This window comes from Brienomyrus brachyistius, chromosome 10, assembly GCF_023856365.1.
Source record: "Brienomyrus brachyistius isolate T26 chromosome 10, BBRACH_0.4, whole genome shotgun sequence".
NCBI classification, from domain to species: domain Eukaryota; kingdom Metazoa; phylum Chordata; class Actinopteri; order Osteoglossiformes; family Mormyridae; genus Brienomyrus; species Brienomyrus brachyistius.
Window position 1 is genome coordinate 21176555 of NC_064542.1, and position 104200 is coordinate 21280754.

General features: G+C 47.8%; 4 protein-coding genes and 1 long non-coding RNA gene across 8 annotated transcripts; 3 read left to right on the plus strand and 2 right to left on the minus strand.

The window, feature by feature from the left end:
- Positions 1 to 8745: 8745 nt before the first annotated feature.
- On the minus strand, positions 8746 to 20425 carry LOC125750372 (soluble guanylate cyclase 88E-like). Its single transcript, XM_049028108.1, has 19 exons — positions 20285 to 20425; positions 18472 to 18639; positions 18082 to 18222; positions 17411 to 17550; positions 17094 to 17228; positions 16849 to 16972; positions 16121 to 16240; positions 15845 to 15929; positions 15658 to 15744; positions 15135 to 15252; positions 14464 to 14593; positions 13512 to 13658; positions 12941 to 13087; positions 12604 to 12760; positions 12380 to 12489; positions 12146 to 12235; positions 10312 to 10458; positions 10051 to 10188; positions 8746 to 9865 (listed from the first exon to the last, which is right to left on the minus strand). The coding sequence occupies exons 2-19, from the start codon at positions 18589 to 18591 to the stop codon at positions 9707 to 9709; spliced, it is 2295 nt and encodes a 764-aa protein (XP_048884065.1). The 5' UTR covers positions 18592 to 18639; positions 20285 to 20425; the 3' UTR covers positions 8746 to 9706.
- Positions 20426 to 20499: 74 nt separating this feature from the next.
- Positions 20500 to 25551, plus strand: LOC125750367 (myozenin-2-like). Of its 4 annotated transcripts, none has more exons than XM_049028101.1 (7): positions 20592 to 20730; positions 21380 to 21466; positions 21563 to 21665; positions 22456 to 22610; positions 23380 to 23536; positions 23661 to 23844; positions 24605 to 25551. In XM_049028101.1, exons 3-7 carry the CDS (start codon positions 21584 to 21586, stop codon positions 24786 to 24788), a joined length of 762 nt encoding a protein of 253 aa, XP_048884058.1. In that variant the 5' UTR covers positions 20592 to 20730; positions 21380 to 21466; positions 21563 to 21583; the 3' UTR covers positions 24789 to 25551. The 4 variants fall into 4 exon arrangements, with proteins under 4 accessions (XP_048884057.1, XP_048884056.1, XP_048884058.1 ...); XM_049028103.1 differs by having other exon boundaries at positions 21380 to 21456; XM_049028100.1 differs by lacking the exon at positions 21380 to 21466 and having other exon boundaries at positions 20500 to 20640.
- On the minus strand, positions 24655 to 34719 carry LOC125750361 (pre-mRNA-splicing factor RBM22). The gene is made up of 11 exons (XM_049028085.1): positions 34610 to 34719; positions 33544 to 33597; positions 33316 to 33345; positions 33030 to 33162; positions 32749 to 32849; positions 29222 to 29394; positions 27809 to 28009; positions 27483 to 27647; positions 27246 to 27334; positions 26712 to 26843; positions 24655 to 26614 (listed from the first exon to the last, which is right to left on the minus strand). Exons 1-11 carry the CDS (start codon positions 34661 to 34663, stop codon positions 26466 to 26468), a joined length of 1281 nt encoding a protein of 426 aa, XP_048884042.1. The 5' UTR covers positions 34664 to 34719; the 3' UTR covers positions 24655 to 26465.
- Positions 34720 to 42608: 7889 nt separating this feature from the next.
- LOC125750375 (uncharacterized) lies at positions 42609 to 78822 on the plus strand. Its single transcript, XR_007400327.1, has 3 exons — positions 42609 to 42935; positions 58373 to 58477; positions 78653 to 78822. It is a non-coding gene; the product is annotated as an uncharacterized LOC125750375 (long non-coding RNA).
- A 44-nt stretch (positions 78823 to 78866) lies between these two features.
- LOC125750357 (bifunctional heparan sulfate N-deacetylase/N-sulfotransferase 1-like) lies at positions 78867 to 94740 on the plus strand. The gene is made up of 14 exons (XM_049028081.1): positions 78867 to 79642; positions 82060 to 82542; positions 83289 to 83376; positions 83470 to 83624; positions 84133 to 84318; positions 84551 to 84679; positions 84932 to 85114; positions 85461 to 85557; positions 86309 to 86432; positions 87122 to 87296; positions 88122 to 88292; positions 88496 to 88605; positions 89203 to 89305; positions 90467 to 94740. Exons 1-14 carry the CDS (start codon positions 79115 to 79117, stop codon positions 90584 to 90586), a joined length of 2652 nt encoding a protein of 883 aa, XP_048884038.1. The 5' UTR covers positions 78867 to 79114; the 3' UTR covers positions 90587 to 94740.
- Positions 94741 to 104200: the final 9460 nt, after the last annotated feature.

Here is a 104200-nt window from a genome sequence, read left to right on the forward strand (position 1 = left end):
ACCCCAAAGAAATATCCATCCGATATGCAGAGTAAACTATTCTTGGGATCGTAACAGATGTTACGATGAGGGGGGGGGGGGGGCACATGCCACCTGACTCGTATGAGTGGCAGGTGGCTTGGGGACAATGCAGGTAAAGCGGCTAATACAGGAAAAGGGACAGGGAGTCTGTCAATGCAGTTTAACCAGGCTTTCATAATCCCACAAGCCCCGCCCCCCTCCCTAAAGGCTCCACCCCTCTCTGTGGATGCCTATGCTTTTGTGGGTTGCTGGTTCCCCACACAGCATTCTCACCTGCGGGGCTCGTTAGCGAATGTGGGTGTTTATCATCACCGATAGAAAAACAGGGAGACGGGGAAGTTTAAAAGCTCGTAGACTTATACTCTCTCAGTCAACCCCCTCAGATGATGATGGCAGGTGTTTTAAGCATCAGGTTCTGCTCCCGCTTAAAAAATGCAGCCCTGTAGGGCAGCACATCAGAGTGAAGTTCGCAATGCAGTTCTACTGTAATCAGTCATCCAGTCATTTTATCATGATTTGCTGGCTGTAGTAATTCATTGTTTCTTTACAGGATGATTTTTCTATTCCCTCCCAAAATTTATTTTATGCCAGAAACATTTTCAGGCTTTTTCCACTTTGGGTGTCAGCAGCTTTATATCATTATCCTCTCCCCCGCCACAGTAATTGCTTGCAATGGTCCAAATGAAAACCCTCTCAGCAGTGATATTTTTATTATAATCAGGTCCAACTGGACATTCAATGCCTGTGTTCCTCCATGTTGGCCATCGCATTGAAACGTGTGTCCAGTCATGCCCGAGATGACAGTGAGGGCTTCCCTCATTGAGGAGCCCTTCGCTGGGAAACTTACCAAATCTGTAGCAGTTCAAACCAAGACATATGCACTGTATAGTGTCTACAGACAATTAAAGGTAATGTTTTGAGGGGCATTACATGTATTAGGTGGAAAAATTCAAAAGCATGCAGTTAGGTGAATTCTTGCCTTTAAATTGCCCATAAGTTGTAATGGACTGGCATCCTGTCCAGGGTATCCCCTGCCTCATTCCCTATGCTGCCTCGGATTGGCTCCAGGCTCTCAGTGACCCTATACTGTGATGTATATGATTACCTCATTTATCATCCGTCTCCCAGAGGTAGCCAATGGAGTTGTCAGTAGGTTAAATGCCTTTCGTGATTGACAGCCTTGTCTGCTTTAGTTTGAGTTTGCTGTAAACAGCATGTGGACAACAACTTGAAGAGCATGTGAGGTATGATCTGAAGATAAGCTGCAACAGAAATGTGGAGATCCCATCTCTCGTGAAGGACGGTGTGGCTCATTTAGAGGATGAGCAACTTCTAGGTGAAGGATTTCCAGACACAGTTTCTGCTTGTGCATTTAGGGTTCTCCTCTGTTTGCTGTCTTAATGATTTTCCTTTTAAATCTCCAATCAACATTTGGTACAGAATGTACACTTTGACCTTTGGGTAGGATCTGAGTTTGCACGTAGAATATAGTGTAAAAAATAATCAGGGATATGTAAAGGTTAGGGCCAGTTCATATGGACTGGAGCTAAAGAAGTCAACTAAACCCAAGTATAAATGGCTAAAAATGGAAGCCGAAGTGAATTTCTCCCTTTGAGACAAATAACCTTGATTGCATTCAATTTACTTAGCTGCCTCTGATACCCCATGTAACTTGAGTGAGAATTTTCAGTTACTTTGGATATTTTCTCAAACGTTCTCTATGTTTCAGTAACACTGTGTGTGCCTTGCATTCTTCACTACTCCTTCACTACTTTGTGAAAAATTGGCGTAACAGGGAATTACTGTTTTAAAAATTTGGTGACAGTGAAAAGATGACACAGCACTGCCCCCTCATAATTCCACATTTGGGGGGTTAATTCCCACCCCATCTCTGCACCTGCGGTGTTTGCATATTCTCCCTGTGTTGTGTGAGTTTTTTCCCGACTTTTATCTCTGCTTGCTACTTTTATTGTCTCCCATTGGTGTCTGGCCTTTCCCTGCTTTACCACGTCACTGTACAGTCTTTATCATTAGTCTTTTGTAGTTGTGTCTTTAGAGCTGCAGTATTTTAATTTAGGTACTTTTTTGCATTGCAGTAAAATGAGCATGAGTGTAAAGCATGCAAATTGTTTTGCAGATACAGGTTCTGGCTTGTTGCAGCAGTCACAGCAGAGGCCTAAACTCAAGCCAGGAAGATGTTTTTGGGTTGCTGAATTGGGTTGTGGGGGGGGGGCACTCAAAAGCTTAGAAGTATGTTAGCATGGGCGATATCTACTTCTAAGCCACACACACTCAGCCCGTTAAGCCACGCAGCAGCCCAGATCACAGGGGAAACAGCAGGGTGATACCAAACAGGATGAGCAGTGGGAACTGCTGGCCAAACTGGGAAAGAGCACGGAGAACATGGACAGATGGGTATGACTACAACATCTACTGCATGGGTCCCCAAACGCCTTAAAAGAGGCTTGAGAACGTTTTGCCGACCAGAGAAGGGAGGTGGACCCCCCAGTATATTTTTCGAGTGATCGGATATTGTAATATTTTTCACATTAAGATGGGAGCCCCTGCTCGACTGAATCTGGAAGATATCATTTGTTTATTATAATACCCTTTTAAACCATTAATACCTTTCGTTCTAAAGAGGTTCTTTAATGATAACATCAGTGTTACCACAGATACAACATCTCAGGTATGAGAGCCGTAATTTCTGTGAAGACGTTCTAGTTTCAAAGCATTTTTTCTGTAATAGGTTCAAGGGTTTCGCTTAACAGAATTTAATGTGCAGAGCTGGGACTCAGAGGGGGTCTCTGTTCTCAGCACAGCCCCCCCCCCCCCCCCCCCCCCCCCAAATAAAGAGGAGTGCTCCAGGCTGATTGACGAGGAGAATATGAAGAACGTGCCCATACTCATCTTTGCAAGCAGGAACTGGAGGCCACATCACCCATCAGCGCCATCGCAGAGGGCCTCAGCCTGCAGAACATACCGGGGTGGCCAACCAGCTCCAGGCGTATTCAGCCCTGACATCAGAGGTGGGCAGGGTTAGATTTCGAACTGAAATCAGGGAGTGTGTGGGATGCTGTAATTAGTGTGTCTTGGCCAACTGTGCTGTCAATCAGGTGTTACTGACAGAAACAACAACAGACTTTGTCATTTCGGTTCGCTTAAACTCCTGCCGAGTATTTACATTCTCATTTTACTGTACACAAAAAAAAATACAACTAGATTTCCCAGAATGATATACCGTTTTGCTCTATTACTTTATTAAATACTTCAAACCCAGCCTGCACATGTATAATCTGAATGCTGGTGTACTTCGATCCCTGTGTAACATATAAATATTACAATAATAATAAAAAAAACAAAGAAAAAAGGAAGTGCCTTTATTAAACCGCAGCATGTGAGCCATCCAGCCTCATGTAAATTATCGCCATTAATCTTACTCTACGGTTACTTTCCATTTTATCTCCAGAGGATGAAATGAACAGTATCTGCACCAACACTGTGCACGAGGGAAAATGATCTAAATGCCTATTTCACTTTTTTCATGCATGGGATGTTTTATGTGCCTGTGTGATAATGTGCAATAAATAAATTCTATTCCGGGATAAAAGTGACGATGTGCAGTGATTGCATGCAAGGACTGTGGTTTTAATTAATCATCCTGACGAGGAGACGGGAAGGCGCCCAAAGAAAAAAATATCGCCTGTGCATGCCCACACAAAGGACTGCGGGAAGTTTTGGTTCTTGACCAAAAAAAGACAGAAATAACATTATGTAAACTAACTCGACTATGTAAAGTAACCAATGAGAGGATGGGAAGAAAGATGTCAGAAGATAATGCAGAGATCACCGCCCCCCCCCCCCACCCCCGAAAGCCTCCTCAGTTGTCAGATTTAATTTGTTTTCTTTTTCTGTACATTTTGCATACCTCTAATTACACTTCGAAATTTATTAATTTTTTTTTGTGCATTTCTCAAATGACAACTAACATAAAACAACTAATGCAATCCCAACAACACAATGTCACTTGGGCAGAGCAGAACATCTTTTCTCGTTTAGTACATGTATGCAAATGATCTTCTACACTTGTTATTTTCAGTTGCTTTAGCCTTGGTGGTCAATTGGCGGATTAGTTTGCTGTAGTTTGCTATTGTCGTAATTTTGCACCACTATATATGTTTAAAACCACTATATACATATATAAACTACATATGTAAGTGATTGTCGTGTATGGGGAGATGGCAGTCAGGAGACCTCCAGGCTTTGAGGCCCAAATTGCCTTATTTTCATAACAACCCACCACAGCTTCTACCAATTTCTCCTTCAGGATCGTTCTTATGCAGTCTCTCCACTCTCCCATGTTTATCCACTCAGTACCTGAAAGCGCAGACCACTGGGTAAGGAGGTAAGAACCCCCTTTTATTAAGCCCTTAAAAGGACTCACACAGGCTCCAAACAACCCCCAAACCACACATAACAGGGAACCGCGAAGAGGTCTCACGGCACACAGTAGGTCACATGCATATTACAAAGAGACACACTGGGATCAGGAAAGCACTGAGTAAATTACAAAGAGACACACTAGGATCAGGCTAGGACCACGTAAATTACAAAGAGACACACTGGAATCAAGCCAGGACCAAGTAAATTACACAGAGACACACTGGGATCAGGCTAGGACCAAGTAAATTACACAGAGACACACTGGGATCAGGAAAGGACCGAGTAAATTACACAGAGACACACTGGGATCAGGCTAGGACCAAGTAAATTACACAGAGACACACTGGGATCAGGAAAGGACCGAGTAAATTACACAGAGACACACTGGGATCAGGAAAGGACCGAGTACAAACACAGGTAAGGGGACACATGACAATCAGGTCCCCAGCACAGCTATTTACATGACAAAGACCAGAGGCTAATTACACATCTGCCAGCAAGCTCCGCACTGTTAGTGGGCTTCACTATACAGATCCATCTCGCCGGCACCGCAATATGCTTCCAAGAACATCTACCAAGTGATTAATGCACTAATATCCATCCATCCTTTTCATTTCGTATCTCCCAACCCTCTGAAGCTGGCCCTGCGTTTCTGGGAATAAAATAATAATTTTTGATGTGTGATGGAGAGAATAAGCTGGTTTGCCCAGGGGCCGCAGACTCATTCTTTCCAGGTCTCTATTGACCTGCCGTCCAGTGTCACGTGAGTGAGCCATGTTGTCATGGAAACACTGCCTCCCAAACCCTTCAGTTGAGGTCGGTCGCTTATTTTTTTTTCCCTCTCATCCTCTGACTTCAGCCACTCCTCGAGCACATCGGAACAGATCACACAAGTGACCGATTCTCACAGCGCACAAGCGACGGATGGAAATGGGTGAGGACTGTCGTTTATGTGGCTGTTTGTCTGTATTAGTGTGCATGTTATTATTATTATTATTATTATTATTATTATTATTATTATTATTTCCCTATGTTTTTCTTCTTGATCATGGTGTTTCTGCACCCTCTGAATATTGAATATCTTTGAATATAAATATGTCATTTATGTAATTTTATTAAAATTCGGAAGGGGATACACCAAATCAAAATGATTTTTCTTTATTTGTGCTTTAAATGTCACCTGCAGCAGAAATGCCACATCAGACCTCCAGCACTGGATTACACCCTTCGCCCGCTTCTATGTTTGTGCAGGTTGCATGTTCTCTTCACGTTTTGCAGCTTTCCTCTGGGATCTCCACTTTCTTTTCCTGCTTTTATGAGCGTTTTAATGATACAGTTATTGTGAAGACTCGACATTATTCCCGTGGGCTACGTTTCAGGTTTGATTGGAATGTTTGTGCATTTTCTGACAGTAGATTGTTTACGGTTTTACTTTCAAACAAATTGCTAACTAAATAGTCAGCTACACATCAATAGCAGCCTCCGAATGTGCCAACATCCATGAAATGAGCAGGGTTTAATGGGAGTGTAATCCTATCCAAGGCATTAGACCTGTATGGGAGGTAGCAAAAACATGGACTGGCTGTGGGTCCCCGAGGACCGGATTGGAAAACATTTCCCTAGTCAGGATGCCAGGTAGCCTAACTGCACTTCTTTGGACGGCAAGAGGAAACCCACATGACCCTGGGAGAATGTACAAACCACACAGGCACACAAACCCCCAACCCTGGAGGTGTGAGGCCATGGTTCCACCCACTGAACCACTTTCCACCCAACTTATGCAACTGAATGTTGTCTATGTCATTGTTTTTTGTCTTTAACCTTCATTTAGACAAATACATCAACTGAAAACAGAGACTGGGGAGGAGGAGGGTTCAAGATGCAAGGAAATTCACAGCCGACAGCCGACACCCATGTACTGCAGCTCTCAGGTAATCCAACCAGAATTCTAAGGTTCCTTCACCCATTCTTGGGTCTTTAGTCCAGGGGGGGCCAACTCCAGTCCTGGGCGGCCAGAGCCCTGCACATTTTTGGGTTTCACCTCATTTAACACACCCGATTCAACTCCTTGTGCTAATTACCATACAGATCTTGGCTGAATCATTTAGGGTGGAACAGGGAAAGAAGTAAGCTACACAGGGCTCCGGCCCCCCAGGACTGGAGTTGGGCACCCCTGCATTAGTCACTACAGGAGAAAACAGTATGTCCAGTGTATGCTTGAGATCTTCCTTCATGAATGACCATGGTTCACATACGCAGCACAACTACTCTTTTTCATTTTTAGAATGAGGTTTCTAGATTGTCAGTTTGCGTTCTTATCACCTTGAGCTCTTATTTGCCTCCTTAATGGGGTTTTATATGAGCCGGGCCTCCAGCAGTTCGTCTTCAAACTAAATACTGACCAAAGGTGGAAAGTTCAGGCCCAAAAAGTACTAATCCAGTCCATGTTTTTTCTTTTTTTTTCCAACTGACCGGTTGGTTGAAACAAAACCTTGGTCTGGATTTGTACTTTCTGGACCTGAACTTTCTACCTCTGATCTTGACCGATCTCATTTTCTTTGATCTTCAGCCAGATGTCAGCCGTAGCAACAGGAGGCCAAATTGAGGTTTATGTGTAATGTTATTTACTATGTATGGACCTGATGTGTGGAAGACTTGCATATGAAATATTAGGAATTTTGTGACCTTTCATTTTGCTTTTATTCCTTAGGGCTTAGGGCTGAGCAGGGAATGACGGAAAATGCGTTCCTAAGTTACAAGGGCCCATCGTCGGCCAGCCCCGGCCCCACAAACTCCCCAGAGTTTTACACGCACGTGCGAGTGCACACCATCCTCATCATCGTCGTCTTCTGTGTGGTGTGTTTCCTCCTGCTGACGGCTTTCCTCTACACCTTCTGCTTCCGGTGTACCCTGGAGCCGCAGCCCAAGGACAGTCGCTCCGACCGGCCTGCCCCCAGGTGCAGCATAGATCGGGAAGATGCCACCTTCCGCTGTAGCTCCTCCGGTCCCTCAGTGGGTAACTCCATTTGAAACATGGGTGGATGGGGGTGGGGGAGGGGATTTGTAAGAAACCAATGTAGCAGTAGAAAAATATCTACCGGTAAGCTAAAGAGTTTTGTGTAGAAAGAAGCCGAGCGTCTGTGAACCCTTCAGTGCTTTCAGTGACGATCTTTTGTGCCAAATGGTAAATGCTTCAGAATATGACCAGAAAAGCTATTTTAAGAGCATTTAAAGGCAGTACCATAACTACACCAGAATGAATTAGTCACAATTTCATGTAGCTATTCAACTGTAGCGTTCCTGTCCCTTAAAAAGTCATTTTAGCGCTGGCCCAATCCATTATTTTAATTATATTATTTCAATTTATTTAAATATTATTCGTAACTTTTTAAAAGCCATGATATCTGGCAACAGAAAGCTATGAAATCCTACCCTTTTCTGTAAACACATGGGGGTCATGGGGGGTCGGACGTATAGGCAGGGAACAACCAGGATGGGGCGCCAACCCATCACAGGCACACTCACACCATTAACTCATACATACACACCTATGGTTCATGTACAATTTTTGTTTAATTTCTATGTAAATCTTATATATCTGGCAATTTTAATGATACCGTAGAGTCAGAGCATCCATATCTGCCCATCTTCCACGGCTGCTTACCCAGTTACGGTTAGCAGGGAGTTTACCTCAGAAAAGACTGGGCATGAAGCAGAGGCAGTCTGGACGGGATGTGAAGGAGAAACCGTTGAAGCTGTTGCCTTGGAGAACCGTGTGTTCTGACGGGGTGATGGTTCCACTTGTGTTCTCTCAGCCATCAGTGTCACACATGCTGTATGTGAAGCTGAGTCGTGTTTTATAAGTTTACTCTCTGATTTTATTTCCCCCCATGACATGATTATTTGTGATGACTGTCAAACCCTGAGATGTGAGTAACACTGCCTGTATGGATCCATATACTGTATTTCAGTGAGATAAATGTTTACAAACAAAAAAAACCCATCTCTTGTGTGAGGTCCTTTGGAATTACTTGCAAGGCTGACTAGGGACTGGTTACCTTTAAACAGCAGTTTTCAGACTGTTCTAGCTGGGATGTTTGTGATCACTAAATGACAGAACATTATTTTGCTGCTTTGTACGCTGACATTGCCTGTGGTTTATTGAATGTGTGTGTGTGTGTGTGTGTGTGTTCAGGGTAAGTAAATAAACAAAACAAATACAAGTGATTCGATCAGCTTAAGAAAGGCAATAACCTGAGACTTTCCACATTTGTACAGCTATCACACAGTTTAATTTCTTAATTTCTTCTCAGTTAACAAGCCCACGTGCTGTTTCTCCTGTGACAAGAGAAGTGGAGACTACTGTATTAAAGTCTCAAAAAACAAACATACTCTACAGACCCTCGACATCAAAAACATCAAGTTTGCCCATTACTGATGTGGAGTTTCCTCAGAGCTCTGTCATCCTACTAATGCTAATGCTAACTCCTCCCTCGGTGCACAGTCCTTTACACAAACAACCCAGTCATGTTGAAGGAATGCCAGGCAGGTACCATGCAGAAAAACCTATTAGGGCCTCAATGTCGTTAATCTTTCATATTCTCATATTACTAAATCCATATGATGCAGTCGTATTACAACAGAGCACATTTGTAGGTCAGGAGAACATCTCAGTTCCTGATCTCTAGGCATGGATATTGATATGCTACAGTATATAAATGTGACGCGTTACCAAACTACCGGAGGATAAAACAAACATTTGACAAAATCAATATGTATTATGCGTCCTTGAACACATTGGAAAGATCAGCACTCAGGTTTGGTATGAGATGTGGAATGAAATGGCATTGATTGGTTCTTTTAAGCTGTGCAAAAATGTCTTTCACCCCCATATCAAATACCAGATTATTGTGGACCTCAAGCCTCTCCCAAGCAGCACAGGGTACAAGGCTGGGGAAAACTATGACAGGACGCCAGTCCATCAAAGGGCATGAAAGATCAGACTCTATAGACTGCCAAAAATTTAACTGCATCTACATGGATGAAGGATGAAGCCTGTAAAACACAGGAAGGACATGCAACCTCCACACAAAGGGCAGGTGGGACTGGAATTCACAAGCTGGGAGGTGTGCATCGGCAGCGCTACACAGAGAGCCACTGAAACACCCTTTAATTAAACGTTTAAAGATAGAACACTGAATTAATCTTCAGAGGAGGGAACTGGGGGAAACAAAACGCCGTCTTAGGACACAGAACACATTGCGCTCTTATCCGAGTTGCGGGAATAGCAGGAGCCATTTGGAGACTCCATGATGGAGTCTCTGCTGTCAAATTCGGGTGAGTCTAACCCAGTGTGAGGATCTCGCAGACCATTGTCCTGAAGTGCCTCCTTGTAGTGGGACTGGAAGTGGGGAGGAACAGGAATACAGGGATTCACTTCCATATATGAGCCAGATATCTTTGTCTTTTTTGTTTGTTTTTTTCAGAAAGGAAAGTAATAGTTTTTTTGAGTTTTAACAACTTTCTCTTGAGTACTGTTGCTCTGCTGAGTATATGTTTCTTGAAACTGACCGCTCAGGCTTTCACCTTGCTCATGGAAGCTTCCTCCACCCTGCATTCCTCCATAGACTCCTCCAAGGAGTTTCCAGAAGTTTCCGTCTTTATGCGGTGGGACCGAACGGATTTGGCATCGTCTTCATCCTCTCCCGCCACTGACGGGAAGACCTGAGCGCACAGATCACCGCAGTTAGGATCAAAAGTATATCTAGGAAAAATCACGAATGTTGGTTGATTATGAATGTCTCCGGAGGAATGTTTGGTAATGATTGTAGACAAATTATTTCATACCAACACATCCTCATCAATAGGTGGTTCTGAAGCAGAGATGGTAGCTTTGCTGATGGTCTGTGCTTCAAACTGAGGGCAGGCAGCCTGGGCATTACCATCTTTGTCTCGCTTGCCCTTCAACCAGTATGTCTCAATCTCTACATTCCCCTGAGTGACACATAAAAAGAATATCAAATGCTTTTAAATACGTTTTCTCTACCCATAATTTCACCAAACTATAAATGTCATGCATTCAAATTCAGCAAACCCATAAAATCGGTTACCACTTGCAGAGACCAGCAGCTAATTATTGAGAGCAGGAATTATCCGCGCTTTGAAAGTCTTTTGATATAAGAGACATCTGTACCCCTGCTGATAGCTGAAAGCTAATTTCGACATATCAACAAGGAACCCATTAGCTTTCCTGTCTGTGTATTTTTGGCGTACATCCAAAGCACTACAGCTGTTTCTCATCAGCTGATCCCGAGGATCAGTAATTCTGCTCCCAAGTAATCATACCCGACAGAGCTTGTCAATCTGTCTAAGAGAGTCACCTCATTAGCCATGTGGATAAATGTCATCCTCATGGCTCCTGCGTAGGATCTCGCCCTTCCTGGCCTAGACCCTATAGCTGGTCAGACTGTCAGTCAACCGTTCCTTTGAAAGCCTCCACTGATACAGTCATGGCCAAAAATACTGGCACCCCTGCATTTATGTCAGAAAACGCACCACTGTGGCAATAACAAATGCTTTGGTAACGTCAGTTATCTCTCTTGTTGGCACAGGAAGAACACAAAAGAGCAGAGGAAGAAATGGTATTTCAAGCGGGGCGGCATGGTGGTGCAGTGGTTAGCACTGTTGCCTCACACCTCTGGGACTTGGGTTCGAGTCCCTGCCTGGGTCACATGTGTGCGGAATTTGCATGTTCTCCCCATGTAGTCGTGGGGTTTCCTCCTGGTACTCCGGTTTCCCCCCACAGTCCAAAAACATGCTGAGGCTAATTGGACTTGCTAAATTGCCCGTAGGAGTGCATGTGTGAGTGAATGGTGTGTGAGTGTGCCCTGCGATGGGCTGGCCTCCCATCCTGGGTTATTCCCTACCTCGTGCCCCTTGCTTCCGGGATAGGCTCCGGACCCCCCACAACCCAGGAGGATAAGCGGTTTGGAAAATGTATGGATGGGTATTTCAAGCATGTGATGCTCCTTTCAACTCACCTGTAGCAGTTAACAGCTGCTGGCAATATGGACTTGTAATTGCAACAGGTTTTCTGGGAGAAGTGGTGCGTTTTCTGACATAAATGCAGGGGTGCCGATATTTTTGGCCATGACATGGCAATGGTTGCTTCATAATTGGTGGCGAATCAAGTGCATGTCACTTACCAACAAACAAAAGCAACGGCATGGATCAAAACTTAGAAAAGGGAGATATTTTTAAAGGGATCTTTAGTCTGTGAGTGCCAGCCACCTATAACCAAGTGTCAGTAATATTAGTAATATAGATTAACATGATTTCTCAAGGTGTGCATGTGTGAGTGAATGGTGTGCGAGTGTGCCCTGCGATGGGCTGGCCCCCCATCCTGGGTTGTTCCCTGCCTCGTGCCCATTGATTCCGGGATAGGCTCCGGACCCCCCGCGACCCAATAGGATAAGCGGTTTGGAAAATGGATGGATGGATGGATGATTTCTCAAAGAATAACCAATTCTCTCAACAGAGGGACCAGATAGCAAATGCTATATATTCTCAATATACTCTAAAGGTGCTTGCTGTTAGAGCAGTTCTTCTATGGCAGTAACGTACTTGTGTACAGCTGAAGGAGTGGAGACAATTAAACACGGACAACAATGGCAACGTTCACCTTGATTGTGATAGTGCCCCTCCTCTCAAAGATGAAATGACTTCCCTTGAGGTGTTCATAGGTAGCACTGCTCAACTGTATATGCATCTCCTGCAGACCCACGAGAAGAGACTGAAAAATCAGTTCTATTTGTTCCCTTGAAGGGCTGATTTGCAGTGAGCAGCTAACGTTTATCCCATCTCAAAAAAATCGCTCAAAAAACTCATACTATTCCTTCAAGCACAAACATCTCACCTTCCCGTTGCTCTCCATTGCAGATGCAGTGTGAACCGTGTCTCCATGGAGACCGTACCGTGGCATCTTATGTCCCACCACCCCAGCCACCACCATCCCGGAGTGGATGCCTGAAATGCAAACAGTTCCAAGTAATCAATATGAAGATCTCCTGAGATCTTTGTTAAATGGGGACATTGAAGAACATACCCATTTCCAACCTTCCTGGGCCCGTGGAGACTCACCCACTCGAATCTGGATGTTGTTTCCATTGGATGGATCCTTCAAGTGATCTATGGACCGCACCATGTCCAGGGCCATGTCACAGATGTTGTGTGCATGGTACTTGGTCTTCTCTGGTGCTCCAGCCACCACCATATAGGCATCACCGATGGTCTCTACCTGAAAAGAGAAATTTCTGTGTGTACGGCCCACTCCAGATCCTCAGCCTGCAGTCTACAGCTGCCCCTGACAAAAGTTTTCAGGTGGTATGACCACAGGCATTTATAATAGAAAGCGCTGATACATCAACACATGCTGGCGTAGGCCACCTGCCCAACCCACACCAACCCACTGTCAGACCTTGAAAACACGATGCTTCTCGCTGAGCGTATCGAAGAGCGTGTACATGGTGTTCAGCATTGAGACCACCTGCATCGGCGTTATGTGGCTGCAGATACGAGTGAAGCCCACCACATCACTGAATAGGATTGTCACATCTGGAAACACCTGCTCAGGGACACAGAGAAAGAAGATTTCTCAGACCCGAAACAACCACAGCAGAACAGTCCCCAATGTGTCTCTCTTGTTCATACAGATGATTTATTAGTTTTGTGGAAGCCAACAATTATCAGGCTGAGATATGGTGTTCAGAGACACCGGACCCGAAAACAGGATTTAATATTACAATAGTGCTTTGTTTACATGTCATCGACCTGTTTTTTTTTTTTTAAAAGGTAAACGGAAACTCATATCCATTTATCCTTCATACCGTTCACTAATAAAAATACTTTTCTTTGTTATTATTTTATTTTTAATTAAACACCATCAGACCAGCTATGGAATTGTATTCTGTCTTATGTATTAACTAGCTTGGATATGATGATCTCCACACAATGGTCCTTTAGGGGCTGGTTTGGTGTGGTGCTCTAACCTCACAGGTGTTCACGGCCGGCTCCCCCTTGCGTAACCTCTTTGCCACTGGCTTGGGGATCATCCTGTAGAGGAGGTCATCTGTCTTTTTCATCTCATAGTCCAACATCTTCATGCTCTCCTCCAGCTTGCTGGATTTCTTCTGCTCCTGAATAATACAGAGGGGGGACTTGAAGGTGAAATGCCTGGCTGTCAATGTGACAGTAAAGATAGATAGATAGATAGATAGATAGATAGATAGATAGATAGATAGATAGATAGATCTAGGCTCGTACGACCCTCCTGTGTGCCACGCCCCCCTAATTACCCACGTGTGCTTCCCCGATCGTACCCAGCTGTGTCTCGTTATTTTGCTCAGTCTTGTCTATTTCAGTCCCTGTCTTGCCTCAGTTGGTTGTCGGTCATTGATGTTGTCAATGTCAGTACCTGCCCGTTACTTCCGTTTGTCCTGCCCGAAATTAAATCCCCGTTTACCCCAAGATTCTCTTGCCTTGTCTGCTTTCTGCCCGTCTGCCTTCCCGTGCGCATAACCCGTGCTTCCTGATCGTGACAGATAGATAGACAGATAGATAGATAGATAGATAGATAGATAGATAGATAGATAGATAGATAGATAGATAGATAGATAGATAGATAGATAGATAACAATAAAAAAAAATTATAATAATACTGTAATATTAAATGTAACTTCAAGTTTAGGAACCGCTGAAGCCAAACAATGTTTTTATGAGCATCACAAAGTAATGTGCATGTTCATTAATACAGACCATTGCTTAACTGGAATTTTTATTACAATAGGCTTTATGACAGACCATTCATAAGGACGGCTTGTCCGTAAGCCAGACATCATTAACCCGGGGACCTGCCTGTACTCTGTCTGTCAGTTACGTGGTATATGAGACATGCCAGCTGCACAAATGATGGAGCTTTGTTCAAGAGGATGAGATCGGTACCTGGATCAGAGCTCTCTTCAGCTCCTCAGACTGCTGAGTTCCAGCAAGAACCAGGTCCCTGCTGGAGTCATGCATGCTCAGGTCGTTGATGTACAGGCCTGTCTTGAACATGGCACTCAGACTCTCCATCCTGTAAGCACACAGGAGGCACCAAGGGGCTCACTCACCAGAGGAGACTGGAGATAAGAATGTGAGACACAAAGCAACCGTAACAAACTGTGTGCGCATGCCAGGGTCACTGGTATATTCATGCAAATCAGAGCCCTAGCATACGCTAGTGCCCAAAATTGTGGAAACACCTAATATTTTGGATTTCATGCTTTAAAAATGACTGCACAAATATCGACAGTCATGTTTATGACAATCGAATAATGTTACAAACATCATATGTACATAAGTATCTGTCGCAACAGCTTAATAAAATTCTGCACCACAATGTTGGCCACTAGTGCATGAGGATGGTATGCAGATTCAGTCCAGTAAGCTAGCAAAACAAGCAATGTCATTGGGGCTGAATAGGACAAAATCAGCGGAATTTGGCTGGCATCTGGAGAGTAAGATAAAGCCAGCTTAGGAGAATAAGGGCAGCAGTGCGTACAGGTGCAGGCAGCAGGGCACAGTGTAAGCATGGATGTGTGGAAGTGGCAGGCAGACGTGCCGGCAACCCTTACACTGGTGTCCCCAGGAAGATGATGGACTCCCACTCTGGCATGAATCTCATCTGTCCCTTCAGCTTCAGGCACCGGCTCCCATCCCCCCAGCTTTCCATAGTATTGGCGCTGTTGCCATCTGGGGAAAGAGCATCACCTCAGCCCCAGGACCCAAGTGGGGCCACCCACCAATCCTCTATCCCTACACCCGAGGACTGTGAAGTGTCAACGGTTATTGTGGGACTCGAATTCACAAACCGAAGGTTCTCCTTCTTGCAGAGAAAGCTCTATGACAGCATGACTCTGATTTGATGGCTGTTGTCAACACTGCTGGTCCGGGATGATGAAACGCTTCATACTTTGCGCATTCGTCTATGTCTAATTAAGGATCCTCCTATAGCCAAGACGTTCCAGATCCAAATAAAATGATTTGTGTATTTATTAAGTGTGCCTGAACAGCACGACGTATCTTATTTTGCAGTTTTAATGTTCGCCATGTAGTTGCAAAGTGGGCGGAGCATGTAAGGTTTGTGAAGTGAATGACCTTTGTAATCATCTCCGATAATAGACTGAAAGGCCATGAGTTCCACGTCCACATCTGCCGAACGATTGGCGTTCTCGTAGTCGGAGTCTGGGGGGGAGGAAACTAAATTAGCTGGATTGAGGCCCTTTGATTACAGGGAAGGATGTCATGTGACCATCGGCAAGGGAGGTTTCGAGGCGGGCATTACTCTGGGCTCGGTTGTGGAGGTTCCGCTCTCTCTTGACCGGCTCTTTGGACATGATCTCAAACAGGTTGTTGGGGTGGGAAATGATCTAGGTGGGCAAAGTAGAAAAACGATCAATTTCTGTAGTTAAATATAGATACTGGTAACAGCATCATATACAAAGTTTCTTATTAGACATTAAAGTTGCATTGTCTGCACTCGTGTCAATTTCGCTGATCTCCTTCAGGAGGGATCTTATCGGTTCTCCAGTTCTATGCTACACCAAAGGCAGTGGCTCACCATGTTCCAGGTAAACTCCACCAGGGGCCGAGCAAGCAAGAAGGCGTCATTGATTTTTTTCCCATCCAGGTCAGGAAAGACGGTGGCAAGACCAGAGCCAACGTTGTGCACCACCATGTCCTGAGGGAGTTGTAGTGGTAACACTTAAAACATTATGATTCTCTATGAAGCTGTCATTTATAATGCACTATAGATACCTTCATGTTGCATTATTATAGTCAGTATAACCAATTATGATGCATTATAAGACTCCATTATATGAGGCTCCAATGCCACAGTCACCAGCGACCTTATCCCAGTGTCAACCAGTCCCCAGTCTGAGTGGTGCTCAGCAAACAACCTAGCTTTGAACACCACCAAGACAAAGGAGATCATCCTGGACTTCAGGAAAGCTTTGCAGATCCACTTCCCCTCTACAACAAGGGAGACTGCGTGGAGAGGGTCCACACCTTTACCTTCCTGGGCACCACAATCTCTTCTGACCTCTCCTGGACTGAAAACACTACAGTTGTCATCAAGAAAGCACAGCATATGTCTGTATATGTCTGGACTTCAGAAGTGACCACTGCAATTTCCTTGTACAAGTAGCATCCGTGCTCTAGTACAATGGCAATAAAAGGCTTTCTTTTAAATTTATATTCTATTTTCTATAAAAGTATTTACAATTAAACATTTTAATGGAGGATTTTCAGGCACAGAGATGCATACAGACATGTACAAGGACATACCTGTCGGAAGACAATATTGAAAGGGAAGACCTCGAAGAAGAAGTCGCTGGTAATGGGGAGGATTTCCTGCTCCTCCTCATCCTCCTTCTGGATGTAGCGGTAGGCCGAGTTGTCGAAGTTCAGCCTGTAGGGCCACAAAGAGGGGCAGCCGTGTGGAAGAGGGAGGACCCCAGCCTTAGCCAGGAGCCAGAAGCCTGGGACCAAGCAGAGAGGCTGCTGGGCCACATGCTGAAATGGAGACTGACCGCATGGTAACGTGTGAGTAATCCCCCACCAGCTGCTCGGACAGGACCTCCACGTGGATGTCAGTGTCGTAGAACTGCTTGCCCATCTGCCGCAGCTGGCCCATGGCATAGTGCAGGTAGCCCTTCCGCTTGCTCCTGCAGGGGTTCAAAGGTCCAACAGATAGACGTACTAGGACCCAGCCCCACCGAGAGATACGCAGTGTCTTTACTCCCCATATTTTAGCTCCTCCCCTCCTGTTCCTCGCATCCCTCTTTACCTTGTTTCACTTTCCACATCCCACCCCCCTGCCTGGCTCTCTCTCTATCCTGTGACGGACCTGTAATGGAGGGTGACCCCCGTGGCTGACTCCTCTTGGCAGAAGAAGGTGGGGGGCTGCACTTTGGGGTAGCTGAAGCGCAGGTACTCGTGCAGGTTGTCCAGTCCATTTACGAAGTCGCGGACGTGTCGCCCCAGGACCTGACATGCATGGGCACACTGATGGGTGACCATCCCAAAACGCAAGATCTGACACAGACGGGTGATCATGCTGACACACATGACCACACACTGAGGGGTGACCATCCCAGTACACTTTAGTGTCAGTTATTCTAACACTGACAACTTATCATTTCCCCAACTTGACCTTGCACCCAACAGTCGTAATGTTGAAATTTTAACTAACTAGACTAAACTGAAAACTACACATATCATTACTTTGACATCGGACGCACAGACCTATGTACTGGAGCTTAGCTGCTCTAAACTCCGCCCCCACCTTCAGTATCCTGTCGTAGCCATACTTCCCTACAAAGCCCAGGAAATAGACGCCCCACGAGTTCATGAGCTCATGACAACTTATCATTTCCCCAACTTGACCTTGCACCCAACAGTCGTAATGTTGAAATTTTAACTAACTAGACTAAACTGAAAACTACACATATCATTACTTTGACATCGGACGCACAGACCAATGTACTGGAGCTTAGCTGCTCTAAACTCCGCCCCCACCTTCAGTATCCTGTCGTAGCCATACTTCCCTACAAAGCCCAGGAAATAGACGCCCCACGAGTTCATGAGCTCATTGTACGGAGTCCCCGTCACTCCGCTGGCCGCTTTGGCGATACGAGGAATGACGCTTTCACTGTACACCTGGTGGACAGACAGGGCCTCGTTCACAGATATACAACAAGGGGTTACAGACAGGTTCCAGTTTCAAAAGCATGTTGATTTCAAAGCATGGTGACATTGTCCAGCTTAAAGCCCCCACCCTCAAAATTTCACATCCTATAATCACCCCACGATTAAAACTCCAGACCCTGCAAACCCCACGGAGCCCCGCCAGATCACAGCACCCCCGTAATCGTGATACCGCCCCCGCCCCCCGCCCCCCGGCCGCACCTGGTGTGTGACGAAGGAGTGCAGCCTGACGTCGGCACGCTCTCGCACCAGCTTCCACACATCGTCCCCGTACGACTCCTTGATGAAGTCGTGGAGGCTCTCACACAGTAAACCGTACATGGTGTTACCATCGGGGTGGGGGGGGCCGTAAAGCTCACCCTCTGCTTCCTGAAGATGCCGGCAACAGCAAGGAGAGGAAGAAAAGGATAATATAGTAGGTCCTTCTGCCTTCTGTTGTGGTGTCCGGGGTGACTTTTATTATGAAGTTGCTAGCAAATTAAAAGCCTTAAAAAATTTGTGAGACATGACACATGCACAGTAAATACCCTCTCCTGTCTTCTTCTCTAAGGAGCTGTTGGTTTCTCTGAGCTCACAGACCCTTCTGGCAGAGTCATAGGCAGTTGGTCTTAATTAAATAGTCGCAAGAGCCTTGTCCTGGTGTCACCTGTCATTGCCTGGTGGCTCTCTATACCTCCTCCACTCCTACATGACAGGACCAGACCCAGAACTGCTTTCAGAAACACCTGTCAGATGCTGAGTGTCTCACAAACACACTGACACAGACGCAGTCACTATCATCCTGATTCAGAACTGCAAATGTATCATACTGATGATAATCAATATTTGAAGATTCATGCATGTTTACCCACATAGTCTCACAAACATAGCCTCTGTGAACCTCTTTCACATCAGTGAAGTTTATTAGACAGATGATTGTCAATATTTGCAGAGTCACGCATATTTACTCGCATGACTCTGGTCTCTCTTATTCTCACATAAATCTTTTGCCTTTTACCAAATTGTTACACGCAGAGGGATAATGATGAGTTCGTTGTATTTTCGGAAGTTCTATCAAGGCTGAGGGGTGGTGTGTGGCTGAGTTTGTCTTTGCTCAGAAGGCCATTGGCTCAAATCCCATTGCTCAGAAGGGCATTGGCTCAAATCCCATTGCGCAGAAGGTCATTGGTTCAATTCCTCCCCTAAAAAAAGTTCTAGGGTGCTGGGTAAACAGCTGGCCTTGTGTTCAAACCATAAATTTGCTCTCATCACTCTACATGAGTGTACGCTTACAAAATGAGTAGTCAGACTCACCAATCAGATAATCATCAATATTCCCAGAATGCCATAAACATTCAAGCATTGGTCATGACTGTTGGTAAGAGAGGTTACTAAGCAGGCATGTTCTGTGGTTGAGAAAGACTTAAAATTTATCAGGGTAGGTTATGACATACTGTCAGCATGACATAATAATTTCTTCTCTTTTGCATTGTTGAGCTAAAATATGCTTGCGATTGGCATTAACCTGTGTGCCATTGATTCAATGATAGTGGTGCATATTAAAGAATATTTCTCAGGTGACAATTTTTTTTTTTTCAAATTTTCAAATTATTGCCCTTTCAGTATCTTAAAAACAGAAGCTTACGTCAAAAATGACAACACATAAACTTCCAATTCATTTATCAGATGCCTAATTGCTGTCTAAGTAAAGATCTTACAGTACTTTTCAGTGAGAACGTGACAGCGATTTCATCATGTCTGCCACGTCTTTTTGGAAGAAAATCAATAAGCCATTTTGTCAATCTAAACTGCAGAATAGAGATTTCCTGTTCAGCCTGGAGTTGCAATGTGTTCAAACATACATCAGCGTTTTGCTGAACGGTTATACGGAAGCTGATGCAGGTTGACTGGACAACTAGAGAAATGACTCGAACGTTTTACAAATCCAGTAGCCATGACAAATGTAGAATATAACATAATTATAAACAGGAATGTGAATCCTTGGTCTTTAACTGCTGTTGACTTTTGAACTTGCCTTGACCGCTCGACAAATTTGGGCAGGAAGGGAAGTGCACAGGTGTTGTCCATGATGTCAACTCTCATGTATGCACTGGGAATTTCTGGTGGCCCTCAAACCAGAGCGACGGGGGGGTCCAGTGTCACGGCCTGGACGGTGTCAGCTGTTCTTCGCACGGTTGCACGAGTGCCACCCCTCCCGGATCATATTTTTATTAGCCGGGATGCTGAGGCAGAGGGCGTGAATCCAAATCCTTCTCGCCCTCTACGCCAAACAGTCCATCTTCTGACTAAAATAAACCCGTGATGTAAGAGTCCAGGAGACACAGGGAGCAGAGCACAGCTGTTACCCTACAGACGGACACTCTCTGAGTGGTAAGCAAAAGCATCACTGACCCATTTAAGAAACCCCCACAGGCTTCCAGAAGCAGACGGCTGTACCAGTACGTCTACAGCTACCAGCAGGTAAGAATCGCTCTCTGAGCAGTGCTTGGCTTTCTAACTTCCTGCCTTGAAGTGACTTGGGAACGACAAACTTCTGGCCCATGTCAGATACACGATATCTCCCGCTGCCTGCTTTATTAAAGACGTGCTGTCAGGCCCATAACGACGACTTTTAAGTCTTCATCATCATTCCTGGCATGTCATTCGTCAGTTTGCTTCATGGGTTGGGAATCATGCCATGGGATCTGAGCCAGCTGCCATCTCTCGTAGCTTTACATTAAATTCATTCGTTTTAATGCCTTCGTCGCTTTGTGGATGAGGGACGTCTGTCAGACGTGGATAATTGTGCAATGCATATTGAGGCTAAAGAGAGGGGAGTGAGACAGCAGGTCGTCTATCACCACAGGTTAGCACTAGGCGATGACTGATGAGTTATGTGAGAAGGGGAACATGATTTCACTACGTTATGGCATATTGGATACTTATGCTACTAGAGTGGAGCTGATAGAGTACAGATTAAAATCTATATGTATGTAGCAAAACAATTTGGCATGAATTCAGTTTTTGAATGTTTCTTAACACTGTAATTAACATAACTGTGATGCTGACATTGTTTTTATGAGTTTCTCAGGTGTTTTATTTCAGCTGTTAAACCTTCATATCACTCCAGTCAGGGTCACTGAACTTTCGTGCTCTGTTACCCCTGTCCGGGGTCAGCGGTTAGAAGATGCTGAATGGATTTTCAGGGTACATAAATGTAAATGTTTTATTTTTGGACTGTATTTAGCAAAGACCTCTGTGAATGTTTGATGTGGCATGAAGCGATCAATGACTTGATGCTTCTTCCTCATAGTGTTCCACCAGAAAGTAGAAGATGCAGATGCAGAAGCCGTATGGTGACATGACCAGGCAGAAGAAGCAACAGGCCATGATTTTGTCAAAGGAAGCTCGGGGAGGTAAAGAATAATAATAATAAAACACAAAAAAGAACCTTATTTTTCCTTATTGGTCCTAATAATATAGCTAAACTTGAAAATCAGGTTTTTAGGATCAATAGCATATCACGGTACCATTTATCAATGAATGAGATTGCGATGCCTTCAAAAGAAGCTTCTTGATGTTTGTGGACTGGAATGATCTTGTATTCCAGCATGACTGCCCACTCAGGAAAGGAAACTCTAGACAGGCTGATCATTCCAGGCATAGTCCAGGAGTTTTCATTCAACGTACGATTTTCCGATGATCGCAGCTCTCACTTCGACTCCAGCGCATGTTTGGAGAGCAAATGTGACGTCCGTGGTGCAGTTTATATCGACACACCAAGGCAGCTCCTGACAGTTTTTGGCACAGACTCAGAAATATGGTAACTGTTGCCAAGAAGACCTACCTCAAAAACATGCCTGAGAACAGCCTATTTATAATGCGTTACCCACACAACCGTACCCATAACAGACATAAGCCTTAGTGTATCCTTGAGTCTATTCTGAGACTGCCAGGTTAGAACAGTCAATTTCAAAATGGCTGACGTCATGCTTAAAAAAAACATTGGCACCATACAAGTTAATTCAGAAAAAAAAACCTGTTTTTAGGGCATTTCTTCGCATGTAACAAAGAAAATCCTACTAAATGTGGCTCTAATACAAAGAAAATACGTCCACTTTGAATTTATCACCACTGCCAATGGTGTGTCAATCGAGGCTTGCAGTATTTGTCAGGAGTACCTTTTTGCATGTCTGTTTGCCCCAGAACGCTTGGACTTGGGGAAGAAGATCAGCATACCAAGAGACTTGCAGATGGAGGAGCTGAACCTACAGTCCAACAGGGGTTCACGTATGTTTCTGGAGAGGCAGAGAAGAGTGGAGAGGTTCACACTGGAGACTGCAGCAGACGCTTCTGGAAGCGTAAGACACCAGCTATGGGCTGTCTGCTGGGAAAACTTCCCGAGATCGCCGAGAACCGCTGTAAAAGCTTGCTTCTGGCAGTTTGGGAGCCGTGGCCCCAGAAGGCTCAGCTATAACAGTTTTAGGCCCCATCGCATTTTCTGCTGTGTTGCTGGTACCTGGTGTGGAGAACTATTGTAAGCGGAAGGCTGCAACATAATGAAAGGCACAGCAGAACGGAAATGGGTGATGCAACTGCACTGCTGAACTGGCATAGGAAAAACAGTCTGTTTATTCTACGGCGGTAGTGAGTCAACCTTTGCAAAAAAGCCACATTCATTTTAAAATCACCATGAATCAATTATTTATTTGTTGGCATGACGGCTTAGTGGGCAGTATTGTTGCTTCCAGGGTTGAGGGTCTGTGTCCTGCCCATGCTCTTTGTGTGAAGATGGCATGTTCCAGTAATATGCAGTGATATGCAGGTAGCTTTCCTAACATATGATTGTGTGTGTGTGTGTGTGTGTGTGTGCATCCCAGCCTTGTGCCTACTGTTGCCTGGGATAGGTTTCCCTTGCAACTCAGATCAGGGCAAGTGGTTAGAAGATGGATGGATTTTTAGGTTAGCCAACCCCGCTCCACTGGTCTATATAATGGTGGTGACTAAATAATCTCGTTAGTGGCCACTATGAAAGAGATAGATGAATGTTGGAAGCTGGCTGAGTTGGAAACATGTAGTAACGGGCTGGATTCCCTTTTAAAGTTGTGAATAAATCCTCATGTGTTGCAGCACCAAGAGCTGAACCAGACACAGGAATCACGAGGCATCCTTGGGGGGAAAGAGAACATTCGCACTGAGCTAATAATCCAGCCAGGGCGGCACAACCTGGCATCGGCGCTGAATAAGGCATCAGCCAAGAAAGGGAACCCGGGCACTCTGGCCCCAGGTAACTCCGCTCCAGCCCCACGGCTCACTTCCTCCAGCTACTCCAGGGTGCTGAAGGATGGTGGTGTTCGTGCGGCATTATCCAAGTTCCTCTTTTCAGAAGTTGTCCCTGCTCCCCTGCCCAGGTTATTCTGGGCCTCTGAAGGAGATCCCTCGTGAGAAGTTCAACGTGACAGTGATCCCAAAGTCCTACTGCTCCCCGTGGAGAGAAGCTCTCGGAAACAACGAGGAACTCCTCAATACTCTTAACTCCCAGGTTCCCGAGCCACCTCAGAAACTCCAGCCAGCCAATTACAGATGCTTCAACAGGTGAGTTTAGGAAGCCCAACTTTAGATTCATCAAACCTTCTCCAAAACTGAGCAAAACAATGGTCCCTTCATAGACAACGACCACCCACAAGTTGAAGCAAATGGGCAGTTGTGCACAGTTTGAAGTCGAAAACATATGACAAACTACTTTTTATCAACTTAAAAGTGGCTCTGAGCTTAACTTGGCATTTGTTCATATTTCCATTCCGTCGTCCAAGTGGAAACCAGATCATGGTTTGCGCTGCAAACTTCTTGGACTTCAGTCATCTAGTGTCTATTTAAAACGTGGCGTGGAAAGACAACACCCTGAGCCACCGCGTAACTTTCAGTACCCCCGGGACAGACTGGGCACACCAGGGATCGCATTTCCGAACTGCAGAGAACATTGCGTCACATTGCTGAGATAGTCAAAAGAACAATGTATTGCTTCTTTACGTGGTTTTTGGGGAGTCGGACGTATTTTTTAACGCTTGATCCAGGTCCATCACGGCAGTCGTTCTTGGCTATGATGGCAAAATGTTAAGAAACATCTAAAGGGGCAGATAGGAATCCTTAGGCTTTTGAGCTCAATCCTCAAAATCCCTTAATAATACAGTGACAGACTAGCAAACCCTTGACTATTTATGTGGTCACTGCACTGCTCTCTATCATCCATATCATCTATCATCCATCTACCATCCATAATACTTAATTTCTGTAGCTGCTGCAACTGCACATAATAAACGGTATGACTACAATCCAGACACTTCCTATTCCCCAGAGCCCCAGTGCCGTTTGGAGGACCCACGAGAATGAAGGTAATCTCACCGATCCAGGTGTTTGAGTGCCAGGAAACCCCACCAGAACCCAGCAAGACCTGGGACCGCCTGGCCCATCGCCCCAACTTTAACCGGGCGCCACGTGGCTGGGGAAAGCTGTACACCCCAGAGTCTAATGAACTGTGAGCCGGGGCGGAGAACGCCTGAAAACACCAAGCTGCACTATGAGGGACTGAATGACCAGACTATCACCTAATGGTTCTTACGACATTCAACAGTGACACCGTCCATGTTCCAGCATGTGGGAAAACCTGAAAAAAAATTACCTCTAAAGGTTCCACGTAGAAAGACCTATGAAGACACCCTTTGGGTTGAGTCTGAGACACCAGCTGGGTCTTCCTGGCTCACACTGTACAACATACCAGGTCTGATCTCTGTTGCTTAGGACACAAACGAACATCTTTGAAATCCATGCCTTTCACAGCAAGACAGGCATCCCCAATAATACAGACATAACCCTACCCCTGAAAAAGCCTTTACACAATGAAAACAACGGAATACCCCCAGATCTTCAGCAAGCCACCTGCTTCTCACCAGAACAGCAACATCAATACACAAGCACACAATCTATCACAAACAGGGCTAGATCAGTTACTGCACAGGTCAAATTAGATAACTAAATCTTCTTATGCTGCCGTTTTTTATTTAGTTATGTTTTTGTAAATGGATGAATGATATTAATACAATCCTGCTCCAGAAAATAAATACACATAAGAACAAGCACAATCAAATTAAAAATGTTTGCTGTTTATAGCATCTAGCTGTAGAAGGTGCAAAAAAAAAAGTTATGTTTTGCTACACCAGTGTCTAATCGTCCAAAGGAGTTTGTCTGTAATAATGAAGAAAAAAAAAAAACGACCTGTGAGAAATAAATTACTATGACAGCTTTTTTTATTGAAAAATGTTTTATACGTTAAAGAGAATGACAAACGACTAGCAGACGGGGGTTTGTTCCGGACCTGAAAAACGTCGGAGGAGGAATGACTCCTGACCACTTCAGGATTCACATGGTGTAAGGAAGACATTTAGAAAACACTGCTGAATATCTTAGATACATATCCAAGACTTAAAACAAAAATCCAACTATCAAATGACAAATGCAGGGGATAAGTGACAATACGGTTTCCACGGTAAATATATGACATATGTTCCTTAAAAGGGTCCAGCAAATATGCTTTAAGCAAGACGAGCAAACCAGGAAATATGCCTCCATGTTCAGCACTCAGAAAAAGTCCTATTTCCCGGCAAGCGAGTCACATTGAAGGTCAGGAGCAAGACGTGCGTGTCTCCGTAAGTCACAATTCCTGTACTGTGCTGTACTCGTCTTCTGGCATCTGGGTCCGGTCGTTCTCACCAGGCTTTTCACAATACAGAAGTCAGCATCCTTCTGCTCCACCTCCCTAAAAACCACACCGACAAACCGACTCCGACCCCCAAACACAAAGCAGTACTGCAGGCTGAGACCCACAGACGAGGGGACTGTTAAAAACTCCAGAGGGACACAGCCATGGTTTACACACAGCACAGATCCAAGGGTCTCAAAGATTTAACCCATCTCAGAATTCAGACCGACACAGACGACCTCAATAAAAATGAACGGTTTCTGCAAAACAATACAATTCAAGTAACTGCCTGATGACTTAAAAACTTGAAGCCTGGGGAATGTTTTAATTTATATTATTTAGCTTCAGTTAGAGTTAAAACTGGAAAACGTATTAAGTAACTGTGGAACCAGCCATTTTAAAAGCCATTTCCCACTTTAAGAGACTAGAGAGGTGTGGGACTCCCAAGGCAGCCGTAAAACTAGGATCCACCGTGGCGGCTGGCGTGGGCACCCATGCGCTGAGGATCTTGGGAAGGGTAATGGATCTGACCAGGAGGTCTCAAGGACATGGGTGGAGGTGGAGGAGGACCCATGGAACCCATGGAATGAAACATGGGAGGCCCAAAACCTGAAACAAGAAGAACAAATAAATAAATAAATGCATCTACACTACTTAATTAGGAGTTCCTTTAGTGGCTTGGAGGACCACAGCAAGCCCGGAGTACCTGGAGGTGGTGGGTTTGTGATGCCAGGTGGCGGAGGTAGGCTCATGTTCATGACGGAGGGGGATGTGCTGGGGCCCAGGTTGAAGTAGTTGGCAGAAGTATCTTCTTCTGATGATGGGGGTGGAGGCAGAGCTATAGGCAAGAAGAAGCAGCCAAGGATGAGACACTAAATCAGGGGGGTAATTCCACAAAGCAGGATTTCTTGCTTCGCTAGATAACTTGTCAGATTTAAGGTAGTCCAAGCTAGATGAACTTCATCTTTCTTCACTTATATTTAGCTACCTTAAATCCAACAAATAATCCGGCTAAGCAAGAAATCCTGCTTTATGGAACACTGCCCAGAAGTGAGCCGATTCCACAAGAGAGAGCTTCCCAGAATCACTACCCGCAGCCTTGAGGTTCTGTCTATGTATGAATCATCCGTGTTAACTAATCCTATGCATCTATCCAATTTAAAGTGTCCCCCCCTCCAAGCTCTCTGGACTAAGCAGATGAACATTCTCATGCAGTCCTGGGATGAAATCTCTCTTTCACCTCCAGGAAGGCCTGGCACCAGTTCCAGTTTCATCCCCGACTCGCTCAGCCCATCCCTGTCCTTCTCCTTGCCACGTGCAGCCTGGGACCTGAAACAGAAAGACAAGTTCAGGCTGTAAAGCTTAGAGCGCCCCCTCCAGGAATGGGTAATAGGGGTTAACAGGACAAAAATCATGACTCGTGAGCTGAAGGGTCGCCACAGGTCGACCACAAGACGAAGCTGGGCGCTGCCCTCACCTGCCCCACTTGACGGTGAGCCTTCGGCCGTTGATGATGAGCTTGTTGAAGGATTTCTCAGCGGCGAGCTCGGCCGACTGCCGGGTAGCGAACTGGATGAAGGCACACTGCTGCCTCTGGACTATGGTGGTGGTGCGGATCTCCCCAAACTGGTAGAAGTGGTTCCTGAGAAATGGAAGAAACCAATCCAAACCAAACAGGGTGTTCATAACAAAGATATTATCTGGATCCGCTCTACCATCCAATAAAAACAGGCTCTTGCTATTGCTTAGACTGCAAGGCCCTGCCTGCTCATGGGTCCAGGTCCCACTAGGGACGACCCTCACCTGAGGTCCATCTCGGTGATTGTGTCTCCCAGTCCACCCACATACAGAGTGGTGATGGTCTTGTCTTCAGGCGGGTCCAGCCGGGGCATGGCAGAGGCCCGTTTCAGCAGCTTGTCGGCCACAGGGTCATTGATGCCGTAGTAACGGTCCTTAATGTTCTGGTCGGCCAGGGGATCGTCTGGGTCCGTGGGTTTCTCATGCCTGCAGCGAGGTGGACAAAGTACATGCAAATGAACGGAAATACGAGTTATAAAAAAAGTCACATAAAAACGACTACATGTAAAGAAAAAAAAAAAACTTTTATAAAATGTACCAATTTAAAATATTGTAAACATTTATGGAAAAATACTTAATAATGTAAAATTTAAACATTTCTTGTGTAATGGCACCCCCTAGAGTATATAAATAGTACTACACTGTCACTATCTCATGGTCACTGGGCTATGCTTAGACAGTCTTGCCGAAAACCCTGGGGAAAAAAAGAAAAAAAGAAAAGAAAAAAAACATGCACACATCCCTACATCGCTTATCCAGTACTGTGTCGCTGAAGCCCATCCTAGGGAACACAGGGCACAGGAGACGGGACACTATAGACAGAACTAGGCCTGCGTGATGGGCGACATCAATATCGCTAGTACAATATTTTGATGGTAATTTCAGAAACGCTATTCCAGTATTTAGAAGTCTTGGTGATAAAATGAGCGTGGAAGGTGGGAGGGGGGTGTCCCAAAATACCGTGGTATACCGTTTCTCCATAATGCCACCCAAGCCTGGCTCAGGCTATCAATACATTTTGCAAAGAAATTTTGCAATTGTAATTATTAACTAATTAACATTGATTGCAATATGTAAAACAAATAGATTAATTCAAATGAATGAATGACTGGCTGAATACAGAGAGTCTATTGTCACTTTCTTCTGCATGATTCCCTGCAAGCGCTCAGACAATCAATCATGATACATTTCTGAGAAATTTAACAATAATGAGTAAGGGGTTGAATAGAGAGCAAAAACTATGTTTCCACTGTATGGAAATATTTTGGTTTCCACAGAGAAGACATCGAGCAGCAAGTGATTTGTCCGCAGAGTTTTGAGTCTGCCGTCACACCTCACAGCAACACCAACTTATCCGACAGTCTCTATTGGTACATATAGTGTATTATGGGTACATTTTCAAATCTGTTCTGCTTTATAAATATCACAATGTTTATTGCAAAATACCCACATCACCACAGTTTATATAAGCAGATATTACTGATGCAACTCCAATGATGTGGTTTCTCCAAGGTTGGGCTGGCAGGGCTTGAGACTCGAAGGGACCACCTTACCGAGCAAGTCATTGCACTCATCCACACCCACCCACTGGGAGCAGACACGAGGTTAGGAGGGGAGGGGAGGGGAGGGGGCGCTCACCTGTAAGGACACTCCTCGCCCCTCTTGCACTCGCCCTTCACCCAGAAGGAGCAGATGTGTGGCCGGTTCCTCTTGTAGTACGGCGTGGTGCGGGCCAGCTTCAGCAGCATGTCGCTGGAACCAGGAACCTTGCCCAGCTGGCCCACAGGTCTCGTCCCATCCGAGGTCTGGATCTGCAGGGGTCACGGGTCCCGTCAGATCAGCAGATTCCCGACCATCGTTTTCAGTCACTGTGACAGTAGCTTTCACACATAAATCGCGGAAAGAGGGTTAGAATGCTTTCATTCTGCTCTGCACGTTTACATTTTGAAACAGATCAGGTCAAAAGGGAGACAAGATAATCGGCAAGATAATTTGCTTTAAGTTTCAAGGAGGAGCCACGCAACGCAGGCCTTAAAACAGAAGAGTAATTTCATAACAAGTCCAGCCAATTCTTAGAGAAATTAGATCGAGTTTTTTTTTCTCACTCAAGAAGAGTACTGGCTTTTATTTAACAACACAGCTAAGTCTGACCATGTAGAAATGTTTCCCAGCAAACAACCTGCAAAACGCCAAGCCACGTGACTGATCTGGGGCTGGGGAGGTGACATTCAGTCATCAGAAACTACTAGCATCATCTATACATTTTAGTGGAGAATGTTTCGTATAATTTACGCCAAGAGCGCAGATCTGGACTGTAAATATTCCGGCTGGGAATAAAAGGAATACAAAGTGTTTTGTGTGATTCATAGGTCTCCAGGGAATGAACCTACAGTGGGGGGGTTTACACAAAATGAGTGGTTATAAAAAGTAGTACAAGAAAATACCAGTGCGAGCGAAAAACAATGGGGGGGGGGGGTGCCACATGATGTTTACCTTAACAAACACACCTTTATTAATTTCTGGAAAGTTTGCTTTTTCTCAGATGATTTGTTCCACAAGCCAAAAATATTCATTAAAAAATTTATACAAAATATAAAGTAAAAATACATAAAACAAAAGTAACCTGCACTTTACTTTTGAAAAGAATCGTGAATGGTGTGAGGGAAACGAGAAGAGGGGGGTTATTTTGTAGGACGACTTTCACCATTACTAACGGAATCACTGCTATCTGTCGGCTCACTGGAATCTTTTCCTTTTTGTGCGACTAACGAGGAACCTGTCCAGTGACGGCCGCTTTTGCCTCCTTTTCGAATTCGTGGAAATGTGGACATTGCAGTGTCGTTAAACAGGTTCATCACTCGCACTGCTACACCCTTATTCGGGTCGTACTTTCCTACTAAATTTTGACTACACAAGTGAGGGACGCTGACTGAGACTGAGCATGGGAAACGATTACCCACAATCCCACAGCGAGAGAGAGAGAGAGAGAGAACCACCATCGGCCGAGTTGTGATCACGTGACGCTAGGCAGACAAATCCTATACATAATACTTGTATCGCAAGACATCGCTCGTTTATCAAGATAAAATTTATTTAAAATTTTTGCTCGTCTTGCAAAACACTTGCAAACCAAGTTACTTGCAATCCGAGGTTTGACTGTATTCACAGGCTACAAGCTTGTTTCACTGAGCAGCACCGTTCACCTCTTCTACTTAGTTTACAGCAAGTCAATTTCTGTCGTTCATTTATGCATAAACTCCCATCCTCCACCCGCTAACATGCAACATGCCTTTGTGTTAAGGGTATAAATCACTGGTGCCAAGGTGACTCGCTTACGATTATATTGGGATTATTTACTGCATAAGAAAACTTTAATTTCCATTTGATTTCATGAATTGGTTATTCCGAGAACCTAAATTCAAAACTAACTTCACGGAAAAACAAAAAAAATCTGAAATATGACCACGGAAACTTACATACTATGAATACAATACGATGCAGAGCCTCGAAACATTAATTTTTATTGTTCTTATTATTAAACAGAGAAAATAAGCCAGTGTAAGCTGCCAAAAGGCAATTATTGATCTGTACAGAGAGAAAAAAAAAATAAAACAAAGTAAGACCTACTGATGTCAGCAAGGCTAACTAGCGGTGCACCCATGTGGCTAACCTCTTAGCCACTTTTGTCGAAGGGGGATTGGGGGCATTTGCCGACAATGAAACCTGCCCAGCTTGCCGGCACAGATTAGCTGAATAACGTCACATCATTGTCTATTCTGTGAAAAACGAAAGATCGATCTTCGGGCCAGATTTCATAATGAATTATTAATCTTGCGAGCTTGTCCCCTGCCACGGAAAATGGCTGACCATCCTGTGCGATCATTTCCATTATTTCAGCTGCTGAGTCTTTAGCACTGATGCTGCTAACTTTTAATACAAAGTTTTAATAAAGTCGGCAATACTGGACTGACATCGGCCCAATAGCCTGATTTTTATTAAGCAAACGCTGATTGTTAAACCATCCATCACGCATCTCTAAGGCTAACATTACATTTTACATAGCTAGCTGGTTACCCCAGAGCCTTCACCATTGCTATCGTAACTAGCAAACATGACTTTTTTTGCACTACAATAGAGGTTTTTCCCGAAAACATCATGTTTTCCCGGAAACAATCATGGCTATGATTATGCTAGCCATTAGTGAGCACTCTGCGCTAGAAAACGACAAGTCTCCCAAAAGCGTTATAGCCCAAACATCATTAAGTAGCGCTTCCTTTACAGACATTAATGAGCCTTACCTTACTACCTATGATCAGGAAATTCACCTGCTCGCCATGCTACCTTGCACGTCTGTCGCAGCACGGAGGATGTTGCCCCCCAAAATCAATTGCAACTGATCCTGATCAAAGAAGTAGAATCACCATAGATAGCCTGTCAGGAGAGATTCATCATGATGCGTTTTTACACCTCTACTTTGTGTAGTGACATAGATACATATTTTTAATGATCATAGAACACACTCCTTTGATGGTGGTGATGGGAGGGGCAACTGCCAAGAACACAGCAAAAAACAAACAAATCTATATTTGTGCCCATAACACTGGTTTGACAACACAACCAAAATAATTTGCCCTTCACAGCTGTCTCTCTGGCACTCCCCCTAAAGAAATCTGTCAGCATTTCACCCGTTCCGAACAAGGCATACATGTGCCAAAGGATCCTGATTTTAGGTGATATCACCAAAATAAATGTCTACAACAAGCTCCATTTCACTCCACTGAAACCACAACTAACCATACAATCTAAAGTGACTTAGCAAGCAAATGCATGTATCCAGTGAAAACAGGTGTCATCCATAGGCCTACTAAATGTCACCTATTTCAAATCGGTTTGGACAGGGAACAAAAATTCTTAAATCACAGACAGTGTTGACTTAAGGAACAAGCCAGAGACCCCTCTGACCGGCAAAATGATAGACTTGGGGGGGGTCAAAAAGTCAGGAAAAAGTAGGACACATCCACAGCTGAATAAAATGCCACGTGAGCACCCCGAGCTCAGTATTAACATTTCGAGGGATGTGGCAACAAGGTCACATGACCACAAGGCATGCAGCTCGCCTGAGGCTTTGTGCTACGCCTGCACATTCCCGTTCAGTGACACCCTACCTCTCTCTCCATGTTCTGGGTGTAGTACTCCTTGTTCACATCTGATTTTGGCATGTCATCCTTGACCGCCAATCCCGTGTCGCGCACCTGGATCGGCAGGCCTGACAAAATACATTCATTGACAAAATACCTCATTTGTGAAATTTACAAGGCATAACAACTAAATCAGAAATACTTCACATTAATATGACCACACAACATGGAATAAATCAGCATTTCATAAGCTGACTGGGAAATGCACTGGTAAGGTAAACTAGGCCTCCCGTTGAGCGGAAACTCACCGTACTCCAGGTCCAGCAGGCACGTCTGACACACGTTCTTCATCTTGCTGCACGTCTGGCACACCTCAGTCTTCTTGAAGCGCATTCGCACCCCCGGGCACCAGCGGAACACTGTGAAGGGCCGTGCACAGATCTGTGGGGGGTGTGAATCACACAACATGCCCATCACAAAAACACAACGCCTCGAGCACCTAACTGTCGCTCAAACTAACCTCATAAGTAACAAACTAACAACAGCTGCAAGCATATGAGAACATAATGACTGAAATGGGGTCCAGTTCTTTACCTTGCACTCCTTCCCATACTTTTCTTTGGTCTACGGAGGGATTGAAAAACACACACACACCATTCACATTAGCATGACAGGTGACTTTTTACATAGTTAGAAGAGAGACTAGATTGAGGAGAGATTTACAACATGATGTCTTAGGGGGATAATTTTATAAGTGATCAATGGTCAAGACACATTAAAGGATGCCAAGCAAATGTGGCCATTGCTAGTTAGCTTTCTTACCATACGGATGTAGGGGTTTTCCCCCAGACAAGTCTGGCAGAGGATGGGAAAATCCTGCATAAAAAGTTCACAAAGAAACAATCACACCACTTGCCAGTTAACTATAATGGGTCGGATGACATATGGATGACTTACTAGCAACTTTTGCATAATTCAGGACTGTGGGATTACGCATTTCTCAATTATGGTATGAAAGGTATGCCTGTTAAATCTCATCTGAAGCAGGCAGAACCCAGGTGCAACCAAGTAGCTCAAGGAAGTGGGGGTACAGAATTACCCAGAAAAAATAACGTCCACGGTTAGCAACAGACTAGTGTCAAGCTACAACTTGGTTGAACACGACCGGTCCGGGGACTACCACAACATAACCTGAATTACTGTTTTTAAAAACATGACACTGTTTTGCAGTTATTTATAAATAGGACACCAAGAAGTACTAGGAAGTCAATTACTTTGAACAAACGATTACACTAGAGTGACTAAAACTCGATGTCCTGCGAACTGAAGGCGCACTGCCCATGATTTTACAGTCTATGAAGTGTCAGCATGCCTGCAATGGGGCAGCTGTACAGATATCATCACAGTTTTTGGGCAGCTTTATACCCCACATCCACAGTAAAGTGCACTCCTAATTATTTAAAATGCCATTTCTATGAGGACCGAGGAATACATAAACTCGACAGCCCTTTAGTACATGCTAAAGTAAACCATTATCTGTTTAGACGTGGTAAGTATACTGCATTAACGGCTATTTATTTATCACTGACATAAATAAAACTCTGTAATATCAAAAATTACGAGACCACATGGAGCACTTCATAGACAAAATCAGCTAAAAGACTCAACAAATGCCCACAGAAACACACATGCTCTTTCCTCCATGTCTGACTAAACATCATTGGAGGTTAGCAGGCCGGCTAACTCTGTAAGAAAAACAGGCCTAGAACTCAACTTCTAGACTGTACATTTCAAAATAGACTCATTTAATGAGATCGCAATACTTAAACACGTGTAACCGTGTAATGAACAAGTGAAAAGAAAATTGTCTTGTGTTTTTCAAACGTACCGCATCTTCCCAGTTTTGCCGGTTGTACGTATTGGATCCTAAAGACGTCGCCATCTTTGGCCAAGCTATCCCAAAATGCAACGCGCCAGCCTATCAGTATCCCAGAGTGCAGTGCACGAATCAGAAGTAAGGTATAGTACCCGTTACGTTATATTTTGTAAACTGTCATCCGGTAATTACAGCATTTACCGTTATAACTTGATGTGGTCTTGTTTGTACACAATTGCAATATTTCTTGCATTTCTCGCAGATTTTGTTTGCAATAGGCATCCGTGTTTTTTTAATTTTAATGACGTCTGTTGGCCTCATTAATATCTATTCATGACACAAAAGAGCTTCACCTTTACATTTGATTCGTCGATTTTATTAATATTTGCTATTGTTATTGACAAACATTAGTATTTTTTTATTGTTTTTAATTTTTTATTTATTATTTTATTTGTCTGTTGCTTTTATTGGTTGTTCATTTCTAATTTTGTATTTCTTCACACATATTTTTGAGGACATCACCTTCTGCCACTCACCAATCCATCCATCTTCCGATTGCTTATCCAGTACAGAGTTATGGGGAACCTGGACCTGAGTAGAGCCTGGATCCTATCACAGGTGGCATGAGGCACAAGGCTGGTGGTACACCCTGGATACCAGTTCATGTGAAACCAAACACAGGCTCAGAGTCACTTCTCCAGGGTTGCCAACTCTCACGCATGTGGCATGACACTCATGCTTCTACACTCTCACGCTCACACAAGAAATCTTACGGCAACTCTATATTATTCCATTATAAACCTAAAATTAGCTACATCGAAATTGTTGGGGCAGTTTGCAAACCATACAGGCTATTTACAAGGTAATAAAACTGTTACATAAATCTAAATGTTTGTGCATAATTTGGCAACCCTAATTACCTTTCATTCTTCGGAAGTTCAGCCTAGCCACATTTATGCCTAGTTGACTTCCCGACAACGTGTAAGTTTGTGATGTGCCCCCACTTGTACATCTCTGGACAAAAGCATCTGCTATATAAAAAAAATTGTAAAGGCTTCATACATGTTTCCAAGCAGAATAATTCCAAACTTAAGCCTAAAAGACAATGAACAGCTGTGCCTTTATCAGCGTCTTTGTTGATTAAAACAAAAGAATGGGGAGCTCACATTTTCATGTGACTGAGGAATTACAGCTTTCAGCTAAGACCCCAGAGCCCAGTGTTTATGATTTTTCACACAAGTGCTAGGATAACCTGAATTTCCCTGTGAAGTCTGTGAGGTGTGGGATTAGCAGCTACAGGAGACCCAAGCCACCAGTTTATCCACCGACCGGCTACATAATAGGCAGAAACAATGCTCTCCATTCCCTGAAAAGACTGCAGGCAGTAAGCTTAAGGCATGGAGTGAACAGAGAGGGAGCAGGAGAGCTGGAATGGGGTCGGAGCTGGATATACAGGGTGGAGGAATTTGAAGAGCAATCCCAGGATTACTGTGACAGTTCTGAAGCCCGCGCTGGAGTTCCTGCCCGCACTGCCTCCTCCTTTTAAGTAGATCTACTTCAGTTTACTTTGTATGTGATTAGCAGCCAAGGGAGGTAAAGAAGCAATTATTAGGTTGAGGATGTTAAAGATTAGGGCTAAACGCTAATGGAGACGTAAGCCTCCCGTGTTTGTTCAAAGGTACGAGACAGCATGGTCTGGCGTCTGGAGGAGGATTAGAAACGCCGGTGTGTGGAGTCGCTTGTATGATCGGGGGAATGCATGCTAAGGGAGGCCAGAGGGAGGGGGGCAGCCAGTGAAAGCTTGGGGGGAGGGGGGCTGGGAAAAATCTAGCATGAGGTGCACATATCTTCCTCCCTCACTTCCCTCAAGATAATCTGACCTGGATTTCCCCTTACATCACCAGTGACACGTTTAAAAATGAGGCGTTCAACAGAGGACACTACTGATCAATGTATTCCATCTTCCCTGGTTTAGTAAAGAAGGACGGGGAGGAATATGTAGCCACAGGACACATAGTAAGCCCCCCCCCCCCCCCCCCCAGCCAATCAATGTATCAACTTTCACACAGTAATGATTGCTCGCTCAGGTTCTATCATTTGACAAGCTACCAATTTTGGCACAAGACCAAAAAGCTGTAAAAAATGTTTACTCATCCACATACTTGTCTCGTGTAAATATTTGTTCAACTAAGCATGAAATGCATTTGTTTTTAAAAATAGCGCCACACTTGCAGTGTTACAATAACACTCTCAACACCATTGTTTACCCAAAAGCACACTGGTCATTACTGGGAAAACAGCCTCCCTGTTATTAAACTGCTACCCGCTGAATAATATTTCTCGCCTGAAGGCTTCTCCCAACCCCTGGCACTCCATCTTTAAAGGGCTGTGGAGTTGAAGATGCTTATCTAAGTAGACTCGGCTGCTGAGAAGCTTTGTAACGTCGGTGGTTTAGCTTGCCGGACGTTTCACACTCTCTGGACAGACCTTCCAAGCCAGTTATTAATGAGTGCTGACCAATGGTGATGTCCAAGAACATTAAATTGCCAGTCCAGGGAAACCTCTTAAGTAACAGTGACAATAAGGATAATGTGTGGCTAGGCAGGTTAGGACTCTGTGCCCATGCTCAGAAGGTTGCTGGTTCAAATCCCAGGACCAGTAGCTTGATGCTATTGTTGGGCCCTTGAACAAGGCCCTTAAAACCCCGACTCTAGGGCCCCTGAACACTGGCTGACCCGGCACTGTGACCTCAAGCTTGCTCTGACCTGCAGAATATGTGTGTCTTACAGAGAGCAAGATGGGATAGTCAAAAAGACAATTTCACCACGGGGATCAATGAAGTACCATTATCCTAAATAAATAAGCACAAAGTGGACCCCCCTCCCCCTCAACGTTAGTGTGCATCACAATGGACCCTGTTTGTGCAAGGCTCTACCCAGAGCTCATGCATAGTGTTGTCAATCAACCACACCCCTGTGTGTGTGTGTGTGTGGGGGGGGGGGTCATATTGCCTCCATTTTGAAGTCAGGCCCAGAAGCACATGTTGAACTTTAGCAGTACAGCCTTGGATGCTGTAACCAATACCTTGATTGTCAGAGTTCCGGACTTTTGATTCAGCCAAAGTCTTCGTGATGGATTTTTTAGGCTTGAGACAGGAAGCAAGAAGTAATTTCTTTGACGTCAAGAACAGATGTAGGCAGATGTAGGCTCTATGTCTGAAAGGGCATCGTTTATTATGACCCTGTTGTGGTCTGTACACAGCTACTTTCTTCCTGACGTTTGGCTCCTGTACTCCCTCTCACACCCTCATCTTTATCCTCGGCTGTGGCTTCTGACGTGGACTTCTGTCAAATCCCACATCATTGTCACTGAGCAATCAGGGTCACCACTAGAGCACAGAAACACAGGAACTGAGAAGGAGGATAGGACACCAGTCCACACACACACACACATTTAATTACACACACTAATGGTCATTTAACAACCTTGAGAACACACACCAAGGAGAATGGGCAGAATCTCCCCAAGCCAATGTGACAGATTACATTTGCATTACATTACAATCATTTATTTGGCAAATGCTTCTTTCCAAAGTGACTTATAGATCAGCTTATGATTCTGCTGGAAGCGGGAAATTTCTCCAAAAGCTGGTTCGACCGAACAGAGCATGCCTGGGTCTGAATACTAAAGCACATTTTACAGCATTTTCTTAGCTACATTTTCCCTGATGTAATAGTAAATGACAGCAAATCCTGGTGTTACCCTTATAAACTTTTTGGATTTAGAAAAAATAATTAAATTTACCACGAAATGGAACTCCATAGAAGGGATCTGGGAGAATCTCAAAGGCACTTTATACATATATGAATATGGAAATTATAAATATTTATACATGCATTTTTGCAGATCTGTCCCTTAAATACATTTCATGTGTCACATTCTTTATTTAGTCTTGTTTCTTCACTTCACACAGGGGCTGATCTTGGGGCTGCAGCTGTGCCAATATTCAAAATATCAAATATTATAAATAACCGCTTGACTGCTTAAATCTGGCAGGTTCCCAGCCAAATGCACTATACTGGAACTGGGTATACCCATCCATCTTCCATAGCTGATTATCAAGTGCGGGGTGAGCCTGGAGCTTATCCCAGGAAGTTCAGGGCACAATGGATGCCAGTCTACTGGCAGGCATACACACAGATGCCAGTTTGCTTAACTGCATAATTTTGGACTGCGGGAAGAAAGCTGAGCACCCAGAGAGAACCTTTGCAAATTAATGCAAACACCACACTCACAGAGCGGGGGCCTGATTCATGCCCTTAGCGCCGGAGATGTGAAGTGACAGTGATATGTACTTAGTCACCACTTTGTGGTTCTGATCTCCAGTCCTGGAGACCCACTGTTATTGCATGACTGAGAGGTCATCCAAAAAGCCGCACCCACACTGGTCCTGCATGGGTCAGATTGGCCACCTCTGCTCTACAGGGTGTGTGCCAAAGAGTGGTCAGGTACAGGAACATTAAGCACGTCAAAGCAGACCACCTAAATTTGATTTGGGTTAGAAAATTCCATTTCCTGCAGCTCAGCATTCACAGATGTGAGGCCACCCTCATATACCCCCCCCCAACCACATTTTTACTTAGTTTCTCCTACTGTACGGTCATAAAAGGAGAAGTGGATGTTGCAATGGGCCAATGACATCCAATTCAACCAAACAGATGTCATTACATGCAAAAATTCCTAACTTTCCCAGAAACCCCTGCCCCATCCATTGCGCCCTGGTTGTCCAAGGGCGGCTCGCTGGAAACAAAAGCCGCATTTCATATTTTTTTTACATCTCCTACCATCAGCCAAGGTCAGAAAGTGTGCCCTTCTTTGATCGCCATGAGTCGCTAGCGGGCTGGGCGGGAATACATCTCGTGTTGGAGGACTCATTGGACAGGGCTGCCTCACCTTTGTCTCATTGGTCTGTTTGTGTGATTCTGCATCATGTGACCCAGAATCTGATTTCTAATTCTGTGGCAACATTTCCGTTGCCTCTGCTGTACTAACTCAATAACCTGGATTAAGACATTAGTAGACCAAATGAGTGTGAGTCAACCGAAAGCTGAGCACGCCTCTGCCTCCGGGAAAAAAGAAATCAAATAAAATACCCAACAAAACTACCTTCTCAGAAGCAGGGTTTAGGTCTGTCATTTCTGGGGCCTCACTTAAGAAATCACTATGGTACCTGTTTTTGGCCAACAGCCCCCCCCCCAAACCTCAGGGGCCCCCACACAAATGTGTGGTTTGAGTGACGGGGAAGCACTACCACAGCTGAGAAGTAGCTTTGTCATGTTTGTCTTTTCACATCTTAAGGTTTTCAATTAGAGCGCATTCCGCAGCAAGATTCGCCTCAGAAAACTAGTGATTCATTCATTCTTCTGGTATCTGGTCTGGGATGTTTTTTAGTGAGTAACCAGACAACACATTACACAGCTTGATGTCAAGACACCGCAGAGTAACACCGACTGCGCACCTCCTGTTAAGAACGGAACATCACGGGTTATCCCCTCACCGCTCCCCCACCCCCACGCCTTTCTCCAGTAAAAGCTTTTCATAAATAGCCTGCCAATTTGAATGCCTCATTTTATCTACCAAGTTACAGAGAACGGAATATGAGAACGCGGGTAATAAAATTTGATGCATCCGACACAATTCAAATGCACTTAAAAGATAACTTAAAGAAGGCTAGCATTCAACTTCTGTTACCTATTACGTATATGCAGAAAGAAATCCGTAGATTATATCGACCCTCTATGAAGCTGAATACATTTTACTTTATTAAAATATCCGCAACAAAAGCAAGGAATTTAGCTGAAGTGTTTTGGGAAGACCCTTTACGTCCACTAAGGTCATACACTAATATAATTCGTATGATTATTATTGTTGTTGTTATTTGGTTACTCTTTTTTCAAACAAGCGTACTGTTTTTCAGTACTATATGTATTTTCCAAACGTTGTTTGTACCCCGGATAAGTGGTGGATGAATGAATGAATGAATGAATGAATGAATGAATGAATGAATGAATGAATAATGGTATACGTAGTCCAGCGTCTATCGGTATTAATGATCGTCATTTGAGAAAGAAGCTGAGATATTTATAGCTTTATTGTCGTGGTCATTATAGTGACCCTGAAGCGGTCATCAGTTTCTTTGCTGGACACCTTGAGGGATCAGGACGTCTTCATGGTTATAGGATACTATATACGCAGTGCTCAGTTCCCGCATAAGTAGTAAGATCACTTAATGACGCTAATTAAGCTTCATTGATGAAATAGTCTTTTTTGTTTACTCTGGCATTGATTCGCTGCATTTTTGACAGCAAATAGCGAGCTTACAAAGTGACTCGAGCTTATTTAATGAATCAGCATAATGACGCAGGCGGCTCGATCGCGATCAGCTGTCTGCTGGAGCCACAGGGCGCGTGCTGCTATTTGTTATCGCGAGAAAATGACAGGAGAAAATACTAGTGAAAACTTCTGGTGGAAAAAAATATAAAATGTGTGGCTTTTCTGACCTAATTTTATTTCCCAGACCGGAGGAAAATTAAATTAAGGTTTAATACTTTGTACTGCATATATTCACTGGCATTTGCTCTTGTTTCCGGCTTAATTTGGGAATCTGGGAATCGAGCCCCGTTTGTCGTATTTCCCGAAACCTGCGAACCACACGGGCAAAATTAACACGTCTCCTAATTTTGAATTTATTCTGGAGTCGTTTATTTGTGATGGAGCTCAGAGCTGGACGTAAAAACGATAAGGACGGTAGGCCTAGGTAATTAACAGCACGTTTGGATATGCAGCATTCATTACAGCAGAAGGATAATTTAATTATTCCTGGAAAGTAGACATGCAGATACAGCACGCCAGAAGCAAATTTTTTAAAACGATCTCAAGGTCCGTGACCCATTAGTGCCAGATAGAATTCAAAACCTTTCAGTGCTCAGTACTTGCTGAGCTAAATGTGGCTGGGGATCGGAGATTCATTATTACCGAGGAGTGCATTAGGCTACTCTTTGTTTAATCTTGCGCACTCACATTATTTTACCTACAAGTAAGTGGTGAGACTATGGAACAACTTCGTATGGCACTTATAATGTAGGCTATACTCCTGAATAGCATCATTTATAGTTTGTTTTTAAAACTGCAGACATTACGGTTAAATCACGCAGTAGTAATATCCTACCCAGCATATCACTCTGTATGGTGCATATAAAACGCGGTACAGTTGGTAATGCATTTGAGTGTATCTGTGGCTGTTGTGGGTATAAATATGAGTACAATGCATGGAGTGCCGATAATTGTTTTGGGCCCCATAAAAGCATATCATGTTGGGTCCCCAACCCAGACCAATTATACTCCAGATTTTGCAGGCCCTCTACCAAAATCACCGCCTTTACGACGCCCCTGGGAATATGATCAAAACAGTTGCCGATTAATACATACCCAGATAGCACACATACGTTGAAATGACATTGATTCCATATCAGACAAAAAGGTGGAAACAACGTTTATTTTCAATCTTTTACTTTATATCAACATTGAATCAAGGTTTTGCCACCATCAGTTTTTAAATATTGAAAATCTGACCAAAAGTCAATTCAGTTTCAACGCTGATAATGTAACACTGACCGTAATTCAACGCATTTAGCTATAATTCAACGTTGAAACAATATAACATGATGCTATCTGGGTATGCAGTCAATTTATTTAAGTGGCGTTTCTTTATTTTCAATTTTAGCAGCCCCTTGTTCTTTCAAAGAAAATGATACACGTCAAACTGAAAATCAAATTTAAATAAATTTGAATTAACATGCATCACCCTCTGCTTCTCTAAACGAGCTCTGCACATTTCAAACAACCATTCAGTGAAGAAACAAGACTAAATTCAGCGCTTCTGAAAAGGAAAGCAAAATTTGAGCGCATCCTGAGTGAAACAGAAAGTAGATGAATATTGGAAAGACAAGCAGCCGGAAACAAAAGCAAAAGCTTCACATTCTTCTAAGGAGTTTTTGCTTGAAATCCGCATCACTACCCCGCGACTGCACCGGCCAGTGTTGGTTAATTTTTAACGCGTGTCGCCCCCTTGCGGCACCCGAGGAAATAAGACGAACTCCCCTCGCGTCGCTCCCACCACACCAGTCTGCAGCGCTAACTGGGACGGAGCGGCTAGCCCCATTTGTAGGAGGCGAGGTAAGGAGCTGCAGGGCCGGAGAGATCGCTTACCGCCCCTCCGGTCTGAGAGGAACTGTGCATCGGGGCTTTGTTTAAAGAGCAAAGGAACTGTGGGCGCCGGGTGAGTGATCGTTTGCTTCTCGCTATTTGGGCGAAGTGGATTTTTTTTGTGGTTGTTGTTTGGAGGAGCCTTGGATCGCACGCGCCGGATCCGCCAGCGCGAGTGTTCCTTTTTTCTGTTGGGGCAAGAAGCTGCGAATGCGCCGATCTGCCCCCGCACGCTGATTCGGAGACGAAACGCAGCGGATCCCGGCCTTTACACGTCCCGGTCTCCCGGGCGAGCGCCACGCCGGCACCCGCTGCGGGCTCCCCCGGCCGGCGGCTGCTCTATCCCCGTGTGTCGGTGGCGTGGACGCCAATACGAAGTGGCCGTCTGCGGGAGCGGCAGCTTCGCTTTCCGTATCGCCGTGATGGGTGAAGACGGAGCGGTAGCTGCGGGTGGAGGGGGGAAAGGCGGGCAGATCCATAGCAACAACACGATCCCAGATAATAATCTGATAAATCGGCAGATTCGCTTGGGAGCCGTGAAGTGTTCTAAACTGTTGATCGTGCTGCGGCCGCGAATTTGTAAGCTATCGCGGCAAAGTTTTCTGTATCCAGCATAATGAGCCCCGAAGACGGGGACGCTCCCCCTGCCCAGAGGTCCCCGAAGATGGGGACGGCGGCACAGGGAAATCACCGATTCTCCCCCGTTCCGGGGCTTTGGGTTTCGTGCGGCATTTTCCGTTTCGAAATGATCCAAATTAGGTTGTGCGCTTCGTATTTTGATTCGAGCCTTTGCTCTTTTAGCGAATATGGTCATAATAGGGGGTCCTTTGAACTTTTTGTTTGTCGTGAGCCATTTGATTTGTTTGGTATAAACAAGTTGACCTTTTGAGGGGTGGCGATCGGCTTACTGCTGTAAAGCTACTCCGTTGCGTTTAAAAGAGTCTATGAAACACGTGGACTGGGGAATCTTTTTTAAAATACTGTAGAGCAGGAATGTGCTGAACATTATGATGATGCTTGATTGCCTCTGGAGTCCACTGTTTATTGCATATTTATATCTGGAGACTGTCGCCGGTTGGGCGTCCCCCCGGCTAATTCCACGTGGTGAAAACGGGGACCGGAGACCCCATTGTGACCGAGGGGGTCTGTCACTTGCTGGGTATCTGTACCCTGTGTCCTTTTAACCAGCAGCTATAATACGAAGACGGGAAAATTGCGTATATCTGAGATTAGGGCCTGTTGTGTTATTTTCCCAGAGCAAGTTTCTGTTCCACCTCTAATTGTAAAAGGCAGATACTTCGACGCGATCATCTGTGAGCTTTGCTAAGGTAAGGGGGTCTAGGGCTCTGGGAATATTTCTTTGGGATTTAGGAAGCATTTAAAAAAAGTCAGGTGAGGTTTACCGGCCTTTTGGCATTCTTCTGCCCTGTGGGGTGTCCCAAAGACTCCTTTCTTAGATAGTACTTTATATTGATGCAGTAGCTTCAGGTTGTGTGTTTATTGAGATATTGTACAGTTGCATCAAATTTTAGGTATTTTCCCAGAATGTGCCATTGACTTTTGCATGTATCTGCACATCTCTCACTGTCGGCTCTTACTGGTGTGTGTTTGTCGACCCTGGGGCCTTCTCTGTTACCTTGGGAGCCAGAAATGCGACAGGGCACATCTTACTGAAGTTCTGCTTTCCCACCTAAAAGCTATGTAATCCTGCTGGGGAATGGGATGGAGCTACAGCCCGAGTAGGGTGTCGGGATGGACTCTTTCTCTCTCTCGCACAGACATTCACACACGCGAAGCGGTTCAGAATAACATGCACCTAACACGACGCTTTTGGAATGTGGAAGGAAACTGGATCACCCAAAGGAACGCCGCAGCAATGTGGTCTGAACAAGCCAATTTTCACAGGGGAAGATCTGGAATCGGATCAACCTGTAAACCCACAGGATTCACGCCAGCATTTCTCCTGCCAGAGATTGTGAACACAGACGCGACATTTCACTGACATGACTGGTAGACCCAACGTCAGCCTTTTTACGGTTTTCCAAAGTGGCCAGCATTTTTGTGTTTGTATTTTTGATCTTGGGTTAAAACAAGGGTATGATTATGACCAAATAGAGTTAAGATTCAAAGATAGATTCAGTAGATTGCGTTGGGTTTGTTTGTAGAGTTGGAGTGACGTTTTAGGGGCTGTTGGAAGGTGATTGAATGACGGTGTACCTGGTCAGAAAGCTGTCGTTATTTTCCTGTTGTGATTTTTTTTTTTTGGGGTGAGTGTGAGGGCATGAGAGAACATTTAACAGACGATGTTTGTGCATTCCAGCTATTTGCAGATGTTCTGGGTCCTTACGGAGATGAATACAAAGAGCCGGCATAGCTGGGGAAATAAAGGCGTTTAATTCTGCAGCCCATCTGTGTCCAGCATGCTTGGTTGCCGGTAAATGGGACTGAAGGAGTGCAAGGGAAGGCTTAAGCGGGAAGAGCCTTAGGGGCTGTCTGTAGCCTCAGGTCATGCTGTGTTTATCCAGGGCTGGAATGGAAACTGCAGTCCCTACATACGCGTCCCCCGGACTGCTCTGAGCCTGTGGAACTGGCTGGGGCATCCGGAGGGAATTTCTTGGTTCCTGTCCGGGTGGTCATCCCAGACAGTTTTTTTTGGAGGACAACGACCCCTGAGCTGTCTGTGACCCTGCACTGCGTACTGGGGGAGCCGTTATGGAGAGGATGGGTAAGCATGGTGGCGGTGGAAGGGAGGTTAGTGGCACTCAGGAGCGCCTCCAGAGATAAGCTATTGCTTATCTCCCCCCCCCTCACATTTTTGTGTTTCTGTTCCTCTTCTATGTGCTCTGGCTCAAACATGACCTGATCTCAACCAGATTCATGTCAGAGACCATTGGCTCTGCTTTCCCTTGAAAAGCCTGGAGGAGGGGGGATGCGGTGCTAGGTTTTATTTTAGCCCCTCCGTACATCCTGCCCTCCCCTCCACCCTGCCCTGCCCACACTGGCAAAATTTAAATGGTCAGAATGTACGTTTGTTTAGTAAAGTAGCCTAAATGTACAGATGTGCTGGGGAATGACGCTATTCATAGAATTATTTTTTTTTTATCGAGAATCACAGAAGATTCCTTTAGAAATGACTCGGGGGTGATGTTTGCCATGCTGTTGTCTGGGCCATGTCCTCCTTAGATGTATATGCAATATCATGTGTCCATTATAATAATTGAAAAGCTCGGTGTTGCAGGTTTGCTCTCCCGTGTGAATGGCTTGTCTGTGTTTGTCATTGCTTAATGGGAAGAGATTGTGATCAGAATTTTATAAATTTGAATGTATGAAAGTGAATATCAAACTTGTTACTTTGTGCCACAGATTTAGGGTTTGTTTGCCTTCCACCGGCAAATCTCTCTGGGGTAATTAGGAGGTGATGCGGGGCGGGTGTCTGGCAGGAAACCGGAGAACGTTTAGGGATAGTGCTCCGGTAGGGGAGATGCCCAACGGCATGTGCAGCGGTGCTCGGTATCCCGCACCCCGATCGATCGAGTTGCCGCCGTGAAACCAGGCGCGATGCGATTCCCGGCCCACGATGATTCTTTTCCTGTGCCTGTCGTTAACAAACTTGAGGGGCCGGTGTCCACCCCTCCTGTCACTCTCCACCCCCCTCCCCTTTAATATCTCTGTACGCTCCCCAGCCGACCCAGGCTTCCTCACAGCCATGCTCCGATCGATACCATCAAACTGGCCGAGCAGGGTAATGGATACAGGATCATTTAATAAGACAAGCCTGGAGCTTCATTAATCTGTGTGTGGCCGTACTGGAAAGTGACATAGAGGAATCTGGGGGGGGGGGGGACTGGAGCTGAGGGCTGGTTGGCAGGGTGTCAGCAGGGTTCAGTCTTGGGTTTGACTTTTAAAAATTTGCTGGAATAGTGGGGGGGGGGTGCAGGTGCAAGCAGCAGATGGACAAAGCTGATATTTCTTAATGAACCGGCAGTGGCAAAAAAGAAAAGGATATGAAGTTTTAGTTCCCCCCCGGCTACTGAGGCCTTGGTTTATCTTAGCTGCATGTCAAAGCATGCAGCCTCACACTAAAGGGGGGGGAACTGCGCGCGTCGCAACGCCCTTACCAGCCCCTCTGCCCGTGTCAGGCCGCTCCGTCATGCTGGTGTGCCACCCTCTGGGATTTTTCCCCGGTCGTCTCCTCTTTTCATATATAACGTATTGTTCTACGTGAAATGCCAAAATGCCGACTCGGGAATCTGTCTCGCAGGAGCGAGGCAGTGCCGGTGGGCGGGCCTGTCGCTCCAGGTCCGGAATCCGATCCGGTTCCAGCGGCCCCCTATTGTTCCGGAGGCCTTTTAAGGCGACCCGTCACGACTGTGCGTCTCGGGTTTCGAAAGATGAGATGGGATTGATTGTTCACTAATAGGGTTGAAGAATTGAAAGGGCTTTTTTTTTGCATCTGAAGTGGACAGAAAGGGTTTTTCGGGGGGGGGGGGGGGGCAAAACGATGGATGAAAACATTTTGAGGTTTGAGCCGACTGATTTATTGATATCCGACAAGCTTTCATTACAATGATTATGGGCTGGTTTCTGTGTACCCTGCTTAGGTCTGTGTTTATTTACATGCTTAAAAAAAGACAATAAACCGATGAGTGTCAGTTGACTTTGTGTCGGTACACAGTCCTGGTTCGTGCGTCTTTTCAGTGGCTGTGTTGCCCGACGTGAATGTACTGGTTTAAGGTTAATTCTGCCAATGCTCCCAGCAGCTATTGCTGGGAATTGTGAACTCGTCATTTTGAATGTCGTCGTACTTCAACCGCAAATCGCTCACACTTCCCTCGAAGACGCGTAATTCCCCCGCAAAGACTTATTTCGCCAGAATCCTGCATTCCTGTACTAACAGAAATTACGAGAGAGTGCGTTTTTGTTTGCTTTCCAGTCCTTACAGCCACACCCTCGGATTCTGCCGGCTTTATTCTTAGTCCGCCGGCAGTGCGTTGTGGTAGTCCGACCCTCCGTGTTGTGATTTTAATTAATGACCGCGGCCATGAGCCCGCTTCCAGGGACCGCAGTGTGTTTAATTTCCTCTTCCTTGGCGTGAGCCTCCCCGACAGCTCACCGCCAAAAAGGGATCGGTAATTGGCCCATCGGAGACGGAGATTGTCATCTCGTAAGTGGCTCTTGGGTCACTCTACCACGTCCGTCACTCGCTGTCCCCAGCGTCCACCTAGAGCATGACACTTAGCTCACCGAACGTCAGCGTGCGGCTGGATAGACACTAGCTGCGGAGGAATGAGGACATTTAGTTAATTGTCATTTCTGGTACATTAAGGTTCTTTGGTAGGTCTGGCCATTCATCAGCTGTTAATCCCGTGAATCCAGCCTCTTTTTTTTTTTTTTTTTTTTTTGTTTTGTTAGTGGTGATGGGTGTTTCCATCACATTCAACCCACATAGACCCCGTAGATGGTGCTTGGGTGTTTCGGCACTGCAGGAGGAGTATGGCCTGATGCTTGCTCAGTGCCGACTGAGAGCTCTTTGATTGCGGATTTCTAATGACGAACCTGGATGTTTTGTGTTTTTTAATAAATTTTTCTAACCACATCATGGTGCTCTTCGTCTCATTGAGAATGAGTGGTTTGGAGTTGCACTTAATTGACCTGTTCACCGCACGGCCGAAACCTCACTTAACCCCCCCCCCCCACCACACACACACACACACACACACACACACACACCACACGCTTGCCTTGGTTGCTGCAACATCAGCAATCTGGCTAATTTATAACTCTTCACGTTTGTTGTTTTATGAATTACTGTGCAATAAATGTGCTAATTTCAGCACACCCTTTTAGTGAGGGCGGGGGCTGCACTGGGGGTTGGGGGAGCTCACGTCCCGCTTTTCGCAGCCAGTGTGACCCGCACTGGGTGGATGGATACCCTCAGCCTTGCTAATGTCCAATCCGCACTCGCGTCACATTCTCCTTCTCTATCTCAGAAGGGGGGGGGGTACTCTGTAGGGACGACTCTCCAAATTTGGGGACTGTCATGTAATTCCTGCCCAGCGGAGATGCTGTCAGGTACAGCCTCATTCCTCTTTTCTCCTTTGTTCCGGAGCCTTCTCTGACTCCATCTTCATTAGAGCCGCTTGTTCTCTTCCCATGCGACCCAGCGCCTTAAATTTACTAAAACTTTTCGTTTTATGAGCTCGGTTACTTTTACAGACTGGGATATGTATGTATGGGGCTGAGTTTTATATTAACTGAAACTGCCGAGGTCATGTCCAGCTTTACTCCCCTGGTGGTTTATGTCGGAGTGCCATGTGGTTCTTGGTGTCCAGCTGTCCTTGGGGTGGTCTCTGGGCGTTTATCCCCTGTTTTGGATAGTGTTCTATGGTTGGCATAAATTTTTTTTTCCACCTTTTGGCATTTGATATTGCGTATTTATGACTAGCAGTGATTTGGATTCATTTGCATTCCGTGTGTGTGTGTGTGTGTGTGTGTGTGTGTGTGTGAGAGAGAATATGTTTTGGACCTGAGGTGAGCAACAGGGGATGCTGAGAACATGCCTTCTGCCCCCAGCCTGTTGTATCCTTGGCGGGGGGGGGGTATTCTCACAGAGTTGTGGCCTGTTGTCCCAGTTGTCTGTATCCTCTTTAGCTTTGAAGCCTGATCAGCTTGGAATTTGGAGGACTGGGGGGTGTAGACCTTGACAACCAGTAACGGGTCAGTTTCGAGCCCTCATTGCCCCCCCCACCTGTTAGGCAGGCACATTTTGCTTCAGACTCCAGAGCCACCCTCTGATCTGAGCATAACCTGCCTTCTCGGGGGTCCCTGAAGTCTGCAGATATTTTTATCACCCACCCCCAAAGCTTTCACATGGTTTGTCTTCAGTGACTGAGTTTTTTTTTTTTTTCTTCACCCTCTTGCTTGTCTGACTCGACGTTTGGAGGATGTCACCCCACCCCCCCCCCCCCGTCATTGATTGATATTAATATTTACAGCAGTTCGAGTGTCGGTGTTCATCCAGCAGATGGATGACAGTTGAGGATTGGCTACTCCAGCAAAGGAATGCCTGCCCCCCCCCATCTGCATGCCAAGGAGGCTCCTTTCAGCATCTGTCCCCCCACCCTGAAGTCCTTATCATGCTGGGGGAGAGTTATAGCTGAGTACAGTATTACTGCCCCTCAGAATTCCTGCTGGTGAGAACACTGTGGGGGTTGGAGTGTAACGGTACACTTATTTCTACCAAACATTTTCGGTACAGGTCTTCTGGCTCGGCACTCGCATGTGCCAAAACGCATGCAGCAAGTGCGGAACCTTAGTGTGTTTGTGCGTTTCCCCCCCGAGCGACATTCGGAAAGGGGCAGGCGAAGCCACATCAGTACGCATGCGCCCGGACATCGTGATGTGAGCCGGAAGCCGCTAATGTGAATACAGATACAGCAGGTGTAGGTGCGGCACCATAATGGATATTTATCGTTATGCCTTTGTGTGTTGAGATGATGTTTGTGTTGCACAGTTCTAATATGAAGCTGAAAGCCGCTGATGTGAATATAGTACAGAACAGGTACAGTTAATTTTGTCTAAATGTGTACTTTAATTGATATTTTTAACCTGAGATTTTTGAATTACTTTTAAGTAAATTTTAGTTTTGTATTGGTTGGTTATAGCAACATTGTCATACTTTGTTCAGTAAACAGTTGGTAAAGAAAAAAAAGCAATTTTACCCCCTGCTGTACCGAAAACTTACCGAATTGTGACTGAAAACCGAGGTACATACCAAATCGTGATTATTTTATTTTTTTACCATTACACCCCTAGTAGAGGGTCTTTGTTTGAGAGGGAAATTGGGTCTTCTCGGCTGCTTGTCTGACTCCTTGGGGACGAGTGCTCTATGGCGCCCCCATGTGAGCGGACACGGGAATGACGTGCTGGATCACACACATTGCTCAGTGTTTCAAATGGTGTCTGCTTCTGGTCCCTGATCTCCCTGCCACCTCGTTTCCAGGGTAAAAATGCAAGAAGCCAAACCAAAGTGTGTCTTTGTGATGCTTTGCTCTATTAATATTTAATTTCTTCTAACGAATTGAAATTATTTGGTGTGTTTCTGTCTCCCTGTCGATGTTTGTTTGGATAGGCCCCCGGCCTGCCCTTTGGTATTTTACATAAGAATTTTTAATTAAATATGGTTTAGTGGAAATATCAGCCCCCCGCCTCCCTGTTATCGTCGTGTTTACCGGCCTGAAGTGCCCTCCGCCTCTTCCGACCCTCACCGCTGGCATTTCCCTGCGCTTTCCATCTGTGGTATCATGTGGCTCTCCGTAAACAGATCTCCGCGGCGTGTGAATCCATTTACCCGGAATGAGGCCGCCCCCGCGTGCAGGTGGACAGGCCCTGTTGGGATGGGAGGTGCAGCGCGATCGTTCCTGTGTGTCTCCCCAGCCCTCGTTTGCCGGGCAGGTGCGGCCAGCCGGTGTGCTTCCGGTGCCCCTGCCAGACGGGGCTCTTTCCACCGTGGTTGAAAATCAGATCGCAGGGAGAGAAAACGTCGGTCAGTCGTTAACGTGAGATGAGAAGGACTGGGAAGGAGAAGCAGCGGCTAGCTGGTATGGAAATATGCTGTCAGAGCGCATATATCGTGTCACTGAACAGAAGTGTATATCTATCAATCTTCCAAGTGCTTATCCTTGGAAGGGGAGGGGGAGGCTGGGGGGGAGGGCTGGAGCCTTTCATAGCAGGTGTGTGCCCCCCCCCCCCCCCCCCACAGAAGGGCTTCATAGCATTTTCCTTCCGTTCGGTGAAATCAGGTCGATCAGCATGGTGAGCTTGGTTAGCTGTGGAGTGGGGGGGGGGCAGAGAGGGGCTGCTGTTTTCTCAGCTTAATGAGGCAGAACCCCCGCCTCACCACCGCCGGGCCGCGGCCCGCTCACCGTGACACGATCCGGCAGCCGAATACGCTCAGTCCCAGTTCCGGTTTGCTACTTTTTTTTCCCTCTGTCGTGACCTAGAGTAAACTCCGGTTTCTCCGATGGAATCTCGCCTCTTGCGTTGGTTACGAAGCTCTGAACATCATGACCGACACGGGAAGTCGAGCTTTTGACCCTGCTGCCCTGTTTTTGAAATGAAGGGTAATGGTGGTAACGGGAGTCGACGTGTGTTTTCTGCCACAAACAGAAAATGCTTTTTGGAATATTTCATGGCGGCGGCCTTCTGGCGACTGTCTCACTCGTATCGCTGAGATTCTTGGCCGTTTCTTTTGTGAAATCATGATGCGGGGGGGGGAAAGGGTGCTCTTGTCTTAAAGGTCACAAGGGTGTAGAGGTGGGATGGGATGGGAGGAGGTGTCCTCTGCCTCTTCTTATGTCATGACCTTCTGCTGGCCCATCTGCTAGCAACAGGGGTGAGGTAATGGATCACATGGCTGCAAAGCTCTGTGGCTGCACCCATCCCACCCCCCTCCCCTGTCCATCCCACATTCCAATGCTCTGCCTGTGCTGCGTAACCTCCCAGTTGTGGGCATGCTCTATACATACCCCCAGCCCCCATCCATCCATCCATTCACCCATCCTGGTGGGCTTGTCTCTAGGGACATCGAATGGTCCTAGGCTGCTTGTGTGTGTCCCCAGCCGGTTGATCCAACAAGTTAAAAATCGATCGTAGGCTGTTGGTAGTGTCACCTTCTTAAGATCTTTGCTCCATCTTTAATTTCAAGGTAGTCAGATCTGTCCTCTGTAAACCCCCCCCCCCCTTGCCGGACATCATGGTGCGTTGACTGTAATTTCATCACCCCTAGTGCTTGGTATTGGCGCCAGGGTCCAAGCGGGGGGGGTCCAGTACGCTGCCTGCTTCTAAGGCTTTCCGGTAAGACTCCTGAGGTCACTTGTCTGCAGTTTCTCCTTCGTCTTTCTGATGGTAACAGGACCTCCTTGTGCCCCCCACCGCACTCGGCTCGGCGTCGGCGTCAGGCTCGCATGTGGTGTAATGGGTGACGTTCTGCATGGTTTGTAAACTGATCTGGGCGAGTAGCAGCAGCTCAGAGGCGCAGTCGTGGGGGTCGGCGAGGTCATGCGGCGACTCCGTTATTTGGGGGCCTGCTGGTCGCTGAACGCACACCCTTTATATTGGCATCTTTTAAATACAGACCCACACACACAGTTTAGCTTCTGTGTGCTCTGATCTCTAGGGCAGTGCTTACCTCTGCATGCCACAAGCCCCCCACCCCCCGTCTGACACTAGGGCCCCGTGTCTCTCTCTCTCTGAGGCAGCAGGGCCCCACCTCCTGTGAGACGTCAGGCAGATTGATCAAGCGTGCTCCCCGACGTGTCCGTGTTCCGCATTTCCTGCCTGCTTTGTGCAGCTTAAGCATGCGTGAGGGGCTTTCTGATAATTATTTGCCCCCAGGTTTAACAAATAAGATTAGGGTTCTTGTGAATTAGTTGCAGATTGTGAGTGTAATTGGACTGCTAATTATCTCGTTAGGGGAAGTAAATGCAATTATTTGTGAGAGCGATTTGACAGGTGATGTTCTTGGGCATGCCCCCCCCACTATGCTGTCGCAGATCCCGCTCTCTTCTTTGCCCCCTCCCTCCACCCCTGCATTGTTCTTGCAGATCCCGCTCTCTCCTTTGCTGCCCCCCCCAAAATTGCTGTTCAGATCCTGACGATCGGTTGCCCATTTGTATTGATTCTGGAAATAAATCTCTGTGTGTTACAATTGTATCAATTTCCTGAGTCGATCCCTTTACCTCTTTACTCCTTAGTGACAATTTTAGAATGATTTGTTGCTTGACTGTTTGTTGTATGTTACAGTGAAGTGGCGGTTGAGAATGGTGTAAACTGGCCACCCCCCACCCACCCCGTGGTTATTCTGCTCAGCCCGTCACCTGAATCATATGACGTGATTGATGTTTTTCGGAATGGGGTTTATCCTGCATTCGATTGTCTTTCTCCGAGTCGGAACCCATGAAGACGTCCCTTACTGTCGGAAACATGCCTCCTTTCCCACATGATGTCGGACGGAATTTTGTTGTCCGAGATTCCCGTGAATTTCATTTCAACATGGCAGCTTGGCAGTAATTCTGTTTTATAAATATTAAAAATTGTTCTTTTATTAAATGTAGTAATAGTTATGACTGTGGTTGCACGTGTTCGATATACCATATCACGACCGTAAACATTATCCTAGCAGCTATATCAGGTTTCTACCGGATTTGTTAGTGCCTTCTGTTTGTTTGTATTTTGGTTGCATCCCAAAAAGAATATCGCTATGGATACTACTAAAATATTGTAAGCTCTTAATGTGGTTTGACTAGTTTATGTTTCTTGTTTGTTTGTCTCCGAAAAAAGAATCTCACTCCAAATCTGCTAAAATATAAAGAAGCACCTCACACCAGCGTGCTCATGGAGGCGGCCATGTTTGTTCCGAGATGTGCGTAGCTCGAACCGGAGTTTGGTTGGATGTGACGTCACACACCTCGGAATGTCTAACCTGTGGTGCTTTCGATTATCTCTCCTAAGTATGACCAGGAAGGGGGGAAGGAAGGTTTTGGGCCACGGGTACGTATTTTTTTTTTTTGTCTTCTATTGGGATGCAAGTGTCTATGCTTGTGTCAGCACAGCCACGCACACAGTAGATCGCCCCCTACTGGAGGGGGTTTCCAAGGCCCTGTATCTCTGAGAAAATCGCTTCTTGAGTGGACTGCAGACTCAAGAGCTGTACTCAGTGAAATAGGCCACGAGGCATGCATGCGTGTGTGTGCGCACCAGCGAGCGTTTGCTTACCTGTTAACTAGCTGAGATTTAGCTTCCGTTCCCCATGCTCTATGCGCATCCCCGGTGGGCGGGTCCTTTCTGTGAGGTCACGCCCACGATGCTGCTCTGGGTGATTTGGCGGCAGTTTGCGACAGACACGTCACAGACTCCTCGTCTGGCCGTCAGTCTCCGTAATGGGCCGAGGTGTTCCTCACGCCCGCACTCTGGCAGGAAGTTCTGCCGCGTGTAGGTTGGACTCAGTCAGTCCCCGTTTACTGATTTCAGATCTGCCCCCATAACACACACACACTCATCTGTGTGTCTCCGTTTTCAGCTGGGTGACTTGTCTATCTGGCTCACAGCAATATTCAAATAACTCGCCCCGCCTCCCCAAAAGTCTTGTCAGTTGAAGGATTTAATTTTTTATTCCCCCCCCCCCCCCCCGAGAAACTCGTGTGTCTGTGAAACATGGGAACACTAAAATTATACTGCCAAATTCCTGCTCTCAGTTTCCGTGGGCTGACAGTCGGCTTGCTTAAGTAACTTTGAAATTTCAGTTTTTTGCCGTTTTAGGCAAAATCGTACACTTTATCCCGGGGTGGGGGCCTTTTTGGCTGTCCCAGGCATGCTGCGGAGGGTGGATCAGAATGGCACCATAGGTGCTCCCCTCTCTGTGCACTTCTACTGAACACAAAACAAAACCCTGCTCTTTGCTTTAGCGTTTAATGTTCTTAGTGCTTTCTCTGACGGCCACGTATGACGGATTCTCCTCTGCCCCTTTACGAACGTCCCCTGCTCAGTGTTTCTCTCCAGTGGTCTGGGTTTGAGGACAGACAGACGGCTGGTCACATTTGCCTCTCAGAAAGCTGTAGTTTAATTAAGGCTGAGTTCATTCCCTGCTGGATTCAAAGAATTTTTAGTTGCTTTGAATTGTTCCTGGCCTTATGAAGTCTGCCAACTTCTCTCTTTGATGAAGTAGTGCTTCTACGCTAAGGTAACCCTGGGCTTTTTTTTTTGGTGGGGGTGGGGGGTGTGCAGGGTAATGGGCTCCAAGGCTTCGGGAGTAGGACCTCCCTGTTTCAGTGGGAGAGCTGTGGGTTTGTCTCGTGAACGTTTTGCAGGTCCTGCAGCTTTCCTGCCATAACCAAGGTCTCTGTGCGAGAGCCAAGGTCATTTTGTTTTTAACACCGCAGAAGTACATTTTGTGGGGGGGGAATGACCGCAGTTTGGAGGACGCCGTGCCCTGGTGAGCGATGGCAGCCGGACGGCGGGAGCGGAGCGCTTCTCAGAGAGGAATGTTTCTGGCAGAAGGTCTCGAAAGGCCACATGTCACTGACGTAATCCGCCACCGGCGCCCTGGGACCGGAGCTGACACCCAAACCGCCCTTCTGTGGGTCCTGGAGCTGCTGACACTTCTTGGGGGGGGGGGGAGGACTTAAGCTATCATTGCAGAACCATCTCTCTGCCAAAATCTCTGCGCCTCATCCGGGTCCCTCCTGGTAGATTTTACTCGCCGTTTGATTCAGATGCTGGGGCAAGGTGTTTAGTTAATCCCCCCCCCCCCTGTATTTGGGGGTCCAAAGAATAATGTGAGCCTGAGGTGATTACAGAAGGGTCAGGAGTGCGTATGTATGCCAGTTAGCTGGCCCAGCGTCCATCCTAGGTGGGGGCTTCACAGCCTCTGACTGGATGCGGAAGCATATTAAGACTCGTCCTGGAATTTTCTTTGTGGCGGTGGGGGTGGGGTGCGTAGACACCTGGCATACCGGACATGGGATCTGGGGGGGGGGGTGTTGAAAGGGAGGGAGAAAAGTTGGAGAGCGATGGGTGAGGGAGTTTTGGGGAGGATCTGACTCTCCCCTGGTGATCTCACTCCAAGAAGATCATGAAAAGCTTCTCTGTGTGGGTGACGCCTCTCGTCCCCACAGTGTCAGCCGGCTTCACCCCTCCAGAGCAGACGGAATGGGGAGGGACCTTATTAAAAGCAGACCGGACGCTGATAGGGGTGTGTGACAGGACGGGCGGTCTTTCCGGCCTTTTTTCGAGGGTTTGTGTCATTTTTGTGCTGGTGCCCATTTGCCGCCTATCTGGGCGTAAACTGCGTCGTCAGCGTGTTTGGGAACGAGCCGCGCTGGACCCAAGGCTGGTGGGGGGGTGGGCGCGGCTTGTCAGCGTAAGTGATGCATCAATTTGTTTTACCTTAATGGAGTTTTGGTGGACAGGCCTATTTTCTGGGGCCTTCAGCTATAACTTAATCTTCCTGTTTCTGTTCCGCCATCCTCAACACCCCCAGCTGGAGGATTTACTGTCTGGGACCGCACGTATCCGTAGCTCTTGTGGCTGTAATTCTGTGCAATAAAGACGTCAGATCGTACTCGCCGTTCAGGGTCCGGTTCCGCGGAGCGAGAGGTCTGTCAAGCTTGCGGGTTTGGGTTTGTCCGTTGAGGGAATGCGTCATGTTTTCTCCGTGCAGATTCAACACAGCAACCCCCCCCGCCAGACTGGGTGTCCCTCCGATGACAGACATTGGCTGCCGGTTGCTGTGGTGATGGGCGCCCGGCGACGTCTTGAGAGCGATTTCACGTGTGGCTGTCTTTGAGCACGTGCACGCATGCACACACACACACACACACACACACACACACACGTCCACACCACCATTACACACTGCGTTCTCATTAAGAGGCATGAAATGAACGCCTGTGTTTTGGGTACCAGTAGCTGGTCCGTTTTTGCCACGACTCGGTGGAAAAAAAACCCCTGGACCGTAAGACCAGGCCGACATTGGAGAGCCATGGCTGACCTTCGGACGAACTTCAGGGATGTCACGCGTCCTCCCACTGTAACCCTCCATGCCCCATGGTGACCATGTTTACAGTGGTGGCTTATCTCCTATCCTAAATTGCTCTTTGGGGGGCTGGGGTAGGTGTGCCTGGCAGACAGCCAGGCTCAATGAACCGTGCTGTGGGCTTGAGTCCGGGTCTGAACGCGTCACGTGAGGCCTCCCTCATGTCGCCATGGCCCGATTCGGCGTCCTTTGATGCTCAGCTTATACAGTACGCGTGTTATAATGTAGTTATTAACAGCTTTGACTAATGTGTTTTCACACTCCTATGGACTTGACAGGCAAGAAAAATGACATGGGCCTTTGTTGTCCTTAGCTCAGCCCGGGGCTGTATGCAGGGGCCCAGACCGGTGCGGCAACCCCATTGTCCGGAATGGGGCCAAGGCGTGTTGGGGCAGCATGCTGCCAGACCCGGTCATGGGAAGAGAGGACCTGGAATGCCACAATTTATGGGGGCCAATCAGAAACCAGCGTTCCCGTTCTGCCCCTCCCCCTGTGACTGGAAATGTGGGGCGAAGGTGTGGCTGTGGGATCTTTGTGCCACGGCGTCTCACCCGGCTGTTTTATGTATTTATATTTTAATCACATACCTCTGTCATTGCCAGTGTGGCGTAGTAATGGGGTAATTTCACCTTCACAGTAATTAAATGGCTTGTTCCTATACCGGTTTATTTAATTACGCCCTCCATTTAGTGCCTGTTATTTGCACAATTTACTTTGGCATTTTTTTTTTGTTGTTCTGGATATTTGTTGCTCCTGTTAACCTGGTTTTAGCTGAAGGGGCAGAGCAGCAGTTGCTGGACAGGAGCTTCAGTTTCGGGGTCCCTCGGACAGCCCTGACGTCCGTGCATCGTCCGGCACCTGCCCTTTGGCCATGATGTTTACTTTACTCTCCCTCCCCCCTTTCCTACTTGAAACAGAGCATCCAGTCGCTTGTGCAGAGCGGTGCGCCTATGGGCCGGAGGTGGCCCCGTCTGGCCCCCAGGAGCGCTGAATGCTGAGGGACGCCAGGCCAGAGGAGTAAGGTAAGAGGCTCTCTGATTGTGCTGGGGGGGGGGGGTCCCCTTCACAGGGGGCTTATCTGCCGTGCAAACTGTGACGCCGAAGACCCTGTTCCTGTCGGCGCTTTTTCGAGGAGCATCAAGACAGGTGCCAGGCTTGTGGGCGTTTTTCTCAGAATCCCTCAAAGTCAGGCACGTGCGCGTGCGTGTGTGTGTGTGCGTGTGTGTGTGTGCCTGTGTGTGTGCGCGTGTGTGTGTGCGTGTGTGTGTGTGCCTGTGTGTGTGCGCGTGTGTGTGTGCGTGTGCGCGCGCATCTCTGCATTATTTTATTTTTATACATCAAACACAGCCCTAGTAGTCTATAGGAGTGTTGTATGAGCTGTGAGTATGGAGCCATCTTAAAATCTCAGAAGCTGTTCCGGGGGGGTGGGGGGGGCAGGTGGCAGGGCCTCAGTCAACCTGTGTTCCTGTGTCTGTGTTTCCCCTCCTGTCTGAAATCAAAGGCTGTAAGCAGATTTGTCTCTGATGTGAGAGTGACACCCTGGAGGGGAGTTGGATCTCATTCGGCAGACAAAAGCTCACAGTCGGGTGCGGGGGGGGGGGATGTCCTCCAGGCCCCTGAGCTCCTCCCCCGGCCCTGATGTTGCTTCATTTGCTTGATGGGTGATTTATGGAGGTTACTGGGCGTGACCTTGGCCTCTGAATAGGGGCGGATCTGCCAGGTCGATCCAGGCTGAGACCTTTGCCAAAGGCTGTTGACTCGGGTCACTGCTATCTGTCGCTCGCCATCTTGCACCCGCGGGCAGAATCCTCGTGGGCCAGCGGGCCTGTGTGGCGGGGGGGGGGGGATGCCCTGTGGGCCAGCCGTGAAATGGGCTGAGGGAGTGGGAGGCGACTGGGCACTGCTGACTCCGGGGTAAACAACATTAGCCGCGAAATCCATCATGACGCTCTGTTATCACAGGCAGTCTCTCACCCCCATTCGGGGAAATTAGTGGTGGATGGAGGAGGCGGGAAGGAGAGTTGGGGGGGTGGGGGGTGTGAGGTCGGGTTTGCAGAGACTAGATGCGGGTGATAAACTCTTGAGCTGGAGAGTAGTATCTCCACAGATGCTTGTTAGTAATTATTTTCCTAATTTCCTGATTGGGGGGGGGTGAGCCTGCTTTTTTCTTTTTTCCTCTCCCATCCAGCCAAAGCCTTGCTGTCCTCCTCTCCCTGTGCACCCCTTTCCTAGTGACTGTTCACCATGGGGTGCTGTTTGGTGTGGCGGCGGGGGGGGGGGGCTGGGCTGGTGCTCCAGTGATGTTGCGGCCGCCGAGCGCAGGTACACTCACACAAAGCAATGCAGGGGGAGTTTGTTAGTGTGGCCATGGGATGTAGCACTGTGGTATCCACACTGAACTGTTTACTTTAGTATTCAACATCACAGTACTCCACACACACACACACACACACACACACACACACACACACACACACACACACACACACACACACACCAGTGACTGCGTCTTGTGTTTTTAGTTGGATCTTGGTTTTCTTTTCTTTTAATAAACCTACCTGGTTTTATTTGTGCTATTTGTCCCTCCTAGGAAGCGATGTACATTCGGAGCCTTGAACCCGTACTGATCCGGTAACCGGGCCGTGTGCCCGATCGCCATGCCTGCTCCCTAATGCTGCCTCTCCCTACACCCCTCAGTTTTTGTTTTTTTGAATGTGAAAGACTTTTTGTATTATAAAGGGGGGTGAGGAGGGGGATTTCAGACCCTAATTCCACCGTGTTCAGCCCCAACTGACTGTCAGCCCCCCCCCCCGGTCACACTTCATCACTTCCCTCCCTCACTGCTAGGATTAAGTGGAAAACAGAACAGCCTTTTCTGAATAACACAACCCCCCCCTGCCCCCCCACTCCCCGTGGCCGCAGCTCGGTTAACTCGCACTCACAGATTACGTGGCGAGTGAATATTTCATGTGGCAGTGGTGGGCAGCCCCCCCCCCCCCCCCATCTGCTCTCCTGTTTACTCTCCTTCCTTGTTTCTGTTCTGCCAATGGAAGCTGCTTCAAAAAAAAACTAAAAAAACTTCCATTTATTATTGAGACCTTCCAAGAGTCGACTGAATTATTAATATGAGATCGTGGCCGGCCTTGGACTCCTGCTTTATCTCTCCTTTGTTCTCACTCAAGTGCACATTTCCATGAGATTGTGGGTGGGGGGGGTGTCCCTGAGCTGGCCGGCTCGCGCCTCCTTCCAGGCTCCCACCGGTGGTCCGTCTCCCCTCTGCTCCTTGCTCCGTGTCCTCCTCGGGCAGCTCCTCGCCTGCACATGTAGAGAATCCTAAACGGTGGGTCTGTCATGGCCGCCGTCGCTTATCGGGTCTCTGTGTCACGGCCAGACCTTCCGCCGCAACGTGGCATCGCAGGCGTCCGGCTCCTGCCCGTGTCGGAAGGTGATTCCAAGGTGGGCGCTATTCCTGACACCCCCCGTCCCGTGGCATCGCTGTAGGTCTCTCCCCTCCCATGGCCAGCATTTGTCCAGGTTGCTGAGTGCACACCATTCAAGTCACTGTAACCCCCCCCACTCCAAAAGAAGCAGGTCACTGCACGTCCCCCTCCCAACAGCTGTTCCGGAAGGCGGAGTGGTAAGCAGGGAGGCAGGCGGGGGAGGGGTGGTGAAGTGGCCCCCTGTGTACAGATAGTGGCATGGCCTAGCCAAGGGCAAATTGGTTTGAACCGGTTTGTAGTGAGGGGGATTCCCATAAGGCTGTGTGACAGCTGGCCCAATGACATGCATCCTGGCATGTTGGGGGGGGGCTGTTTTGGAGGGGATTAAGGATGGGACTCTCACCCCTTCCTATGCCATGACATATCTGCTGTGAGTGGCTCCGATCCCGGCAGCCGGATGCTTGCAGGGGGGTGGGTGGGAAAGATGATGATGTCCTGCAAGTTGATTGGCTGTTTTTGAGGTCTAGGGGCCATTTTGATCATTGTATTTCCTGATTCTTGAATTTGGCTGAGAAACATGCATTAGCTTTTCTTTTGAGAGCTGCCGTCCTCTTCTTTAGGTCTTCTGTACCATGTGGAACGGGAGTTTCGGGATCGAGCCGGAACTACGGTGTGGCCCCAGGGCCTGGGAACTGTGTTCTGTGCCAAACCCCCCCCCCCCCCCCCCGCCAGTCTGTGCCGAACTACTCCTAGTTTCTCTGCCGGCTGGGCATTACGATTTAGCAGGCTGTCGGGCCGGTTTGGTGTGGGGTGGAGACCGAGATCAAACGGTACTTATCTATAGAGTAAATCGCAGGGGAGGCTGATGGAGAATGCCAGAACCACTCGGCACCAAGGTCTGCTTCACACATGGCAGACGTGAAGTACAGCTATTTATATATGTATGAAAGGACCTGTTTTCCTACTCAACGGGAGGGATTATGGGTAACTTCTGCCGGCATAATTTACGTACCTCATAAATCCTTTCCATTTCTTTTGGAAAGTTCCACTTTTTAAAATATTCCCTCCTATATTTGACGGAAGCGCACGGATAAAAATATTGCGTCTGGCAATCTCGTTACAGATATCGGGGAAACAAGGGCGAATAATCGCAAGCCGTTACAGCTTCGGTCGCCATTTTCCCCTTTCCAGTGTTGGCTGCAATGATCCGTCACGCTTTGCCGCGAAGCCGAACAAGCTGATGACGCTCGTGTAAGCGCCCAGATCTCGTGCGGGTCCCTACTCCGAACGGAGTGCTTAATTTGGGATCGGCTTTGGCGAGCACCCTGCCAACCTCCCCTGGCAAGATAGAGGCGTGGCTTCTGTCAGTAACGGCAGCCCTGCTGATGGATGGATGGATGGATGGATGCCTTTCGAACCACAGCTTAGCGTGACGGGGAGTGACTCGATGAATCTGTGTGTGTCTGTGTGTGTGGATGGACTTTATTGCAATAATACTTAAATTAAACTAGCGATGAAAAGAGGGATTTAAAATAAATTAGTAGTTGATCGAGTGTGATTTCCCCCCCCCCCCCCCCATTTTCTGAGTTCCCCCCTCCATGGGAAACCCTCCCCAACAACACAGCAGTTTAGAGGCCTACACTCTTTGGCACTTTGTACAGCACTCGACAGGCGTGCCGTGCGATTCCTTTATTCCCGGCAAAGTCAGCATGGTAAAACAAGCCCCCTCCCCCATTTCCTCTTAATTTTTTTTTTTCTCCGTGAAACGTGATTGAAACCGCGAATAGATCGTTCATTTAGAAGCGGAGCAGACTTTCCAGTCTTCAGCAGTAAGGAGGCTGGGGCGATGGTCCGTGTGTTCTGCATAAAACACATGGTGTATAAATGGCAACGCGGAACCCAGAACTTCTCCGTGCCAGGCCCTGTACCCTCCGGGATCTAATGCTCTCCCTCTGATCGTTTAGTCATGCCTTTCAGGCCTGCCTTTAATTCGTTTGAAGAGCAACTCTTAAGGATTGCCATTGGCCATTTCAGTGGTTGATGTCGGCACTTGTGCCTCTCTCTAAGGTGATTGGTTGAGATGACTGTTGCCTCCACTGGATCTGATGTCTAAACCACGTTTCCTGCATTGATGTTGGCCTTTTTTTTTTCCACCCTCCAGCATGCAGGTGGCACCTCAGCCGGCAGCAATCTGCGTAAGGATCCTGCCTGTTCCTGTGGCAGGTCAAAAGAGGCAATGCTCTTCTGTGCTTTTAGTCTCTGCTCCCCTTTAATAACACCTGCTACTGAAAGGTGTGTGGACGGGGCAGGGGGGGATATCCGGGGGGGGGGGGGTCCCCTTTCGGAGGGCGGTGCCGAGGGGCCGCCTCCTGGGGGATGTGTGGTAGGACGGGGCCAGGGGAGGTCCAGCAGGGTGGGGCAGGGGTTTGTCTTCTGGGGAGGCTGTGGAAGTTGTTCCTTCGTGTGCTTTTACTGCTGTTTCTTTGAAAGCCTAGTGTTCTTTGGGGGGGAAAAACATCTCTAGCGGGCCCTTGTCCCAACATGAAACTGCAATACAACTCCTCCCCCCCAAACCACAGCTGCTGGTCAACCTCAATTATCTGAATGGCTGAGTAGGCTGAATGCCACTCATAATGGTTTGTTGTATAAGGAATTCTCAGCATTCTGAGAACCGGGACGTGGGGGGTGGAGGGGCTGTCGATTGGGCCCCCGGCGTCGAGGGTGTGAAGGGCCCCACTCTGTCCCCCATGGCCCTCCTGATGCTCCTCTGGGTCTCGGACGTGTTGTTAGAGCCCAGTGAGCCGAAAGTGATATACAGGAGCGCTGTCACCTCTGCGTCTCTCTGTTTGGCTGCTTCTGCAGCCCGGAGATTTATTCCCAACCGTTTTACAGCTTCCCGTGTCTGCAAGGGGGAGTAATTATTAAACCTCGCAGCAGGGCGGATGTCTCAGTGGGAGGAGGGACTGGGGGGGGGGGTGTTTTTAGCTCGCGGGATAGGAAGGCACTACTCAAGGTGTGCAGCCTGTCGACTCTGTGTGAGGTGCATAGTTTACCTCCTTCCCAAACTGCCTGCACCCATGACATTTTGAGAAGCCCTGAAGTTCGGAACCGGCTGATTTGTTTTCGGTCATTTTAGTATGGAGTGATTGAATACCTGACCTATGCTCTTAAGAAACTTGCTTCTAGTGGAAAATATTCCTTCAGGGATGCTATGTGAGCTTTCTGGTGATGTCCCATCAGGGTAAAAAATGATGCAGAGCTACCTGTGCAACTCCCCCCCCCCCCCCCCCCCCCCCCCCCCACAGGAAAATTCTAACCTCAGCAAGAGGTTTTTTGTGGTTGGCACACAAATACTACATTTCCCAGAATGCCTGAGCAGCCTGTATGGCTCCACCCCCCTCAGTTTTCTCTGAGGACATTCTTGTGTTTCATTTCTCAAGTCATTTCTTGGGCAGATGCTCTTATCTTCCTCTTCAGTCACACATTTTGTGACGTCTGTGTATCACTCTGTCCACCTCCTTTCTTGTTTGGGTCAAGTTTCTTACCCTGTTGGGTGGGGCAGGCATAAAGATGGCTTTAGTGGAAACCACACCCCCTCTCCAGGGACTCAGGACGTACCAGCCGAGGTCGTGGTTTCCCAAGTAATGGGCACAGCAGGTCAGGTGGGGACATGGGATACACGTGGCGAGGTGCTCGGAGCCAGGCGTGCGCGCTAGGGAGTCTCTAAGCGGCGGGGAGTTTGTGGCAGGTTTACGTTTCTGTCCCGCAGCACGGCCGGCGTCGTGCATGTCTTGAGCTGTGCCAGCCCCATGTCCCGGCGCCGCCGGGGACCGGTTTTGGATTCCGTACACGTGGTGAGATTTAATAGCTGTCCTGGGATTGTCAGGGCTGTGGGACACACGCAGGTGGATGTGTAATCTCTGAATGCCCGCGGAGTGAATTGGGAACATGCAAATCGCATCTTCTGCGTGCGCCTCCCCTCTCGCGTTGCGCCAGGCTGTCGTGTTCTCTGCGGAGGTCAGAGCTGAGTGTGTTACCGGCCTGTGGTTGGCGGCGGAGGTCGCTGTCACAGACGGACGTTATGCACCATGTGGTGACAGTACGGGGGGGGTCCCGTTCAGTGATCTTCGAGCAGACACTCTGCTGTTTTCCCCCACAGACAGGCTGGTGGCGCCGACCTGAACCCGTAGCCTTTTCCTCTTCATTTGTCCTCCTCTGTTCTTGGTGTGGATGGCTGGCCCCTGCAGAGTAGCACGCCTGCCCTGCCTCCCTGCCCCAGTTTGCCGGCTGCTCGCTGAACTCGGCGCTGCGCTGTGCCGTCAGTCTTTCCGGAAGCTTAGCCCTCGGGCAGAAGGTGAGCCGCTGCATGTGAGGAGCTCAGACTTCAAAGCGACTATTTGCGGTGTTTTTAACCAGTTAATAGGGGCTGTAGAGCGTAGGAGTCCTGGTTTGATGTTGCTTCATCTCCACGCTTCAGGAAGGTGAGGGGGCCTCGTCTCAGATGGCGTTTCCCGCCCCGGGAGGCTGTGGGGGGGCGTGACAGGAGCCATATCGATTCAGTTGTTGGATGCTGTTCCATTTTATTTCTTTAATGTTTTGTGGCTCAGTTTGAAGCCGTTGTGGGTTATTCAGATGTTTGTGTTTGCCGGGAAGGTGAGGCAGGGTACCGCTCTCTTACGCTGGGAATTTTATAACCGCTCATCTCCATTTTAATGCAGGTTGCCGGGGATGCTACACACAGCCACATTTCTTTTAGTGGGTCAGCTGTGTCTTAACCCCCCCTCCCAAGGAATTCACGGCATTCTGTGTTTACTCAGGTTGTGTGTTTTATGACCCCCCCCCGAGGTACGCTGTGAACCACCTCCGCTGCATGGTATCGCACGTGAGGGGGGTGGGGTGGGAGTTGATAGCATTTCAGCTGTCGCCTGGGTAATTATTACTAGCAGGGGCGTGACACCCAGGCCCCCCGCGTCTGTGACGGGGGTTTTTGTGCACGTCTCGCAGCCGGCACCCGATCTGTTTCACAAACGGAGCCAGCTGAGCCTGTTCATTCCATGCCCCTCACAGATATGGCTGTTCCAGTCAGCCATGTGACCTGGGGGGGGGGGGATTGACACCCAAGACAAATTATAAGCTGTGTAAGAGTTCACGGTGGGGGGGGGGGCTGTCTCCCTGCTGCAGGCATGTGGTCGCCATTCTAGAATGTTCTCTGCAGGGCGCGTCGGGTCCAAACCCCCCATGTTCTCCTCCTCTCAGCAGTTACGAATGCTCTCTCGCGTTCCCCGCATGGCGCTCCGAAGCTCTGGCCTCCGTCTGTCCCCCGCAGTCCGTAACTTTCCCTGGTGAAACTGACGGATGATGAAGAGCCCTTTAGGAAGATCAATGCCTCCCCCCTCCCCTGAACGCTGACGGCCGTGGTGATGAATTCACATAACCAGTGATCTGTTTGCTTCCTTAAAAATGCCTTTGGGTAAACGCACCCCCACCCATCATTATCCCCTCCCTCCGGCACCCTTATTCCTTAGCGGCGTGTGTATATATATTTTCAGCCATAAATCTGCCGCTTTCCCCCGTGCCGCAGGGCCCTCTCAGTATTTCGCGTGTGACCGGCAGCCTCAGAACTTCAAACGGCATCGCAATCTCGTACCCGCGGCCCTGCGCCTCTGCTAATCCCCCCCGCTGCAGGAACCGGCTGACGAAAGCGAGGGGAAACTTCCTTCCTCAGTTTGGAGGCTTCCTGTTGGGCTGCTTCAGCGTGGTCCAGCCGCTGGTGGACCGCCATGCCCCCTGATCGCTTCCTGCGACCGCGTCAGACACGGGCAGTGATGAGGAGCGACTTATCGACGTTGCCGCCGCTGAATTTAGAGCTCTCTGGTCCGCAGGGACTCGCAGATCGTGGACGTAGGGAGCAAAAATGTGGACTGTCTGGGAGGGAGGAAAATTGTGAACTGTTGTGCTTCCCCGAGGATTGGGCTAGGAAACTCTGCTCTAATCACAACTGTGGTTCTGATTTGAAATCACGTTAAAACATCGTCAAATGACGTTGCACGCCTAAATAAGGTAGGGACTGCCGAAAGCCACAGCAGTGTCAGAAAGGAGCTGCGTGTGCTGGTGCACCTTCACGCTGACCTTCTCTTCGGGAAGCGTTTGGTTTTCGTGGCTTGTTGGTTTGAACCTGTGACCTGGCACTGTGCTGGTTAAGGTCCCCCCCCCCCTCCCTCGCTGTTATCAGAGTGGAAGCCGCTTGTGGTCTGTGTGCTGCTGCAGCTCAGTGCCTTGCTCACACGCATGAAGGATGCATAAATACATAATGAAAATAAGCCGTTGCATGTAGCACTGGTCTAGCTACTGGCCTCTCTGGTGTAATTACACCCGGGTAGATGGGGGGGGGGGGGGTTTGGGATGTACTCGGAGCAGCGTGGAACTTCAAGAGGAACCTTTACCAGGCCATCCCCACCCAAGCCCTCGGCTCTCAAAATGAACCGGAATGGGCGCTACCCCCTGCAGTCACGTGGGGTGGCATCGGCGTGGGTAACAAGTGTGGCTGTCACACTGTGTGGGATTAGCCTGCCCGCTCCACCGCCTGCTGGAGCCAATTAAGTAACCAGTCAGTCACCCGCTATTTATTTATTTTATATATTTCTTGATTTTAACGGCTTGTCATCTTTTCCTGCTTCTGCAGCAGACAGAGTTGACATTTGCACTGGAATAACGATTACTGTGCTTAATGTGAACTTTTAAGACTCGGTTACTGGTTCGTTTATGGCGCACTGTTAAGTGGACACCTGACCTAGAGCCCCCCCCCCTCCGCTTCCTCAGGTGCCAGTGTTATGTGGAGGCTTTGGCCTATGCGGCTGTGGGTGGGTGGGGGGCAGCGACCCTACCCCACGCCGGGCCATTTTCTCTGCCATCACTGACGTCTTATTCATTGTCTCTCTGTGCTCCTGTTAGTTTATAAATAACCAGGAGGGTCCGGACGTCCAATTAAGAGCATAGAACCTCCTCCTCCTTCCCCAGGATTCTGAGTGATTCTCTTGTGCCACCACCAGTCGCCCCCCCCCCCCCCACCCCATCACTAACGATCGGCCCACTTCCACTTCCCCGTGATCTCTCTGCCCTTCCTGTGCCGACGTTGGCTTCCCGACAGGCTCCGGCCCCCAGCGTGAACGCGGCTTCAGGCACCGGCAAGGCTGATTGTGTGGCTCCCCGCCCCTTCGTTGTTTGCGTTTCTCGACTCAAATCGTCCCAGTGGAACGAATTAAATGCCGGTCCTGGGTGTCTTTTGTAATTGCCAATTAAGCGTAAGGTGCCTAATCTGGCCGGCAAAGCAGTCAACTCACTTCCTTTGTTGTTCCACCCTCAGAAGGTATTGACAGGCCTTAAATTTGATTTTTATTTTTTTATTTTTCTTTTCATCTCTTGCTCCTCTGCGTTCAGCCGGATTATAAACAGATGTTTTCGTCTCTCCCATCTCCCAGAATGCTTCTGGTAGCTGTCATGACAACGCTGGCGGATACTGCAGTCGCATGGTCGTTTCATGTTTTAATATAGTTTTTTATTTTTTTTTTGGTGCTTGAAGCTGAGAAGCTCCTGGCCCAATTAAGGAGTTTGCTGGGAGATTGTTAGTCTGTCATTTCAATTAGTATTAGGATTATTTTTATATATATATATAAAATAAGTAAGAGGAACTCGATTTTCAAATTATTTTTACAACTGAAAATAAAGGATTATACAAAAAAAATACTTGCAGAGAGGTAAATGTTTAACCCTTAGGGCTGGCTCCATCTCCCCAAATAATTGCCCCTCAATTTCTTGGATGTAAAATTGGAAGGGGGGGGTGATGCTTTGATTCCTGCAACGATGCTGGATGCTTTTTTTTTCCTGGTGGGTGGTGGGGGGTTTTGGAAATTTTGGCTGGGGGAGACTCAGAAAACTGGGTTGCATTTCCTGACTGAAGGTCACTGCTGGGAAATCGCAGCCCCCCAGCCCTCCCACATCTCACTAAAACCTTGTGAGGTGGCGGTTGTGAGCAGAGGGGGTAGAAAAAGGGACAGGAACAGCATGCCCCCCACCCCACACACACTGTGTCTGAATGTTCTCCCCATAGCTTTGGTCCCCCTCCCTTCCGATCGTGACAGAAACAAAAGGTTGAATGTCATCAGTTCATTAGTGCCCCAAATTCTCTCTGTCTGTTTAATGTCCTCATACAGGAAGCGTGTCTCATTTCCTGCTTATCATACTGTTTTTGACACTTGTCACACTTACTCATACTTTATATGCCTGTGTGAGGTTTCACGAGAGCAGACTGACATCTCAAGCCGTCATATTTGCCTGATCCTGGCTGAGGTAGCGATTTAGGGAATTACTTGGCTAATCTGTACCGTTCTGCTTGTACGAAATCCCTGCCTGCGTGACCTGTTCTCGCGATGCTTCGTTAGCTGCGCTTCAGTTAAACACTGATTACTTCAGCGGACGACACGGCCATGTGGCACCGGTGTTCTCAATTTTTATATTTCTATATATTTCTTGCATGCATGTCATCATGCAATAGCTGTACATTTTTCCTCGTGCGGATGGACCGAACGAGGCCGGTTCTGCAAAGCTACCAGCTGTGCGGGGAGTGAGAAGGAGGGCTGCAGGTGTTTCTTGGCGGGGGGGTTACCGCTAGGTGAATCGGTAGCCTGTATCCGTGACCGACCAGCTCTCGCGCGAACATTAGTCTCTCTGGCACCGCAAGGAGGAGTGCGTGGGCGGCCCCGTGCAGCGCCGGTGATGCACGGCGTCCTGGTGGGTGTGTGAAACCGGCTGGCCCCTCGTGTCCCGGAGTGATGTGGGAGTGTGTGGAGGACCGGGTGGCGCGAGGGAACGGATGCACATTCTGGGGGGGGGGGAAGCACTCCTCCAGGATTTAAAGTAAACTCATCTCTTTAATAAAACACACTGGACGATTATTTTTCAATAGCAGTTTTCCCTTCTTGCCTCTCGAAAGTAATCGCTTATATTAGTGATGGAGCCATAGGTGGAGACTAACCGGTGACTGGTAATCTTTATGCATGTCGTCTTTTCGGATTTTCATGGGTGTGGTGACTATTTTTAAGGAAACCACAAAGTGTGCATCTCTTCCCCAAGATGAGGTACTTCAAACTCTGTCTGGGGCTTATTTTTATTAATAAAAACTAGTGTGTGGTATGGACCTAGTTTGTAGCAGTGTTGACTTGCACACTCTGGGTTAGGGGCTCGAATGACCTCTATGCTGTGTGTTTGTGGAGTTTGCATGTTATTCCCATATGGTTTGGGTTTCCTCCTTCCTGTCAAAAAACATGGTCAGGTGTCTAAATCTCCCCGTGCTTGTGTGGTGCCTCGTTCCGAGGGTCTCTGCGGATGACCCTGGGATAAGCTCCAGGCGCACGGTGATGTGTGCCTATTGTCTGCCGGCGAGGGACTGAGGCTGTGCTGTGAGCAGGATTGGCTCGTGAGCACGCCTGCTTCTCGCCGACCAGGCCACGGCTCTGAGACGGCGGTAAGACGTCAGCATCCGCTTCGGCGCCATGCCTCTTGTTCACGTAGCTTAGATAAGCAGGATTATGGATTTAGGATTACCCTTCACAGGCTGGTCTTCAGCCCTCTGAGTGTAATGGTTTGGGTTAGTCACCCCCCCCCCCCCCCCCCCCCCCCCCCGGAGCCTGATAAGCACTCAAGGGGAACGCCAGGGAGACGAGTGACATTTTTCAAAAAATTTTTTTTTGCATCCCCTCATCCGCCCTCGCTTGGGGAGTTGAACCTCTTGCATTTCTCGCTTGGCTGGAGGCTCTCATGTCAGCATAGCTGCTCCAAAGCAGTGAGATGGTGTGTATGAATTTCCCTTGTAGGGGCGGCCAGGGTAAAAGCTGTCAACCTGGGGGTGGGGGTGAAACTTGCTGACTGGATTGATTCTCCTTTCTCGTCGGCCCTGCAGCGCGTCGTCGTCTCTGTGTGATTCAGGCGCATAACAACCCGGAAGATGTGCATCTCGTGGCTGCGGGATCGAAAAACAAAAGGGCTTCCATGCAGCTCGTTAAGCTGGATTGCAGGTTCTTCAAACTGAAAGTGTATGACTGACTGCCGTATTAAATGACAAGTATTAGGGGACGAGTAAAAGTTCAGCATGACTAAATGCTGTTTAGCTGGCTTTCTGAGCTTAAGTTTGAGCACATTGCTTGAAAGCAAATATAAACATGAGCTAAGAAATGGCTTCCTGTTTTCGTTCTAGAATTACTTTTACAGTTTGTTGAAAGGCTATTAAAAACAGCGTGTTTAGCGGTTTTTGTCAAATAAATGAGTGCGCACAAAGAATTTATGTACGCTCCCTGCCAGCCATTAAACGGATGCTGGGATGAAGTTGGACGCTGAGGGAAATATGTGTGTTTTTTGGTGTTAACAAATAAAGTGGTTTTGTATTCTGATCATGTCAGGTGTTAATGCACAGACAGGTCAGACGTTCAGTGTAGCTGGGAAATTGTCATACATGAGGAGGCAGCTGGGTGTTTGAATAAGCCTGCTGGCCCTCAGGCTGGATGTACAGCTGTCCTGGGTCGTGTCGGCTTCCAGCAGTGGAGGGCCGTCTTCTGTCCAGCTGGGCCAAGCTTAGTAGCATTGGCTGAAACGCAGTGCAATGTAGCCAAGACTCCAGTCTTCATTTTTGCGCTTGTAACAGGTTAGCGGGCTGGTAAATCGCCCTGATTCTCGCCTGCTGCGCCGATGTCGGTCTCCTTTCTGCTTCGATTACCCGCCAACCCTCCCGACCTCGTCAAGCACTCGTCAGGTTTTCCCGAAAGTTCCCGGTCCTTTCTGATCCTTTCTGCGTTTCCTTTGAGATGCTTGTGCCCAGATCAATAGGGTGCCACAAAAAAAAATTTCTACCCTCATTGGTTGCCACTGACAACCATGGCTTCCACTGATGTAGGATGGTGCTTTGCATGTAGAGCTATGAATGAGGACCAGTATTCAACAGGAAAAACAGTGAGTGGTTTTTGTCTAACAAAACATCACATGAATGTTTTGATTGAAGACTCCCAAGTTTGGTGGCCTTGGCGTTACCTGTGTGTGTGTGTGTGTGTGTGTGTGTGTGTGTGTGTGTGTGTGTGTGTGTGTGTGTGTGTGTGTGTGTGTGTCCTCTAGTCTCCTCCCAGCCGTTAGAAAGAGTTCTGGCTTTGTGTTCCTGCCAAAGTGTAGCATGTCTGTACTTGAAGCTGACAAAAAAATCACCAAGGATGAGAAATGCACACCTCAGGAAACCTATCTTTTGGTGTGACGTTGTGATGTTATGGGCATATGCAGCGAAACGTTGAGAAACGGAATCAACTCCTGTTTCAAGTTGCTTGAAGATGCTTTGAACGTCCAAGCAAAGTAATTAACTGTTTATTTGGTCCAACCACCTCCAAGAGGTCCTCCATCACCCGCAAAGTAACACTGTCAAGTTGTTGCCATGGCAAGAGCTGTTACCATGGAGTTACCATGGCGAGTGCATAGTTGCTAAGGTAGTGGTGAGAATATGGGGGACATCATTTGTTATTGTCATCGCGCCGAGTAGCGCTGAACTCTCGGGTATAGCTGTTTTATTTATAGAACGAATCTGCATGGCTGATGCATGATGGTCCGGGACAGCGCCCCCCCAACCCGGTGGTTTGCATGCAGCCGCTTGCCTCCGGCTGGGGGGGGGGGGTGGTTGATGCAAGGCGTGTGCTTGGATTCGGCGAGCAGCAGATTTTCTGTCTGTCTTAAAGCCAGCATCCTGCTCTTCTTTTTGGATTCTTTTTTTTAAATTAGTGTCCCGGCCAGCTCTGGTCGCCGGCCCAAGCGCACTAAAAGTTTTTTGTGTGTCATCCGCCACCCAGGAGATTAATCCACCTAAATATTACTGACACAAAATGCTGCTGCGTGGAATTGTCCTGTGTCTGTGTCCTGCTTGTTTTGAAGTTAACATTTTTTTCATACTTTTTTTTTTTTTTCTTCCCCATGAACCAGATTTTCGCGACCAGTTTTTATCGAAACATTGGTGGGATTTTGTTCTGTCAATTTTTATTTTTATTATTATTATTTCACAGATTTAAATGGGGGAATCTTTTTTAAAAGGGAGGCATTAGTGAATTTGTAATTTGAACTTGCAGAAAGTTAATTGGTAGTCCCTCCTTGTTAATTTGCATATTTCTTTGATGCTATAAGTAATTAAAGGTGTTTTCTCTGTTAACGAGCTTTGGAATGAGGCAGAGAAGTTTGTGCGGCTCGGGCTCATTAGTCCGCCTGCCTGAGCGACGACCCGTCCTCTAGCTCGACACAGAAGCCCACCCGCATTCTCCTCCAGCAACGTCCGTCCTTGTGAATGTGAATCCGCCCGAGATTTGGCCGCTGGACTCTCGCACGTTCAGACTCCCACTCTCATGCAAGAGATCTTAAGGCAAAAATTAGATGCATCAAAAGTGTCGGGGGTAGTTTGCCAACCCTACAGACTATTTACATGGTAAAAAAAAAAAACTTACATACATGTAAATGAGCACGCAGACTTTTCCAGCCATCTGAGCAAAGGTGTCAGCCCAGCAATACTTGTTGCAGGATGTGATGCTGTCACCTTTGCAAAGCCGTTTTCGTCATTAATTCTAAAGTTGTCCTGTTTGGCGTCTAGTATTGACAGTGCAAATGCATTTTCAGATGTCACAGCAAACCTGTGCTTTTTAAAAAAAATAATTAAATCAATTTACTGAAGAATGGTGCTGTCTATAAAGTGCCCTTGGTGTGTGTGTGCTCTGTGATGGACTGGCATCCTGTCCAGGGTGTTCTCTGCCGTCTGCCATTGGCTCCATGTCACCTATGATCTTTCACTGGAGAAGTTCTTGGAAATATGCATGCATACTATATCTCCTTATCGCATACTACCGGCAGTCCCCAAGTTAATGCCCAACTTACATGTACTTACAAACAGGCTGCTGTAAGTCGTATTGTCGATGCAGTGATTCGTAATGGCATAATCACGCTACTTTGACGCTCATGAAGACATTGTGAAGCTTCAGTGGTTCGCTGGCTTGAAATACTGCATGTAGCTGTTTTTGTTATTACTGTTTGATGATTCTTATTAGGTACCTTAATATTATTTTTCCGAATTACCTATAGATTTGACTTAAACAGTCTTGGGTAACAGTTCTGCTTCGTAACTTGGGGAGTGGGTGTCCTTGTAATGACTCCATGTGCTCGTCACATCTCACTTCCCTCAAACCGATTTCTCCAACAGGAAATTTCCCTGCCGTGAAAATCTAGGACATGAGAATGGAGAGACAAACCCGTTGAGTGAAATGAAGTTGCACATCGAGTGCGTTCCGTACGCCGGTTTTCAAGAATACTGTAGACGCCCCTTTTCATTTTGAATCCAAGATGTCAGAAGACCGCCGACAGCATGTTTGCAATTCAAATGAAATCTCAATTTAACGAAGCAATTTAATGTTGTCAAACGTGTCTAAAAAAACGAGAGAACGCGAGAGCAGATGGTGTTCGTGTAACCGGAAAAACAGAAAATGGAATTAACGCGGGTTCTGGACCCGTTGGGTGCTGTAAAGTTGGCCTGCGGTGACCAGGGTCGCTGTCGCGTTTATGCCGATGCTTCTTGGTGATGTGCAAGATGAGGCTTAATTAGTGAGCGCTGCAGTTACCCTGAAGCTGTGCTTTGGCAACAGACTCAGTTCCTTTCAGCCGCCCTCGAGTAACTCTTTGGTATGAGGTATCTAATAGATTAGGCACAGTGACTGGTCTCTATGTGACTGTTGGAAGCAGATGGATCTCCAGTGCAACCCCAAGCCATCCTTGGCTGTCCCTGTGGAATGGCTGCTCCGCTAGTTTCAGGATGTTGTCTTCCACTTATAGTTTGGTGGGTCCGTAAGGTGCGTGTATGTTTTCTAGGTGACGGAGGGGTGAAAATTTTCAGCTACACATGAGAAAAGTGATGCCTGTTCCTTTCAAAGTCCGGCACTCGGAAAGCTGTCGGCCCTGATGTGTTGCTGCTCTGAGATAAATGGCTGAATGTTCTCTTTTGTTGGGAGCACTTTGGCGGGGGGGGGGGGGATCAGGCTTCCCGTGCCCAGTGGAAGAGAGTGTGCTGAAGTCTCCTCATAAAGCAGGGATGCCTGGGACAGCAGTACCAGAGTGGGGTGGATCCTCCTCAAATGCATTCGGGGTCTCTGCCCTTTCGGTTCGAGTGTCCGGTCGGATTACACACCCCAGCTCCAGAAGTGAGGCTCTTTTCCTTTCTTCGGATGTGGAGAGCTTGGGTAGCCGGTCGGCCCGTTCTGCTCTTTTGAGACGAGACAAAGGAGACTGCGGTGTGGGGGGGGCGGGGGAGAGCAGCCTTTGAAGACTTGGGGGTCTTTGAACCCCTCGTTCCCTTTTCACGCTGAAGACCATTCAGCGGCTTGAGATTTCCCACAGCCTCCCAGTCCTGACTGCCACACCGCCCCACTGCTAGAAGGTCCTTCAAACTGTCCTCAGTCCTCAACAAGGTCCACTTCAACTAATGGTAAATTTTAGGGTGACTCCAAAGTAAGCCTTTAGTGATTAAATCTGAAGGTCAATAGTCCTCAGACTTGAGCCCCCCCCCCCCCCCCCCCCACCTGCCCCCCCAATCTCCAGTTTACAGTGCCCTGTAACCCCCTCCCCGAGGTTTGCTGACAAGTCTTGTTCACCGAGTGAGAGTCCTCATGTGTTGCTGAAGTGGAATCGCACATCCCATAATGCTTATGATTATAGCCACACTTCTTGGCTTAAATCTTGATTGCTTCTTTTAATGCCCTCAGTAGCTGAAATGCTTGTGTTTGTACTGCATTATGGAGGAATTATAGGCGTTTTTGCATTTTCATTATTTCTGTATGCATTTTGAGGAGGAATTCTTCATAAACACTTTGAAAGGGTGAGGTTTTAAGATGCTCGTTTTGGGGCAGTGCCAGGGTGCAGAGACACACACACACACACACACACACACACACACACACGTAATCTGAAGGTCAGGGCCCTGTTTTAGCATCAGCCGCTGAATCTAGAACGTCAACATCCAAATACTCCCGGGTTGCTGTTTCTCACACTTATCCTAATGTTAGATAAGGTTTCTCCTTTTGTGTTTGTGTGAATGTTTTTAAGTGCCTCCACTAGACAACCACGCAGTCTGCGCTTGTGAAAGCCGGGTCCCTTCCCTATAGCGCCGTCACTGCCGTTTCTGCTAAGATGTCATTTATTCTGAAATACATTCAGCGGCCCGATGTAATCGGTTACGCTCTGGAATTTTGCGCTAATCTTCATAGCATGTATCAATAAACCAGAAGCAAATGAACACCTGGGAGTGATTTGCACGCATGTTATTTTATTTTATTTTTCGTCCTTCCCACCCAAAGAGGACAGTCTTTCCATTTGCTCAGTGACTGTCAGTGCCTTATCTCCCTACCACTAATCTTGTATCGGTGTACGCTTGCATAGGCCGGACACATCGTTGAGGCAGTCTCCTCTGTACCGATCCTCCACTGTACCCAGGGATTCTGTAAGGGTGGATTCACTAAACTCTCTTCATCTCCGAGTGCCATGTTTTAGGCCCCCGAAACAGAGGCTACCAGAAAGAACAGAAATCAAGAAATCGTGCACTTCATATTCATCTTCTCCCGTCACATTTAACTAAAATCCAGAATCTGCTTTTTGCTTTGAAAAGTATTGGCATGTTTTTTTTTTTTTTTTTTTTTAAGTGCTTTCAATGATTATAATTGTGCTGTTTTATTACAGTAATCGAGTCCGCCTCAACCGCCTTCTGCTTTTCCCGGGTCTGTTCAGTATTGGCCTGTTTTTACATCGGACATGTTGCGTCTTGTTGAGGACCAAGCAGCCCTCTGTGTCACCTTTCTGCCCCTCCCTTCCTCCAGGCCGGGAAGGGGGAGGTCCGGACTCCCCGTGTGGATGAGTGTTAGTGTTGTAGTTTTCCTTGCTTTCTTTAGGGCTGACATTTACATGCTGTGTGTGTGTGTGTGTGTGTGTGTGTGTGTGTGTGTGTGTGTGTGTGTGTGTGTGTGTGTGTGTGTGTGTGTGTGTGTGTGTGTATTCGTGACATGCACACAGATCAGAAAAACCTTTTATGAGCAGGGTGGCTACATTGAGGCTTGATCTTATTTTCTGTGTTTACTGTCCTTGCAGTGTTTTTATTTGTGGATTTTTTTTTTGGAAGTAAAACAACTGCAGGCGCAAACAAATTTTGGTTATGTAACTGGGATCAATTGTTAATTAGTACAGATGCTTCAGGGCTGAATTAGCCTCAAACACCAGGGTATAGAGGAGAGTAATTGATTTTTTTTGGGGGACACTTTCTACTGCCTGCATGTCTAGACTGGTACACATGAACCATATTGATCCTGCTTTTGCTTGTGCTCTTTAGATACCCAGCTAATTATGTTTATCAGCTGTATGAATGCTTCTCTGCCGTGCTCACTCCCTCGTCCCCCTCTCTCCTCCTCTCCTCTGCAGTGCTCACTTCCTCGTCCCCCTCTCTCCTCCTCTCCTCTGCCGTGCTCACTCCCTCGTCCCCCTCTCTCCTCCTCTCCTCTGCAGTGCTCACTCCCTCGTCCCCCTCTCTCCTCCTCTCCTCTGCCGTGCTCACTCCCTCGTCCCCCTCTCTCCTCTCCTCTGCAGTGCTCACTCCTTCGTCCCCTTCTCTCCTCCTCTCCTCTGCAGTGCTCACTCCCTCGTCCCTCTCTCCTCCTCTCCTCTGCCGTGCTCCACTCCCTCGTCCCCTTCTCTCCTCCTCTCCTCTGCAGTGCTCACTCCCTCGTCCCCTTCTCTCCTCCTCTCCTCTGCAGTGCTCACTCCCTCGTCCCCCTCTCTCCTCCTCCCCTCTGCCGTGCTCCACTCCCTCGTCCCCGTCTCTCCTCCTCTCCTCTGCTGTGCATCTCTTCCTCGTCCCCCTCTCTCCTCCTCTCCTCTGCCGTGCTCTACTCCCTCGTCCCCCTCTCTCCTCCTTCCCTCTGCAGTGCTCCACTCCCTCGTCCCCATCTCTCCTCCTCCCCTCTGCAGTGCTCACTCCCTCGTCCCCCTCTCTCCTCCTCCCCCCTGCTGTGCATCTCTTCCTCATCCCCCTCTCTTCCTCCCTCTGCTCTGACTCTCTTGACCTCCTCCCCTGTGCTATGGATCTTTTTCTGTTATGTGGTGGTAGCTTTTTTTTTTTCTTTTTCATAGTCTGTGTGTTTAGTAGCCTGTTGTCCTTCAAGTGCTCTTTTTTGGGGGGGGGGATTTTTCTTGCATGTTTCACTGGTTGCTGGAAAGCTTGATCCCCCATTTGAGGTCTGATTTGTCAGAGGTCATTATCCGTGGAGTGCTGTTGATCTCATACCTTTGAAGTTAATGGTGACAGTCTACTCGGGCTTTTAAGGTCTTCAGAGTCTAGCAGCATAATCTCCGACCTGCCGGCGTTGTATTCAGGGATCCCTAGCTTCTGAACAATTTCCTGCCATCAGCTAATTTGTTTGAGACATGGTGGGTATTCAACAGGTAAAATGCAGGTTACCCTCATGATATTAAGGGTCGCGTAAGTGTTGAGTCCTGTTAAGGCTGTGTGCTCGCTCAGTTTGATGGTGTGTAGGTGAGACCATTACCAGATGTGTTCATGGTTTGCCCCACACTCCAACTCTGCTCCTGGAGGTAGGTTTGCTTTTAGATAGGTGTCTGTTTTACTAAGCCTCTTGACCCATACTTTTGGCATCCTCTTTGCAGGTGTCTGGGGCCTCGCCGCTGGGATGGTTTGGGGATGACCTGTCGAGAGAGACCCCCCAACCAAGACACGGCCACCCGAGCTCCGATTCCCGCCTCCGACGCCCCGTCCAGTCAAGCAGCACGCCTGCAAGTTTGCCGAGCCTGCCAGAAAACCAAGAACTTAAAGTTGGGGGGGGGGGTGGGGGGGTGGGGTGGGTCGGCAGGGTGGGTGGGGCTCGGTGGGGGCTGGCGGAGGGTGGTAATTGAGCACATACCCCCGTCCGGAGCTCCAGCCCAGCCCATGATATCCCCCGCCGATGCCACGCCCACCCTCCTGCGATGGTAACATGAGCGGAGCCTGATGCCGGAGAGTCAGCACCAAGCCGCCCCACAGTTTTCCGTTCAGAAATCTCTGCTGCTGCTGCCCTAGGCCCGCCCCCTGCCCCCCAACCCCGGCGCTCGTCCTGGGACTGAGTGGGGCGGATGATGCTGGTCTGTGGGCGTCTGCGGCGGACTTTCCGCCAGCCCACCCTTCAGACCAGCCTCCTCCTCCTCTTCGTCTTCTGCATGGTCAGCGTTTTCGTCTCTGCTTACTTCCTGTACGGCGTCAAGCGGGAGCTGGAACCCGCGGGGGGTGCGGCGGCGCCAGACGGGGCTCCGGACGACTGCGACGACCCCAAGGCCACCCCGTCGAGGCTCCTGCCCCTGAAGACCGCCCGGCCGTCGGACACGGCACGGACCGACTCCGTCGTGCTCGTCTTTGTGGAGAGCCTCTACTCGCAGCTGGGCCAGGAGATCGTGGCCATCCTGGAGTCCAGTCGTTTTAAGTATCGGACCGAGATCTCACCCGGCAAGGGCGACATGCCCACGCTGACGGACAAAGACCGCGGACGCTTTGCGCTGGTCATCTATGAGAACATCCTCAAGTACGTCAATCTGGATGCTTGGAACCGGGAGCTCCTAGATAAGTACTGTGTGGAGTATGGAGTGGGGATCATCGGCTTCTTCAAGGTGAGCTGTCCGCCCGGATGCCTGTACCAGGAAGGGGGCATTTCAGCCTCTCTGTGCCTGTCTGATGGAATTTGGTACTGCGAGGGTCTCACGTGGCGTTCTCCATCCCAGATGGTCCTCTGATCGCCTCTCTCCCCCTCCTGCGCAGCTCTGTCCACCTGTTCCTCTCATCTTCTCTGACTGCCTCTCGCCTTCACTCTTGCCAGCAAGGCGAAGGCCAGCTGCTTTCTAAGACCTCGTTCTTTCTCCTCTTCAGCACTGTGTGTGTGTGTGTGTGTGTGTGTGTGTGTGTGTGTGTGTGTGTGGGTGGAGTAATTTGAAAAGGAGAGAAGGTTTGTAATTGCTGATGTTCTCAGGCCTGGTGATTTGGATTAATGACTTTGAAAGCCTTGGTGGGTGGGATTACTAACCGCTATAAAGCTTCTCCTTCAGTTACGCCCAGCCGATGAAGTTTTGATGGTGTTTTGTTTTTTTTTTGGGGGGGGGGGGTGCTGTCTATTCTGGCTTCTTCCATTATGGGCACGCAGTAGTGTCAGGTTTGTGAACATGCAGGGATGTTGGCGGCCCCTGGCATTTTGAAATACCTTCATGAAATATATGGTTAGTCTCTTGCCCGCCTGTGAACAATTGCCACCAGGTGGCGCCAGGTCGTCGCCTGTGATAGCCCCGCCCCCTTAACCCCAGCTACATGTCCATCCCTACCTGGGCACTACCCATTAGCTCAGGAGGGAAGTTGGTTGTCATGCGTTTAGACCGCCCCACCCCCCCCCCCCCACTCCCTGTTCCCGTCACCGGACCCTGAATGCCGCTCACGCCTCATTGCCTCCTGGGCCCGATCTCAGCCTCTTCAGAAAGGATAATGGGCCCCCGAGGCGCCGCGGCGAACAGACTCGCTCTGTTTGTGTTCCCCCAGCCGCCCGCTGCGCTGCCCCCACCCTCCCCCTCGCCGTCTTACTCCCCTGGCACAAATATTTTCCCTCTTCCCGGCGCTCTGTGGCTCGCCGTTGACCGAGTGTCCTCAGAAGGCCCTTCTGCAATCAAGATATCAGCCGTGCTGGTGGCATCCGTGTGATCGCGAGCGTCCCGTCCGTCTCCCAGCAGTCCTCACGCTTAATCCCGCACTCATATCGACGTGTAATTGCGGTGAAACCCCAGCCCCCGGCCCAGTCCCACTCCATTCTCCACATAATTGCTTGCAGCCAACCACACGTGAAGCGCGGCTGTCCTCGGAAATGTCTTTGTTACCGAGGCCGCCGTCTAATTAGCCCCGGGGCCTGCGAGACGTCTCCCCCGCCAACGGGAAGGCGGTAGTGCCTGGGTGGCAGATCCACGGGGGGTGGGGGGGGGGGGTGCTCTATCTTACGCAACCACGTGGTAAGAGACAAGAGGGAAATGAGCGAGGGGTACAGATGTGCCAATGTGTGAACTGAAAAGGGAAATACGGACAGGGTGTCGGAGGTTAGGATGGTCTCCCATGGGGTGGGGGCCATCAGAAGCTGATAGCCTTGTGAATCGTTAATTTAAAACTGCTTTTATGGCTTTTCTCTGACATTCACGTGGGGTGTAGAGGAGGCGTCAGGTGTTGACAGGGGGGTCTTGCAAAACAGTTGGTGTGGTGAGTTTTGGGCCACGACTACGGTGGGGAAGGGAGGGATACTGGTCGCAAAAAGGGTCTGCTGTCAGAAGCTGAGCTCTCGGATTTTAAAAAGCAATAGAAGTGTGGTCTGTGTCGTCCTCCTTGCTTGTGGGCTCCCAAGGCTCTGCCGGAGGATAGGCAGTGGCCTGTAACGAGGGGACGCGGCCCAGTGGTTCAGGGGACAGACTGTGACGATGACGCAGTGGGTCTAGAGAGCTGTTAGCGGAGTGCTGCTCTCGTCCCTGTGGATTTCTGGGGGGGGGGGGGGGGATCTGAGGTCAGCTTCCCAAAATGTCGTGCCTTCCTGATGCCCTACTGTCCTCAGCCTCAAAAGTCCAGCCCTTGCCTCAATTCGTCACGTTTTGGTTTTGTTTCATCGACTCTGAGCCGTGGGGGGTGGCGGGGGGAGTGGGAGGGGGAGCTGTTCTGGGTGAATGCTTTAGATCGCAGGTTTTGATTGAATGCGGTTGAATTTGTCTCCTGTGTATTTTCTTCTCCTTTCATTTTCCCAGAATGCACTTGTGAGTTTCACGGTCTCGGCACGAATTTTTACAGTGAGTGCTCCAACACGCCTGCACTCTGGAGCGATTTAAGGAACGCTTTCAATTCGCTTTTCAGTGCTGTCAGCTTTGCCTTGCATTTTAGATCATCTGGTCACTGTATCGGAAGTGATGCTTGGGACTCCTCCATGGCTTAAAGCAGGGCCTGAGCCTTAAGACTGAGAGAGCACATCCTTAACTGGCACGACACCTAGTGGCAGCTGTTTTCCTTCTTTCTGCAGGCCAATGAGAACAGCCTTCTGAGCGCCCAGCTGAAGGGCTTCCCCCTGTTTTTGCATTCGAACCTGGGTCTGAGGGACTGTAGCGTGAACCCCAAGTCACCCCTCCTCTTCATCACCCGGGCCCGGGAGGTGGAGCGCGGCCCGTTGCCCGGCGACGACTGGACCGTGTTCCAGTCCAACCACTCCACCTACGAGCCGGTGCTGCTGGCCAAGACCAAGTCGGCAGACAGCCTGCCAGCCCTGGGCGTCAGCCCCGCCCTACACACCTCCGTGGTGCAGGATCTGGGTCTCCACGATGGCATACAGCGTGTCCTCTTCGGAAACAACCTCAGCTTCTGGCTGCACAAGCTCATCTTCGTGGACGCTGTGTCCTTCCTGACGGCCAAGCGCCTCTCGCTCTCCCTGGACCGCTACCTCTTAGTGGACATCGACGACATCTTCGTTGGCAAGGAGGGCACGCGCATGAAGGTGTCGGATGTGAAGGTGCCCCTTCTCTTTTCATCCTATTGGTCGGGCAAGGGGTAGCACAGTGGGATTGTGGGAGGTGCCCCTTCTCTTTTCCTCCTATTGGTCGGGCAGTGGGGTAGCACAGTGGGATTGTGGGAGGTGCCCCTTCTCTTTTCCTACTATTGGTCGGGCAGTGGGGTAGCACAGTGGGATTGTGGGTTGTCTTTAGGTTTGATGGCTTTGCCTTTCATATTATTGGTTTTATTCTGGTCAAATTAAGGTGAAATCTTTCCCCAAGGTTTCAGCATGAGAATCTCATGAGGAGTGAATCTGCTCGCTGTCTAATGGCGATGAAGGGACGGCTATTTGTTTCTTGAGGCAAACGGAAGGGTGACATTCTATCTATATTTATTCTCCGTTCCCACCTGCCAAATGTCCAGTTGGGGCAAAACTACCCTGAACAAATTCCGGGGTGTCCGAGGGTGTGAATGGTGTTTCCTGCGGTGAAGAGAATCTCTCGTGGAGTCAGTACCAGTCAAAGGGGTGTCCTTAATGAGAGTCGTCAGGTGCCCTAAGTGCTGAGGAGACTCCGAGATGGTCAGCGTGGGGCTTTGGCAGAGACGGTTGGCGTCTGCTGGATGGCAGGTCGCGGCGCTTTGGTGGCATTTAAGCTTCGATTTAAGCTCTCCTGGGATGGCGGCTTCGGACGAGCTAGCGCATGTTGGCCGCGAGCTCGGAGTGCGTGCCCATGCGGTCAGGTGACGTCGCTGTGATCTACACAGGCGCTGCTGGAGACGCAGAATGACCTTCGCCCCCACGTCCCCAACTTCACCTTCAACCTGGGCTTCTCAGGACGCTTCTTTCATGCAGGTGAGCCCCACCACCACCACCACCTTCTTTCTTTTAATGTATTCAGGCCATGGCTGCTTTTATAGTCTCTCTCTCTCTCTCTCCCTCCCCCAGGTACGGATGAGGAGGACTTGGGCGATGACCTGCTGCTGTCCTTCGTCACGGAGTTCTGGTGGTTCCCCCACATGTGGAGCCACATGCAGCCGCACCTCTTCCACAACCAGACCGTGCTGGCCGAGCAGATGCTGCTCAACCGCAAATTTGCTGCGGTGAGTCGGGACGGCCACCAGGGCGGCGCCACATCCCGCACCGCGAACCCAGCTCCCGGATTGTATAAGAGCAGAATGCGGAATTAAAAGGCTTTATTGGTGGGGTGCTGTCTTTAGCTGCCCCCTAGGAGGAGGAAAAAATTGGGTGGGTGTCTAAATAAGTACCAGCCGGTCTGAGACTCCACCGGCTGTCTCTTGGGAATTATTCTGAGTGGCTGAACAGGTATGAAATGAGTTTTGTGTTCGCGTATCGCGGCAGTGAGAGCTTTTAGCTGCAGACATCAGTGCCGGCAGAACTCGCAGCCGCGCGTTTCGATGATAAATGGACTGAGCGCAATTACGCGTCTCCACTGAAGGGGCGCGATGATGGTGCCGATGATGGGGGGGTGGCGGAGCGTGGCTTGTGCCGCTTTGTTTACAAAAGCGTTCGGGGGAAATGAAGATGAATTCCTTTGTGGGGGGGGGGGTGGACTCACCGACTCACTGCTTCCTGTTTACCCGTCTCCAGGAGCACGGAATTCCAACCAACATGGGCTATGCTGTGGCCCCCCATCACTCGGGGGTGTACCCGGTTCACGTGCAGCTCTATGAGGCCTGGAAGACGGTGTGGGGCATCAAGGTGACCAGCACGGAGGAGTACCCCCACCTGAAGCCTGCTCGCTTCCGACGCGGCTTCATCCACGACGGCATCAGCGTAAGGCTCCCCTGCAGTCTACTCTAAAGCCCACCCACAAAGCTCGCCATCACCTGACTCCATGCATTTCCAGCTCTGGGCCTCCCATTGGCGGTTCTAAACGCCAGCTCCTGCCTGTATTTCCATTGGTTTGCTCTGCAATGACGCCCGGAGCAGACAGCCGGCTCCTCGGCCTATTGCGGGGACGCCCTCGAGGCTGACCGCGTGTGGTGTCTGTCCCCCACATTGGCAGGTCCTCCCCAGGCAGACGTGTGGCCTCTTTACTCACACCATCTTCTTCAAGGAGTACCCCGGAGGGCCCAAGGAGCTGGACAAGCTGATCAACGGAGGAGAGCTTTTCCTCACGGTCCTTCTTAACCCCGTGAGTAACCGTGGAGACCGCCCCCCCCCCATTTGCACTGCAGGGGTATGTTTCCACAGAGAACTGAAGTTAATATTTGCTGAGATTCTCGGAAAAACGGCTCCGTCATGGTTTTTCTGCTGTCGCAAGCTACGGGTGCTAATCTTGCATTAGAAAGCAGTCAGTAGTTCTGCGATTAAGCACACCCCCCCCCCCCAGATATTTAATATTTCATTTCCCCGCTGACCCCCCAGCATTTGATCTCCCTTCCAGATCAGCATCTTCATGACCCACCTGTCAAATTATGGCAACGACAGACTGGGTCTCTACACTTTCAAGAACCTGGTCAGGTTCCTGCAGACCTGGACCAACCTGAAGCTGCAGACGTTGCCCCCGGTCCAGCTGGCTCAACGCTACTTCCAGATCTTCCCTGAGGAGAGGGACCCGCTGTGGCAGGTGAGAGCCTCTAGGCCGGGGCCCACAGAGATGACGACCTGTGGCTTTGTTGTAGGTCTTGGGCACCGTGAGCGGAATAGCGGACAGCCGTGGCTGAGGGGTCACCTTGGTGTAGTGGCTGGTGTGGATGTGGATCGCTGGCTGCATGAGTATGACACTGTGAAACAATTTGGGGTCCCGGGGGGATCTCTGAAGGGCAAACGGACGTGCTAACATGCTGACACCTTTCTGATGGGCATAGCTGCTATTGTGTCGCTCATGCTTCCTCTCACCTTCCTCCTGGCAGCATAGGGGCGTAGCCTGTGTTCTTCACCGAATCCTAACGCCCCTCTTTCCCTGTCCACAGGACCCCTGTGAGGACAAAAGGCACAAAGATATCTGGTCCAAAGAGAAGACGTGTGACCGGTTCCCCAAGCTCCTGATCATCGGCCCGCAGAAGACGGGTAAGCTTTGTGGAGCCCCTTGCAGGCCCAAAGAAAGAACTGCATGCACTTTTTAGGAGAAATGGCCTCCTGCCAAAAAGCTTTTATGCATCTGAATATTAGAAAACTAGAAAGTGCAGATGTTCTAGTATCATTCTGACGAAATCGGGAATCCCTGCCTGAGATAATCACATGTTGGCAAGTCGCCTTTAGGGACTGATTTTCCCCCTAAACGGCACTGATAATCTTCTCATTAGGAAGGGTTTGGGTCACTTATTTGATATATTTACACCCCTCCACACACACACACACACACACACACACACACACACACACACACTAGTTTATCTTGACTAGGTGCCAATGCGTATGCAGCTGTGACAATTCTGTGGGGCTGCACGGGCAGTTGGGTGCTGGTGGAGGAATTGGGGGGGGTGGGTTACATTTTCTCAGTTTCATCACCTGTCAGATGTTTTTCAGCTCCCCCACAGCATGTGTAGGAACTCACTGACCCAGATTGGGGCCCTTCCTTTCTGCCCCTAATCCGGCAGGCTGTGGGGGAGGGTGGGGGTCATTCATGCCCGCCTCTCCGGCCAATGGCATGCACCCTTACTCCCCGGCACGTTAATTAGCTGTTACACAACCATCCAACTGTCTCCTCGTGGGAGTTATTCTGCTGGTCTGCTCCAGATGGCCCAGTTCTGTTCTTCGTGCACCTGTTGTTCACCCCCGCCCCCTCCCCTCCCCTCCCCCGCCTGCTCGCTCCTAACAGGCACCACCGCCCTGTACCTGTTCCTGGGTATGCATCCGGACCTGACCAGCAACTACCCCAGCAAGGAGACATTCGAGGAAATCCAGTTCTTCAACGGGCACAACTACCACAAGGGTATCGACTGGTGGGTGCCCCCCGCGCCCCGAAATACCATTAAGATCCAAGGACCTGTGCACATGATTGCATGTGTTAACCAGCTTGGGTGGTGCACTGCAAAACGGCAAGAGGCGCCCCCACGCCCCCAGCCCAGGCGAGCTCTGCAGCAGGACGACAAATGGGGGGTGTCATCACCAAATTCAGCTTGCCTCTCTTTTACCTGAAACGTTTTTTTGATACGGCTTTGCTCATGCTACATTTTCAAGGTGATGATTGTAAGTTGCCTCTGATAAAGTATTATCTCTGTGGAGATGTCTCTTTCAATCCTGGGGGGGGCATTTTTGAGCGATTTCCGACAGGGAGCTGTCGTAGTCAAAGCGCTGGTTAGTCATGTGTCCTTTTCTGAAAGAAATTCCTACTGATTGACTTATTTTTCTGCCCTGGAGGGGGACCAGGGGGCTGTGCTCACTGCTGCTCAAACCCCAAGTTGTACCTCGGCAGCCGTGCGTCCTCAGAGGACCCACGAGATAACGACCCGCAGTATTCAGTCACAATCTGACTGATTGGGCTGATCTGACTCTCGCTCCCTCCGCGACAGGAGTGATCAGCCATGCCACACGGGCCGGCGAGCAGCCGCTGCCTGTCGCGGGGATGCTGAAGCACTGTGTGACGTCTCCATTTCCACTTGCTCACCTCCCTTCTCCTCCGCGCATAAAGGTACATGGAGTTCTTCCCCTTGCCGTCCAACACCAGTTCGGACTTCTACTTTGAAAAGAGCGCCAATTACTTCGACTCCGAGGTGGCCCCGCGGCGGGCGGTATCCCTCCTGCCGAAAGCCAGAATCATCACCATCCTGATCAACCCCGCCGACCGGGCGTACTCCTGGTACCAGGTTAGCACCCCCCCCCCCCCCGCCGCAGCTCAGCTCATGCTTGGTCTAACCTATGTGGAGATAGGGGGCTCAGATCAGCTGAAGTAAGCCATTTCACTCCTGTTGATGATTTTTGTGAATTCTTAGGAATGGCTGTATTGGGAGGGGCACTCTGTACAGTACCAGTCAAAAGTTTGGACACACCGACCCATAGAAAGGTTTATTTGTGCTATTGTTTTCATAATTATTCTAAAATGTAGATATCAGAAATTTAAAATGGAATTATGCACTGAGTAAAAAAAGCATTAAACAATAAAAATAGATTTTTTTGGGGGGAGGGGGGGCGCATTATGGGTGCGGCTTGGATGTTTGCCTGTATAAATCTGTGTTAAGCAGAGTGATGCCACCATTGGTCCCCTGAGTAAGGCCTTTATCCCCAGTGGTTCCAGGAACTGGCTCAACCTATGTTCTCCATTATGCCAGTTTCATGAGGTGGACACCTGGGATGCTCTACCAGCTGCCCTGAAGGAGGTCCCGATATGCTGGGCACTCATTGGCAGCTTTTCGCTCTGGTCAAATTCCTCTAAAGCCATTTCTACTGTGTTTAGGTCAGGTGACCAGGTCATGTGATGTGACACTCTATCACTCTCCTTTGCAGGCAGCTTGGCATGTCAAAACTTATGACTGGTATCGTATGTGATTGATCATGGAATGTAGAGTTGGGGGGGGGGGTGCTGCAGGATACGAACTTTTTCTGTCCTCCAGTCACCCTCATTCTTACTAAGAAGGGGAGGGATTGTCTGAATGACTGCTAGCATTGACACGACCACCCGGCTCCGCCCACAGCATCAGCGTGCCCATGACGACCCCGTGGCCCTGAAGTACACTTTCCACGACGTCATCACGGCTGCCCCCGACGCGCCTATTAAGCTGCGGGTGCTGCAGAACCGCTGCCTGGTGCCTGGCTGGTACGCGACACACCTGGAGCACTGGCTAAGCCAATACCATCCCAGCCAGGTGAGCCACGCGGGGATGGCGTGTCTGCCAGGAGCCGCCTGAGGAACGGGCCTCGTGTGTGTGTGTGCGTGCGTGCGTGTGTGTGTGTTTTTGTGTGTGTTTTTTTTGTGTGTGTGTGTGTGTGTGTGTGTGTGTGTGTGTGTGTGCGCGCGCGCACACATGGTAAGATGTCTGACAGAATCCTTAATCCCTTGCTTCCCCAGGTCATGGTCCTAGACGGGCAGATGCTCAGAACAGACCCTACATCCACGATGGACAAGGTCCAAAAGTTTCTTGGTCTGCCGAATATCGTAAACTACCACAAAATCCTGGCGTGAGTTTTTGGTCGCCGCTACACTCTTTTCCCATGGGAAATTGTGGAAATCCACCCTGACCCCCCCCCCCCCCCCCACCCTCCAAAAAAAAACACAATAAGGGCTTAGTGGAGACGCCAGATGTTAGCAGTCTACCCAATTTAATTATTTTAAGTAAACAGGAAGATGCCCCCATCCAAACAGCTCATGTTTGAGCCGTAAGAATTCCTTCTGATTGGCTTAAATAGGTTCATTGTTGTAAATAATTTTTTCTGGTTTTTCCAGACTGTTTTTGAGGTAGGGGGAGCTGCTTGATTTAGCAGGAACCATGTCCCTTTTCCTCACTTCCCCTGACTACCTCTCCTCCCTCACTCTCAGATCTTCTCCTATCCCTCCCTCCTTCCCTTATAAACCTTCTCCCTTCATCTTTCATCTCCCCCTTTCTTCATCACCCTGCACACATCACCGGCACATAATTAGGAACCCTGACAAGTGGGTGGTAGCATCCGTTTCTTTACCCCCCCCGGGGAGCCCCCAGAAACACCCCACACACACCTGCACCTCCACCGGGCCCGGGGCCTGACTCTCTGACTCTCTCTCTCTCTCTCTTCATGCAGGTTTGATCCGAAGAAAGGCTTCTGGTGTCAGCTTCTAGAAGGAGGCAAAACCAAGTGCCTGGGCAAGAGCAAAGGCAGGAAATACCCAGAGATGGACTCGGATGTGAGTTGGTTGCCGGATACTCAGATACCCCCATGATCTCTCGCTCCAGGGAACCATGACTGCTCTACTCAAAACAACCCTTACTGTCTCGTCCTAATTTATTTATTTATTTATTTATTTTTAACCAGGCTTATGTGAGTGTTTTGGTTACCGCCCTTGTCAGGTGGTTCTGACACTGGGGTGTCCAGTAACGGTAACGGTTTTGTCCCAGTACCACCAGTCACCACCACTACGTCCCCCTGATCTGTGTCTCCTCCAGCTCGCATCTGTCGGCTGCTGAGTGAGCATAGGCTCCTCCCCTCTGCCGTCATTGGTTATGCTGGGGGGATATGGGGGCGGGAACTGCAGATGTTACCTTGGGAGTCCTTGGGATGGCGTTCGGTGGTCTGCAGCCGGCGGGGTGTGTCGAATTAATGAGTCGGGAGGATGCAGGTGACTTGTGTCCCCGGGAGGGAGGCGGGACTCTGCTGGCTGGGAAGCCATCTGTCAGATACTGCTCTCCCAGAACCCCGGGACCACCGGAGAGTCCTCCGCACTCCGGCTCCCCCTGCCAGCTCAGCGCTGGCACACTTCTCACAGGGGCTGTCCGGTGCCTTTCCGGAACTCTCCGCATACTCCACCCACGCAAGCCCTTTCCTCGTGACGCAGTGTCCCCAGGCTGCTACCTGTTACTGCGCGTCTCCATCAGCTTGAGCTGTTTCCGCCGTTAAACCCGTCATGAGTTTCATGCGTTACGACGAGGGAGACCAGGGACCAATCAGGCAGTGGTTTGGCCAGGAGAGGGCGCCGATAGCGAATGAGCTCAATCTCTCTAAACAAATAAATACAATTAAAATCAAACGATACCTGACTAGTCACATCAGGAATGTTCGTGCTGATAAAGACTCGATTGGGCCTCCTTTTTATTCTAGTCACATGTTAGTTTTATTCTCATTTCCTTGAATCTGACTTTAAAGAGTCAGACTCCCTTTTTTTCCCGTTATTGAGTCATAGTGCAGATAGCAGAACCACCTGCTTCCTGGATGTTGCAGATCTGCACATTTTTAAGGTCCGCTGTCCTCCTGTTCGGCTTCATGCCTCTCCCCTCTCTTCTTTCCCTCTGTCTCTCTCGCGCCACTGACCGAGCTGCAGTTTAATGTATTTCTCTGTGTCCCATCGCAGTCCCGCGTCTTCCTGAGGGAGTACTACAGGGATCACAACATCGAGCTGTCTAAGCTGCTCTACAGGATAGGCCAGTCTCTACCCAGCTGGCTCCGCGAGGAGCTGGTCAACACCAGGTAGCGAGAAGCAGCCGGGGGAGGCGGGGGGGGATCCCTGCCGACAAAAGGACAAGCTGACGCCCCAGCATCAAGGCGGGGGGGGGAATGCTCTCTCCCCTCTGCCACCCGTGTGGGTAACGACGGCGGGGGTTGGAAAGTGAACACATTTACCCCCACAAGCATCTTTCCTTTGATGTGAGGGTGGACAAACTATCGAAGGATCGTCACCTGAAACTAAACGCACTGCAGGTTGCATCCTGCTGAAGGGGTGAGCTGGGAACACACACCCACCCCCCCCACCTCCTGGGAACCCGGCACAAGGCAGAGGAACAGGGGGGCATGTTGGGAAGATGAGGAACGTTCTTAATCATCCATCTTCCCTCACTTCACACGCACATATTTTGTTTGCTTTTGAGAGAGAGAGCAAAGGACCTTGTCTGCATCTTGCCAGGTATTCAAGGCGGCAGCCACTGATGCTCTAGACGTGGCCGGACAGAAGTGTCATTCCCTGTAACAAGGACTATTTAAAGTTTTTGTATTTTTTATTTTTTTTTTGTTTTCCTGTTGCTTCTGTGATTTTGATTTGGAGCTTGTTTTAATATTATATATTTTTAAGGTTTAATTTTATTTCCCCATTGCTTTGTAACTCGCAGAGTACCACTGAGTGTTTGGACCGCGGGGGAAACAGAAATCGGTTGGCTCCGTTCGCAGATTCGGGTGTGGAACGGGACCCTGTCAGCACAGTGTAGAAAAACAAGAAATGCACATCTTGGGATTTCTGGAACTGGGGGGTGGGGGTGGGGGGACTTGAATGAGAACTGATGTGGTGTTTCCATGTGTGACGGGATAAAGTAATCGACAGGGCCGAGAGATTCGGAGTCCGGCCTCTGTTCAGCCTCATTTCAGGGACGAGGCCAGATTTTTGGCCCTTTAAGGCCGTCCATTTAGATGCCTGTCTAAGACCCAGCTGTCTAACACGCAACTTAGAATCTCGATGCCCGTCTGAGTGAGCGGCGGTGTGGCTGCGTGTGAATGGCTCTGATTTACCTGTGGCGTGACCCGTCATGGGTTAAATCGATCGGTCACATGAGCCTCCCCGGTGTGCACTTTGTGCGCCATCTGGTCACGTTTAGAGGCCAAGAAGTGATTTTAAAAACCCTTCAAAAAAAAATAAAAAATGTTTTCTTTCAACCCTGCGCTCAAAGGCCGAGCACTCCATTTGTGGAGAGCGGTGGGCACAGGTCCCTTCAGGACGCACTTGCGGGGGTGGGGGGGTGGTGCCTTCTCAATCTCCAGGACGCTTTGAAATCTGTAGTGCGAGCCTCTCGCGCAAAGCCGAAGTCAACGATCCAAGGAGGGGGCCCGCTGCGATCCTTCGTGCCTATGCCACCCTAGCGCCCCAGGATACCCCTGGATCCCAGAAATTTTTAATTTTCTCGAGCTGCACACTCATACTCTTACATAAAATCCAAGCAGAATGCATGATGGGAGTTTTCTTTAATGCCACATCAATAGTGTCCCCCGGAGGCTCTATCAAAGCAACATCAAAAGAGCAATTTCAGGGAGTATGATGCAAGACCACAGTGCTGAACACGCTTCATCTTGCAGGGAGGCAGTGCTGGGGTTCAGGGCTTCTGCTCCAAAGCCGTCCAGTCTGGGAATGAGCTGGGGTCTCCTGGTCTGCCCACCGCGACCCTGTCACTTAACACGTCACCCGACTCCCTGCCGGATGTACCAACTTTTTAAACTCCTCCTACTCCATTTCCCAGAATCCTCTGGCCCGAGGATGTCTTTAATGGTCCTGCGGCACTGTGATGAGGCTGTTGGCTTAACGAGCTGTGAGCTTCCAGCTTTGACTTGTCTGCTTCTCCAATCCACCATCTTCAACTGAAATCCTTGACGATTTTAAGCAATCGCAAAACTGCCTGCCACTGGATTCTAGTACGCGTGATGGTCTCTGACAGCCGATTAATGTGTCTGATCCAATTGCTCCACCACGGGAATCGACGGTGGTGGGAATGCATGGGTGTGCATCTAGGTCAGGAGTAGTCAAAATAAGGGAGTGGATTTATGGGCTGCGGTTGCATGACTGCCTTAATAGCAGGCACAGAGCACGAAATCTGTCAATGGAAACATTATTTTTTAAATGCAGACTTTCTCTGGGTTACCGCTAGAAGCCAACTTGTCATATTCAGCTGGGGCTGCACCCTCAGGAAGCTCTGAAATCGTATCACAGATGTCAGGCCTCTTTCCGGAAACCCACAGTGCAGTATGTTCTGTAATGACAGTCACGACGCATTCAGAGCCCTGAATCTCTCATATGGCAGATAGATGTGGTCACTTTGCCGTTTGGAGGCTCTGAGCATCCTGGAGATGTAGACCAACAGTCTTGTGGCCCGAGCTTGAGGTAGGAAGGGGTTTGGATCTGCCGTAACTCTGACAATACTAACCAGGACCCGGTCCAAGGAGGAACCATACTGATTTGTAATCTCAGTGGTGGTTGGTGTTAAGCTCAAGGGAGTCTGTCATGTTCTGAATGTTATTTAACCTGAAAAGCTGCGGTAGGAACATGGCTGGCCAGGCCAGACATGGGAGATCTCCCATCCCGTTCCTTGCATGCCACCACATGGGTTCCCAGAGCACTGCTCCCTTCACTGCCCACCTCCCCCCACAGCCAACACCTCCCTCATGATCAGACTGCATCCAGAAGACTTTGGCTATGTTGTGATTGTTTGATGGAAATGTCTGGAAACATGAAATGTTGGATTTAAACTGTTGAGAGCATGGGAAAGTACGAAAGCTTTTTGGTTTGTATTTTCATTCTCTGCTTTGGTCAGATGGATGTCTACAGTCCTCTTATTCAGTCTTATTGTCCCAACTTAGTCCTGTGCAGATATTCAGAAGCTCCAGTGCGATCTATCCCTTTCTGGGTTGCCGGTGTTGTCCTCGCATACGCTAGCGCCCACTGGTGGACCGTAGAGCTCCTTAGCGCCTCTCATCTTTTATTACAGAGAATTAGAAGCACACTTCAGTTTCACTTTTATTTTTAACCATTCATGATCCAGGGGAAATCAAATGCTGACACCTCCTGCGCAGAGACTCAAGCCTGTGTGCTTTGTGCTTCTGTTAGAGGGAAGGGGGCCGAGGGGGGGTGGGGGGAGAGGGTCCTATGCATGTTAGAGGTACTAATTTCAGCTGAATGGTACTCAGAACTGAAAATCATGGCATTAAAACTGCATTTTAACAGATGTCATTGTTTTAACAAATAACTGCGTGAGAGCTGCTTTCATTTCAGTGCTTTTAAAATGTGAGAATCTGTTTGTTCCCCCCCCCCCCCCAATTTACTTTCTAAGTTATTAATTACCATGGGGGGGGGGGGTAGGTTTCCAATTGCAATATAATTGTCCGATCAGTTATTTTTCTCTCCTTTCTTTCATGGGCTCGTTTAAAATGTCTGTGATGTAGCAATTTCCTCTCAGTGAGAAGGAATTTAAAGAGCAGGACGTATATTTTATGGACAAACTTTGTTTTAATTCTCTTTTGTAAAACTTTAGAATCTGTCCAAAGGGGCTGTGAGGGACTTTTTTTTTTTTTTTTTTTTTTTTTTTTTCCTCCCTCCATTTTTCAGGACTCCACAGTGCCGTTGTTTGAGGAGGTGGGATTCCTTGAAGGGTGCTGATGTCACGGTGAGCGTTTAGGACCAGAGAAATAAGCCATCGCATTAATTTGCTGGAAGCTTTGAAGCTCTGTTCTCAAATCTGGATTCCCAGCAGTGTCCTCATATTACACCTTGGTTTTTGGGATTATTTTTATTATTATTAAACTGCAAATGGTCCCCCCCCCCAATCCCGTACCTAGAGGAATGGGTGTGTATGTCCAGCCCCGATCTAGGAGCCCCAGTGGACAGACCGCCTGTTTGTTTACCCCCAGCTCATCCCTGCTTCGGGAACCTCATCCGATCACATACTGAGAATCCCTCTGGTGTTCACACTGCCCCCCCCCCCAACCAAAAGGTCCTGTATTTTATTGTTGAGTATTAATAAAGAATGATGATCGGTAACCATAATGATGGTAATAATCACCTGAACTGTACAATCAGACTGTAACTGTTGTTAATTTGTGTAACTAATACTTTTGTGATTTTAATTTACAAATAAAACACCACTGTCTTTTTAAGTCGCGTACAACTTCTGAATTCAGCCTAGTTCTATTATCTAGGCTTCTGTTGTGTCTCCGTCTGCCTCCCATGATCTTGTTGCCAAATTAGAGAGGTAGGTATCTGGAGAGACTGGTTGCCATCACAACGATGGAGGTACCAAAGTCCTGCTGGAAGCAGAGCATAACATAATGGATTACGGCATGAGAGGGGATTTCAGGCAGCGCGCAGCCTGCCAGGTCGACAGTTCCATGAGTCATCAGCGAGTTCATCAGCAGCTCGCAAGATGAGCGGCACTTCTCCGCCGTCAAAAGACCGGACTCCTGAAGTGTTCTTTGTCAAAAAAAATTACATTTGGCATCTTATTCCAAAAAAGGTTTTTGCTTCCCTCTTTTTAACAAAATACTCATGCACAGATGATTTCTGTTGCAAGTGTGACTGCTGAGGGGCGTGTAAAACATCGAGCAACATCAAAGCGTCGTGCAGTTCCCTAGTGTGCTTACAAAACTGAAACACGGACAGGAGAAGATTTAATACAATTAATATTTTACCAGTGAAGGGAGGCTCACACAATACCAGCATTCGCTTCCCGAGCTTCTGCCCAGATCTGTTCTCCGCCTTTTATAGTGGCTCGAGCTGAGGATCCTCCTTACCATGTAACTCCTCTGAAATTTCACAGAATAACTGGGGTCCCAACCCCCCCCCTCCGCCACATCCCACCCGAAGGGGACTAATACTTATGTTACTAAGGACTGAGGCCTCAATATCATTCTCCTGTTGTAACTTGCTGGTAATGTTCTGATTACTCACATATGTGGAGTATAAAATATCCTGGTTATAGGTTATGCCCATAAGATTGACTATACTTATTTTTATATATACACTGAACAAAAATATAAACGCAACACTTTTGTTTTTGCTCCCATTTTTCATGAGATGGACTTAAAGATCTACAATTCATTCCAGATACACAATATTACCATTTCTCTCAAACATTTCTCACAAATCAGTCTAAATGTGTGATAGTGAGCACTTCTGCTTTGCTGAGATAATCCATCCCACCTCACAGGTGTGCCACATCAAGATGCTGATCTGACATCATGGGTAGTGCACAGGTGTACCTTATACTGCCCACAATAAAAGGCCACCCTGGAATGTGCAGTTTTGTCTCACAGCAAAATGCCACAGATGCCACAAGCATTGAGGGAGCGTGCAATTGGCATGCTGACAGCAGGAATGTCAACCAGATCTGTTGCTCGTGCATTGAATGTTCATTTCTCAACCATAAGCCATCTCCAAAGGCGTTTCAGAGAATATGGCAGTACATCCAACCGGCCTCACAACCGCAGACCACGTGTAACCACACCAGCCCAGGACCTCCACATCCAGCAGGTTCACCTCCAAGATCGTCTGAGACCAGCCACTCAGACAGATAATGCACGGCCCCATGTTGCAAGGATCTGTACACAGTTCTTGGAAGCTGAAAATGTCCCAGTTCTTGCATGGCCAGCATACTCACCGGACATGTCACCCGTTGAGCATGTTTGGGATGTGCTTGACCGGCGTATACGACAGCGTGTACCAGTTCCCACTAATATCCAACAACTTCGCACAGCCATTGAAGAGGAGTGGACCAACATTCCACAGGCCACAATTGACAATCTGATAAACTCTATGCGAAGAAGATGTGTTGCATTGTATGAGGCAAATGGTGGTCACACCAGATACTGACCGGTTCTGAGTCCCCAGACCCCCAATAAAGCAAAAAACTGCACATTCCAGGGTGGCCTTTTATTGTGGGCAGTATAAGGTACACCTGTGCACTACCCATGATGTCAGATCAGCATCTTGATGTGGCACACCTGTGAGGTGGGATGGATTATCTCAGCAAAGCAGAAGTGCTCACTATCACACATTTAGACTGATTTGTGAGAAATGTTTGAGAGAAATGGTAATATTGTGTATCTGGAATGAATTGTAGGTCTTTAAGTCCATCTCATGAAAAATGGGAGCAGAAACAAGAGTGTTGCGTTTATATTTTTGTTCAGTATATATATATATATGAGTACAAACTTAAGCCCGATCCTGTTTTATGTCAGTTTTCACACAAGTGTCTTAAACTAAGAGTGGAAGCGCTGCTTGATCTCATAAATGATGTGATCGGGATTTTGCTGTTATGCGAGTGACAGGATTTCAGTAAAATAAACATTCAGTTTTTAGACTCCGAATGGAAGTTTTGGTTTTATTTCTCATATATGTTTAGATAACTGGCATCTCAGGTTTGCCATGTGATCTTAAAAGGAAACTTATTTTGGCGGAAGAGTTAATGGTGTTAAAAGGGGCAGGAATAAACAGCCACTGTTGAGCAGCATTTGTGTATTTGAAGCGGCTGGTGGCCCTGAAGGCCCAGAAGCTCTTGATGCAGGTTCCTTCAGAGGCTGGCTATCGAGCATAAACCCAGACACAAGTGATGACTGAGGTTCAAAGAGCTTTACACCAAGCATTCATGTGTGAATAATGTTCTGGATGTCTGCCGGATGGCCAACCAGCAAGGAGGTGGTAGTGAGATGGTAGGTCCCTTTAGGGTGCCTGGGGGGGGTCAATATGGCCCCACAAGACATGTGGGGCTCCTAAACAACCTGAGTATAAAAAGAAAAATCTTACCTCTGGAAATAAAATAGTTTTCATGCAGGAAGATGCACCATCCCATGTTTATGGGATAAAGGGAGAAAATCATGGTATGGAGACGGTCATTCGCTGACCTCAGCCCTATTGGGGGTGGCAGTGTGTCTGAAAAGAGCAGCTCTGGGGGGCAATGCTGGCATCCTCAGATGAAATACAGGCAGAAACTAGACACAGATTTACAAGCTCAATGGACGGGAGGGTTGTTACAGGGATGTCAAAGGGCAGCTCATACGTTTATAGGTCAAGCTACATGTTAATACATTCTTTGATCTGATCTATCCATGCAGCAAATACATCAGATTGCTATTTTGAGTTCATTATGACCCACCGAGTCTTTTCAAACTGCATTCCACATAATATTTTTTGCATTTATGCGTTTTGTGTTTTCCCAAAACGTGAATACTTCAATCAATCAACAGTTTTTTTTTGTAATGGCATTTGACATTCATATTATAATATAATCGGTGAGGATTAAACAATTCCTTTATTGTGCCAACTGTTTAGGGGAAGCAAACAAAGCCAGCTTGTGCGTAGTAATTTGTAACATGACGTAAAATGGTTTACCAGTATTGATAATATTAAGTTCCTAATTTGTATTGACTGTCTTTAAAAATCATTTCCAAACTGCCACCTTTGACACTGAAAGTGTCACTCATTGGTGATGTCACTCGTCAGTTCCTGTTATTGCCCATTATTCTCCACTGGGGGGGGTGACTGCAGATTCAGCTGCACATTTACAGGATACTTTAATGCACAGAATAGCTACTAACACCAGTACAACCCCATAAAACAGGCAGTCTATCATGTTCACTTATCACTTATAGCAACTGTTCACTTATAGCAACTGTTCACTTATAGCAACTGTTCACTTATAGTAACTGTTCACTTATAGTAACTCGGCCGCCAGTGATGCCGGATCCCCGCAGTCATGTTTCCCACTTCATATGGGGGAATATAAGTGCAAAGGTGATCCCCGCCGTCTCACAGACCCACACTTCCTATTCCAACAGCAGTTCCAAATCCATATGGTCCTGCTGGGTCAAAACCCTCAGAGTCTTTGTCTCGGATTGAAGTCCATTAAAACTGTTTCCCTGTGAGATTGACTCACGTTTTTAGCTTGTAGCCGAGGCTTTGGCGCCATAGGAAGGAGGCAGGGTTAGGGTGCATGAGGGTACGGCTGCACTGGAATTACCTTGACAATAGCAGGTGCAATTGAAGGGAACCATCCCATAATAATAATAATAATAATTCTTTATTGATCCCTGCAGGGAAATTCGCTTTTTGCCTACCCCATCCTGCCAAAGACAATTCTATGAACACTATGCAGCCAGACTAGGACCCTCCAAAGCACCCTCTACCTACGCAATAAAGTTTACAACCATTATTTTAACGTGAAGTCTAAACGAATATCAACAAAGAGAATTTAATAAACGCAATTCCCTTATTTTCACTTTTGTGAAAAACAGAATATAAAAATAAAGCAGATTTGTCATAGTGACGTAGAATGTAACTGGCCCATATTGGGAGCCCCGTGCAATTGCCTGCCTCGCCTGTCCTTCCTTCCCCTGCGCCTCTGCGTCAACCTCTCCGTGACACACGTGTAGGTGAGAGAAAGCTGATCAGCAGTGGAGTGGTGGCCCTGGAGGTGGGCCTTGCTCAGTTGCCACAGACCGGGCTATTCTGCCGAGGCCAGGCTCAAAGCAGCAATCCTCCGGCTGCAGGCACTGGGGCTTAGCCTACTTAGCTACGCACTGCCCTCTGATGAGCTACAGCAAGACCGGGGGGATTTTTCTTGATCAGGGAAAACATTATTTTGTTACATCAAGAGGTGAACTGGATAAGATCGTCGGCTGTTAGCCACATGGAACAGGGTTATTAAAGTGAATATCGCCTCATTCCTCATCACTGGCATAAGAGACAAAAGAAATGTAGCCTTGGCAGTGAGGAGTAAAAGCATACATACATAACAAGCTGTGGGTTTAACTCCTAGTAGTGTGATTGCATAAATTCCACCGATGATCATTAGAGTGACCTCTAGTATGCTGCGCAGACCATAAAGTCCTGTGATACATTTACATGCAGCGAGATTACAGGATGCATCAGCGACGTACTTCCTAATAACACTGCATTACCCTCTAAATCTAACACTATTTACAGCTTCTGACTTTGCCAATGCTTTAGTCATGAGTCCCTCACCAGAGCTCAGTTACCAGTTTCCAGGCAGCCATGTTCAGCTTGGTTTCCCACTCCTGCTTATGTACAATGACCCCCCACTATATATCAGTTCAGCCATCGCACCCCCGCTGTATCGCGGATTTTTCCCCGACGCGTCACAGTTCTCTGCGTATCGTGTACTTTGCCTGTGCTCCGATTGTTTTTGTTTTGTGTTAAGCCCCACAACGGGGTATGACTCTACATAAACGTTCTCGGGATTCCCAGGATTCTCACTGATTGCCCTATCAGTGCGTCGAAGGGACACCCCTCGATGTTCTGTCTGCTCATACATCAGGGCTATGCGTAGAGTATTCACCCAATTCAGGCCTGTTTCCTGATGGATCCTTCCCAACTGATATGAGCAATAAAGCCTCAAGTTCACGGCGGAGAACTCCATCAAATCATGGATCGTCTGACTGAAAGAATGAGACCCGTTGTCACTAGCGGGCCTTTCTGGAATCTCCCTCATCGGCGGGATTATCTCCTTCAGCAGACCTTTCGCTGTCGACAGTGCAGTGGCTTGAAACGTATTTGTGAAACTTGACTGAATGCAAATACTGTGAACAGTCAAATGGATGCATTGTCATATTTCTGTATAAACAGGTGGAGTTCGTATTATAGCAGACTATTGTAGGCTTATCCCTACATCCCCAACCTAGTACAAACAGAGGGACTTACATTGAATAATGATCTACAGTAAAACAATTAACCCTGTACAAAGGTGATGTACGTGAACAGCATGACAGCAGACAAATTCGATGCTCTTTTAATGATGGTGCATGCCGGCTTTCACTGAATCCGTGATGTCGGTGCTTTGTCACCACTCAGTCTGTGCGAGTTCAATAAAATCTATCATCAGGTGACAAAAGGGCTTAGGAAGTGTGGGACAGTTTAACCTTCTATCCCTTTCTGGTTTTATTCTTTAGACGGCTCATACGACATTGACGGAAGTCCCTGTGAACCACGAGAACCCTGGGGTTACCCGTTGTAGACCGACATGATCTCCTTGTGCCACGTGGTCCATCCCATGGATGATCATTGCTGCATTGAGTTTTTTGGTACAACAGGTAAGTTTCTGATCCAGATGACCTTTTCTACCACACACCCCTGGAGACGGCTTACAACAGGCGTTTTCGCACCTGTTTGTGAGGCAAACGGGTCATTCAGAGAAGATGCCGTCGCCTCAGTTGGTCCTTTGCTGCCTGGTCAGCTCTCTCATTCCCTTGCACCCCCTCATTCTGGCCTCCTATATGTGCCTGGCACTTGTTATTGCTGTTATTGTTGTTGTTATTGTTGTTGTTGTTGTTGTTGTTGTGGCACTCAAATTCAAGTCAATGCCAAGACAACATTCCTAATCCCAGTAATTCTCCGGGATTGGCTCGCTGTCTTCCACCATAGGTGCATGGCAGGACTGTAATCTAAACAATTTGTAATTGTAATCTGTCTAATCTGCCCACACAGGCCGGAACTTTATCCCGCTTCCCCAAAACCAAAAAAACATTCTCCAACCTCACCTCCATTTTACTTTTCGGTTCAGGTCTGATGGCATATTCACTGCAGAGGATCCACGTCAGATTCGGTGAGGGGAAGTGTTCTAACTTTGGCTCGAATACTTCCTGGTGATCCATCATCCTCAGTGCGTCTTACCATGGGCAGAGTTTGCCATCCTGCACGAGTTCCCAAAGGTCTGCAGTGACAAAACTGAAGTGCAAAACCAAGAGATAATTATTAATATAATAGTAGGACTCCAAGGAAATTCAGTACATACTGTGTAAATATTTGATTTTGGACGCATACTACGTGAAACTGGCTTGCTTACACCCCTTCAAATACACTCTGCAGCACTGACAGAAAACAGACGCGCAGTATAGAGCGCCCCCTAGAGGTACCCCCACCCTCTGCGCTACCAGCACAGAACAGCCAACACCAGAACAAATCTACAGACCAGGCCCAAGATTTGCACAAAAGTAGCCCGAAGATAAATCATTACATTCGGCTAAATACTACAAGTTTCACCCGCTGTCCGAAAACAGGGCATTTCTATAAACCTTTCGTAAGCAAAGAAGCAATTACCTTTAATTTAAATGGGGAATTTTTTTGAGCATTCCCAGACGATAAAAACAACCTACCGAATCATAACAAATAACCCATAACAAATAAGCCTAAAATAGGACCAACATATTTAAAACAGGGATGGCATGAAAATATACAGCCTATATATAGTAGAAATAATGAATGTATAATGTAGATTCACTTACCAGAATCAATACAGTCATGCGTCGCTTAATAACAGGGACACGTCCTGAGAAATGTGTCGTTAGGCGATTTTACCGTTGTGAGAACTTGTACAAACATAGATGCTATAGCCTACTGCACACTTACACTATACAGTATAGCCTACTGTATATAATGATAAAAGGTACAGCATAGTAAATGTATGAATCAGTAACGGTTCTTTATTATCAATATTATGTACTGTGCATAATTGTATGTGCTATACGTTTATACGACTGGCAGTACAGTAGGTTTGTTTACATCAGCATCACCACGTTAGAGTTGAGTAATAGTACTACGACGGCTACGTACGTCGCTAGGCGACAGGAATTTTTCAACTTCACTTCCATCGTCGTATCTGTGGTCCGTCACGGATCGAATCATTATGCGGCGCATGACTGCATATCTGTAATTGGCTCGCTGATAAACAAATGCATAACTCTATTTTCACTTTTCTCCTTTTTCAAAAAATCCTCTTCGCATTTCTCGCGATTAGCAAAATCTGGTAGTAATGTAGGTCGTGGCGTAAAGCAAACTTTCGTAAAGCAGGGGTTACTTGTATTTAAAAACAATAACAGAATATATATGACATTTGCTTGTATTCTATTTCCATTTGTTTCAGAAGCCATATTTGTTTATAATTGTTGTTTATAAAGGTTTTCCTAAATAATAATAACCCTGTCTTGTATACTTTAAGTAGGCCTACATAATGCATGGTGAGTTTTAGTAAAATTCTTACTTTTAATTTGACATTCATACCATATTTCATAAACGCGAGCAGCTTTGCTCTACAATGTTACACCAGGCGTCAAAGTATGCAGTTCTCTAACGCGTTGGTGCAGGAAGTATGAACTTTCAGGACTGCAGGTTGTCTGGCATTTTGGCAGGAATGCCTGGGTGCAGTCATGTCCGCAGTAAACATGAACCATGCCTAGGTATGAACCAGCCTTAAGGGCAATTCAAACGTAGCTTATCTGTACGCACACAAGGTGACTTAAATTTCATCACCGGGGTATTCGGCGGACTGTGCACGTGCAGCCCAGACCTCTATGTCTTGGGGACGTTATTACACATTGCTACGCAACTGCAAATGTGCAAGAAAAGTGACTAGTTATTTCCAGGAGGTGGCAGCATTGACTCACGGAGCAGAGGTCCAAATTATACGAGCATTTATAAATCTTGGCGATAATACTCGTGGAGCGGGGAATGGGGCTATTTTCAAAATACTGCGGTATGCCAAATTACCGTAATGCCACTCAAGAAAAGTCACAACTGTTCAAACAGCTATTGTGATTGTTTCAGTACAACTGCCGTCCGCTGATGTAGAGGAAGATCATTGCTGTACATATGCAGACCACCGCGGCAGGTAGAAACCTGAAGCATGAGATAGGTCTAAGTTAGTGCTGGGGTACCGCTGTAATGTCGGTACTGAACAGCTATGAGGGGGAACAGAGACTGTGTCAAGGTTTCTGCGCGAGGCTTAGCACAGCGTGACCAAAAACATTGTACAGAGAAATGTATGCGATGTACGCGAAATGGCAACAAGAAGATGAATACTTCAAATGAAGAAGCAAAAGCTATCAGACTGTTAATATCAATTTATTTTCTAATCACAGTTAATTTGCATATGCTATCATGTCGCAATACCATCAATAAAGGTTTTATGGCCTGTATATTCACTGTAGAATTTAAATTCTATTAAAAATCTTTGCTTAGCTATTCTCCAATTGGGGTATCAAAATGATTTGTCTCATTATTTGTAATTGTTTATTTAATGTCTTCATTATACAATGTTACATACTATTGTATTATTATGATATTTTTGTTATATATTAGACTGCTATTATATAATATTAAACAAGAAACAATCTTTATTTCTTTATTCTGCATGTCTTTTGGAATCAGCGATAGCAGTTGGATTCCCGCCCCCTGTTGATTAATTTTCTTTGGACAATGTTTACTTGTATCTAATAATGCAAAGTGTCAGTTTAAATTAGCGTGTTTGCTTGGTCACTTGCGTGGTTTGTTGGAGATTAATTCCAGCACAAGTCTAATTTGTTTCTTGCCTCTCCAGAGAGTATATATCCACGCTTGTTTTCCCCACTTACCCCCATCGTAATTTCTGCCTTGCCCTTTCGCAGCTGAATCGTTCTGGCTGAGCAGTGCTGACGGTCAGCCGTTTATGAATTACATTTAAATTAGCTACATTTATCCATTTGTTTAATAAGAAAAATACGGCGAAGAGCATTGTTTTTGTTCCCCCATGAAAAAACAAACTAAAATATTTAAATGTCTTAATGTAGCTTC

Bases quoted from the DNA above. Each gene is read 5' to 3' on its own strand.
- LOC125750372 (XM_049028108.1), bottom strand. From the start codon at position 18,591: ATGTACGGTTTACTGTGTGAGAGCCTCCACGACTTCATCAAGGAGTCG. The intron at 17,551-18,081 runs GTGGGGGCGGAG...CATGCATGTCAG, and splicing joins GCTACGACAGGATACTGAAG to GTCCTGGGGCGACACGTCCG. The intron at 10,459-12,145 runs GTGAACGTTGCC...TGTGTCACTCAG, and splicing joins GGGGCACTATCACAATCAAG to GGGAATGTAGAGATTGAGAC.
- LOC125750367 (XM_049028100.1), top strand. From the start codon at position 21,584: ATGCAGATGCAGAAGCCGTATGGTGACATGACCAGGCAGAAGAAGCAA. The intron at 22,611-23,379 runs GTAAGACACCAG...CATGTGTTGCAG, and splicing joins CAGCAGACGCTTCTGGAAGC to CACCAAGAGCTGAACCAGAC. The intron at 23,537-23,660 runs GTAACTCCGCTC...TCCCCTGCCCAG, and splicing joins CCCGGGCACTCTGGCCCCAG to GTTATTCTGGGCCTCTGAAG.
- LOC125750361 (XM_049028085.1), bottom strand. From the start codon at position 34,663: ATGGCGACGTCTTTAGGATCCAATACGTACAACCGGCAAAACTGGGAA. The intron at 33,346-33,543 runs GTAAGAAAGCTA...ATCCCTCCGTAG, and splicing joins AAAACCCCTACATCCGTATG to ACCAAAGAAAAGTATGGGAA. The intron at 33,163-33,315 runs GTAAAGAACTGG...CACCCCCCACAG, and splicing joins AGTATGGGAAGGAGTGCAAG to ATCTGTGCACGGCCCTTCAC.
- LOC125750357 (XM_049028081.1), top strand. From the start codon at position 79,115: ATGATGCTGGTCTGTGGGCGTCTGCGGCGGACTTTCCGCCAGCCCACC. The intron at 84,680-84,931 runs GTGAGTAACCGT...TCTCCCTTCCAG, and splicing joins TCACGGTCCTTCTTAACCCC to ATCAGCATCTTCATGACCCA. The intron at 85,115-85,460 runs GTGAGAGCCTCT...CCCTGTCCACAG, and splicing joins AGAGGGACCCGCTGTGGCAG to GACCCCTGTGAGGACAAAAG.